The 116,908-nt window shown below is 52.2% G+C and overlaps 5 protein-coding genes across 10 annotated transcripts; 4 read left to right on the plus strand and 1 right to left on the minus strand.

Annotated features, from left to right (window-relative positions):
* Nucleotides 1-8,732: 8,732 nt before the first annotated feature.
* Nucleotides 8,733-15,520, plus strand: LOC132421657 (rho guanine nucleotide exchange factor 18-like). Its single transcript, XM_060006457.2, has 7 exons — nucleotides 8,733-8,873; nucleotides 11,609-11,874; nucleotides 12,797-12,947; nucleotides 13,622-13,736; nucleotides 14,423-14,480; nucleotides 14,812-14,856; nucleotides 15,350-15,520. The coding sequence occupies exons 1-7, from the start codon at nucleotides 8,733-8,735 to the stop codon at nucleotides 15,429-15,431; spliced, it is 858 nt and encodes a 285-aa protein (XP_059862440.2). The 3' UTR covers nucleotides 15,432-15,520.
* Nucleotides 14,867-83,954, plus strand: LOC132422703 (rho guanine nucleotide exchange factor 18-like). Of its 3 annotated transcripts, XM_060007592.1 has the most exons (22): nucleotides 14,867-15,427; nucleotides 16,352-16,454; nucleotides 16,602-16,743; nucleotides 57,709-57,847; nucleotides 59,341-59,453; nucleotides 59,612-59,752; nucleotides 61,087-61,337; nucleotides 62,083-62,208; nucleotides 63,857-63,974; nucleotides 64,867-65,115; nucleotides 66,361-66,437; nucleotides 67,820-67,998; nucleotides 68,791-68,882; nucleotides 76,609-76,791; nucleotides 77,880-78,017; nucleotides 78,425-78,549; nucleotides 79,312-79,368; nucleotides 79,459-79,509; nucleotides 79,631-80,110; nucleotides 80,492-80,825; nucleotides 81,604-81,720; nucleotides 81,807-83,954. In XM_060007592.1, the coding sequence occupies exons 2-22, from the start codon at nucleotides 16,374-16,376 to the stop codon at nucleotides 81,959-81,961; spliced, it is 3,348 nt and encodes a 1,115-aa protein (XP_059863575.1). In that variant the 5' UTR covers nucleotides 14,867-15,427; nucleotides 16,352-16,373; the 3' UTR covers nucleotides 81,962-83,954. The 3 variants fall into 3 exon arrangements, with proteins under 3 accessions (XP_059863575.1, XP_059863576.1, XP_059863573.2); XM_060007593.1 differs by lacking the exons at nucleotides 14,867-15,427; nucleotides 16,352-16,454; nucleotides 16,602-16,743 and adding an exon at nucleotides 23,635-23,762; XM_060007590.2 differs by lacking the exons at nucleotides 14,867-15,427; nucleotides 16,352-16,454; nucleotides 16,602-16,743 and having other exon boundaries at nucleotides 57,692-57,847; nucleotides 79,462-79,509.
* Nucleotides 83,955-85,926: 1,972 nt separating this feature from the next.
* On the minus strand, nucleotides 85,927-94,213 carry PEX11G (peroxisomal biogenesis factor 11 gamma). Of its 2 annotated transcripts, none has more exons than XM_060007596.1 (5): nucleotides 93,980-94,213; nucleotides 92,084-92,272; nucleotides 89,515-89,693; nucleotides 87,105-87,167; nucleotides 85,927-86,488 (listed from the first exon to the last, which is right to left on the minus strand). In XM_060007596.1, the coding sequence occupies exons 2-5, from the start codon at nucleotides 92,270-92,272 to the stop codon at nucleotides 86,182-86,184; spliced, it is 738 nt and encodes a 245-aa protein (XP_059863579.1). In that variant the 5' UTR covers nucleotides 93,980-94,213; the 3' UTR covers nucleotides 85,927-86,181. The 2 variants fall into 2 exon arrangements, with proteins under 2 accessions (XP_059863579.1, XP_059863578.1); XM_060007595.1 differs by lacking the exon at nucleotides 93,980-94,213 and adding an exon at nucleotides 93,630-93,711.
* A 6,984-nt stretch (nucleotides 94,214-101,197) lies between these two features.
* On the plus strand, nucleotides 101,198-106,281 carry SAXO5 (stabilizer of axonemal microtubules 5). Its single transcript, XM_060007594.1, is given in 10 exon segments — nucleotides 101,198-101,812; nucleotides 102,231-102,246; nucleotides 102,836-102,922; nucleotides 103,015-103,115; nucleotides 103,379-103,491; nucleotides 103,573-103,682; nucleotides 104,028-104,229; nucleotides 104,825-104,873; nucleotides 104,875-104,908; nucleotides 105,414-106,281. Coding segments are annotated over 10 exon segments (1,515 nt in total). The 5' UTR covers nucleotides 101,198-101,237; the 3' UTR covers nucleotides 105,642-106,281.
* A 5,437-nt stretch (nucleotides 106,282-111,718) lies between these two features.
* ZNF358 (zinc finger protein 358) lies at nucleotides 111,719-115,802 on the plus strand. 3 transcript variants are annotated; one of them, XM_060007598.2, is made up of 3 exons: nucleotides 111,719-111,947; nucleotides 113,646-113,751; nucleotides 113,997-115,802. In XM_060007598.2, the coding sequence occupies exons 2-3, from the start codon at nucleotides 113,679-113,681 to the stop codon at nucleotides 115,727-115,729; spliced, it is 1,806 nt and encodes a 601-aa protein (XP_059863581.1). In that variant the 5' UTR covers nucleotides 111,719-111,947; nucleotides 113,646-113,678; the 3' UTR covers nucleotides 115,730-115,802. The 3 variants fall into 3 exon arrangements, with proteins under 3 accessions (XP_059863581.1, XP_059863580.1, XP_059863582.1); XM_060007597.2 differs by lacking the exon at nucleotides 111,719-111,947 and adding an exon at nucleotides 112,195-112,336; XM_060007599.2 differs by lacking the exon at nucleotides 111,719-111,947 and adding an exon at nucleotides 113,357-113,471.
* The last annotated feature ends 1,106 nt before the right edge of the window (nucleotides 115,803-116,908 follow it).

Raw genomic sequence — 116,908 nt, forward strand, 5'->3', positions numbered from 1 at the left:
AGGCTAGAAGAATGCAAAGAACACGACAGGCTTAGCACAAGGCAAGGCATATTGGAACTGATCCACACATGTAAGATTTTACCACTTGGGACTTGGGCGTGTAAAAGTGTGTTGGATACAGAACTTGCCTCACGATCTGGAGCGGGGGACAGCAAACCTTTTCTGTAAAAGGCCAGAGAGTAAGTGTCTTCAGATTTGCAGGTCATATGGTCTCTGATACAACTACTGAACTCCGCAGTTGTAGCATGAAAGCAGTCAGACAATACGGACACGAATGGGTGTGGCCGTGAGCTACTAAAACTTTATTTACAAAATCAGGTGTTGAGTCAGATTTGGCCTGGGAAACTCCTGGTCTAGAAGCGAACAAGTAAGCCAGTTAAAGTACAACAGGGAGTAGAAAAGGGGTGCAGACGAATCCAAAGTCCTCTGGCTAAGACGGTCTGCAGAGGATCAGAGAAAAAGTCCTCGGTTGTCAAGGCAGGAAGAGTGGAAAAGGGTGGTGGGAACAGCACAGGGGCACACAGGAGAATACTGAGTTAGGGGCTCAGGTGTGTGTGGGGAGTTGAGAGGGTAGACTGAAAAGGGCTCGAATGTCATTCTAAGGGGAGTCCAGGGGTAAGGACCAGAGGAAGGGGGGTGACTCTCTGAAATGTCATGCCAAGAAGACATACCAGCTACTGCAACAGAAGAAGCCAATTGTGGTTGGCTATTGTTTGTGCAGGAAAATCCCGACAAGAGTTGTGGTTGTGTAGGAAGAGCTATAATGGAGGCTGACATTAAGATAGTAGCAGAGGCAAAAAGAAAAGAGGATGGAGTAGAGAAATGTCGGGGAGGTGAAATTGACAGGGCTTGGTGTCCTGAGGGGTAGTAAGGAGGCAAGGCTCATCTCCGGGTCTCTGGCAGGGTCACTGGGAAGACGGTGCAGTCACACTGATATGGGGACACAGAAGGAGGAAGGAAAACAAGGAGTTTGGCCTTGACAGCTTGAGATTGGAGCGCGGGTGGGAATATCGGACAGTCACCACTGGAGACAAAGGCAGAGGCCATTGGAGACAAAGTCTGGAGCTTGGAGGAGATAATCTGTCACCAGAACTAAGGCTCAGTCTGTACCTGGGGTCAGGGTTCAGCACAAGATGAGGGTTGGGGTTCAGATTGTGGCTCTAGGATGGGAACTCAGTCCATGACACCAGGATCAGGGCTCAGTCCATGACACCAGGACCAGGGCTCAGTCCATGACACCAGGATCAGGGCTCAGTCCATGACACCAGGATCAGGGCTCAGTCCATGACATCAGGATCAGGGCTCAGTCCATGACACTAGGATCAGGGCTCAGTCCATGACACCAGGATCAGGGCTCAGTCCATGACACCAGGATCAGGGCTCAGTCCATGACACCAGGATCAGGGCTCAGTCCATGACACTAGGATCAGGGCTCAGTCCATGACACCAGGATCAGGGCTCAGTCCATGACACCAGGATCAGGAGTCAGTCCATGATACCAGGATCAGGGCTCAACCCATGACACCAGGATCAGGAGTCAGTCCATGACACCAGGATCAGGAGTCAGTCCATGATACCAGGATCAGGGCTCAACCCATGACACCAGGATCAGGAGTCAGTACACGACACCAAAGTCAGGGCTCCGTCCGTGACACCAGGATCAGGGCTCAGTCCATGACACCAGGATCAGGGCTCAGTCCATGACACCAGGATCAGGGCTCAGTCCATGACACCAGGATCAGGGCTCAGTCCATGACACCAGGATCAGGACTCAGTCCATGACACCAGGATCAGGGCTCAGTCCATGACACCAGGATCAGGACTCAACCCATGACACCAGGATCAGGGCTCAGTCCATGACACCAGGATCAGGAGTCAGTCCATGACACCAGGATCAGGGCTCAACCCATGACACCCGGATCAGGAGTCAGTACACGACACCAAAGTCAGGGCTCCGTCCGTGACATCAGGTTGAGGTTCAGTCTATGACACTGGGTTAGGGGCTCAGTCTGTGACACAAAGTTTGAGGCTCAACATGTGACACTGAGATCAGAATGGAGTCTGTCATCAGGGTCAAGCCCGGCCTGTTCCTGGGTCAGAGGCTTCCATGCAAAGAATAAACTCAGCCCTGGCCTTTCACCTTTAGCCTTTGCATCCCAGACTCTGAGGGTCACAGATGCAAGGCATAAGGTTCTGCCTGTGGCCTCTACAGGCTGCAGGAGGCCTCAGGCCTCTGTGAGGTCCCTGCCCAGGGAAGCAGACAGACCCTGCATCCTCTCCTGAGGCCCCCTGGGGCCCTGGCTGAGGGACGGGATGGCTCCTCCAGGCGGCTTCCCCTCCCCTTCCAAGCTCCCATCAGCCTCCAGGACCCAACCCCGCATCTGGCTTTTCTCGTCCTTCACAGCCCGCTTGTCGTGTCCTATATTTCCCTGAGTCATAGAAGCTGCCTCACGGGAGATGCAAGGTTGAATGAGGGCAGCGGAACAGAGGCCCTCAACCAGGTTGGGAGAGTAGCTGGGAAAGTAGTGATGGTTTCTAGAATATTCACAGTGATGGGAATTCCCTGGCGGTTCGGTGGTTAGGACTTGGTGCTTTCGCTTTCACTGCCAGGTCTGGGTTCCATCCCTGATCAGGGAACTGAGATCCCACAAGCCATGTGTCGTGCAACCACCACCACAATCCACTTTAGAACATTTCCATCACCCCCAAAAGAAATCTGTATCCTTTAGTCATAGCCCAGAGTTTCCCATTTCTCCCCAGCCTTAGACAATCACTCATCTATTTTCTGCCTCTGTGGATTTACCTATTCTGAACATTTCATATAAATGGAATCACATAGCATGTGGTCTTTGGTGGCTGACTTCTGCGATGTCACATCACGTCTTTAAGGTTCATTCATGGTATAGCAGGTGTCAGAACTCCATTCCTTCTTTTTTTTTTTTTTTTTTTTGCTGGGCCGTGCGGCTTGTGGGATCTTAGTTCCCCAACCAGGGATTGAACCCCAGGCCTTTGGCAGTGAAAGCGCAAGTCCTAACCACTGGACAGCCAGGGAACTCCCAGAACTCCATTCCTTATTATGACTGAATAATATTCCACCGTATGGATGGACCACATTTTGTGTATCCATTCATCTGTTTATGGACATTTGGGTTGTTTCCACCTTTTGGTTATTGAGAATAATACTGCCATGAACTGTCATGTACAAGGTTTTTGGGTGGATCTATGTTTTCCATTCTCTTGGGTATAGACCTAGGAGTGGAATGGCTGGGTCGTATGGCAACTCTATGCTTAATTTTTTGAAGAATTGCCAAGATGTTTTCCAGACTCCTTGAGGTTTTTATGCCCATGTGATACCTTTTTATTCATCTGTTTATGAAATGTGTTTATTTCTGCCTTGGCTATTTTCTGCTGTTCTTGCTACCTTCCAAAAGCCCCAGCAATTTTGCGTTCACAATTTTGTATTCGTTTTCTTAAAGAAGGCTCCCCAAATTATACACCTGTCAGCACCCCCCAAAACTTGGGGCAGTGTTTGTATTTACACAGCTGGGAGGAGAAGGAACAGAAGTGGGTACAGACAGCTCACCCCATGTTGGGATAGAAAAGGACAGCCTCACCCCTTCCCCTCTGCCAGCTGCAATGGTCATAGGCAGAGTGGCCACAAAATAGATCACCCCACCCGTACCCTTTGGAGGGTGAAAGTGGGCTACTGTTAATCATTACTTGACTCGGTAGCATAAACCAGGACTGTCCCCAGCAAGATGAGACATGGGGTCCCCCAGCCACAGGGGACCCAAGCTAAGGCATGGATGAGGACCTAACTGCCACTGTCCAAAGGCATCGCCATCCCTCTCCCCACCCCCACCTTGGCCTTTCCTGAAACTGCTATCGCTCTTACCGCAAACGTGCTGTTCAGTCTCTCTGGGTATCACCTCCATTGGATTCCTCGCCTCCACCTTCACCCACATCCTCCAGCTTCACCTCCAGGCACTCTCCCCTCAGCTCCCTGGTTGCAGCAGGACCCAGGATGTTTTTGCAGGGGGTGTGGAGGAGCGAAGGGAGTCCAGATGCCAAGGCAATGCAGTGCAGTGCAGTACAACACAAGGCAGTGCAATGCAGTGCACAGGAGAGAGGCACCGTAGATGGGGGGGTGGACGAAGGTTTCTGGAGCGAATAGGATGAGGTCTTTAGGCAGGCGGCCCTACAACAGGAATGGGGGGCTCTTAGGCAGTGGGTCCTGCAGCGGCAGGGACAAGGCACAGGAGGAAGATCCTGGTGGACACCAGTGGCTGGACCAAGACATTTGACCTTCTTCCTGCAGGCGGTGGGTAACCTCCGTGGGGATTCGGATACGCAGGGGTGACGCGCTCTAGCTGCAGTGTAAGGGGCAGGGGGAGAGAGTCGGGGGTGCCTGTTTCTCCCATGGCAAAAGACTCCATCCAACACCCAAGATCAAGCCAGGGCACCCTCCTGACCTGGAGGGAAGGAAGGTGACCAAGCACCCCAGCATCGGGCCCTGAAAGGTGGGCACCATCACACCCACCTTCCAGGTGAGGAAACTGAGGCGCAGAGAGGTGACTTCCCCAAAGGTGTGCAGCCATTAGGGGCAGGTCCAGGCAAGGGCACAGTCTGGTTGACCACAAACCCCTTGTTTTCTCCTCTATACCATGCCACACAGGGGTCCCTGGAACTCAAAGTACAATATAGGGACAGAGACAGCCTGAAGTTCTACCATTAGAGACCCTCTAAAGGTGGGCACTGGGTACTTGCATTTGGTCTTAGGGACCCATTCTAGCAAATGAGGGCTTCTTGCTAGAGCAGGCATGACAAATCGATTTCATGTCATGAGCTAACTCAGATCAGCTGAAGACGGCTTCCAAACATGATGCAGTGGGAAGCGTTCCGAGGGGACCATGGCTCAGGAAGAAAGAGCTCTGGGATTGAATAGAAATGTCTGTCCCAGGCTCAGCATGAGTGGTGTCGAGTGGTGTCGCGTATGTTGGCTTAAAGAGGGAATTCCCTGGCGGTCCAGTGGTTAGGACTCACTCTTTCACTGCCGAGGGCCTGGATTCGATCCCCGGTCAGGGAACTAAGAGCCCACAAGCCACAGGGTGTGGCCAAAAAAAAAAAAGATCATGGGGACCATCCTCCCCTGCCATCCCATTTTACAGATGAGAAAACTGAGGCCCAGATGCAGCACTCAGGCCCTGACTCTTCAGGCCTCCCACTCAGCCGTGACACCTTGTCCCTCCTTTCCCCACAGGCTCTGAGCCCAAGCCATATGTCCAGCCCTTTGACTCTGGAGCTGCAGACTCAGCCACGAAGAGCAGCGGTGGACCCTGGAGGCCTGAGGACCCAGACTTCCCCGCCATGGAGGATGAGCAGGCATGTGTCTGACTGCTGAGACGGGCAGGAGCTGATGACGCCTGCAGCAGCAAGTACACACTTTTAGCACCTGCAGGAACACTGTGTGCATAATTTCAGGGAACTCTCCTCAAAACATGGCAGAGTAGTTCTTATCCCATTCTACAGAGGAGGAAATGAATGCTTTCTGGAACAAGAAGAGGGAGGGTGGGATGAGTAGAGGGGAGGGTTGATGGATGGATGGAAGGAAGGAAGGATTGACAAAAGAGATGGATGGATGGATGGATGAAAGAATGGAGGGAAGGGAGGGAGGGAGGAGGGAAGGGTGGCTAGATGGGTGCATGGGTGGGTAGAACAATCAATGAAAGAGGAAGAAAAAGCTCCCATGGGCACCTCTGAGCTAGAACAGCCCTGCAGAGTGGTCCTAAATCAGGCTGAGATGGCCAAGCCGTTACGTCCCCACATCAATCAGTCGTGGCCTGTGGACTGCCCAGGAAGGGATGTGACTTCCCAGAAGGAGACTGACAGCTGACAGCCATCTGCTGGCAGCCCTCCTCCAGCATCTGGGGCAGCCCATTCTCACTGAAGGGGGGGTCTGGGTGTTTTATAACACCCACCACACTAAGGAAGGAGGGTCCATTACAGTCAAACCATATGTAAGAAATGCTGTGTATCTGCCCCTATCATTTTACAGAGGAGCATACTGGGGTCCAAGCAGGAAAAGAATTGGCCTAGGTGTCAGGGAGAATTCAGGGTAAATGAAGACAAGACCAGGACTTAAGTTCAGCTCTGGACCTTCCAGGGCTCTGGACCTCTTGGAATGGGAACCCTGGGCTGCAGGCAATGGGGCAGATAGGATGGCAATGGAGGAAGCGTGTACCTGGAGAAGCAGGGAGCCCTGGGTATATACGGGGGGGCTCTACCCCACCACCACCAAATAAGCCCCACCACCCACATCCGTGTCCTCATCTAGTTGGTCACCAGAGCTGGAAGCAGCAGAAGGCAACATCCTTGCCCTTCCTTCCCCAAGCCCTGTGAACACTACATCTGTACAACCCTCAATTCTGTCCATGTCTCTCCTTCCTTCTCCACTGCCCTGGTGGAGGCCACTGTAATTGCTCACCCAGGTGATTTGCACAAGTGTCTTCGCTGCTCCGACAGCCCTGCCCCTGTCCAAGCCTATCTGGGCTCTGCATCTTGCATAATCTTTCTGAAGGCAAATCACAGCCCCCTGGCCTCCATACCACCATTGTTTGGAACTTAGAGATTAAATCCTTCCTTGGCCTACCAGGCCTGCTGATCCAACCCCATTCCCTCCCCCCCACACACCCCTTCAGCCATAAGGAAATCTTGCCAGTTTGAGGGGGAAGCACCATGAGCTCCCAAGCCAGCAGGCTTCTGAACATCCTGTTCTCTTAATGCCTGGAATGCCCTCACCCAGAGCCTCTACCTAGCTAACTCCTACTCATTCCTCAGGGCTTCCCTCACTGCCACTTCCTCCAGGAAACCCTCCCTGATTTCTTCCTTCCTTCCTTTCTTTCTTCCCTTCTTCTTCCTTTCTTTCTTTCTTTCCTTCTTTCTGTCTTTTTGTTTTTAAAACATTCAGTAGGACTTTTCATTGAAAAAGATATATATACTGATAAGATGTAAATTATTTTAAAATATATGCAACTTGACCTATATAGCCAGCTCAAGAAATCATTTACATGTCACATAGACACTATTTTATGTGGTTGGAAGTAGGGTTTGGGGGTTTTATTTTGTTACGGAAACTGTCTAAAGATGGTCTAACCTGTCCTAGTTGAGTTGTCCTTCGTAGATTTCGCACACCAGTGATTACCCCGGGGTTTGTCCTTTTTAAAAAAGGAATTTTCTATATGATCTGGCTTAGACTAAACCTTATTTTTCAAACTTAAAAAAATTAAGTTTAAAATAATAATAACAAAAAAGGGATTTTCTAAGGATAACTCCAAACCAGAATTCCTGTCCCTTCAAACAGGGTCAGCTGGCTCCCCTTCAGTTCTTCTCCAGCCCATTTTCTAGAACATTCACTCATCCTTGATTATAATCGCTGGATTTAGTTGTCAGTCTACTCCAATTAGCTCCATCTGGCAGGGTCATCAATTTGCCCAGAGGAAGGGCCCTGACTCCTGAAGTATAAAAACAATAACCATGGTTGCAACAACCAATATCTACTTCCATTGATCGAGGGCTTGCAATGTGTAAGCATCATCTCATTCTACCTGCCCAGCAATCCTACAAGAAGGCAGCATCACGCCCATTTTAGAGATGAGAAGACTGAGGCCCAGAGAGGGTTAGAAACTTGCCTGAGTTCACACTGAGCTAATAAAAGACACGCGAGGGATGCAAACCTTGACTAAGGCCTTTCTATCATTCCAGCCATCCGAAAACTGTCTGTCCCTGTCATTTATTTGCTCTTTTGTTTGAAATCAATTCCCTTTTTACACGATGAAATGGAACCAGAGAAATGATATGCTTGAAGTTGCTTTGGTGTGCTATTTTTTCTTAATATACAAGGAGATAAATAACTATTTACATTTTTAAAAAACGTGGACCCATGTACTATCTCAATCTGCACGCAGCAAGCCCTTTGGTAGAGTGGGATTCCTGGGACATCTCGTCTCTGGGTCTGCCATTGAGGGGGGACCCATCCCTCAAGGTTCCCCAGGGTTCCGGGAGCAGGAACCTGGATTTACTGTATCCTCTCTGGGGCATCAGGGCCAGCATACAAATGTTTAGGGAGATGCCTGGGAAGGTCCTCAGTGGGCCGGCTCCCATTTCTGACCCAGGAAATGTTGGAAGAAAGATACAAGTTCCCCAGCAAAGGACAAAGCCCCCTCCCTCCCCCCTCCATCTCTGTACCTGCCACAGCTGCCCACCATCCCCTTCTACCCAAAGCTCTGGCGGGGTTCCCACTTCTGCCTCCTGTGAGGGAGGCCAGATAGGAGAGGGAGTGGGGAGGGCCCGGCCCAGGCCAAGAGGCTGTCCTGATGTATTTATATTTATAGGAGGATGAAAACCAGAGAGGCAAGGAAACTTTTGGGGCCGTGGCAGAGGAGACAGGAGTTGGCAGAGGTTACCAAGGCACCAGGGATGGGACTGGAGTGATCTCGGGAAGGCTGCCGCTGAAGTCATAGGAGAACCAGGGGAACCTGGACCAGCCAGGGCCAGAGGTGTGGGTTTTTTGGACAGAGACTGAAGAAGAGGGACCCTGGTATATGAACGATACAGGGAGGAAGCAGCAGGCAGAGAAGAAGCAGCCAGGGAGGTTGGGGGGAGAAAGATCAGTGGGTGCAGGTACTTCCCCAGCAGTCCAGTAGTTAAGACTCTGCACTTCCATTGCAGGGAACATGGGTTCGATCCCTGGTCGGGGAACTAAGATCCCACATGCCACGCAGTGCAGCCCCCCACTATGGCCGGGGTTCAAAAAGCCAATCAGAGAATTGCCGTACGATCCAGCAACCCCACTTCTGCAGATCTACCCAAAAGAGGTGAAAGCAGGGACTCAGACAGACATTGTACATCCCATATTCGTAGCAGCATAATCTACAAGAACCAAAAGGTGGAAGCAACCCAAATGTCCATCAAAGACTGAATGGAGAAACAAAATGTAGTTTTGTTTATATCCATACAATATGGTCCATCCATACAATGGAACGTTAGCCTTTAAAAGGAAGGAAATTCTGACCCATGCTAAAATATGGACGAACTTGAAAACATTATGCTAAGTGAAATAAACTAGACACAAGAGGACAAAGATTGTATGATTCCACTTATACGAAGTCCCTAGAATAGGCAAATTCAATAAGACACAGTAGAGTCGAGGTGACCAGGGGCTCAAGGAGGTGAGAATGGGGAGTTACTGTTTAATGGGTACAAACCTTCTCTGGAGGAAGATGAAAAAAGTTCTCGAGATGGACAGTGGTGATGACTGCACAATAGTTTAAATGTACTTAATGCCACTCAGTTGTATACTCAAAAATGCTTAAAATGGTGAATTCTATGTTATGTATACTTTACTACGATTTTAAAAAAGAAGGAAGGTGTCAAAACTGTAGACAGCTCCAAGTGGGGGAGGTGAGAGAAAAAGCCAGACCCTGCATAGCTCTTCCACCCTCATTCCACGGCAGGTGTGGACACTGCCACCTGCGTCCTGCCAGCCAAGATCTGCAGCCGACCAAGAGTGTGGCTCTTGGCTGGCAGGTGTTTTCCACTTTCAATTGGCTGCTTCTCTGAAAATTCCCCACACCAAGTGTTAACAGGGACCTTCCTGTTACCCCTCCCCTAGTAAAGACTGGTCCAGGGATAAATAGGGTTGCAATATTGAACAGATAAAATTAAAGGATGCGCAGTTAGACTTGAATATTGTCATGTTTGGAATCTACTTACACTAGAAAAAAATTCGTTGTTTATATAAATTGGAAGTTCACTGGGCGTCCTGCATTTTATCTGGCAGTCCTATCCTGGGGCCTCTTATAGAGCTCATGAAGGGGGCCAGGTCTGCTCAGTGGGCCCTTCAGGCCACCAATTGGGACAGTCCATCAAGGGCTGCCTGAGCTCACATAGATGTCTGGGGTCACATCTGAGGGCTGGTTTTGCATGGAGCACTTGTAGAGGACTTCCCACCTACCCACAAAACCCTGTCTGAGGACAGTGCTAACAAAGGCCTGGAAAAGGACAGTCCCTGTCCTGCAGATCCTGACAGCCCAAAGGAGGGACACCTTATTTAGACTGGAGGAGTCAGGAAGGCAGCCTGGAGGGCATGCCCAAGTTGGGTTTTGACGGGTGAATAGGAGTTCACCAGGCTGCCTCTTGGTGGCTTGGGAGAAGATGTTCTCCAAGGAAAGGAAAAAAGCAGGTGCTCTGGGGGGGACATAAATGACAAATAGAATGACTGGGAGGGAGAGAGAGGAAAAAGAAATAGAAGAGTAACAAGGGTAAGAAAGAGGATAGAGCTTTGGATCCAGACAGATCTGAGTTTGGGTCTGGCTCTGCGGTTTACTGACTGTGTGGCCCAGGACTGTGTGGTCCTTTCTCCTCCCTGAGTCTGTCTCCTGATCTGGAAAGTGGGACAACAGCGCCCCCTGGTGGAGCTTCTGTGGGATTAGGGTTAACACCCGTGTAGTTCTGGGTGCAGATTGGTTGCTGCTTTGGTGGATGTGGCAATCATCGTCCACCCCTGTGTATCTTCCGTGTCCAACAGCGCCTGGCACATCGATGCCTCATGGGTGGGTTGCGACGTGAGGGTGCAGACGGGCCAGAAGCTGGAGGCAGCCTACCCTGGAGCCCTTTGCACTGTGCTCACGAGCTCAGGCTTCTGCTGTCCGGGAGCGGAAGTTATTGCAGGGGATTTAGGAGCGCAGAGGTTCCAGGCTACCCTCTAGTAGGACGGAGCAGGGCCGGAAATAGGGGGAGGCAAGCGAGGTGCGGGGTCCGAAACTGTCATGTCTTAACATTTTGATAATTTGCTCATCACGGAACTCTTTGCACTGTATTGAGTTCTTTTTTTTAATATTATATTAAAGTATGATTTTCTTTATTCTTGAGTTTTGGGGCACCCCCTACAATTTTGTGTCCGAGACGAGTGCCTCACTTGCCTCACCCCGGGCCTGGGAGGGAGACTTAGGGTACAGGAGACCCATGAGTACACACCCTAAGCAGCCCCGGGAAAAGACTAGGAGCCCCTTGGGACTTCCCTGGTAGTTCAGTGGTTAAGACTCCGCGCTTCCACTGCAGGGGGTGCGGGTCCGATCCCGGGTGAGGGAATGAAGATAGCGCATGCCACGCAGTGCGGCCAAAAACAAAAAAGACTACGAGCCCTGACACTGCCTGAAATTCCACCAGTAGCAGTGGCACCAAGGATAATTTACCTCCGTGCAGCGCTTCTGCAAATTGCGTTCACAGGCATGATCTTGCGTGAGGTTTAAAACAAGCTGGGTGAGCCGACAGGACAGAGGTTATTTTGTCTGTTTCATAAAACCATCAGACAGAAATTCAGTAAGGGAGGTGGAATCAGGTCTGCCAGCCCAGATTTCTGGCCCCTTTTGGGGGCATAAAGCCTTGAAGGCCTGGGTTAGACATTACACTGAGGGGACCACCCCCATTCTACCCCACCTGCCACTAGATGGGCGCTGAACCCAGGTTGGACGGGAGGGGGGTGGGCAGGGTCTGCGAGTTGGGGGCCTCTGCTGCCCTCGGTCAATGCCTTTTCCCCATCCGTCTCCAGGAGGATGGAATTCCAGGGCTGCTCGGCAATGGCGAGAGCTCGGAGGACTTCAGCCTGGACTTGGGGGACCTTCAGGGCAGTGAGTATATCCAGGACCTGGGCCTTGAGGTCCCTTCACAAAGCCAGCCTAGTGGGGCCAGGGGCAGTGGGCCCCCTAGCGAAGAAGCCAGAGAAGACTCGCCCTTCTCCAGCCTGGCAGGGTCCCAGGGCCTGCCTCGAAGACGCAGCTGGGAGAGGTCGCGGAGCTGCTCTGAAACCTGGCAGAGGTCAGTCCTGCCCCACCCCCCCCAACGCCTTCCGGGACACACCCCCAGGGCGGCCAGGCTACGCTGCCCCCCTGCCTCTCAGTCATCTAGCTCAAGGGCCACCAGAGGTGTCTGCACTGTCAGAAGGCAGCCCCAAAGGCCCTCTCCGGAGATGCAGGCTTGCACACAGAGCTCACGTGGGCACATGAATCCGTGTGCATGGGTAAGCGCGCACACGCTGAAGGAGCGTGCACCAGCCCAGACTGGAACTGCGTGAACCCGGCCGGCAGGCTCACACCTAGATGTGCACACCCGCCCGTGCACCCTGGGCGTACATGCCCACGCTCAACACGCAGGCGTGCATCCTCTCCCTGCTCAAACCCGGGGACGCATAAACATGTCACTTGCACATGCGTGCACAAAGCCACAGATGCACTTGTGATCAAAACACAGATGCGTGCTCAGTGCCACCCACAAACCACAGTGGCAGCCCCAAACAGTAGAGAGGGGTGCTTTAGCTGCGCCCTCCACCCCTCACGGGTCCCCCCAGATAGAAATCCAGTCTGTGTAAAAAAAAAACAGTGGGAGGGAGGACTTCCCTGGTGGTCCAGTGGTTAAGACTCCGAGCTTCCAATCCAGGGGCATGGGTTTGATCCCTGGTCGGGGAACTATGTGAATACCACATGCCGCTGGGCCAAAAAAAGGTAAAAAAATCCAAAACACAAAAAACAGTGGGCCCGCGATGCAAATGGAAATTCAGCATCAAATCCCCCAGCCAGACTCCCCACCCGCCTCTCTGGTACTGGGAGAGCTGGACCCCTCTCTGTGCCCTGTCCCCCCGGAGGGCTACCCACGGGTTCCCTCCAGGCCCCCATGCTTCACATGCTGGAGCTGGGGCAGCAACCAGGTGGAAGAGACCCGACTCCCTCCCTTCCTCCACCAGGCTCAGCCTCGAAGCCTCAGCTGCAAATGAGGGGTCCTGTCTCCCTCGGACACTGGCCAGCCTTGCTCTGAACTTGCCAGGAGAGGGCCTGCAGGCCTGGACCAAAGGGTGTCTGTCTGGGGGCGGAACCCCCCCAGAGGCACCAAACAAGGTGGGTGCAACCTGCAGCCACCCCGGACGATACCACACCTGTGGGCCCAGGCGCTGTCTCTGCAGGTTCCAAGGAGTGCCTTGCCCATGGCTGGGGGGACTGCTTTATCATGGCAGGTGTAGCCCGTGACTGGGGAGTCGCTGGGTCCTGAGATCGCAGCCCAGACCTGAAGGTCCTTTGCTGGGCTGGAATCCTTGGCCCTAAGTTCACCCCTGGGCTGGGGAGCAGAGGCATGTCTCCGCATCTTTGCAGCTGGAAGGAGGTGCTGCCTGTGACTGGAGTTTGGAAGTAGGGAGGGCTCGTCTGAGGTCTGGGATTTTAGCCCAAAACTGGGGAATGCATGCTCGGAGCTGTTGCCTCTGCCTGGGGCATCTTTGCCCATGACCGTGACCTGGGGGGAAATGACTGGCCACGGCTGGAATTTGTGGCTCAGAATTCCAGAGCTGCAGCCCACAGCTGGGGTGGGGAGCTGGTGGTCCTTAGCAGGGCTGCAGCCCATGGCTGGGGAGGGTACGGCTCCAGCCCTCAGCTGCTATGGAGTCCCAACGCTGTGCTCATACCCCATGGCTGGGGGCAGCCCCTGTCTGCAGCTGAAGGCTGAGGACCCTCGACCCGGCGAGCCTGCCTGCAGCCTGGGCTGTCTCCAGGCTTAGCGAGATGCTTATTCCCTGCAGGAATGTGACAGCCCCGAAAAAAGAGTGAGGTCACGGTCGGTTCCCGTGTCCTTCGATGAGATCAGCTCCCTGGAAATCTTTCCGGCTTTGGAAGTACCCACTCCAGCGGTTCAAGGTAGCCGAGGCTGGGGCTTTCCTTCATTCAAACCAAGTGGAGTAGGGGGTTTCTGCTGGAGGGTCCCCTGGATGGGGCTGGTGGAGGGGGCTTAGGGCCCCCTGGACAGGAACTGGGCAGAATGTTGAGGGGGTGGGGGGGATTCCTGCATCATATGCCCTTCCCCCACCCCTACCCCCCCGCCCCCCCCCCACCCCGGGATCCTCCAGCCAAGGTGGACACAACACTGCAATGACCCGCAGGGCTCACTCTTCTCCCTCTGACTCTGTCTCTTTCTTTATCTCCTTCTTTGTCTCTGAATCTCTATCTGAAGAGCTTGTGTCCCTCTGGTGTCAGACAGACCTACAGGCCAAACCGGAATCTACCACTTTCTAACAAGTCTCTAAGCCTCCTTAACCTTCTCACGGAGAAGGGGACAATTACTGTATCTCCTTAGGGTCGCTTGGAGGGTTCACTGACCGCATATGTGTAAAGCGTTTAGCCAGTCGTAAGCACTCATGACACGCCGGGGACACTTCCATCCCTGGCTCTCTGCCCTCTTTTCACCTCTCCTCCCTGAGAGTGGCAAGCCACATCTGGACAGCCTCCATTTCTGCAGGGGTGGGTTCAGGGGGCACCATGCCGGGCTGGTCCTGCCCCAGGGCCCCCTTCACGCCTGTGCCTCTTGGGGTGGGGGCTGATTCCAGGCCTGGATCCACCGGTGCTGGAGTGCATGGAAAAGGACCACGTGGAGCCAGATCACGTGTGAGTGTCCACCCCTGGGTCAGGGAGGGACCCCCTGGACAGCCAAGGAGTCAAGGCTTGGGGAGGAGGGAGGCAGGCTGTAGCATCACTGTCTGTACGTGACCAGCCACTGTCCCCCTATAATAATCTCGATCTTCTCTACCACACCATCCTTCTCCCCGGAGAGGGACCCAGACCCCTCAGAAAGGTTCTCAACAGCATGGGGGGGGGGGCTGGGGACCCAGTTTAGCTGCTGCATCAGGACCCGGGACCGGGTCGGGCAATCACAGCTCGCCTTGGGGAATGTCTGTCATGTGGGGCAGCTGTGGGCTGTTTTTATCTGCCATTGCAGGCTAATTGTCCAGCAGGTGCTTCAAGAACTCCGACAGTACCATGGGTAAGTGGAAAGGGGGCTAGGTGTGAGGAAACGGGTATGTGAGGACAGATGCGGAGGACAGGTGTAGGGGGACAGGTATAGGAGTGAACAGGCATGGTGTGAAGACAAGGAGAAATGGGAGGAACACGGTGACAGGAGAGGTGGGAGGACGCCCAGGTGTGGGAAAGGGCAGGATGCAGAAGCGAGCCGCCACCTGTCCATGCACTTCCTTTGTCCAAATGGGAAAAGGTACCTCTTTCCCAAAATACTGCCATCTGTTAGAAAAACGTCCTGACATGCAGATTTTGTTTGACCAAGACCTGTTATCACCCTCTGCTGGAAAACCCATCGCAATGACCATGTAAACAAGCCCACATGTGGAGGGATGGTGGGATCTCAGACATGGCACGGGGGGGCACACCTATCCACAGGAGCCCAGAGGAAGAGGGGCACGAGAGGGGGCATCTGCGGGAGGAAGGAAGGGCTGTTGTGTCTGTCCCCTCTGATCCTGCAGGGCCCGGGAGAGGGCTCGCTTGTCCATCAGCTCCGGAGGAGCCCACTCAAATCTCACCTGGTTTGAGTTCCTGTCCGAGTGAGTACGCAGAGCTGCTGGCGGGCTGCCACTGGATTCCCACAAGAGGTTACTGTGGGCCCTGAGCTGGGGGCCCCGTCCTCTCACTGGAACCGTCAGGGCAATCGATGGTAGGGGTGGTAGGGGGGCTCCTCATATGCCCTGGGAGGGCAGAGGAGGGCTTCTTGGAGGAGGTGACAGCTTGAGCTGGATTCCGATGGAACAGTAGGAGTTCACCCATACGAAGAAATGAGGATGGGGAAAAGAAATCGGTGCCTTCCTCAGGAACGGTGTTGGGGTGGGGCTGGGAGGAGGGGAGGGAGGGGGGAGTCAGCAGAGGCCAGAACACACCTGGGAAACACAGGAGCACAGCACTGTGGTGAGCGATGATGGTGAGCACTGAGGGGTACAGACTGGAGGTACGGACTCTCCCTCCAGGGACTAGATTCTGCGGGGGCTGGGTTTCTTTGTCAATGACTTAATACATATTTATTAAATGAGAGTGTGCCAGCCATCCAGGAGAGGCACGATCTGGGGCTGGAGCATTGGATGGGAAGAGGGAAGCTGGGTTTGACAGATATCCCACAGGAAGAATGGGCAGGATTTTAGGCTGATGGAGATAGGAAGGGGGCATGAATCAGAGGGAGGAGACTGCGATGGACAGGGCCCATCAAGGGACCTCAAGTTGGAGACCACGTCACCTTCCCCTCTGCAAACCTGGTCCCCAAGGTTCCTGAAATTTGCAAACCTCTGTAAATGTTTGTTCAGTGAATGAGTGAGTGAGAGAAGGAGGGAGAGAGTTAGGGACCACAGCAGGGGTGAAACAGGATGAAGGGGCCTCAGGGAGACAGATTCCAGGTGGATCCCAGAAGCGACCTGCAGGACTGGCTCAGAAGGGCCTTCTGGGTCTGCTGCGCTCTCCTCACTAAATTTTCTGCCCCTCAGGAGCGAGGACAGAGCGGGGAAGATGGAGAGAAGTGACAGGAGTGCCAGGGTGAAGCGCAGACTGAGTTCCCTCCGATGTCGAGTCACCAGGCAGAAGGAGAAGGTCAGGGGGCCGTGCCAGGGGTGGGGGTGGGGGGAATCCCCCTCTGCCTTCTGCTGCTTGTCAGGGTGCCCCTGGCTCCAGATCTCTATGCTTCGAGGCGAGACTGGATGCACAGGGCATTCTAAGGCCCACCTCTGTCCCCAACAGGGGAAGAGCCCAGTGCTTCTGAAAGACAAAGGACAGGATGCTCGAGAGCGGAAAGAATGTGTCAATGGGCACCAGCTGGCTCAAGGAACCTTCTCTGGCCACTCCAGCTGCCCGCTGTGTGGCAAACCTTTTCTGAACTCTGGTAAGTCTGCTGGCCCAGCCCATCCCCCTGGATGGCAGCCACTTCCTCTCCTTCACTTCCCCTAAATCATTCTCATGGTATCCTTCTCTCTTTGCATCCTCGTCCTATTTCACCCTTTCTAAGCTCGGACCAACCCTGGCTTCCTGGATGTTCACCAGGAATCCATCCCTAAGAGCAGAGACCATTTGGTTAGCCTGGGCGCCCCCCTCCCCGCCGCCGCCAAATTCCCTTTGAGTCTCAGCTTTCGTCGTTGCAAAAATCCTTTGGCAAAATCCAGACTCGGGCAGTATATTAGTTAGCTAGGGCTGCGTAACAAAGTAACACCATCTGGTTGGCTTAAACCACAGAAATGCATCGTCTCACAGTTCTGAAGAAGTTCGACATCAAGGTGTCAGCAGGGCCAGGCTTCCTCTGAAGGTGCTAGGGAAGGGTCCACCCCAGGTGTCTCTCCTGGCTTCTGGGACTCTGGTGGCTTGTGCCAGCAGAACTATAATCTTCACACGGCATTGTCCCTGTATGCCTGTCTACGTCTGAAATTCTCCCTTTCCTAAGGACGTCAGTCACATTGTATTAGGGGCTGACCCTACCGTAGTATGATCTCATTGAACTAAATAAAATGGCAATGACCCTATTTCCAAATAAGACCACCTTCTGATGTACTGAGGGGGGTTAGGACTATAACGTATAAATTGGGGTCGGTGGGAGGAGGCACGATCAGCCCGTAACAGGCAATTTCCTGCCTCCCGGGGCTGTCTGGGGGGTGATGGTGTCTGCTCAGGAAAAAGTACTGGGTTCCAGAGGCCTTGGAGGGAGATGACTCTGGCCTTTTCTGAGATTTAGCGTATCACCTTTTTGAAAACAAATCGGGCTTTGTAAGGGAGAGAGAAGAGGCACCGGCAACTGCTTGTTAGTTGCAAATTCAGGCTGGTGCAGGGTTCCTCAGCCTTGGCCCAATTGCTATTGGAGGCCTAGTAATTCTTTGCTGGGGGAAGGGGGAGCTATTTTGTGCATTGGAGGACGTTGACCGGCATCCCTGGTCTCCACCTACTAGATACTTATTACCCCCCCATCCCATGAGTCATGACAACCAAAAATGTCTCTAGATGCGGCCAAGTGTCCCCTGGGGGCTAGGATTGTCCCCAGTGAGAATCACTGCAGAGGGCCGTAGAGAACTGGCCCCAGGATGGGCTGTGCCGTGAGAGCTGTCCCTCCACCTGCAGGGCAGCTGCCTCCCTGTGACCTGAGCCACAGGTTTTGCATTTCCTCCTTGCCCGGCCCCACACATGGGCATCTTCCTTCTTCCTGATTCCTCCCTCTTTCCGGAGCACTGTTTTTGCTGGTGGTGGGACTGTTGCCTGCTCATCTCAGGGGTGTCCCCTTCGGAGCTTTCTCTGCATTGGAAGATTTCCAACCCGCTTCCTGACACATGGCCTCAGTTTTCAGCTGAGGCCACCTGGGCTTTGCCAAGTCTTCAGCATCTTAAAGTCCTTTTAAGCAGCAGGTGACTTCCTGTTTCTGTTGACTTCCTAATCTCTTCTTCTGGGGGTCAGGGGTGAGGTCTGCTGGATACAGGGACTTCCCTGGAGGGCCAGGATCAAGCCCCCACGGAGCTGTATCTGAGGCATCAAATTCAAGGGGCAAGTGGGAGGTTGGCAGGAGGAAGAATGAGGTCAAAGATCCGGGACTGGGCCATGGACAGTACAGAAATGCATCCGCGCTATAATGGCAGGGTTGAGTATTTTGCAGCACGTTCTCAAAGCTGAAAATATTTACCTTACGGTTCTTTATAGCCAAAGTTTGCCGATCCCCGAGCTAGCTTTCCCAGCAGCAAGGAAGACCCAGGGAAGTGACTTACAGTAGCCAACAGATCAATGAACCCCTTACACATCTGACCTTGAAGATGAGGGTTCCAACAGGGACTCATTTCCTGAAGGTCACTTTACAATCACAGAAGACTTTGTACAAATAGAGAGTAACATTACTATGCTGAGCAGATACAATATCCCAAACACCAAGTCCTTTAAACAGATTTCCTCATTAATCTTCACAACTCTGTAAGATAGGCACTAGTATTCCCCCTTTCTACAGATGAGGAATCTGAGGCCCAGAGGAGTTAAGTTCTTGCCAAAGGTCACACAGCAGGGTCTGAACTCAGAGCCTGAGCCCCTGATCACCAATCCACTGCCACATGACGCCATTTAATATTTTTTTAACTTTTTTTTTGATGTGGACCGTTTTTAAAGTTTTTATTGACTTTGTTACAATGTTGCTTCTGTTTTATGTTTTGGTTTTTTGGCCGCGAGGCATGTGGGATCTTAGCTCCCCGACCAGGGATCAACCCCGCACCCCCTGCAATGGAAGAGGAAGTCTTAACCACTGGAGCGCCAGAGAAGTCCCTATTTTTTGTTTAATAAAATTAATTTTTAATTCTTTTAGTTGTACCAAAGGCAAAATTTTATAGTTTAAAGGAAAATTAAATTACAGATACATGAAAACCAAACGTTTAATATACCAAAGACACTCTGTTGTTTGACGCACTTAATGTCAATATTTGGGGCAATTTTTAAGGTTTTCCCACCAAAAAACGGCATTAATAATAGCTCTGTACAATAATATTTAGAGTAATAGGAAGATGAAAACACTTTCATACCATATTTTTGCCAGCTGTTCTAAAGACAGCAAACACGTGCTCAGTTGGTTTTCCTTCGCTTTGAAATAAGCTACCGGTAATTCTAAACCAGGCAAAAATGTATTGTTGCTGGATGGAATACAAGCGGTCATCCTTGCAAAAATGTTTTGCAATGAGTCCTTGGCTTCTATGAAAGCCCTAAAATAGTAAACGAGAGACTAGAGTTTATTTTCAGATTCTGTGACTGGCTTCCAATAATCTTTTATCAGTAGACTTACAGGCAAAATACCAGGTACAAAGGATCAGATTCCATTCTTTGGTATAAGCATGAAACTGTTGTGGATTGCTGTCCGTGGCTAGCATAAAGCAACGAATTACCACGCGTAGAATGCAATGCAAGGCAGGCAGGAGGGATAACTTAAATGTTTTGTTACTTCAAAAAGACCAGACCTGGGACTTGTAAGTGGAATCTTTTGCTGCATTTTGGCATTATACCCTAACTTAGGATATACAACTATCTATCTGAGGACTCCCCTAACCCTCCAGTGGGCGGCAGATCCCTTTTCTCCCCGAAACTTTTCATTTTATTTTTTTAACTTTTTTTATTTCTCTTAATTTTTTTTTTTTTTTTTTTTGGCTGCGCTGGGTGTTCATTGCTGCATGCGGGGTTTCTCTAGTTGCAGTGAGCAGGGTCTACTCTTCGTTGCGGTGCGCAGGCTTCATTGCGGTGGCTTCTTTTGTTGCCGAGCACGGGCTCTAGAGCACGTGGGCTTCTGTAGTTGTGGCTCGTGGGCTCTAGAGCGCAGGCTCAGTAGTTGTGGTGCTCGGGCTTAGTTGCTCTGCGGCATGTGGGATCTTCCCGGACCACGGCTCGAACCCGTGTCCCCAGCATTGGCAGGCGGATTCTTAACCACTGCGCCACCAGGGAAGTACTTTCATTTTAGATTTACAGAAAAGTGCAGAGAGAGCCCCCTTACGTGGTTCACCTGGCTTCCCCTCCTGTTAATATCTTACATGACCACAATATGTTTGTCACAATTTAGGAACCAACATTGGTACAGTACTATTAACCAAACTCCAGACTTAATTCAGATTTCACCAGTTTGGGTGTTTTTTTTTTTTCCATTAGTGTTCTCCTTCTGTTTCAGGATCCAATTCAGATACTACATCATCTTCAATCACCCTGTCTTCCCAGTCTCTCTGGTCTTTGAGGGGTTTTCTCCCTCTCTTCTTATTGTTCATGACCTTGACGGTCTTGAGAAATGTTACCCAGGTGTCTTGTACAATGTCCTTTCATCTGGGTTTGTCTGATGTTTTCTTATAATTAGAAAGGGGTTATGGATTTGGGGAACCTTCCTGGCTGATCAGATCGGGGGGACGTGCTATTGACATGACATCCGTGGAGATGTTCACCTTGAACACCTGGTTAAGGTAACATCTGCCGGGTTACTATTTTTCCCGATTCCCTACTCTCTTCTTTGGAAGTGAGTCCCTCAATCCAGCCTACTCTCAGGATGGCAGGAGTCAAGTTCCACCTCCTGGAAACATCATTTGACTTTCGGGACAACCCTTTGAGGTCAGGGAAGATTGGAGCTCGTGTCACAGAAGTGATGTGGCTAGCACTCAGCGTGGCCCCTGGTACTTACAGGCAATGGTAGCACCTACTGACATCATCATTATTTCTTGTTGTTGAGGAGGCAAAGCTAGCATCTAAATCACAGACCCTAACCCTGGGCTCTGACCACAGCCCCACACCTGTCTAAGGAAGCATGTGAGGCCAGAAAGGCTGTGTCTCGCTCCCAGCAGGCGGAGAGCAGGCACTGCCCAGGTATAATTCGTCACAAGCCTACCTCCCATCGCAGGTATTCAAAGCCAGATGTTACTGACTTAAGGAAACAGCCTCACAGTAAGTTCAACAGAACAGTGAATGAGTCACGCTCCAGGTAATTATGGAAGGTGCGTCTCCAGGGTAAAGCTGAGATGCTTTCCTAGAGACCAACCCCGCTGATGGAACACAATTCCAGACAGTTCTGTTCCTGGCCTTGACCTCTGAGGTCCCTCCGTGGTCTGACCCCGCCTACCCCTCCACCCTTCTCTCCCACTACTCAGCCACCGGGATTGCCCGCCGCCGCCGCCCTGAAGTCTTGTGGCTGCCTGTGCCCATCACCTGCACCTTGCTCACTCAGCACTGTTCCTGGAACTCCCTCTGCCACTTAACTCTTACTCACTCTCTAAAACAAAGCGAAGGGCCACCTCCCCAGGAAGCTGGCATTAGGTGACTGTAGGTTCTGAGCGTCTCTGAGGCCAATTGCTGTCAGCCAAGGGCCATTTTGTCCCCCTAAAGAACATTTGGCAATATCTGGAGACATTTTTGGCTGTCAGGATTAGCAGTGCTATTTGCATCTAATGGGAAGAGACCAGGGTTGCTCAATACCCTCTGATGCACAGAAGCCCCTGACGACAGAGAATTATCCAGCCCCCATTGTCATTAGTACCAAGACTGGGAAATGCAGCTATAGACATATAGCTCCTTAGCTCTTAGCAGAGTCCCTGGCCCATGATAAGGACTCAAAAAAATGCAGAAAATGGTTGGATGGATAAAAGGAAGACAAGAGACACCTCTCCTTCCTGACAGGCCCCTTGGAAAGGTTTTAGGGGAGAACTTTGTCAACCTGAAGATTTCTATAACCCAGGGGGCTATAGAAATAAGGCTCATGCCATTCTTCCTGCTTAGAATCGTCAATAGCTCCCCATTGCCTTTGGGATAAAGTCCAAAAGTCATAGCAATTCAGAGAGTGAACATTTACAGATCCATCGATATCTCGAAATACCTGTGTCTGGGCTTCTGATCTCAGTTGGGGTGGGGTATCTGATGGCCTCAACTGGGGTGGGGTTCTTGCACTTCTGGGCTCCCCAACTCCCTGGATATGCTCCCTCTCTTGATCATGAAGCCTAAACTTAAAGTGAAGGCGGGTCACTTGGGAACTTTGCCACCCAGTTTCTGAACTGAGAGCTCTCAACCACAGATTGTGTGTGTTTTGAGATGAGTTTGGTTTGACCTGGTTGAACAACTTGGGCCTTAGGTGAAAGGTGCTTGGCTTCTCTCCTGGTTCCTGCCCACCCCCTCCACTTATGGGGGACCTGGGTTAGACAAGAAGCCTCAGGACCCGGATGGCTGATGGCACCTGAGGGGTGCTGACACTTGGAGAGACATCTGGCGTGGCTACAGGTGTCTAAAAACATCTGTGTGGGGGTGTCTGGCATGTGTTTCAGACTCTGAACACTTGTTTGGGGGTATCTGATAGCATCTGTGTTGGAGGGTGTCTGAAAGTGTCCATGTGCGGTATGTTTCTGGGTGTTTCTGGGTGTCTGAAAGCCTGTTTGGGGGTGTCTGATGGCTCCTGGATGAAGGTGTCCGGTACTTTTGAGATATTTGGCGTGTTTTTCAGATTTTGAATAGTTTGGGGGCATTTAACAGACCTACGTGGGTGTCTGACCTATTTGAGGGTGCCTGAAAGCGAGTATCTGATGGCATCTGCCTGGGTGTCTGGTATGTGTTTGGGGTATCTGGTGGTACCTATACTGGGGTGTCTGGGACCACTTGAGAGATATATGACTCATTTTTCCAAGATCTGTAATCTTCATTTCCTGTAATCTATGCTGCCACGTCTTCACAGGAGACAGCCCTGTTCTCTCCATTTTTCGTACTCTCCCCTCTCAAACTTCTCGTCCCGGGACTCATCCCCCTTAGATGTCCCCAAGCTTCCACTGTACCCCAACTCCCGCATCCAGACACCCCCAACTCCCCAAGCCGCCCCCCCCAGTACCGCTATCTTCTCCCAGGAAACCCCTCCCGGTTCCGCTAATCACCCAGGCCCCCGTTGACCCCACAAAACGCCCCTCAACCCCGCTGATCTCTCCTTAAGATCCCCTCTAAGCGCCCCCCAGTCCCACAGATACCCCAGCGCCCCACTGACCCCCTCCCCAAAAAAGCCCCCCACCCCGCAGATTTCCCCTCAGGATCGCCCGTAGCCCCCTTGCTCCACTAACCAGCCCTTCAAGGATCACTCTCACCCTCCTCGCAAATACTCTTCAGTCCCCTCGCCCCGCGTAAACCCGAGCGAACGACCCCTGCCTGAGGCCCCAGGTACAGCTTCAACCCAAGTCCTTAGTTACCCGGACCCACCGATCCTCGCGGCCACGCCCCCTTCCGGGCCCACACCCTCTAGTCCGCCCTCCGGGGCGGAGCAGCGCGTGCGCACCTCGCCCGCGCGGCTTCCCGCTTCCGGCTCCGGGCTGAGGGCGGCAGTGGATCCCGGGAGGCCGGGCGGCAGAGGCGGGCGGGACACTAACGAAGCTGCGGGCGGCGAGTGACCAGCGGGGGACCGAGGTGAGGCCGGCGGGGCGGGGCTGAGGAGAATGGGGTTCGGGCCCCGAGGAGGCGCCGTCGGGGCCCGGGGGCGGCGTCGGGCGCTGGACCCCCGGGGCTGCCTGGGCTTCGGGCCCGGCCCCCATGGGCTCGTCCAAACTGGCGGGCGGGTCCTGAAGTGCAGGCTGCCTCTTTCGTGCATGTGGGCTGTGTTTGGCGAATGCAGAGTGCAGACGATGCCCGCCGGTTCTGTCCGAGCCCCAGCGCTTGGGCGGTGCAACCTCCGTGGTTCAGCCGGGAAAGGACACGGGTTCTAGGTTCTGGAGCTCCCCGGGGCAGGACCTGGGATGTGGCGATAACCATAAAAATACCCAGCACCGGGGGGACTTGAAGCCTCCGAGCAGCACTTATTCCGCGGAGCAGACGTCCTCCTGACAATTGATCGTTGGGGTAACAAAAACATACGAAGTGTGTGTGCTTTGGGTCTTTCTTAGTTCTCTCTCCAGTTTCTCTCTTGTGGGAGAATTTAGATGGTGCGGTGCAGGAATGAGAGGTCCTTGGTCCTTGCACGGTTTGTTGTAGCTGTCCTCTTGTCTTTTCTACCTGGCGCTCTGTTGAGATCGAAGCGGTAGAAGAGATGGCTGGCCCAAGGGGTCAAAAGTGTTCGCGAAGTTTTACCACAGAAGCGAAGAACACAGCTTTTCCCCCTTTTGCCTCCGTTCGGGGAGAGTGGAACTCCAGCCAGGAGCGAGGAAGGGCGGGTCCCTTCTTGTTGACCAGAGAGAGTTCAGGACAGGTGAACAGCCCTATGGCCAAGGGCGATCTGGGGATGATTTTGCAGGTATCCGGGTGAATGAGTAATTCTGGAGCTGTACGGAGAAGTGTCCAGAGCCCAGGCTTGAGTGTCAAATCAGATCTGGGTTCTGGTGCCAGTTTCCACCACTAAGTCTCAGTCTCCCCACCTTTAAACCGGGAATAAGGATTGGTTGGGGATTTGATGGGGTCATATGTGTAAGGTGCATGGCACAGCGCCTAGCATATGGTGAATGCTCAATAAATGTTATATACTCCGTGCATATGGTATGCCCCCAGGCCTGTATTTTAATTTTAATTTTTTTTTGAAGTACAGTTGATTTACAAAGTTGTGTTAGTTTCAGGTGTACAGCAGAGTGACTCAGTTATGTATATTCTTTTTCAGATTCTTTTCCATTATAGGTTATTACAAGATATTGAGTATAGTTCCCTGTGCTATACAGTAAGTCCTTGTTGTTTACCTGCTTCATATATAAACAGGTAAACAACAGGTGTGTATATGTTAATCCCAAATTCCTGGTTTATCCCCCACCCCCGCCATCCCCTTTGGTAACCATAAGTTTGTTTCCTATGTCTGTGAGTCTACTTCTGCCTCCTAGATAAGTTCATTTGTATCATTTTTTTTAGATTCCACATATAAATGATATGCGATATTTGTCTTTTTTTAATGTTTATTTTATTTATTATTTATTTTTGGCTGTGTTGGGTCTTCGTTGCTGCGCACGGGCTTTCTCTAGTTGCGGCGAGCGGGCGCTACTCGTCATTGCAGTGCACGGGCTTCATTGTGGTGGCTTCTCTTGTTGCAGAGCATGGACTCTAGGCGCACGGGCTCAATAGTTGTGGCGCACGGGCTCAGTAGTTGTGGCACACGGGCTCAGTTGCTCAGCGGCATGTGGGATCTTCCCGGACCAGGGTTCGAACCCGTGTCCCCTGCGTTGGCAGGCGGATTCTTAACCACTGTGCCACCAGGGAAGCCCTGTCTTTCTCTTTCTGACTTACTTCACTTAAATATGATATTCTCTAGGTCCATCCCTGTTGCTGCAAATGGCATTATTTCTTCCTTCCTTCCTTCCTTCCTTCCTTCCATCCCAGGCCTGTATTTTTAAGTTGACATTCCAAGTAATAAAGAGTCTGGAAAGTTTGAGCATCTCGGTTGTTTGGACTGGGTCAGAGTTTTATGCTTTATCAGTAGCTTGCTAGCTCTATGGCTCAAGCCCTTTTGAGTGGGAAAGAAGAAAAAAAAAACGTTGCTCTAAATCCAGTAAGAGCATACAGCCGGCGGGCATACTAAATTTAATTCTTGTAAATTTAACTTGTTTGGGGTTTGTATCGCTTATGTCCCTTTTCAATGGCATACCTGAGAGAAAGGAGAAAGGGATTCTTTGGTTCCTTTCTTTCTCTTTTTTCCTTCAGTCGACTTGAGAATGCCCCCACGCTGAAAGTTGTGGTGGCATGTACGTTGTTCCTGGCAGAAACTGTGGTATAATTTTCATTCTTGTCACACAGTAACGATTACAGCTGGCTGCAGGGCCCGTTGCCCATGTCACCAGCGCCCGGGACTAGGGCTGTAGTCACCAGCTGTGCCTCCCTGGGTGTTTACCTTCCACGTGTTTAGCATATTTCTGATCCTTGTGTCAAGGTCTCCTTCATTTTTCTTCACTCATCCTGGGTCCTGTTTCCATTTCCTCAAATTCCATCGATGACTTTTTAAACACTTTCATCTAAACATTTTCATCGGGACTCTCTTAAATCATTTTAAGCCCAGAGGTCTTTGTTACGTCCAGCCCAATCACTGTTTCTTTGTTAGTTAAACTTTACTTTTCCCCTGAAAGTGGCGAAGAGCCGCTCTGTTTTGAAAACCCTCTCTCCAGGTGCAAAACAATTCCAGTCACAGTTCTGGAGCGGCCCGGTAGGAATTTTTTTGGAGGAGGAATGTGGCTGACGGGGGAGGGGCAGAGTGATTAAAATAATGTCCTTGTGGAAGTCTCAGGGAAAGGACCCCTGCAGCTATGCTCATTTTTTGTGTGGTTAAAATTGCCTTGGGTGTAAACTAAATTCTACTGGCGTTTCTCTGCTTTTGTTCTTAGGTAGATTCATAGTTTCCACCGAGATTAAAGTAGTGTTTGGTTACGTTCAAAGTAGCAAATACACAGCCGACTTGCCATCGTGTCTTGAACAAATAATGTTCTAAAGGTTTGCCATCGTGTCTTGAACAAATAATGTTCTAAAGGTTTAATTTAGAGTATTTACGGTTAACGCATTGTGGGTGGTTACATTTTATTTTGTTTTGTTTTCATTTTTTTTTAATGGCTGCGTTTGTTGTTGCACGGGAGCTTTCTCTAGTTGCAGCAAGCAGGGGCTACTCATTGCGATGGCTTCTCGTGTTACGGATCACGGGCTCTAGGTGCACCGGCTTCAGTAGTTGAAGCATGCAGACTCAGTAGTTGCGCTGCATGGGCTCAGTAGTTGTGGCGCATGGGCTCAGTAGTTGTGGCGCACGGGCCCAGTTGCTTCGCGGCATGTGAGATTTTCCCAGAGCAGGGATCAAACCCGTGTCCCCTGCATTGGCAGGCGGATTCTTAACCACTGTGCCACCAGGGAAACCCTTGACCTGTTTTAGACTTCAGACCTCCAGAACCAAAAGAGAATAGATTTCTGTTGTTCTCAGCCAGCGTTTGTGGTAGTTTGTTACAGAAGCAATAGGAAAATCGTGCACCTGGTTTTCCTTCTCATTTGACTTGGGAGCCTCCTATGCACACCCCTGCGCCATCTCATTTCCCTTTCCGTCTGTCCTTCTACCACGGAAGCTTCTAACATTCCAGGCTTTTTAACATTCCCCAGCAAGCCGCTGTCACCCCACCTTCGCTGACCTGCCCTGCAGCCCCTTCTCTGCACACATAGCCGTGAGCACCGTGAACACAGAGGTGGCAGCAGGGAGCTCAGATCTGCTTCGGTGATATTGGAGGTGCAACTAAAACTCTCTAATCCTCAGTTTCCTGTCTATCAAATTAGAAACATAATACCACTCCTTATTTCCTAGGGTTGTCATTGCGTGTGGAGTGCTTCTGCAGTGTTTGCGCGTGTTCGTTCATTCCTTTATTAATTCATTCAGCAGATTATTACCTGGCACCCTCTGTGAACCAGGTCCTAGGGTTACAACAGCAAACACAACTTTGCTTTTTTTTTTTTTTAAATAACTTCTTTCATAACAAATATATATCTACATATATATACATATATATATATATATATATATAGTATTTTTCTTAAACGAAGTACAACCACAGTGGTCTCCTCCAGAAATCCGAGGCCCAATTATAAGTCACACCTGGTAAATCAGTGCTTCTAAATTTGTCACCAGGTTCCCCCTGCACCCCCTCCCCGCTTATGATCAGGAAGCTAAAACCTTCCTTGTGGTGTTTCTCCCTCTTCTAGAATATTCCCAGAGCTCTGATCAAAGGGGAAGGCCCCCAGCTTCCCCACCTGCTGGGGAGAGCTCTGCCATCCACAGGGTCAGCCATTCTGCTGCTGCTTTTTTTAATTGGGATATTATAATTCATACACCATAGCATTCACCCTTTTAAAGTGTATGAGTCAGTGGTTTTTAATATAGTCACAGAGTTGTGCAACCATCACCACTAATTCCAGAACATTCTCATCACTGGAAAAGGAAATCTCCTACTCATTAGCAGTCACCCCCCATTTCCCTGTCCCCAGGCACAAATCTGTTTCCTGTCTCTATGGATTTTGCCTGGACAACTGATCTCTAGTCAGTAAGCAGAGGGAATTCTCTGGTGGTCCAGTGGTTAAGACTCCGCGCTTCCGCTGCAGGGGCGCGGGTTCCATCCCTGGTCGGGGAACTAAGATCCCACATGCCGCAAGGCAAGGCCAAAAGATAAACAAACAAACAAACGAAAAGCAGAAACGGAGTTAAGGTGAAATCTGAAGGCCTTCTAGATGGTAAAACTAAACACTGTCCCCGGAGATTTTTAAAAACTGGGGTTGCTTTCCGTTGGTCTGGAAGTTTCGCCTTGTAGATGGGCGTGGATAGGGGGGCTTCTGGGACACTGTGTGTTTGGTTTTGACCACGATCATAATGAAAACTACCATTTTACACAGTGATGCCATAAGCATGCGCACACGTGCACACACACACACACACACACACACACACACACACACACACCCATGGGATCCAAAGTTTTACTCTGGTAGTTTCTATTCTATTTTATTATAAGCTGTCTTCCCAACTCATGAATGGGCCTGGTCCTCAACTGGTCCTCAATGTCAGAATGCCACCCCGGGGTCCCAGTGCACCAGACGGTAAAAAAATGTTTAGAAAAGGATGAAGCACTTGGTGACACAATAACTCTGACTTTTGAGGAACTGTATTAGTTTCCTAGGGTTACTGTAACAAATGACTACAAAATGGGTGGTTTAAAATGACAGAAATATATTCTTTCGTGGTTCTGAAGGCCAGAAGTCTGAAATCAAGGTGTGTGCAGGGCCATTCTTCTTCAGAAGGCTTTAGGGAAGGATCCTTTCTTTTGATGGACTCTTTCGGCTTCTAGAGGTGGCCAGAGGTGATCTTTGGCTTTGGCCAGCTTTTTTTTTTTTTTAATTGAAATATAGTTGATTTACAATGTTGTATTAATTTCTACTGTACAGGAAAGTGATTCAGTTATACATATATATACATTCTTTTTCATATTCTTTTCCATATGGTTTATCACAGGATATTGGATATAGTTCCCTGTGCTATACAGTAGGACCTTGTTGTTTATCCATCCTTCTGCCTCCATCTTTTTTTAAAAAATAAATTTATTTTATTTATTTTTATTTTTGGCTGTGTTGGGTCTTCATTGCTGCGTGCGGTTTTTCTCTAGTTGCGGTGAGCAGGGGCTACTTTTCGTTGCAGCGCTTTGAAATTGCGGTGGCTTCTCTTTTTTTTTTTTTTTTTTTTTGAGGTACGCGGGCCTCTCACTGTTGTGGCCTCTCCCATTGTGGAGCACAGGCTCCAGACGCGCAGCCTCAGCAGCCATGGTGCGCAGGCTCAGCGGCCATGGCTCACAGGCCTAGCTGCTCCGCAGCATGTGGGATCTTCCTGGACCGGGGCATGAACCCGTGTCCCCTGCATTGGCAGGCGGACTCTCAACCACTGCGCCACCAGGGAAGCCCCGCGGTAGCTTCTCTTGTTGCAGAGCACAGGCTCTAGGCACATGGGCTCAGTAGTTGTGAAACGCAGACTCAGTAGTTGTGACTCGCAGGCTCAGTAGTTGTGACTCGCAGGCTCAGTAGTTGTGGCGCCCGGGCTTATTTGCTCCGCAGCATATGGAATCTTCCCGGACCAGGGCTCGAACCCGTGTCCCCTGCATTGGCAGGCAGATTCTTAACCACTGCGCCACCAGAGAAGCCCCTGCCTCCATCTTCACATGGCCTTCTCCTCTCTGTGTGTCTGTCTGTCTCTGTATCGGTGTGTCTCTCTGCGTCCAAATCTCCCTCTTCTTTCCCTTATAAAGACACCGTCCTTTGGATCTAGGAGGGCCCACCCTAAATCCAGGATGATCTCATCTTGAGATCCTTGACTTGATTACATCTGCAAAGACCCCGTTTCCAAATAAGGCCACATTCTGAGGTTCCGGGTGGACATGAATCTGGGGGGGACCCTATTCCACGCCCCTCAGGAACTTTCTATTTCCAGTGACGTGTAAATGAGAAGAAGTTTACAGGGGTTATTAGTACTTCATTCTTACACTCTTTAGAACACATTGTAATTTTCAGGTATTTTAAAGCTAAGTGTTGAACTTCGGCTCACTCTCAGGAACCCAGTAAGTAAGAAGAGGAAAGAGGAGATCTTCAGGAAAACTAGTTCTTGTTGGCAGCTTCTAAATCCGAATCTGCTGTGAATATAATTTGCTACAAAGTATAAAGAGGTGCCTGATACGTTACAGTGGGTCAAAATGTTTGGCTAGTTGCCTGTACTCTGAATAACTCCTCCTTCTCCGTGCGTTCAAATACCACCCTCATCAAATACACAACTCTTGTACCTTAGAGAGGGAGAAGAATGTTCCGTCTGCCTAGCCCTGCACCTAGCTTACATAAGTACATGAAAGTGTTCTCTTCCTGACCTTGAGACATGAGATATATTCAAATATATTCGAGCTCACACCGTGGCAGCACTAAAAGGAATACTAATGAAGGTTTTGCAAGGTTCTGGAATTTTCCTAATATAGGAGCTGGTTAGAGCTGGCATTCTTAGGACGGTGAGGATCTTGAGATGGTCAGAAACCCACCTCGTACCTGTTTGCTGCCAGCATGGGCTATTTCAGGGCTCTGGAATTCAGTAATGACTCCACACAGTTAAGCCACTTTGCTGCTTCCCTTTTTCCATTCCCTTGTGTGTGTCGGGGATTAAAAATGGGAGCTTCCCATGCCCCGTGAGCCCTGCTGGGTGCATCTTGATTGTTGGGAATAGGCCCTTGTTTCCAAAACAAACCAACTAGATACAGTAGACCAGGGCTCAGCAGACTTTTTCTGTAAAGAGCCCGATAGTATATACTATAGTCTGCAGGTCACACAGCCTCGGTCACAGCTACCCAACTTGCTAAGGCAGCCCCAGACTACGTGGAAATAAGTGGGCATGGCTGGGAGTCAGTAAAACTTTATTTACAAAAACAGGTGGCTGGCCCGCAGGCCAGAGTCTGCCACCCACTACAGTAGACTCATGACTTTTCCTGTTCTCTTTCTAGGCCCGTGACTCTGATCTTGTAAATTTGGCGAGGGACACAGGTGCAGGGGGGACAGGAGTTCCTCGCAGGTGTGAGTTTACACTGAGAACTCCCCATGGAGGGTCTCGCTAAGCCTCACCTACCCCTCAGACCATTTTGGTTGTCCTGTGACAGAAATGCAGCGCCCTTGAATAATTTCCCGGGCCATTGCAAGCAAACAGGTTTTGTTTTTTTTTTCCTGGCATTGTAGGTGCAAGTTTTTCTTTCCTCCCTTCCGCCTTTAACAGAATGCTTTTTATCTGCTGAAAGAGAAACCCACTGGCCTCTGTCAAGTGTTTGATTTCCTCTGCCCTCCTTCCAGCCACCTCTGCTAACATTTGCTCTGTGTTTCCTGCATTGAAGGTTTTGAAAATAGTAATAATATATAATAAGGCCAGTTGGGGTTTTCTGGAAGATTTCAGATGTGTAGTAGCTACACCTGAATTAATCTTTTCAAAATCATCTGTTTTCATTGACAAGTTTTTCAGTCATGTCATTTTGATTTCTGGACAGTCAGCTGAATTAACATAATTGTTTAAAACACGCCAGTGATGAAAAGCCGGCTGCCCTTCTTGGCGGGGCCTGAGGGGGTGGAATGGTTTTGCTGGGCCCAGTACAAGCATCTGGCCTCGTACTCAGAGGGACGAGAAATACTTACCCACGAGGCATATGCTCCCTGTGGATGAGACTGAAGGTGCCTCCTTCCTGACACCAGAAAGTAGTGTGAAATGGAGCAAAGGGGAGTGGATAAGCTCTGGGACAAGCGTGGACAGCGCAGGGGTGTCTTCCTCATGTTCTTTCCCAGCTGTGTTCTTACCAAAGTGTCAAGGTCATACCTCTGTCCTCCCGACCAGATTTGCCCTTTTCAACCTCATGTTGGAAGGCCATTTCCGTTGGTGGTCCATGTCATCCTTTAGGTGTGATTCTTACTAGTTTACTCTTTTTTTTTTTAATCACTATAGAATTTCTTTTTAATTGAAGTATAGTTAATTTACAATATTGTGTTAGCTCCAGGTGTACAGCAAAGTGATTCAGAAATATGTGTGTGTGTGTGTGTGTGTGTGTGTGTGTAGGGGTGTGTGTGTGTGTGTGTAGGGGTGTGTGTGTAGGGGTGTGTGTGTGTGTGTGTGTGTGTGTGTGTGTGTAGGGGTGTGTGTGTGTGTGTGTAGGGGTGTGTGTGTAGGGGTGTGTGTGTGTGTGTGTGTGTGTGTGTGTGTGTGTAGGGGTGTGTGTGTGTGTGTGTAGGGGTGTGTGTGTAGGGGTGTGTGTGTGTGTGTGTATTCTTTTTCAGATTCTTTTCCATTATGGGTTATTACAAGATATCGTATCGTTCCCGGTGCTATACAGTAGGTCCTTGTTGTTTACCTGTTTTACATATAGTAGTGTGTATATGTTAATCCCAAACTCCTAATTTATCTCTCCTTCCCCCCCACTCTCCCCTTTGGTAACCATAAGTTTGTTTTCTATGTCTGTGAGTCTGTTTCTGTTTTGTAAATTAGATCACTTGTATCATTTTTTTAGATTCCACGTATAAACAATATCATATGATATTTGTCTTTCTCTGTCTGGCTTACTTCACTTAGTATGATCATCTCTAGGTCCATCCATGTTGCTGCAAATGGCATTATTTCATTCTTTTTTATGACTGAGTAGTATTCTGTTTCATGTGTGTGTGTGTGTGTGTGTGTGTGTGTGTGTGTATCTCACATCTTCTTTATCCATTCATCTGTTGGTGGGCACTTGGGTTGCCATGTCCTGGCTATTGTAAATAGTGCTGCTGTGAACATTGGGGTGCATGCATCTTTTTGAATTAGACTTTTCTCTGGATATATGCCCAGGAGTGGGATTGCTGGATCATATGGTAACTACTAGTTTACTCTTGGTAAAAAGTTCCAGGGACACCCCCGCCTCCCTGCTCCCCCTCATGCAGTGGTTAAACTTGCTCATCAGAATGCCTCACAACACTAAACGGAGCGATTTTTTCCGCTTATTTCCATAAACCATCCTTGCCAAATGCTAAGGGAGCTCTGAGGAGTGAGCACCACAGGGTGCCTTCCAGGCCACTTACAGAACACTGTGGGGGTCCCTGGGTGTCGGAACCAGTTCCTCGACGAAGCTCTCAGGGTCCCAACCATCACGCAGGACAGCTGTCAGTAGAGGAGGAATGAAGCTCTTAAGTGCTGTTTGAGTGTCTCCTGCAGCTCTAGTTTTGCTTTTTTTTTTTTAAGGAAACATTTTAACCATTTTTAAGTATAGATTCACATTGCTGTACACCCATCCCCTCCACCCATCTCCTGGACTTTCTCATCTTCCCAAATTCTGTCCCCATTAAACACTGACTCCCCAGGCCCCTGTCCCCCACCATTCTACTTTCTGCCTCTAAGAATTTGACTACCCTGAGTCCCTCGTATACATAAAATCATGCAGTATTTGTCCTTTTGTGACCGGCTTATTTCACGGAGCATGATGTCCTCACCCAGGTGTAGCAGGTGTGAGCATTTCCTTCCTTTTTAAGGCTGGATAACATTACATTTTACGGATATATCACATTTTGTTTATCCATTCATCTGTCAACGGACACTTGGGTTGCTTCCACCTTTTGAGTATTGTGAATCATGCTGCTATGAACATGGGTATGCAAGTATCTATTTGAGTCCCTGCTTTCAGTTCTTTCGGGTCCATACCCAGAAGTGGAATTGTTGGATCATATGGTAATTCTATGTTTGACTTTTCTGAGGAACTGCCACACTTTTCCATGGCAGCTGCACCATCTTGCATTCCCACCGGCAACACATGAGGATTCTAGTTCCTCTACATCCTCACCAACCCTTGTTATTTTCCATTGTACCATCCTAGTGGGTGTGAAGTGGCATCTCATTGTGGTTTTGATTTGCATTTTCCGAGCAGTAAGGATGTTGAGCATCTTTGCACGTGCTTATCGGCCATGTCTGTATCTCCTTTAGAGAAATGTCTATTCACGCCCATTTTTGAATCAGATTGTTTGTTTTTTAATCGTTAAGTGGTAAGACTTCTCTACACTCATTGCATCTGACACCAGAGGGTTGTAAGAACTTAAAAGCAAGTCTTAGATACCCATGACCTCTGACATCTCCAGGCATTCCACCAGAAGACTGGTGTCTGGTAAGTATGGTCCCAGGCCTGGGAAGGAAGCAGAAGAATTGGCCCAGGGCAGTCGCCCAACTAGAGACCAGCCAATCCGCTGTCATCCCCCTGTCCCCCAGAAGAGTAGGTTATCAGAGCTGAAGTCATGAGCCTGAAAGCCAGCATGAATCATTAGGAAGAAATGGTGTCACATCAGCCTCATTTCCTCTTCTGGCAGGTGACCGTCTAGTCAGTAGACCAGGAAAACGGGGTGGAATGTGGGGAGATGGGAAGCGTCAGATCGGGTCCTGGACATCATTCTTGGGGGCAGAAGTGAGAAGCACACAGAGATGTTAAGATAATTCTGAGCTCATCACCATTTAGCCAGGCTTATAACTAGTTGGATGAAAGTTCCCAAACGGCGTTAATTAGTGAGTTAATTAGAGGGAGATGGCCCCCCGGGTTCCATCCTCTGCTCTGTCCACCAGCCATTTACCATGTAATTTTTTTTTTTTAATTTATTTTGGCTGTGTCTGGTCTTCGTTGCGGCATGCGGGCTTTTAGTTCCCTGACCAGGGATCGACCCCACGTCCCCTGCATTGGAAGGCAGATTCTTTACCACTGGACCACCAGGGAAGTCCTTACCATGTCATTTAGAAAAGCAAAGATGTGGAAAGTTTGCTTATCAAAGCTGGAGGGGTGGCCTCCATCTCTGTGTCATAGAATCGGGGCCCCCAAATCTCAGCGACTGAAATAGTCAGCTGAAGCCAGCAAGGTGGGCTTCGGGGCAAGGAATGTTTCGATTCCCATGCCTGGATCTAACTCTGCATTTCCTGGCCTGGACGCCATGGACATTGGGGGCCAGCTGATTCTCCGTGGTTGGGATGCTGAACAGCATCCTTGGTGGTGACCCACTTGATGTCAGGAGCACCCCCCATAACCCCTGGTAGTAATGATCAAAAATGTGTCCAGATGCTGCTAAATGTCTCCCAGGGATCTGAATCAACCACTGGTCTCAGTAAGCAACTGTGGAAATATAGGATGGGAAAGGAGGAATGACAGCCTGTGAGAAAACAACCTAGAGATTTCGGTTGATAATAATAATAATAGTTTGAACCAGTGGTTCTGAGATGAACTACTCCTCACCCCCCTTTCCTGTTCCGGTACTACTTGCAACAAAGCAGGGCCCCTCAGGCCTGTAATTTCCGTGTCTTGTCCCGTTCAGTCTCCAGGCAGCTCTGCAAAGCAGTCTCCCTAGCCCTGGAATCTCGTAAACTCCTTGGCTTCGGGTACCGTCCTCTGCCCAAATCTCCATCCCTCTTCTAGACCTGTCTCCTGAGCGCCCCACACCTGTGTCTAGCTGCCACCTGCCATCACCCCGAGTCCTCCCAAGCAGCTGGGGTCAAACCCGCCACTGCTCCCCCCCACCCCGGCCCTAAGTCTGCCCTGCCTGTCCCCCACCCCCAGGTCAGTGGTCCTGGCACCCTCCACCCTCGGCCCCTTCCAGTCTGCTGCCCGCTTGCATCCGCTACTTCCAGAGGCAAATCTGAACTAATAACCTCATGCATAAACCTTTCTGTAGCTTCAGTTTCAAGGATAAAGTATAACCCCCAGGGGCCCCCTAAGGCCCACCACAGAACCGTTGCGCACAAGGCATCCCCTCCCCGACTGCCCCTCCACCCCACTTTGTTTCTCCTCGTTTCTCCTCTTCTAAACCACAGACCAGGCATCTCCCTTACTTGCCTGCCTCTCTCTCTCCCTCCCTCGAACAAATATTTATTGGGCATCCACCCTGCACCAGGCCCTGTGCCTATCACCGACAACAGAGAGATCCCCAGCTGCGTGGAGTTTCCTAAGTAAAACATGAGAATGCAGCGCCCTCCTCGTTATTTGTGGATTCTGTATTCACGCACTCGCCTACTGGCTAAAGTTTCTCTGTAATCCCCCCACGTCAGTGCTCACAGAGCTTCCTCCGCCATTCAGCAGCGCTCCGGGCTGAGGTTGAACTGCACACTCGGCCTTCCCGCCTTCCCCTTCCCGCCTTCTGCCGTCTCAGCTTGTTCTGTAAACAAGCATCCTTTTTGTGGTGTATTTAGTGCCACATTTTCTGCATTCTTGTGCTTTCTGTTGGCAATTGCGCTGTTTTGAAAATGGCCCCCAAGCCTAGGGCTGAAGCGCTGTCTAGTGTCCTAAGCCCAGGGAGGCCGCTAGGCTCCCTCTTGGGGAAAACACGTGTGTTCCACGAGCTCTGTGAGTTACAGAGCTGTTGGCCACGAGTTCAGTGTTAATGAGTCAGAGATATATATTCAGTAAGTCGCCTTTCAACAGAAACACACATCACACGAGGTTCTGTATTAATGGCTTGATGAAAATATGACCAGAGGCTCTTGGAATCTAACCCCAGATTTGCCCTAGAAGCAACGGCTCGGTAACCACTAACTCAGTGTTCGCAACAACTTTATAGACGTAACCAGTGCACGAGTGGGTGCAGAAACCTCCCAGATTGGGCCTCCTTGACCTTCCCCTTCACTTCTGCCCTGCAGGTGTGTCTTCTCTCCAACCACGTTTGTCCCCTGCACCCCAGGGGCAACTGCAGCCTGGGATCCCCAGCCACTGTACAGGGAACTCCTCATCCCCAGCCTGTCTCGGGAGCACACCCTTGCCCTGAATTGGAGGCCCTGCCATGCCTGCTGCAGGACAGGCATCTGTCTCCGAGTCTTACTCTCCCGACCCTTGCTCCTCCAAGCCCCTTTTCACTCAGGACTCCTCATTTCAAGGAGCCACCCCAGCTTTTCCCCATGCTCTGGACCAGCCAGCTGGGGTGTACAGGTGTGGGACATGAATGAGTCACACGGGGGATCTGGGGCAGAGCCTGCCCTGGTGGTCCTTACCTTGTCAGTACGGGTTTTCTGAACTCCACACGCTGCACGCTAGGTGGCTGCCCACGGGAGGACCGAGCCCAGCCCAAGGCCTCACCTCCAGCCTGTGAGCACTCAGAAATGATCAACTCATCACAGAAGGCCAGCATTTATTTCTAAAAGCCATATGCCTTCAGTAGTTAGCTTAAAGTGGATAAATGTACTTTTATTTGCCTGTCTTTTGGTTAGATCCAACAGCCTTTCCAGCGATGGAAATTTGTCATGTTTCTTGAAACCAGACCTATGGTAGAGACTCTGCTCTCTAATTTCCATTTAATCAGAAATTTAAAGAAACCTCCGGCCATCCAACTGCTGAATCCTTTGAAATAATTTTAGATTTACGAAGGGTTAAAAAAAAAAGATCATGCAGGTATTCCCTGGCAGTCCAGTGGTTGGGACTTGATGCTTTCACTACTGGGACCCAGGTTCGATCCCTGGTCAGGGAACTAGGATCCTGTAAGCCACGTGGCACAGCCGAAAAGAAAAAAAGATGGTGCAGAGAGTTCCCATATACCCTGCACCCAGCTTCCTAGCGTTAACTTTTTTTGTTTTAATTATAAATGTCATATGACCATTGCAGAAAATTTGGAAAATAGAAAAATGGGGGAAAACACCCAAAATCCCTTGCAGCTACAGTTAATTTTCATTTTGTTGTATCACCTCCCAGGATTTTCTTTCTTTACCCCTGTTTTCCTGCAGGGTTGTCCTTGTCGGTACAATCATTTGAAAAAACAGTTTGGTGATGCATATCTAAAATCATAAAGCATTTCTAACCTTTGCCTCCGCAATTCTGTCCCTTTGAGACGTGTGTGTGTGTGTGTGTGTGTGTGTGTGTGTGTGTGATTGGAATGCATACATCTGACAACAGGGAAATGATTAAAGCAATACTTAAAAAGACCATAGCAGCATGCAAAACGTGGAACGTTGGTATATTCACCGTGATGACAGCTGTCATCGTATACACCCAGGCAAATAAAGATCGGGGCACAGTGACATTTGTAAATGATGGCAAGAATATTGGCCAATTTTCCTTTTCTTTTAATTTTTCCTTTAAAAAATTTTTTAAGTTCACTCCTGTACTAATAATTGAGGGATCAAATTCAGGTAACAGTGACATAGGTGACATTTTTTCATGAGCCCTTACCAGTGTTTCATAAGGGCCGTTTCTTATCAGCCAGGAATCTTTGCAGGTGAAGAGTTTGTACCACATTTGTTCTTCAGGACCATAACATGCAGCTGGCTGGATTTATGCCCAAGAATGTTCCGCTTTTTTTTTTTTTTTTGCCCCTCAGATGACTCACCACTAGCAGTTTGCCTCAGTTAGTTCTTACCTTTATTAAAGAAGAATAATTTAAAAAAACACCATCTTGGCATTAGATATTAATCAGAAATGTGCCTTATTTATCGATGGACTAATTAAGCCAGTGCCCACCCGCCCCCCCCCCCCCCCCGCAAAAAAAACCTTTGAGGTTAAGGTTTATTAAGAACGCTCGCTAAGGGCTTCCCTGGTGGCGCAGTGGTTGGGAGTCCGCCTGCCAGTGTGGGGGACATGGGTTCGAGCCCTGGTCCGGGAAGATCCCACATGCCACGGAGCAACTGAGCCCGTGCGCCACTCCTGAGCCTGCGCTCTACAGCCCTCAGGCCATAGCTACTGAGGCCCATGCGGCTGGAGCCCAAGCTCTGCAGCGGGAGAGGCCACCGCAGTGAGAGGCCCAGGCACTGCGGTGAGGAGTGGCCCCTGCTCACTGCAGCTAGAGAAAGCCGCACGCAGCAGCGAAGACCCAATGCAGCCAAAAATAAATAATAAATAAATAAATAAATGTATTTTTAAAACAAGAACACTCGCTAAGAATTCACTCCTAGGCAGTACACCAGCTACTTAATTGACATCTAGTGATTTGGGCACTAAAATCTAGCTCTCTGCCTGACTGTCCCATGCCAACCTCATTTTTTCCCTTATGCAAAATCAGAGTAATATTTTTCTACACATCTTGTCACCGAAATTATGCTAGACTGCTTGAGGTATCATGGGGACGGATTGGCCCATTTCTGCCGGGATAAAGGTCTCACATGAATAGTTCCAGTTAGCGTATATTTTGTGCCGCGAAGTGTCCCTGACTCTTAGATGGCCCGGAAGAAAAAGCAGCTTCGAACTGTTTTCATGGAGGGGTGTGGTTTCTCCCCACGCATCTGAGTTTTTCCTTAGTGAGCCGTCAGAACTGTTTAATCAGAGGTCACCTCGCAGTGTGGAAAGGTTCGGAAGAGCCTTCTGCGTCTCTCAGGATTCTGGGGCTGGAGGAGCCCGAGGGAGACCGGGTGCTGATCTGGGCGGTTAGAGATGAGACCACTCACGGCCCCGCCCTCATCTTTCCCCTGACAAGCTAGAGGCCACCTGGCCCATCACCCCGCTTCCAGTCGGGTAGTGGGGTTCCGTCTGGCCTGCTTGCAGACACAGAACTTTAAAACCTGCCAGGAGGGAATTCCCTGGCGGTCCAGTGGTTAGGACTCTGAGCTTTCACTGCCGAAGGCCTGGGGTCGATCCCTGGTCGGGGAACTAAGATCCCACAAGCCACACAGTGTGGCCTAAATAAATAAATAGATAAAAATAAAAATAAATAAACTCTGCTAGGAAAGCCCACCCTCTGGGGCCAAGGGCAGTTGTGTCTGCCCAGTTCCCAAGGGTGGGAGTGTCTCTGGGCACCGTGCAGAGGAGGAGAGCTGTCCTCATGAAGTCAGCCAGGGTAGCAAGAGGGCCACGGAGACCCCAGGAGAAGAGTGGGCTTGGGCAGGGGGAGGTCAACTTTCAGGGCACACAGGACGGGACAGGTCCTGTTGGGGTGATGCTGGCTCAGTAAACGACAGGTCTGGGGGTGAGAAAGTGCACCTGGGGTGGGGGGCGCGGTGGGCAGGGAGTTCATCAAGAGAGGAGCCGTGAGGGTTGGCAGACCCTCATTTCGTTCCCCCACCTTCCAGCAGAGCCCAGTCTGTTTCGTGGAGATTTTTTTGTTTCTTAAGTGGAAAGGTGACAAGTTGTCTTTAAAGTGAAATAGCCAAGGACGGGCTCGCACCCGACCCCTGCAGGCCTCACCCGTGGGTGTCTGCCCTTGACCTTCCTGGCAGGGGCCAGGTCTTCCTGTGTACCTGTGCCATGCGCACAGAGATGGCCGGTGATGTCACTCAGAGATGAGTGACACCCGACCCTCACCCTGACGAGGTCAAGGTTTGATGGGGCCTGAGGCAATGAGATGAAAGCAGTGTGTGTAGGGGGGTGGGGGGCAGGTAACGGAAGCGCACTGGAAGGCCTAGACCACGGGGGTGGGGAGCAGGGCAGGGCAACCCAGAGGGACTCTGACCTGGCCCCAAAGCTGGCCGAGCAAAGGGGCACCTGGGCCAGGGCCTCCAGGGCTCCCCAGTGCTGCATGACAGCACAGTTGGGGTACAGGGTGCAATTGGTGGCAAGAGGTGAGGCCTGGGAGGGCCCTGAACCCTGGAGAGTCCGGCACAAGCAGGCCAGGGAGTTAGGACTTTATACCAAAGCCATGGGGACGCTGATCAGGTGTGTGGGAAGCTGCACAGGCAGCAGGTGGGGAGGGACCGGGGTGGCAAGTCTGGATGGGCAGCCAGCCAAGGAGGTCACAGCCTTGGCTCAACGGCCAGGACTTGTCCCGCTGGCACAGAGGGAGGGCCCTGCACAGAGGGGAGGAGGCTCCCAGAGAGCACGGGGGAGGAGCCCCGGGGACAATGCAGGGAGAGAATGAGTGTGGGCGGAGGGGAAGCCACCTCTCCTGGGAAGTGTGTCAAGTCCAAGTTCCCTGGTGGGGGGAGGCCATGTGCTCCCAGCTCACCACAGTGCTCAGCAGAGCTCTTTTTTTTTTTTTTTAATTATTTTTTGGAGTATAGTTGATTTACAACATTGTGTTAGTTTCTGCTCTACAGCAAAGTGAATCAGTTATACATATACCTATATCCACTCTTTTTTAGATTGTTTTCCCACATGGGTCATTACAGAGTACTGAGTAGAGTTCCCTGTGCTAGTTATCTATTTTATATATAGTAGTGTGTCTATGTCAATCCCAATCTCCCAATTTATCCCTTCCCCCTGCCGCCAGAAGAGCTCTTTTGAGTGGATCTAAAGTATCTGAGAATCCAGACCCTCGACCCTGCTTGCAGAGTGCGACCCACTAAGCTCCCCAGCAGCTGGGGATAGAGTGGTCGACCAGACAGTGGCCTGCTGTCAGGAAGCTTCCAGACAGTCTGTGCTATGCTGGGGGAAGATGGACTGTGGAAACGAGGGGTGGGGGACACAGCTGCTAAGAATTTATCCCAGGAGAGTATCCATTGCTGATGAAGTATGTCACGCAGATGTCCATCACAGTTTAATTTACAACCACGGGAAACATTGGAAATACCCCAAGAACATGACATTAGAGGAATGGTCGTGTTTAATAAGTGATTTTACAGCCATTGCAAAAGGTTTCCTTAAGAAAGCTGTTGTAAAAGCTTTACACAATATATTTGACAGGCGGGCAGAATGTTTATGACACATCTTAAGCAGAAAGGCAGGATGTAAAATTAAGTTTGGGCAGGAGCTCACCCATGTATTAGGTCAAACCGTGGGAAATGGTCATTTTTGTAGGTCAGAAATGGTTGATGGTTGGCGACCGTGTGACCTCACTGAAATGAACGGAAATAAGAATGGAAAGGAATGTGCTAAAACAGGAGCAGTGGTTCTGTCTGGTTTGTGAAATCCCAGGCGGTTGCTATTTAATTATTATGGGAAACTAGGATTCCCTCATCTGCGTTAACGTCACCTGTTACATAGGGGACCCCCCCAGGAGAGCCCACTTCCACGCCCGCCCATGAGCCAGCCCTTCACGGGGACCACCATCCTGGACTTCCTTTCCTCCAAGCATCACCCCCATCCTTCGGCCCCTTCCTCCCAAGTCACGGCTGGGACCCCTGGGTAGTTCTACAAACTCTCCAGGGCATACCCCGCTCAGCCCGAGTTGGCCCTCGTGGGGGCCTCAGTCTGCCTACATCCGACCCTCCATGGTACTTATTAGAACACAGCTTTCCAGGTGCCGCTTCCAGCCAATGAACTCACTGAACTTGGCCCAGGCCCTAGATAAACTCCAGGGCAGGCTTGGCCGGCCAGCAGTTTGGCCCTCCTAGCTCTGGTTATCGCACTGATACTGCTGTGACCTAAGATGGCCCAGCCCTGTGTGCAGCACACTGTTGGTTTATTGAGCCTGCCTTCAGGCACCAAAAACCCCTTTGGTTTTCTCACCTGTGCTGCTGCTACAGGTGGGAACCTCCCATGCCCCCATCTTGGCTGAATCTCTTGATATTTCCTCCATAGTAGCCTATCAAGATGGTTTTGTGTTTGGGAACTCCCTGGCGGTCCAGTGGTCAGGACTCAGCACTTCCACCGCAGGGGGCCCAGGTTCCATCAGCGGTCGGGGATCCCGCATGCCACGTGGGGCGGCCCCCCCCAAAAAAAAAGCTTTGTGTTAATTCATCTCTCTGTCTTTATTTCCAAACAAAATCTGGGGCAGCTTCTCTGCTCCATGTCATCTGTGAATTTGATAAGCAAGCCTCCTATGGTCTCATCTCAGGCAAGACCAAGGACAGAGCCCTTTGGCATTCCACTAGAGACCCTCTTTCTACGTAACAAGCTTGAGTGTGGATGCCCAGTAAATTTTAAAGTCACGCAACCTGCACTCATCAGTTCTTAATACCCCCTGGAATTTACAAGGATGTCATGAGGGATTCAGCCAGCACCTAGCTGATACCCCAGGGGCCCGTATCCACTCCGTCTCCCCACTGTGCACAGAGCCACGAGGATTAGCGACCCATTTGCCGTAGTGGCTATAAACACCTTCACTCTGTCTACTCTCCTGTAGGGCTGCAAAGCACACCTCTCAGAGTTTAGTCTTGATTTGTTCCAGGAAACGGGAAACCCAGGATTCACGGCCTATTTCCCATCCCCACAGCCCATGAGCCATTTTTTGCCAGAGATTAACATCGAGTTTGTACGATTAACTTCCTTCCTCTTTTCCAATCAGGATCGCTTTGCCCTTCTGTTGTTTTCTGTCACTCTGCGCTCCCCGGCTCCCCAAAGGCACTCCACACAGGCTCAGCCAACTGTCTCCGTGACGCAAACGTTGTCCGATCTGGCGACTTTAGTTGGCGCCATCTGTGTCCCTGGACAGCCGTGTGCCAGGTACTGAGGAGTTGAGGTCAGCTACATGTCCCTCGTCCCGCACTGAGCTTCGACGCCATCCTCAGCGTGCTTTCTCTGATCCTTCTTGGTCCAAGTGCCATCTCACCAGCAGAGGAGACAGAAGGAAACCACGGTTAAGCAGTCTCGTTTTAGGGAGTTCCCTGGTGGCCTAGTGGCTAGGATCGCAGGCTTTCACTGCTGTGGCCCGGGTTCAATCCCTGAACTGAGATCCCACAAGCCACGCGGTGTGGCCCCAAAAAATGGGGGGGAGGGGGGAGTCATTTGTGTCATATTTTAGATTCCACATGTAAGTGATATCACATGGTGTTTGTCTTTCTCTGTCTGACTTACTTCGCTTAGTATGATAATCTCTAGGTCCATCCATGTTGCTGCAAATGGCATTATTTCATTATTTTTAAATGACTGAGAAATAGTCCACTGTATATGTATACCACATCTTCTTTATCCATTCATCTGTCGATGGACATTTAGGTTGTTTCCATGTCTTGGCTATTGTGAATAGTGCTGCTGTCAACCTAGGGGCGCATGTATATTTTCAAAACATAGTTTTGTCTGTGTATATGCCCAGGACTGTAACTGTTGGATCACATGACAACTCTGTTTTTAGTTTTTTGAGGAACCTCCACACTGTTTTCCATAGTGGCTGCACCAATTTACATTCCCACCAACAGTGTAAGAAGGTTCCCTTTTCTGTACACCCTCTCCAGCATTTATTATTTGTAGGCTTTTTAATGATGGCCATTCTGACCTGTGTGAGGTGGTACCCCATTGTAGTTTTGATTTGCATTTCGCTAATAATGAGCAACGTTGAGCATCTTTCCATGTGCCTGTTGACCATCTGTATGTCTTTGGAGAAATGTTTATTTTGGTCTTCTGCCCATTTTTTGATTGGGTTTTTTTGGGGTTTTTGTTATTGAATTGTGTGAGCTGTTTGTATATTTTGGAAATTAAGCCCTTATCAGTCACATCATTTGCAAATATTTTCTCGCACTTCGTAGGCTGTCTTTTCGTTTTCTTTATGGTTTCCTTTGCTGTGCAAAAGCTTTATCATCTTAACCATCGTAAGTGCACAGCCCGGTGGCATTAAGCACATTCACATTGTTGTGCAAGCATCCCCACCATCATCTCCAGAACTTTCTCACCTTCCCAAACGGAAACTCTGTCCCCATGAAACACTGACTCCTCATACCCCACCCTCAGCCCCTGACACTCACCATCTACTTCCTGTCTCTGTGGATGTGACTCATTTAGGGACCTTACATGAGTGGAATCACACAGTATTTGTGCTTTTGTGTCTGACTTACTTCACTGAGGATAATGTCCTCAAGGTTCATGCATGTTGTAGCAGGTGTCAGAATCTCCTTCCTTTTTAGGGCTGAATAATATTCCAGTGTTACGAAAGGACCACATTTTGTTTATCCATTCATCCATTGAAGGACACTTGGGTTGCTTCCACCTCAGCATTATTGTGAATAATGCTGCTGTGAACATGGGTGTCCCTAAATATTTTCGATTATTTGTCACTTCCCTCCCTCTGTCCCAAGAGGGGCCTGGCCCATTCCTGCCCTTTTGAAACATAACTCGGAGCACCCGCACACACATACCTTTTCAAATGTTATTCTTTTGTTTTTAACAAGGCTCAGTTCCTCCCGAACTTAACTTTTTTTTTAAAAAAGGAAACTTTCATTTGAGAATAGTTTTCAGTTTATGAAAAACTTGCAAAGAGAGTACGGAGTTTCCTTATACCCCCACCCCCGCCACGTAGTTTCCCCTGATGTTCACATTACTGTTGACTAAACTCTGTACTTTATTCAGGTTTCACCAGGTTTTCTGTGCCAAGGTCCAGCCCAGGAGCCCACATTGCGCTTAGCGGATTTCACTTTTGAGCTACTTCCCTGATGTTGTCATCCTTTGCAGTTAAGCATCGTCCAATTCTAATAACCAGCCTTTGAAAATCTGAACTTGGTGGTCTTCCATGGCAGCCCCTCATCCTCCTCCTTCAGATCCTGCCCGCTTTCCTTACTCCTCATGATTCTTCATCAAATCATGTTCCAAATTTTTTGTTTTATTGAAGTGTAGTTGATTTACAACGTTGTGTTAATTTTTGCTGTACAGCAAAGTGACTCAGTTATATATATATATATATATATATATATATATGTGTGTGTGTATATATATATATATATGTGTGTGTGTGTGTGTATATATATATATATATATTCTTTTTTTTTTTTTTTTTGCGGTACGCAGGCCTCTCACTGTTGTGGCCTCTCCCATTGCGGAGCACAGGCTCCAGACGCGCAGGCTCAGCGGCCATGGCTCACGGGCCCAGCCGCTCCGCAGCATGTGGGATCTTCCCGGACCGGGGCACAAACCTGTGTCCCCTGCATCAGCGGGCGGACTCTCAACCACTGCGCCACCAGGGAAACCCTTCTTTTTATATTCTTTTCCATTATGGTTTGTTAGGGTATTGAATATAGTTCCCTGTGCTGCACAGTAGGACCTTGTTGTTTATCCATCCTGTATATACTAGTTTGCATCTGCTAATCCCAAACTCCCAATCCATCCCTCCCCCACCCCCACCCCCCAGTCTGTTCTCTATGTCTGTGAGTCTGTTTTTGTTTCGTAGGTATGTTCATTTGTGTCGTATTTTAGATTCCACCTGTAAGTGATATCATATGGTATTTGTCTTTCTCTGTCTGACTTACTTCGCTTAGTATGATAATCTCTAGGTCCATCCATGTTGCTGCAAATGGCATTATGTCATTCTTTTTTTATGGCTGAGTAATATTCTATTGTGTATATGTACCACATCTTCTTTATCCATTCCTCTGTCAATGGACATACTGGTTGCTTCCATGTCTTGGCTATTGTGAACAGTGCTGCTACGAACATTGGGGTGCATGTATCTTTTTGAATTATAGTTTTGTCTGGGTTCATTTTCCAAATTTTTAAGACCCCCCCTTCCCCCTTTAATCTCAGATATCAGGTCTTTGAAATAAACCCCTCTTTTCTTCTTCTTCTCAAAAGTAAACTCTTAACACAAAACCAAACAAAGGAGGAATTATCTATAATCACAATAGGCAGGCATCTACTCATTATAAAACAGTACTGCATTTTGGTACCAACATATTCATTGATGTCATTGGAGAAAAGGAAAATGCCATTCAGCTGATGAACCTCCAGGTTATCTGCCAACCAACCCATTTCAGAGAGAGGAAGCTCCTTGGCCATTCATTTTTGTTATTGTTTGTTTCTGTTTTAATTTTAAGGTACATATGCTTCCTAAGTTGCAGGCCCCGTTCAGTAACATAACATTCACAAATGTCAGGTGTACCCAGCGAAATGTCATTTCAGACCTGAGCTTTCCAAAAATCTTTTACTCAGATTAATTTTCAGCAAGATACACACGCATAAAAGATCACGCAGTTCCCTTTTCTCTAGACACAGGCAGACAGTGAGTTGGGCACAGTTTCTTAGCTAAGCAGACAAGGTACAGTTGCACCCCCCCATATCCACAGGTTCCACATCCTTGATTCAGCCAACCAAGGATCAGAAATACTCCAGAAACTTCCAGAAAGCAAAACTTGAATTTGCTGCGCTCACAGCCAACTATTTACCTAGCATTTACATTGTATTAGGTGTGATAAGTAACCTTGAGATGATTTAAAGTATACCTGAGGGTGTGCATAGGCTCTATGCAGATTCAGCTGACCCCTGAACAGTGCGGGGGTGGGGGGGGGGGTAGGGGCGCTGACCCTCTGTGCAGTCGAAAATCTGAGTATAACTTTATAGTTGACCCTTTATATCTGTGGCTCCACATCCTCAGATTCAGCCAACCACGGATTGTGTAGAACTATAGCGCATATTTAGTGGGGGAAAAAAATCCGCTATAAGTGGCCCTGCACAGTTCAAACCCGTGTTGTTCAAGGGTCAGCTGTATTGATACTTTGCCATTTCATGTGAGGGACTTGAGCATCCTGGGATTTGGGGTTTTGGCATCCTTAGAGGCCCTGGAACCAATCCCCTCCGGATACCGAGGGCTGACTGTATTTAGCATTCATGCTAACAACAAAGTAGATTTTTCTTTTTTTTTTAATTTATTTATTTATTTTTTTAAATTTATTTTTGGCTGCGTTGGGTCTTCGTTGCTGCACGCGGGCTTTCTCTAGTTGCGGCGAGCAGGGGCTACTCTTCGTTGCAGGGCACAGGCTTCTCATTATGGTGGCTTCTCGTTGCGGTGCACAGGCTCTAGGTGTGCGGACTTCAGTAGTTGTGGCACGTGGGCGCAATAGTTGTGGCTCGCGGGCTCAGTAGTTGTGGCTCGCGGGCTCTAGAGCACAGGCTCAGTAGTTATGGTGCACGGGCTTAGTTGCTGCACGGCATGTGGGAACTTCCCAGACCAGGACTTGAATCCATGTCCCCTGCATTGGCAGGCAGATTCTTAACCACTGCGCCACCAGGGAAGTCCCCAAAGTGAATTTTTTCTATGCCTTGCGGTGATGTTGGGGATTTACTCAATAAGGGCAGATTCTCCCATGAGGTCAGGGACAGGCAGGGATGGCTGGCCTAGGGCCATCTGGCAGCTCTCTCAGCCAGGTATAATTTCTTACCATCCACACCTTTGTGCATTTCTCTTTTACGTGGTGGCCCCTGGCAGAGGCTTCTGCATGAAGTCCCCAGGTTTCCAGCCAGGACAAAGTCTTGCGTTTGGCCACTCTTAGTGGAGCAGCCCCACATCCTGTTGGGTGGCTCTTTTTTTGGCCATACTGCAAAGCTTGTGGGATCTTAGTTCCCCAACCAGGCATCAAACCCATGCCCCCTGCGGTGGAAGCACCGAGTCCTCACCGCTGGATCACCAGGGAAGTCCCTCTCATTACTTTTTATACTCTCACAGTCTCTTCTCCCAAATTATGGTGACTCGCCATGAGGTCCTCGGGCATGTCTCGTTTTCATTGTAACCCTCTCTGAATGTCTCCAAGCCTGCTTTCTTATAAAGCACTATTCCCAGACCCTCCTCCTTGACCATCAGAACTGCTCTCTGAGGTCTCAGTTGAGTGTCCATCACCTTCTGCAGGAATTCTTCTTAAGAGGCTGTGCCCTTTGGCCTTCCCTCTAAGAGATGAAGGGAGGGAAGAAAGAGGAAGTCTGCTTGTTCTTTCTGCTGAGGTGTCCAGTGAGTGATAAGAGAAGCTCTGGAATTAAATGAGTTCGCAGGAAACACGGCTTTATTCACTGTGTTCTGGTCTGAATTGTGTTCCCCCAAATTCCCATGTTGCATCCCTAACCCCCCAGTGTGATGGTAATAGGAGATGGGGCCTTTGCAAGGTGATTGGAGTAGATGAGGTCATGAGGGTGGGGCCCCCATGATGGGATTAGTGCCCTTATAAGAAAAAACCCTAGATAGCTTGTTCACACTCTCTCTACCATGTAAGGACCCAGCAAGAAGGTGGCCATCTGAAGCCAGGGAGCAAGCCCTCAGCAAAGGCCGAATCTACTGGCACCTTAGTCTTGGACTTCCCAGCCTCCAGGACTGTAAGACATAAATTTCTATTGTTTAAGCCACCCAATCTGTTATTTTATTATGGCAGCCGGAGCTGTTTACGACTTTGGGCATGAGTGTTCTTTCTTTTTTGTTGTTGGTGGTGATGCTTTTGTTTGTTTCACACTTTTTCTTTTGAAATCATTACAAATTCACAGGAAATTGCAAAGGTGGTACAGAGAGGTCACGTGTACCTCGTGCAGTTTCCCCCACTGGTTACTTCTTTGTAACTACAATATAATAGGATGTCAAAACGAGGAAATTGTCATCTGGACAATATGTGAGTCTGGTCCAATGCCATTTTATTACATGTGTAGATTCCCACAGCCGCCACTTCCCTCAAGATCCAGGACTGTTCCGTCACCACAGATTGCCCTTGAACTTCTGCATTATATTCTCACCCACTCTTCATGCGCCCGCCTCCCCCTCCACTGATAACTCCAGCAACCACAAATCTTTTCTCTATCTCTATAATTTTGTCATTTCAAGAATGCTACATAGGGAATTCCCTGGTGGTCCAGTGGTTAGGACTCCGCACTTCCCTTGCTGGGGGCCTGGATTTGATCCCTGGTCTGGGAACTAAGATCCCGCAAGCCACTCGGTGCAGCCAAAAAAAAAAAAAGAATGTTACATAAATGGAATCATATGGTGACCTTTTGAGATTGTCTTTTATCTCAGTATAACGCCCATGAGATCTACCCAGGTTGCTGTGTGTTATCAACAGTTCCTTTTCCTTGCCAAGGAGTATTCCGTGGCATGGGTGGACCGCAGTTTGTCTGACCATTTACTCAGTGAAGGACATCTGTGTTGTTTCCTGTTTTGGCCTCAAAGCAGCTGCGAACAGTCATGTAAAGGTTTTTGTCTGGACCTGAGTTTTGCATTTCTCTGAGATAAATACACAAGAATGCAGTTGTTTAGTTTTCTTTACAAACCACCCAACTGTTTTCCAGAGCGGCTGCACCCTTTTACATTCCCACCAGCAATGTATGAGTGATCCAGTTTCTCCACATCCTCACCAGCATTTAGCATCATCACCGTTTTTTATTTTAGCCATTCTGGTAGTGACGGCTCACGGTGGTTTTGCATTTCTCTGATGGCTAAATGATGTTGAACATCATTTCACATGCTTTTTTACCGTATGTATATCTTATTCGGTGAAATGTAGTCTTCATCTCTTATGCTCATTTTCTGAATGGGTTATTTGTATTTTTACTGTTGGATTTTGAGAGCACGTCATACATTCTAAATGCTAGTCTCTCGTCAGATAGGCAGTTTGCAAAATATTTCCTCCCACTCTGTAGCCTATCTTTTCATCCTTTTAACAGATCTTCCACAAGCAAATGTTTTTCATTATGACGAAGTCAATTTAAAGATATATTTTTCTTTTGTGGATCAGGCTTCTGGTGTCATAGCAAAGAACTCTTTCACCCATCCAAGCCCCAGTTCCTGAAGATTTTCTCCTATGTTAGCTCTGAAAAGTCTTATAGTTCTACATTTTCTGTTTAAATCTGTGGTCCATTTTGAATTCTTGTTTGTGAAAAGCATGAAGTTTAGGTTGAGGTTCATTTTTATGCCCACGGACATGGCCATTAGTTCTTTCTGCGTTAACTTCCGGAATTATCCATAGAATAATACGAACTATTTTGTAGAATAGTGATTTGCAAGCATATCGCTTGATGGTATAACCCACATGTCCTGCATGATATTTACGCCAAAAATATATATTTGCTACCATATTATCCTTTTGCTATACATGAGGGATTTTTCAACACAGATCTCTAGATCACTCATTATTAAACATTAATTCTCAACGTATAAATCTTCATTCCAGAAGCAATTAACTGTGGGTGGTAGCAGTACAGGTTATTTCTACTTTTATACTGTTTTGTGATTTTTAAGTCTTCTGCACCCACAGTCAGGAAGATCCCACAATTCTTTTTTAAGTGGTGTTTGCTGGGTTTGACGTAATTTGGGAGTGGGTGGGGGGCTTGTGTATTTTTTTTAATTTCAGGTTCACGAAGAGTATTCTTTCTGGCTCACACTTCTAAGCCCCAATATGCCTTTTTTTTTTTCTTTTTTTCTTTTTTTTTTTTCTCTCTCTTTGTCCTCTGAGGCATGGGGTTAAGGTTTGGGGTTTGGGGTTTTTTTTTTCCCCCTCCTGTATTTTTCTTTTTTTTCTTTTTTATGCTGTCTTGCTTTTGTAACATCCAACTGAAGCAGGGCAGAGAAATCAATGAGTTGTCTTGGCATTGATTTAGTCTATTCCCAGGTGGCTGCCAAGCTGGGAACTGTGAACTGAAAACTTCATTTGGTATCAGATTTTCTTAATTGTCTCTCGAACACTCGCCCGCAGCCCGTGCTTGCTAGAACTCTCCAGAGACAGGTGGCACTCGCAGCCTGAGAGAAAAGTCTTCGAAGACACAAAGAATGGGGGCAGGGAGGGGGGCCTAGGACCTCACCAAATATGAGAAAAGGGGCAGCTGTTTCGAAGCCAAGCCTTTGAAACTGCCGGGCGGCTGGTGGTTTTTTCGTTTGTTTTTTTGTTTTTAATATTTATTTATTTATTTGTTTATTCTGGCTGCTCCGGGTCTTAGTTGCGGCATGCGGACTTCTTAGTTGTGGCATGCGGGATCTTTAGTTGCGGCACGCAGGATCTAGTTCCCCAACCAGGGATAGAACCCAGGCTGCCTGCATTGGGAGCACTGGACCGCCAGGGAAGTCCCCTGCGTGGCCTTTTGCAGAAAACCGCAGGGACCTCTGTGCCCGGGCCCAGCTGCCCCCCAAAGATGTTTCCAGTTACTTTCCCATCGAGCAGCAGGAGGAATCTGCCATTTAGAATATAGAATTCTTTTTTTTAAAATTGAAGTACAGTTGATTGACAGTGTTGTGTTAGTCTCAGGTGTACAGCAAAGTGACTCAGTTATACGTATATATATCTATATGTTCTTTTTCAGATTTTTTTTCCATTACTGGTTATTATAAGATATTGAGTATAGTTCCCTGTGCTATACAGTAGGTCCTTGTTGGTTAGAATATAAAATTCTTGCTTGGAAGTTGGTGTTTCTAGAAGCCAGTATGCTTCTAGATTATAAAGGACAGTTTAAGCCCAATTAAGATGGTCACTTGATACGTCATAATGAGTTTCCTTGAAAAATGACTTTCAACAGGTTCTTAACTATCAAGTCTTGTTCATGGACTTCCCTCGTGGGTCCTTACGTTCCCCCAAGGGCTGATGGGGTTGTGCTTGTGTATCAGAGGATTTATAGACTGCAGGTCACTCGGGAGCCTAAGTACGCTAGAAATTAGCCCCTATTAACCTGAACTTTGTGGCGTGGGGTCTGTTGTCCAAGTAAAATCCCAAAGTGGGATCATCGTAGCTGTCACACCAGCTTAGTCATCTGATTTGCTCACAGAGACCACTCTTCAAGAAACCGAGGCAAAACAGGTTTAAAAAAAAAAAAAATTCATGAGAACATGCTGCTGTCTGTTTGTGGCTGAGAACGGGTGTGTTTTTTCCTCTGGGCCAAGAACTTTTTCCATTTTCACCGTTCACTTCTCATTGTCATTCCTGGCTCTCCTCTGGGTCCCCTCTGTGGTGGACCGGTTGCCGCAGCGGGCCAGGAGCATGCCGATCGATGGTACCTCTCAGCGGTGGGCAGGCGGTGCTAATTAAGCTCTGAATCGGGTTCGATGGCTGTGCACACAGCACAGCCCAGATCCCAGCGACCCACCACCCACTGTCTGCCCCACCATGGCTGTCTGGTTTAGGAAAACACGAGGGCAGGATAAATACAGATTCCTGTCTGTCTCAGAGCCAGGGGCAGCGTGACTAAGTCATACTGGGTGTGAAACCTACAAATCACTGGGCTTGTTCTCCTGCAGAAAGGTAGCCCTTCTTCACAGGAGTTTATCCGCTGAACAGCTTTCACTGAGATGTAATTCACATATCATACAGTGCACCCATTTCAGTGTCCAGTGCAGTGGCTTTTAGTGTATTCAGAGTCACGGCAATCAATTTATTTTATTTTGTTTTATTTTATTTTATTTATTTTTGGCCATGCTGCACAGCTTGGGGGATCTTAGTTCCCCAACCAGGAGTCGCACCCAGGCCCTCAGCAGTGAGAGCACCGAATTCTAACCACTGGACTGCCAGGGAATTCCCCCTTTTTTTTTTTCTGCAATCAATCTTAGAATCCCCAAGAGAAGCCCCATACCCATTAGCTGTCACCCTCCAATCTCCCCAAGTCCTAGGCACCTACCTATTGATCTACTTTCCGTCATTGTGGATTTACCTATTCTGCATGTTTCCTATAGATGGACTCCTACACTGCATGGGCTTGTGTGCCTGACCACTTTCACTCAGCAGGATATTTCCCGGGTCCATCCACGTGGGAGCATGTTTCAGCATCTCATTTCTTCTTTAGATGAGCACTATTCCATTGTATGGATGCAGGATTCTGTCTCTGCAAATTCACCTACTGGCTAAAATGTATTTGTAACCCTCCAATCAGTACTTGTGGGGTGTTTTCACAGTCACGTGCAGACACTTGCGGTGAAAAATGTGAATCACTAAGGCGCACGTTCCCAGCTGAGGTTGAACAGGCCGTGCCCAGCATTCTTGCTTCAGTTCATACTGCAAACACGTGTCCTTTTTGCAGTGTATTTGGTGCCACATGTTTTGCCCTTTTTTTTGGTGGGGGGGGGAGCTTTTTGTTGGTGATTTGGCAAAGGGGCCCCCAAGCATAGCGCTGAAGTGCTGTCTAGTGGTCTTAAGCACAAGAAGGCTACAGTGGGCCTTACAGAGAAAATCTGTGTTAGACCAGCTTCGTTCAGACACACGTTCAATGTCAATGAATCAACAGTGTATGTTAAGTAACGCGCTTTTCAATAGAAACACACATAAAACAAGGTTACAGGATGAATGGTTGGCAAAAGTGCAGCCAGAAGCTCCCATAGGAGCCGTGGTTCCGTATTAGCTAATTCAGTCTCTACCACGAATAACAAGAATTGACTGTAACTTTTTATTCCGGAGTAGTTCAAGACTTACAAGAAGTTGTAAAAATAGACTTCCTGTGTACCCTCCACCAGGCATCCCCCACTCCTGACATCTCACGTAACCATAGTCCAGTGGCAAAACCAAGACCTTGATACAATGTTATCAGCTCAGGGACAGACCCTATTCGGGTTTTGCTCATTGTTACCTGCACTCTTGTGAGGGAAAGGGGAGTGTATATATCTATGAAATGTTTTCCAGGTGTACGTGTGAGGAACCAGTACCACAGTCAAGAGGCAGGACTATTCCATCACCCTAAATAAACAATGATTTCTTTTTTAAAAAACGGTGGTAGGGCTTCCCTGGTGGTGCAGTGGTTGAGAATCTGCCTGCTAATGCAGGGGACACGGGTTCGAGCCCTGGTCCGGGAAGATCCCACATGCCGCGGAGCAACTAGGCCCATGAGCCACAACTACTGAGCCTGCGCGTCTGGAGCCTGTGCTCCGCAACAAGAGAGGCCGTGATAGTGAGAGGCCCGCGCACCACGATGAAGAGCGGCCCCCGCTTGCCACAACTAGAGAAAGCCCTCGCACAGGAATGAAGACCCAACACAGCCAAAACTAAATAACTAAACAAATGTGGGGTTTTGATTCAGAAAAAAAAAAAAAAAGGGTAAAATATACATAAACATAAAACTGACCAGTTTAACCAGAGTACAATCCAGTGGCATTAAGCACATTCACAGTGTTGGGCAACCACTACCGTCATCCAGCTTCAAAACTCTTCATTTTCCCCAATTGATACTCTGTCCATGTTAAGCAAAACTCCCCATTCCCCTTCCTCAGCCCCTGGGAACCCCCCATTCTAATTTTTCTCTCTATGAACCTGACTCCTTTTGGGACCTCCTAGAAGTGGAATCCGAGGGTATTTGTCGTTTTTGTGTCTGACTTATTTCACTGAGCACCATGTCCTCACGTTTTGTCCATGTTGTAGCAAGTGTCAGAATTTCGTTCCTTTTTATGGCTAAATAAAATCCCGTGAAACAGTGATTTCTTGGCACCTGTTTCGTGGGAGGCACTGTCCTCCATTCCACTGGGGAGGCAGACAGTGATCAGAATAAGTAAATTATATCATACGTTTAGTTCATCATTCTTTTAGCTGGAATTCTACCCCTTGTACCCTTTTGAGTCCAGTTGTACCTGGGGCCCCTAATCATGGCCCCCAAGACATGAAAACCTCAAAGTGTCTTAATCATCCAAGGAAGATCTAATTCCATGTATCGTAGATTCAGCATTACCGATCATTTTCTAAAAAGTCTCTGGAACCAGTGGTTCTGAGAGGGTGTTTAGGGTGACTTTTCCTCCCGTGGGCTGTTGGATTAAAGCAGAATCCATCCGACTTCAGGCAGGACCTCGGATCACAGGAACAATCTCTCAGCCGCACCAGGATGCCCGGCAAAGTCTTCATTTTAGCATTTGTCCCATATTTGTACATCCAGATCATAATTGCCTGGGTGGAGTCCACTGGGCGTAGAAATGCCAGGAAGTGCCTGCCCTGGACCGTGGAGGCCTCGATTTATGATTTTCACCATTGCAAACGCGTGTTGGTATGTGAACGAACAGCCTCGTCACCTTTGTCTACTATGATAATAGCCGTTGTTAGCTGTTTATGATCATGACGTCAGGATGTTTGAGGTCACTGACCAAATGGCATCACGTAGTCTCCGTGCTGCTCAGAACCAGAGTCCCAACTACTTTCCTTGTGTGACATAGAGAAACTGGTGGGTGGGTGCATTGGGGACCCAGGAGCCGGGTCAGGAAGGCCACTGGACAGATTCTTCTTTTTTTTTTTTTTTGGCCATGCTGCTCAGCATGCGGGATCTTAGTTCCCTGACCAGGGATGGAACCCATGTCCTCTACATTGGGAGCGCGGACCACCAGGGAAGTCCCCAGATTTCTTTTCAAGGCTGCTGTTTGTCTTAGAGCAAAGCTTTCAAATGTGGCTTTCACCCTGAGAATAAATAGATTAGCCAAGCGGCCCGTCACAACTAGGCTTGACTTAAATGGTCGACTTGTCAAATAGGAGGAGGAAAAAAAAAAACAGCTTCATTAATGACAGCCTGGCTTTCAAAGAGCTGCATCTTTCCATCGATGGGGAAGGATCAGTGGGTACAATACATCTGAACATTCCAACTCTTTTTTTTTTCTTTTCAATACATATTTTTTAATTAAAGAAGGTAAAAATTACATTCACATTCTTTAAACACTTATTCTAATATCACACTATTTTTTAAAATAATTTGACTCTTTGTCTCTTACTTGTGTTCAACATCCTTTCTATTCAATATCCAGTCTGATGTTAGATTTCTGTTTTTGTTGTTGTTTGTTTTTGTTTTTGTTATGTGTGTGTATGTATGTGTTTGGTTGTATGTATCCAAAATCCAGTACAGTCATGTACTTCAGGTATAATTATAATAGATCGATACTTGTCTGTAGATTATGACCTTAACAGAACGTACGAATTCTTGCTAGTACCGAGTATGAAAAAAATTGCAGATTTGAATCAGGTAGTCCTGTGAGTGATGTCATGGGCTTTCATTTATCAAATATAAGTGGCACTGGACATTGTACATATCTTCTTAATTCTCACTGTCCTTATTTATCAAGGTGAAGATAAGATTGCATACCTTGATATTTATTGAGAGGATCGAATGAATTAACATATAACATATGGGAAGAACATATTCAAGTATATGATCTACTGGAGGTAGTTGGCATCAACAGTAATATCCCAACTCTTAACTAGCAGATGAGGGCAGACAACCCTTCGGGGCTCCTGTCGTGTGTTAGGTTGGTTTACGATCACCTTATAATATAGGATCAGGGCCTCTCATCAACCTTGGGAGTCAAATTCTATCAGAGCAATTAGGAACAGTGGCGCGTGCGGCCAAACACCAGAGACCCCATGGTCTCTGCATCTCAGAATCATCCTGACAGCCGGTCTCAGATTAATTACAATCTGAGATGTGTGTGATGTCGGCACCAGCTCCCAATCCGTGATCTTAAGACTCTTGGCGGTGGATGTAAACCGCCCTTTGCTTTTTACCCCCTACCAAGACGGAGGGGTACGGGGTGGAGGAGTTGTCGTGTTGTTCCTTTTTTACCTGAGGAGAAAATACTGTGCGATTTCCACACTAAACGGTCACAGCGGGGACCAACTTCCTGCCGTCCATACCCGAGGCTTCAGCCAATACAATACGAGAAGCAGCTTTCCATTTCTAGAAGGATCACCCCCGGGGCTATAAAAACGGCAAAGCCCGGCCAGGTCTCGGCGCCCCCAGCGTGACCATGGGGAACGCACACTCCAAGAGCAGCGACGGGGCCAGCTCGCTCCACAGCCGCCCCGAGCTCTCGTTCTACAGCTCTTTTCCCAGGAAATGGAGCGAGAACGTCTTTCTGGATAACGAGCTGCTGACCTCCAAGATTCTGTCCGTGCTGCGGCCCCAGTCAGAGAGGGGCCTCCGGACGGGCCACCTCCGCTACCCTGCCCACTTCCTCAGCACCAACTCTGTCTTTGCCTCCGTCGCAGCATCCCTGAAGGAGCACCCGAGGGCCACCCTCCTGTCCGATGGCAGCCCGGGCCTGGCCAGGAATGTCGGCATGACGGTCTCGCAGAAGGGGGGTCCACAGCCAGCACCCAGCCCGGCGGGAACGGGGACGAGACTTGGGTGAGTCGGGTAGCCCCTCTGCCAGGGGCTGGCAAAGGGAGGGAGCAGGGGTGGCGTTCCTCAGGGACCCCGAGGGTAGCCTCTCCGGAAGGAGACCCTGGGGGGGCGGTTAGGGAGAGCCCCACCAAGCAGTGAGATTGCTGTTAACACCTGCTTTGGAGAGTCACTCCTTTTCCTTTATCAAAAATGATGTGTTCTGGGGGTCCTCGGCCATTTGGAGCCAGTTTGCTTCCTGCTCTTGAAGGACCCTTGGACAGGGCTCCTCTGTGTCCTCCAGACGAGGCTGGAAGTCCACTGAGGTTGCCGCAAAGTCTGTGTCCTGTTATTCATGCCTTAATCTGGTTTTCCTAGGACTTTGAGGTGGTTCTTGTAATATTGCATTCAGCAGCGTTCAGGTAGAAAACCTCATGTAAAAAAGGAAAAAAAATGTCACTGCAGTGATCCTTGGATGAGTCGGTGGGGAGAGGAGCTGATTTTCTTTTTCCTCTAGAAAGGATTCTCCCTCCAATCTCAAGTGGGAATGAGGCTGTGTCCACCCTACTCTGGCCAGAAAGAATTCCAGGGGTTCCTGAGGGCTCCGGTGGCCAGGAAAGGAAGCATATAATGAATGCGCCCTTAGAATGTACTTGAACATTAGATTAAAGTTAGTTTTGATGGCAGACATAGGGAACAAACTAGTGGTTGCCAGTGGGGAGAGGGAAGGGGAGAGGGACAAGATAGCGGCAGGGGATTAAGAGGCACAAACTACTATGTATAAAATAGATAGGGATTCCCTGGTGGCACAGTGGTTAAGAATTTGCCTGCCAGTGCAGGGGACATGGGTTCGAGCCCTGGTCCGGGAAGATCCCTCATGCTGTGGAGCAGCTGAGCCCATGCGCCACAACTACTGAGCCTGCGCTCTAGAGCCCATGAGCCACAACTGCTGAGCCCGCATGCCACAACTACTGAAGCCCTCATGTCTAGAGCCCATGCTTCGCAACAGAGAAGCCACCACAATGAGAAGCCCAAGCACTGCAACGAAGAGTAGCCCCTGCTCGCCGCAACTAGTGAAAGCCCACGCGCAGCAACAGACTCAACGCAGCCAAAAATAAATAAATTAAATAAATAAATTTATTTTAAAAAATAAAATAGATAAACTGCACGGGTGTATTATACAACACAGGGAATATCGCCACTGTTTTTTAATAAGTGTAAATGGAGTATAACCTTTAAAAATTGTGAATCACTATGTTATACACCTGTAACTAATATAATATTGTACATCAACTGTACTCCCCCCAAAAAACAGGCAGTTTTGATGGAAGACCTGATGTCACATTGACAGATAGTCTCCTAATTTTCAAAATGATCTGTGAGTTAAGGCTTACGTTGATAGCCAGAAAGTTCTTAAATAGTATCTAATAAGATTGAGTAATAATGTGAGTTGCCTTTGTAGAATGTGTGTGTGTGTGATGCAATTTTTTTAAATGACTGGTTTTATGATTTCCATTTAGACCAGTCACAGGAGAGATGGATGAAACCGACACAGTGTCTCTGAAGTTCAAGCAGGCAGCCGATGACTCTCTTTCACTTACGTCTTTGAACGCTGACTCCATCTTTATAGAAGGTACCGTCACCTCGATTCTTTCTCGGGTGTCAGGTGGTCTCCATTCACTGGGAGGCGCCGAGACCCACATCCGGGCGTCCAGGCGGCACGGGCAGGGGCAGCCCCAAGCCTGCCAAGGCCCCGGGCCCCTGAGCAGCGGCCTCCTATCCTTCCCTCAGACCCCTACACTGCCTCGCTGAGGCGTGAGATCGAAGCAGATGCCCACGAGTTCGAGGCTGAGTCCTGGAGCCTCTCCGTGGACCCCGCATATGTGAAGAAACAGAAGAGGGAGGTGGTGAAAAGGCAGGATGTGCTCTATGGTAAGGAGGCCTGCCACGCCAGCCCTTCACTTCCTACCCCTCCTCCCTCTTCTTCTTCTTGATTTTTTTTTTTTAATTTATTAATTCCATCTGGGAGCCAGGGCTCCACCGCTGACCCTCCCTGAGACTGTGTGGCCCACTCCACCTACTGCCCCAGGGTAGCCCTGCCTTCCGGGCCGGGAAGGAGGTGGCCGGACGGGGCTTTGTGAGAACCAGTCCCCGAGGACAGGAATGGCCGAATGCCCAGTCCTGACTCGTCCTTACCTTGCTGGTGACCCCAGGAGAGAAGACCTCCTGGGCCCGTCCCAGCCATCGCTGGTGACCACAGACAGGCCCGGGCGTGGTGGAGGTTTTGGAGGCAGGTCCCTCTCTGCATGTGACTGTAGCGCTGCTCCGGGGTGGGCGCCCCTTCCCACCGGCTGTTGGAAAATCTGGCCGTGGGCAGCCGCTGTCCTTAGATGGGATGTTGCAGTCACCGTGGAAACCACATCTCCCAGGCACCACCCATCCCTGGGCTGGGTGCCCCGCTTCGGTCCCTCCAGGCCCCCAGCACTGCTCAGTGGTGTCCACTCACCAGTGGACACTCAACTGCCTTCCACGTTTTGCACACTGAGCTCCCTGCCAGGGCCAGAGCAGGTTGGGGTGTGGGTGGAGAGGAGAGCCTGAGCCCGGCCAGGAGTCCTGCCTAGAGGGTGGGGGGGGGCAGTGCAGTCCGTCGCTTCCCTCTGGGCAGCCCTGTGTCACGCTGTCTCCACTGCTGGGCAAGTGCAGAGTCCTTGCAGCCCTGTGGCTGGCGACCCTGGCCCCGGCCGGCGCCACTGACTTCTGTTTCATCTCTAACAACTTCAAGGCCTTGACTTAAACGGCAGAGGAGCTCCATCACAAAATAGAATCTTTTTTTGCCTTTAACAGTGAATTAAAATCCTCCCTGGAGCTCCACTTTTCCCATCAGTTATAGTCTGGGGCAGGTCTCTGACATGCAAGTTTCACATCCCAGGGAGGGGTGTTGGTCAGAACAGTCTTCTTGTTTCAAACAGCCTGGAAACGTCTTCGGTTAATATTAGGCAGGAACCCCTCCTGTGCATTTGAGGTCCCAGCGCACATCCGGGTCCTCTCTTTCCTGATATCCTTCCACCCCTCGCTGTCCCCTTAAGCTGGGCCCCCAGCACTGCTGGGCCGGGGAGGACAGGAAGCCTGGCCCCTGGGCTGTGAGACCACCAGGGCGAGGGCTTCGCGGAAGCCTGAGAAGCCGGCCTGGCCCATCGCGGGACAAGGGAGAGGCGAGCCGGGGCGTTGGCCCCGCACCACTAAGTCCCGTGTCCCTGTCCCTGCAGAGCTGATGCAGACGGAGGCCCACCACGTGCGGACGCTCAAGATCATGCTGAAGGTCTACTCCAGGGCCCTGCGGGAGGAGCTGCAGTTCAGCCCCAACACCGTCAGCCTCCTCTTCCCGGGCGCAGACGACCTGCTGGAGGTGCACGGCCACTTCCTGTCTCGGCTGAAGGAGCGCCGTCAGGAGTCCCTGGAGGAGGGCAGTGACCGCAACTACATCGTCCAGAAGATCGGGGACCTCCTGGTACAGCAGGTGGGCGCGACCAGGGCGGTTCAGGGCCTGGACCAGCCCCTGCCCCGTCTCTTTCCTTCCAATGCAGAAAGAACATGCCCCCCACTTACTGGGAGCCCCAGCCCCCGAGGACTTCAGTCCCGGCCCCTTAACAGCCGCGCATCCTGCCACCAGCCCAGAAACACAGAGACCTAAACGGCGAACGCACTCGTCTAGACGCTACCCAGTGGGTGTTCTGGGCTTTTGTTTGGTTGGTTGGCTGGCTTTCATTTTTTTTGGTCTCGACGGCTGTTTGGTTTTTGGACCAGAGCCATCCATGGTAGGGCCGTTGACCCTGAACTGACTTCTGAGTGGACTTCTGGGCCGAGACCGAGATTGACAGAGGGGACGCAGGACCCCTCGTCTGCCCTCGGAGTGCCCAGAGCATCCCAAGTCAGCTAACTAGGATTCACGAGAAGAAGACGCCGTTCGCTTTTGAATTTTTCTAACATTGTTCCACTTAAATTTCTTTTTCCTTCTCGGATTTCGGGATGTTTCACAAGCACCTGTGACGTGTAGACGTTTTCTCCTTTTCCCCCTCGGTACCTTGTGCCGAGACAGCACGTACTGAAGCATTTCTCTGTTTGGGTGCCAGCGAGCCAGACAAGAAAGTGAAATCCCAAGTCAAGTCAATCTGCGTTTCAGCAGAGTCAGGCGAATGAGGTGAAAACATTCCCTGGCAGTTTCTGTGTTTCCTTCTGGTAACGCCTCCACGGCCTCTCTTCAGTTTTCAGGTGGAAACGGGGAGAGAATGAAAGAAAAATACGGCGTCTTCTGTAGCGGCCACAACGAGGCCGTCAGTCACTACAAGTTGCTGCTGCAGCAAAACAAGAAATTTCAAAACTTGATCAAGGTAAAAAAAAAAAAAAAAAAAGGGTATTTATTTTTAATTAAAAACATATCCTCAGGACTTCCCCGGCAGTCCAGTGGTTAAGAATCCACGCTTCCAATGCAGGGGGCGCGGATTTGATCCCTGCTCAGGGAACTGAGATACCACGTGCTGCACGGTACGGGCAAAAAATTTTTAAATTTAAAAAAAAAAGAAGTATCCTCTTTGCCATAGGTTGTTCCCCTCCCCCTCCCCCTCCCCCCGAACTGTAGGCTTTGGGAGAGGTTGGGATTATAAACAACTTGTTATAAGGCAGTGAATTTTCAAGGTTCTGTCTCATTGTTAACCACAAACTCATTCAGAACACAGTGGTGAAAGCTCTGGAGAGTCCCCAGGTGTAAAGCAAAGCAAGCCTAGGGTTTTGTTCCTGCCGCAGCAGTGTGGCCCCTGAGATGCCCCTCAACGGATGACCATGGGTCCTCAGACCGTTGAGCGGACATGAGTGTCCTCGCAAGGGGCCGCCCTGCCCCGGGAACCAGCCCTCCAGAGCCACCCGCTCTGCCTCGGATTCTCCAGCAGATGCAGGGCCTGCCTTCCTCTAAGCCTGTGTCCTTTCATCACCTCCTCCCCTGTCTGGTCCCCATGCATCCCTCGCAGCCCATGGAATGACCCACACCTGTCTTCTTTCTGCCCGACAGTGTGCAAGTGCTCAGGGCCCAGGAGCTGAGTCAGTAGTCGGGCAAGACCCCGTCCCCCCGCATCCTGGGAGGCACTCCTGGGTCAAGGCTGCCGGGCGCCTGCACCCCACAACAGCTCCACACCTGCAGCCTGTACCCCAAGGACTCTAACCTCAAGTGATATCCAGCAACTAAAGGTCTAGAGTTAAGGATGCAGGGTTGTTAAATTTCACCCCAGGGAACTTCCCTGGCGGTCCAGTGGTTAAGACCCCGCGCTTCCACTGCAGGGGGCACGGGGTCGATCCCTGGTCGGGGAACTAAGATCTTGCACGCCATGAGGTGTGGCCAAAAAAAAAATTTTTTTTTTAAACTTTCACTGCATTATCCTGGCAGTGGTTAGATGTGAAAAGGAGAGGGTTGTTTGGGGGCCTAAGTCCAGTGGTTAGGACTTGGCACTTTCACTGCCGTGGGCCCAGGTTCAGTCCCTGGTCAGGGAACTAAGATCCCACAAGCCACATGACGTGGCTGGGAAAAAAAAGTGACTTCAGGTGACCACTTCTTAGGCTCTTAGCCAGAAGCGTGCACCAGCAGCCGCCAGGGAGCCAGTTCAGAGAGCACCAGCCCAGCCGCGTCTGGAGGGTCCCGACGGCCGTCAGCAGGGTTAGGGTCTGCGCATGTGCGTGTGCACGTGGACAGCTCTCCAGGAGATTCCCACAACCACCCCCCACTCACTCCCCCACCCCCCGGCTGGTTTCTTCCTAATGGGTTCTGCGGGGGCCCACATTTTATAGCAGGTGAGGCTGCCTCTGCCTTTGTGGCCTTTCTGTATACAGCAGGCAGTCCCTGCTTTCAAGTACCTGCAAAGCGGCAAGGAAAAGGTCCCCGTAAGCCGAAAAGGGACCGTGAACTGGATATCGCTCGATGTCCGACCGTGAACTGATGTGGCGGGAGATGAGACACCCACGCAGCATGCCTTTGTTTTCTCCGTTTCATAGAGAATCGGCAACTTCTCCATCGTGAGGCGGCTCGGCGTGCAGGAATGTATCCTTCTGGTCACCCAGCGCATAACCAAGTACCCCGTGCTGGTGGAGCGTATTATTCAGAACACGGAAGGTACGGTAGCTCTCCTGTCTTGCCCTTAGGTGCTTGGTGGGGCGGAGGGTCTCTGTCTCCCCACCCCCTATTCTAATAGTGGGTTAGATAATCCACTCTGCGATCTGTCCCTGGTTCTCCGGATTCAGCTGGGCTCAGCAGTCACTCACTGAGCTGCCACCTTGCAGAATCCACTGTGCTGGGTGCTAGGGTTTCCAACCAGGGTGCCTGGTCTCGCCTGCCGTTACCCCCCCAGTCCCCGCACAGTCTGGGCTGGAGCAGCCCTCAGTCAGTATTGGAGAGTGGATGAAAAGACACAGGCAGTGCCCTTGCTAAGGTCACCCCTGGGTGACCCACACAGGCCCAGAGGTGACCTCCGTGTCACGTGCCTGGTGCCATGGAGGGCAGAGAGGAAGGGCATGTAGCCCAGCCGGGGGTTCCCGGAGGCCAGGGCAGTGCTGACCGCACCTCCCTTATCTCCAGGGGATTTGGGTGGTGGGAGAATGCACAAAGTTCCCCTGCCGTGAAAGCAGAGCCCCTGGAGTGGGAGGAGCCAGCCCTCGGTAATGGCCGGAGGTGGAGGGAGTCTTTTATGGAGAGCTGGAGGGCACGGGGGAGTCTGTTTACCGAGGAATGGCCGGCGGAGTTATGCAGGGGCTGTTCTTGCCACTTGATTGGCACCTCAGCTTCTGCATTCGACAGAAGCTCTGTCTTGGTGAAAACCAAACGCTGGGCTGTCACGTTTACTTTGGAGAAGCGTTTACATCTCAGGAAATTCGAGTTGGAAGGTGATTCTCGAGGGTCCGCTGAGCAGTGGCCTCGGGACACACCTCCTCGACCCCATAGCCTGTCCGCCTCCATCGTGTTCGTGGACGCAGACCCAGGAAAGCGCTAACTCTGCTGTGTGTGGCAGCTGACTCCGAGGACCACAAAGACCTGACCCAGGCCCTGAACCTCATCAAAGGCATCATCTCGCAAGTGGACGCCAGGGTCAGCGAGTGTGAGAAAGGCCAGCGCCTCAGGGAGATCGCGGGGAAGATGGACCTCAAGTCCTCCAGCAAGCTCAAGAACGGGCTGACCTTCCGCAAGGAGGACATGCTGCAGCGGCAGCTCCACCTGGAGGGCACGCTGTGCTGGAAGACCACGTCCGGGCGCCTAAAAGGTAAAGTCCCGCTCCAGTCACCTCTGCTGGATGCCATCCTGGGTTGGTGGATGCCATCTTGGATCAGTGGCACCTCCTTGGATGAGTGAGCACCATTTTGGATTGATGGGCACCAGCTGGCACAGAGCCACTGCAGCCTGGCTGCTTCGCGGCTGAAGGGAGGTTACCTGCTGAGTCAGGTCGAGCACGGAAGTAGAGCAGGAACGAGGGGAAGGTGGTCCTGCCAGCACGCTCTGTGTCCGGTGGTTGAGATGGTGTGGTGCACACAGGGAAGGCCACCGGGTGAAGAGGGCACACTGAGTCCTTGCCTCCTGAACAGAAAGCCGGGGTATCAGGACACCCCAGATTTAGCAGAGGCCCCAGGGTTCTAAACAACAGTCACAGGCCCCAGTCGGGGTAGAGGATGCCACCTGGGCCACGGACCTCTGTGGCCCCCAGCGTCCCACCCGCTGTTCGGGGTGAGCTCCACGCCCTACTTGCAAGATCCGTGGTGTGGTTCCAGACCAGAGAGCGCCCGGGGCTCATCCCTGAGCTTCCTGTCCGTTTCACGAGCCTCTAGAAACATCCTAGCCTGTCCACTGGCATCAGCCTCTTTAAAGATCTCTGGGGGGTGTCGCAGTAGCCACCCGACAGGATGTGCTTGTTCGTAATTTGAGCAGGCGAGCAGCCAAAAGGTGCAGTCCGGGGCTGAGCGCCCCTGCGCGCCAGGCACGAGGCGAGCGGCAGAGGCCCCGCCCACGCGGGGCTCCAGTCGGTGGGCGGAAGGAGAGAGGCAGACACAAAAACAGCGGAAGCACAGTAAGTGCTTTAGAGGAACCCAGCGGGCTGCAGCGAGAGAGAGTCCCACGAGGAGAGGGTGTCTCATGGGAATGGGGTGTCTGAACAAGCTCCCCGAGGAGGAGGTATTTTCGTTTGCCGCAGCGCGAGCGCTCCTGTTGGAAACACAGCTCGGGATTTGCACCCACGTGCACCAGCTCTGCCGGGCAGGTCACCGCACCATGTCCCTACAGGGACAAGACTCCGAGCCTGCCACCACCAGGAAGCTCGGGCATGCGGGCACGAGAGTTTTGCTACGGCAGGAAGCAGGACGCGAGCGTCCAGGGGCTCGGCGTTAAAAGCTGAAACCAGGAGGGTGATGGGGTGGGGTCAGGTTGAAGGGCGCCCGCGGGCTGTGGCGCCGGCCTGGGATTCCACGTCTGCCCGGCGGGACCCTGTAAGATGTGTCCTTCTGCGTTCTCCCCTTAGATGTCCTTGCTGTCCTGTTGACGGACGTGCTTCTCCTGCTACAAGAAAAGGATCAAAAATACGTCTTTGCTTCCGTGGTACGTGTCCCGTCCCTTCGCAGAAAGGGCTGCTCGAAAGCTGTCTGCACGGGCCGGGGATGGGGGGACTGAATGGGCTCCTGTCCAGTGGCCTGAGGCGGCTTCAGGGTCATGCCAACATCTTGCCCAGTTCCGCCCGGGCTCTGTGCTTCCGTGGCCCTTCCCCTCACAGGCGCCCGGGCTCTCACAGGCCCGGGCAACCTCGCCGGGAGAGCCTGTCCCTCCTTCCCGGGGAGCTAGCGCATCGCTGAGGATGCGCACTCAGGCAGCCACTGCCCTGGGAGCTATGACCACGTCGGCCCCACGGCATGCTGGTCCCAGCACAGCCATGTCACGGGAGCCAAGCTGGCCGGGAGCTCCGTGCGGACGGAGGGCTCGGAGTCAGGCTGGGATCCCACCCATCCCACCCGGCCCACGTCCACTGGGGACACCGCCTCCGCCTCTGCTCGCCTGGGTGACCCGTGGGTGCCTGCCGCGGGGGTGCTCAGCGAACCCATTAGCCTCTGGGTTCACCTGGAGAGGAAGGTGGCCTCTGTCACTCAACTCCAGAGTCCCACCCCTTTCCCAGGGACTTAAACTAGCTTCTCAAGAAGTTTCCAGAAATAGGTCACGCTGTCTTGCCAAACGGTGGTCTTGCCCTGACGCCAGCCCACCTCGTGTGCTGTGTGTTCACTCACGAGGGTGATGCGACATCTGTGATCTGCTGTGCTGCCTGCTACCCATGGCCTCCCCGCTCGCCCTCTGTGTGTGTGTGTCTGTGTGTGTGTCTGTGTCTGTGTCCTGATTGACTCTCCTCAGAAAGACACCAGTCCTGTTGGGTCAGGGCCCACCCTCATGACCTCGCTTTAACTTAACCACCTCTTTAAAGACCCTGTCTCCAAATACCGTCACATTCTGAGGTTAGGACCTCGGCATCTGGATTTAGTGGGGAATGGGGGGAAATGCAGTATAGCCCATAACAACCAGTTAAAATTGCGCATTTTACTGGTCGGTCAGAGCATTATCTCTTGTCGGACACACCACAGATTGGGAATACTGGCTGGCTCTGGGTGTTTGGGGCACACGGTTGGGAGGAGGATTTATTTGTCATCCCAGACTGCCTGCTCTTGTATCTTCTGAGTTTTATACCATGTACGTGCGTTAGCAATTATAAAACATTTTTTAAGCACGTTGAACAAGCACATGAAAAGGATGTGAGGATATCATCGCGATAGTGTCCGTTTCCCCCAGGTGGCAAAATCTTTCTGCTTTGAATTGTTGGAGGATAAGCAGGGTGCACGCCTCCCCCGTTCCCCCCCAAGTCCCCTTCCCCGCCGGCTCATGGCTCCACGGCTGTAGGCCAGGTACAGAGTGACCCTCCCCGCCCCGTCCCACCTGTGCAGGACTCCAAGCGCCCCATCATCTCGCTGCAAAAGCTCATCGTGAGGGAGGTGGCCAACGAGGAGAAAGCCATGTTTCTGATCAGCGCCTCCCTGCACGGGCCCGAGATGTACGAGATCTACACCAGCTCCAAGGAGGACAGGAACACCTGGATGGCTCACATCCGAAGGGCCGTGGAGAGGTGAGAGGGACCCGGGTGGGCCTTCCCTCCACTGACGGCTGTGCCCCTGGCTTTGGTGGCTGGCTAGTCAGCAGAGACCTTGGAGCACCTGCGAGGGTGCCGGGGGTCGCAGGCGGAAGACCCCTTCGCTTTTCCCCTCCCTGTCATTCCACCTCGGTGCTCTGTCCATCCCCTCATCTAAGGGCAGACAGAAGACGCCATTCAGCCCCTTCTGACAACAGCTAAAAAGGCCCAGATGTCTGTGGCTGGAGGATGCAGGGCCCGCAGCTCTGTATTGGTGGGCTGTCCACCTGACACGGGGGGCTGTCCTTCCTCCTCGGGCCAGGGGACCCCTCAGGACCCCAACCCTGTGGCTTTGAGTGATGCCTGGCTCCTGCCACCAACAGACGGTGGTCCGGCCCCCACCCCAAGCTTGCTGCTCCCTCCCTTTATGCCCAGAAGCTTCTCAAAGCTTTAGTCTTCTTCGAGCCCCCTCAGTCCTCAACTTGGACTCTGCTGGCCTTGCAGCGTCCCGTAGCTGGGAGGTCCCCAGGGAAGGAACTGCTCTGTCTCCTCCACCCCCCACACCCTGCAAGACATTTGAAACCTGTGGCCGGTTACGTCCTGACACTTTGAGACTGGATGCTTGCCGACGGCTGTGTTTCTGTCCTGCGCGGTTGACCATTAACAAACTAAATCTCTCAGCACATCAGAGATGCTCTTTGCAGCCGGGCCTGCAGGCAGACCTCAGTGCTGTTTCAGAGGCAGCCAGTCCACGGAGCGTGCTCGCCCATCTGTCCCCTCTCCCTGCAGCTGCCCGGACGAGGAGGAGGGCCCCTACAGCGAGGCCGAGGAGGAGAGGAAGATGGTCGAGGCCCGCGCCGTGAGGCTGAGGGACTTCCAAGGTAAGGGCGGGGTGGGGGGATGGGGTCAGTGTGACCTCGTCTGGTGACTTGGCCCCGAGAGCCCTCCTGGGCCCGGCAGTGGCCTTTCTGTTCTATCCCATCAGAACTGGCCATGGAGCGAACCGCCGCCCAAGTGACCAGGAGTTTGGCTGTGGGCTATCCCATGTCCTGCGGTTCTCTGGGCCGTTTGCCCTGGGGTAGCGCTCTTCCAGAGGGCGTGTGGGAAAGGGGAGTGGGGCGCTAGGGTTGCTCCCTTGGTCCTCGCTCAAGAAGGGCTCAATAATTCACATACATTACCAGTCACCCATTTAAAGTATGCCATGCAGTGGATTTTAGTGGATACCAAAAGGATGTGCAACCATCACAGTCAATTTTAGGCTGTTTCCATCACCCCAGAAAGAAACGCCATCCCCATTAGCAGTCACTCCCGTTCTTTCCCCATCTCCAGCAGCTGGGAACTTCTGTCCTACTGTCTATCTGTCTATGAACTTACTTACTCCAGACACCTCGTATAAATGGGGATAGTTGTCGCTTTGTGACTGGCTTAGTTTACCAAGCGTGATGTTTTCAAGGTTCATCCCTGTGGCAGAATCGCTTTCCTTTTTAAGGCTGAATAATATTCCATTGTATGGATGGACCACATCGTGCTTATTCTGCTCCCCGGTTTTTAACAGAGTCCTGTGAGATTTCAGCAAGGTCATTGCCAAGAATCCATCTCAGTACTTTGTGGTCTCAGGCAACTCCCCTCCTCTCTCTCACTCACTGTGATATTTATGTTTAACATAGGTAACATTTGAGCAGTAAGCGCATAAAATTAGGCAGTATGTATTTTATTTCTTTTTGTGGGCAGAGGTGCAAGTTTGAAGGTATTAAGGAATAAAAATGTCCAAAAGAAATCAGAGAAATCCCACTGACCCCTGAAAGTATAATGTTAACATAGTATTCATTTCATCCTGTTCTAAATTTGTTTTTTAACATCTTCATTGGAATATAATTGCTTTACAATGTTGTGTTAGTTTCTGCTGTACAACAGAGTGAATCAGCTCTATGTATACATATATCCCCATATCCCCTCCCTCTTGCATCTCCCTCCCACCCTCCCTATCCCACCCCTCTAGGTGGTCACAAAGCACGAGCTAATCTCCCTGTGCTATGCACCTGCTTCCCACTAGCTGTCCATTTTACATTTGGTAGTTTTATATATGTCAATGCCACTCTCTGACTTCATCCCAGCTTACCCTTCCCCCTCCCCATGTCCTCAAGTCTATTCTGTGCATCTGCGTCTTATTCCTGTCCTGCCCCTAGGTTCTTCATGACCTTTTTTTTGTTTTCTTAAATTCCATATATATGTGTTAGCATAGGGTATTTGTTTTTCTCTTTCTGACTTACTTCACTCTGTACGACAGACTCTAGGTCCATCCACCTCACTACAGATAACTCAATTTCGTTTCTTTTTATGGCTGAGTAATATTCCATTGTATATATGTGCCAATCTTCTTTATCCATTCATCTGTCAATGGACACTTAGGTTGCTTCCGTGTCCTGGCTATTGTAAATAGAGCTGCAATGAACATTGTGGTACATGACTCTTTGAATTATGGTTTTCTCAGGGTATATGCCCAGTAGTGGGATTGCAGGGTCATATGGTAGTTCTATTTTTAGCTTTTTAAGGAACCTCCATACTGTTCTCCATAGTGACTCTATCAATTTACATTCCCATCAACAGTGCAAGAGGGTTCCCTTTTCTCCACACCCTCTCCAGCATTTATTGTTTGTAGATTTTTTGATGATGGCCATTCTGACAGGTGTGAGATGATACCTCATTGTAGTTTCGATTTGCGTTTCTTTAATGATTAGTGATGTTGAGCATCCTTTCATGTGTTCATTGGCAATCTGTATATCTTCTTTGGAGAAATGTCTATTTAGGTCTTCTGCCCATTTTTGGATTGGGTTGTTTGGTTTTTTTTGATATTGAGCTGCACAACCTGCTTGTATATTTTGGAGATTAATTCTTTGTCATTTGCTTCATTTGCAAATATTTTTTCCCATTCTGAGGGTTGTCTTTTCATCTTGTTTATGGTATCCTTTGCTGTGCAAAAGCTTTGAAGTTTCATTAGGTCCCATTTGTTTATTTTTGTTTTTGTTTCCATTACTCTAGGAGGTGGGTCAAAAAGGATCTTGCTGTGATTTATGTCATAGAGTGTTCTGCTTATGCTTTCCTCTAAGAGTTTTATAGTGTCTGGCCTTACATTTAGGTCTGTAATCCATTTTGTGTTTATTTTTGTGTATGGTGTTAGGAGGTGTTCTAATTTCATTCTTTTACATGTAGCTGTCCAGTTTTCCCAGCACCACTTATTGAAGAGGCTGTCTTTTCTCCACTGTATATTCTTGCCTCCTTTATCAAAGATAAGGTGACCATTTGTGTGTGCGTTTATCTCTGGGCTTTCTATCCTGTTCCATTGATCTATAGTTCTGTTTTTGTGCCAGTACCATACTGTCTTGATTACTGTAGCTTTGTAGTATAGTCTGAAGTCAGGGAGCCTGATTCCTCTAGCTCCATTTTTCTTTCTCAAGATTACTTTGGCTATTCGGGGTCTTTTGTGTTTCCATACAAATTGTGAAATTTTTTGTTCTAGTTCTGTGAAAAATGCCATTGGTAGTTTGATAGGGATTGCATTGAATCTGTAGATTGCTTTGGGTAATATAGTCATTTTCACAATGTTGATTCTTCCAGTCCAAGAATATGGTGTGTCTCTCCATCTGTTTGTATCATCTTTAATTTCTTTCATCAGTATCGTATAGTTTACTGCATACAGGCCTTTTGTCTCCTTAGGTAGGTTTATTCCTAGGTATTTTATTCTGTTTGCTGCAATGGTAAAGGGGAGTGTTTCCTTAATTTCTCTTTCGGATTTTTCATCATTAGTGTATAGGAATGCAAGAGATTTCTGTGCATTAATTTTGTATCCTGCTACTTTACCAAATTCATTGATTAGCTCTAGTAGTTTTCTAGTAGCATCTTTAGGACTCTCTATGTATAGTATCATGTCAGCGGCAAACAGTGACAGTTTTACTTCTTCTTTTCGATTTGGATTCTTTTTATTTCTTTTTCTTTGATTGTTGTGGCTAAAACTTCCAAAACTACATTGAATAATCATCATGAAAGTGGGCAACCTTGTCTTGTTCCTGATCTTAGAGGAAATGGTTTCAGTTTTTCACCATTGAGAACGATGCTGGCTGTTGGTTTGTCATATATGGCCTTTATTATGTTGAGGTAGGTTCCCTCTGTGCCTACTGTATGGAGAGTTTTTATCATAAATGGGTACTGAATTTTGTCGAAAGCTTTTTCTGCATCCATGGAGATGATCATATGATTTTTATCCTTCAGTTTGTTAATATGGTGTATCACAATGATTGTTTTGCATATATTGAAGAATCCTTGCATTCCTGGGATAAATCCCACTTGATCATGATTTAATGTGCTGTTGGATTCTGTTTGCTAGTATTTTGTTGAGGATTTTTGCATCTATATTCATCAGTGATATTGGCCTGTAGTTTTCTTTTTTTGTGACATCTTTGTCTGGTTTTGGTATCAGGGTGATGGTGGCCTCATAGAATGAGATTGGGAGTGTTCCTCCCTCTGCTATATTTTGGAAGAGTTTGAGAAGGACAGGCGTTAGCTCTTCTCTATATGTTTGATAGAATCTGCCTGTGAAGCCATCTGGTCCTGGGCTTTTGTTTGTTGGAAGATTTTTAATCACAGTTTCAATTTCAGTGCTTGTGATTAGTCTGTTTATATTTTCTATTTCTTCCTGGTTCAGTCTGGAAGGTTGTGCTTTTCTAAGAATTTGTCCGTTTCTTCCAGGTTGTGCATTTTATTTGCATATAGTTGCTTGTAGTAATCTCTCATGATCCTTTGTATTTCTGCAATGTCAGTTGTTACATGTCCTTTTTCATTTCTAATTCTATTGATTTGAGTCTTCTCTTTTTTCTTGATGAATCTGGCTAATGGTTTGTCAATTTTGTTTATCTTCTCAATGAACCAGGTTTTAGTTTTATTGATCTTTGCTATTGTTTCCTTAATTTCTTTTTCATTTATTTCCTATCTGATCTTTATGATTTCTTTCCTTTTGCTAACTTTGGGGATTTTTTGTTCTTCTTTGTCTAATTGCTTTAGGTGTAAGGTTAGGTTGTTTATTTGAGATTTTTCTTGTTTCTCGACGTAGGATTGTATTGCTATAAACTTCCCTCTTAGAACTGCTTTTGCTGTGTCCCATAGGTTTTGGGTCGTCATGTTTTCATTGTCATTTGTTTCTAGGTATTTTTTGATTTCCTCTTTGATTTCTTCAGTGATCTCTTGGTTATTATTTTTTTTTCCTTGGTTATTTAGTAGTGTATTGTTTAGCCTCCATGTGTTTGTATTTTTTTAGAGTTTTTTTCCTGTAATTGACATCTAGTCTCATAGCATTGTGGTTGGAAAAGATACCTAATAAAATTGCAATTTTCTTAAATTTACCAAGGCTTGTTTTGTGACCCAAGATATGATCTATCCTGGAGAATGTTCCATGAGCACTTGAGAAGAAAGTGTATTCTGTTGTTTTTGGATGGAATGCCCTATAAATATCAATTAAGTCCATCTTGTCTAATGTTTCATTATTAAAACATCTTGTGTTTCCTTATTTATTTTCATTTTGGATGATCTGTCCATTGGTGAAAGGGGGGTGCTAAAGTCCTCTACTATGATTGTGTTACTGTCAGTTTCCCTTTTTATGGCTGTTAGCATTGTCCTTATGTATTGACGTGCTCCTATGTTGGGTACCTAAATATTTATAATTGTTATATCTTCTTCTTGGATTGATCCCTTGATCATTATGTAGTGTCCTTCTTTGTCTCTTGTAATAGTCCTTATTTTAAAGTCTATTTTGTCTGACATGAGAATTGCTACTCCAGCTTTCTTTTGGTTTCCATTTGCGTGGAATATCTTTTTCCATCTCCTCACTTTCAGTCTGTATGTGTCCCTAGGTCTGAAGTGGGTCACTTCTGGACAGCATATATACAGGTCTTGTTTTTGTATCCATTCAGCCAGTCTGTGTCTTTTGGTTGGCACATTTAATCCATTTACATTTAAGGTGATTATCGATATGTATGTTCCTATTACCATTTTCTTAATTGTTTTGGGTTTGTTTTTGTAGGTCTTTTCCTTCTCTTATGTTTCCTGCCTAGAGAAGTTCCTTTAGCATTTGTTGTAAAGCTGGTTTGGTGGTGCTGAATTCTCTTAACTTTTGCTTGTCTGTAAAGGTTTTAATTTCTCCGTCGAACCTGAATGAGATCCTTGTTGGGTAGAGTAATCTTGGTTGCAGATTTTTCCCTTTCATCACTTTAAATATGTCCTGCCACTCCCTTCTGGCTTGCAGAGTTTCTGCTGAAAGATCAGCTGTTAACCTTATGGGGATTCCCTTGTATGTTGTTGCTTTTCCCTTGCTGCTTTTAATATTTTTTCTTTGTATTTAATTTTTGATAGTTTGATTAATATGTGTCTTGGCATGTTTCTCCTTGGATTTATCCTGTATGGGACTCTCTGTGCTTCCTGGACTTGATTGACTATTTCCTTTCCCATGTTAGGGAAGTTTTCAACTATAATCTCTTCAAATATTTTCTCAGTCCCTTTTTTTTCTCTTCTTCTTCTGGGACCCCTATAATTCGAATGTTGTTGGGTTTAATGTTGTCCCAGAGGTCTCTGAGACTGTCCTCAATTCTTTTCATTCTTTTTTGTTTATTCTGCTGTGTGGTAGTTATTTCCACTATTTTATCTTCCAGGTCACTTATCTGTTCTTCTGCCTCAGTTATTCTGCTATTGAACCCTTCTACAGTATTTTTAATTTCATTTATTGTGTTGTTCATCATTGTTTGTTTGCTCTTTGGTTCTTCTAGGTTCTTGTTAAACGTTTCTTGTATTTTTTCCATTCTATTTCCAAGATTTTGGATCATCTTTACTATCATTACTCTGAATTGTTTTTCAAGTAGACTGCCTATTTCCTCTTCATTTGTTTGGTCTGGTGGGTTTTTACCTTGCTCCATCATCTGCTGTGTGTTTCTCAGTCTTTTTATTTTGCTTAACTTACTGTGTTTGGGGTCTCCTTTTCACAGGCTGCAGGTTCGTAGTTCCCGTTGTTTTTGGTGTCTGCCCCCAGTGGGTGAGGTTGGTTCACTGGCTTGTGTAGGCTTCCTGGTGGAGGGGACTGGTGCCTACCTGTGTTCTGGTGGGTAGGCCTGGATCTTGTCTTTCTGGTGGGCAGGGCCGCATCTGGTGGTGTGTGTTGGGGTGTCTGTGGACTTAGTATGATTTTAGGCAGCGTCTCTGCTAATGGGTGGGGCTGTGTTCCTGTCTTGCTAGTTGTTTGGCACGGAGCACCCAGCGCTAGAGCTTGCTGGCCATCGGGTGGAGCTGGGTCTTAGCGTTGAGACGGAGATCTCTGGGAGAGCTCTCGCCAATTGATATTACGTGGAGCCGGGAGGTCTCTGGTGGTCCAATGTCCTGAACTCGGCTCTCCCACCTCGGAGGCTCAGGCCTGACACCAGGCTGGAGCACCAAGACCCTGTCAGCCACACGGCAAATAGTGGTAGAAGACCAACATCTAGAAAGTAGGGGCCCATCCACTCAGCCTCAGGGCTGTTCCAATGTTGTCAGGGCTCCGCCGGTCCCTCGGCGCTGGTTCACCCCCTCCCCAGTGTGTCCCGTTCTAACTCTTAGTTCTGTCAGAGGGTAATAAAATACATGCCCTGCACAGATGCATCTCCACGGATACCACAGAATCATACCGGAACGTCTCCTCATCACCCACTCCCGACAAGAGTCTTAGTGAATTAGAAATAGATGTTTCCTTCACCAAGATCTCCTTTATTATCTTGGACCAAAAGCCAATCTCATCCTTTACACTGGACCATCAGGGACACTCCCATCGAAGTCAGGAGCGAGGCAGGGCCCCCCACCCCCCCACTCTCACCATTAGTATCTTCCTCCTGGACGTTCCAGCCAGGGTAGTAAGGGAAGAAGCAGAAGTAAGAGATCACGAGTGGTAGGGAGGTGGCAGAATTATTTTTTGCAGATGACATGATTATCTGCCTAGGAAATCCTGTAGAATCAACTGGAAAGCTATTTGAAATGTAAGAGAGCTCAATAATTTAGCTGAACGGGATGTGTATATTTATACTAGCAATCACCAGTGAGAAAGTCTAGTAAAATAAGTCGTAGTCATGGCAGCAAAAAAGAGGTATAGGGACTTCCCTGGTGGTCCAGTGGTTAAGACTCCATGCTTCCATTGCAGGGGGCCCGGGTTCAACCCCTGGTCAGGGAACTAAGATCCCGCATGCCTCGTGGTGCGGCCAAAAAATAAAGTATAAAACCCAGAGACGTGTAAGAAGATTAGAAAACTAAGTCTCATAAGGCTCTCAGTTTGTCCCAAACTAATAAAAATCAGCCCGTTATGGTCCTCCCCCATCCCCCCACCGTGTCTGATTTTTATAATTGAGGGAAATAAGCTGGAGACAGGGCCACACCCTTGCCTGCTGGTCGGGAATGTTGGACGAAGGGAGAGGTCCAGCTCCGGACAGGGTGTGGGTCAGCAGGGTTCCCAGAGGCCCGCCTGGCCCTGTGAGGCATCCTTATACCAGCTCCTGGGGGAAACTACCCCAGAGGAGGCCGAACCCCACACCCATTGCCACTTTGCAGAGCGACTTAACATGAAAGACCAGCAGATCGCCCAGAGCCTCAGCGAGAAGCAGCACATCTACCTGGAGATGGCTGAGATGAGCGGCCTCGAGGACCTCGCCCCGGCTCGGCTCCTCTTCCGGGGAGGGGACCCCCCCGAGAACCTGCAGGGGGAGCTGATTCTCAAGTCGGCCATGAGTGAGAGTAAGTAGCCACCAGCCCTCGCTGAGCGCCCGCCCGCCCTCCCTGTGCTGCCTGGTGGGCTCCTGGGAGACCCCAGGCTGGGCACACAGCCCCGTGGGGCCCACAGGCCACCCTGTCCGGGCACGATTCTGCCTGCCTCTATTCTGCTTAGAGCTGGAAGGTCCTTGGACCCAGTCGGGTGCAGACCCCTCTCTGCAGATTTACAGTACCATCTCCTATTCACTCAACAAACACTCCCGGTGCTGGACCCGGGGGTCTCAAATTGACTGAGACGGTTCCTCTTTCCTGATGAGTGGGTCACTGATGCTGTCCCCAGAAAAATACACACATACACATTTGGTGGGTTGTTTCAGGGGCTCCTGGCCGCACAGCCACGGGAGGGCACTGGCCGGTAAGCAGCCTGCTTCCAGGAGCTGACAGGGTCCTTGCGGAGCTCCTAGAAACTTCCACGCAGCTGCTGAGCCCCATGCTAGGCCAGGGCATGTGCTCCTGCTGGGCAGTCAGGCAGGAGGGCCAGCACTGTTCTTTCAACGTCAGGCGAGACAGACACAGCCCTGCCCTCCAGAATTTTCCATCGGAGTGAAAAGGCCAGAGGGGTCCCGCTTGGATGGTGCCCCTGCTCAGCCTTGCTCCCTCCGGCCATGCCTCCCATGTCTCCAGTCACCACTGTTCTTGGGCTCCCGAGACCCTCTCATGTCCTGTGCCTCGGCCTAGAATAGTCTCCCCACCTCCTCACCTGGCCAAAGCCCGTCTGTCCTCGAGCACCTTATGTGACCAGCCCTGCTCCCCCAAGGCCACCTCCCATGGCCCCTGACCTTCTGTATGGCTGTCAGCACACAGGCAGTGGCCACACCGAGTTCCCTCCTAGGCCCAGCGCAGCCCCAGGCTCAGGGCCCGGAGCGCCCCAAGGTCCGGCCTCGTGTAGATACAGATTGGCACATCCTGGGTGCAGTACCTGTGTAGGGGGTGCACAGAGTCAGAGGAGGTGACCGACACCCTGCGAGGCCGTGGCCCGGGTCTCTGCACCCTGCTCTGATGCCCACGGCAGGGCCGCGGGTGACTTGGTTCCCCTCCATCTCCTTCCACAGTCGAGGACATCCAGAGCCTGATCTGCAGGCGGCTGGGCAGCACCAACGGCCAGGTGGATGACGGGGGTGGCTCCTTGTCCCCAGCTCGGAGGGTGGAGGCCTCCGGGGGCTACGACAGCGCCGGCAGCCCCGGCAAGAGTGAGTGGCGCCGCCTCCTCTCGGGGCTGGGGCTTCTCGGGACCCCAGGAGGTCGGCGGGTGCGGGAAGATGTGCAGTTTCTTAAAACGTTCCCTTCACAAAGCATTCTTGGCAAAGCCCAGGCGTTTGCTGTTCAGCATCTCTGCTGCTGATTCCCCTCAACCTTCTGTAAACTCTCCGGGGTCAGGGTTCTGGAACTTTCCAGGGGTGGTGAGTCACATTCTGACAGCAGCACCCAGGCCAGTTCCTGCTGCTGGTCTCTGAGCCCCAGATGCTGCCCTTTCTGCCCAGGTCGGAAGGCAGCAGCCCGGCCACGATTCCTACCCAGGCTGGGGGCGGGGTGGGGAACAGGGCATGCAGACCCCTCGGGACCCGCGGCATCTCATGCGCCTGGCTTGGCGTTTCAGATGGCAGTTTTCAGAAGAACGTCTGCAGCAGCAACCCCAGCCTCCGAGACTGGCAGGGCGCCGCGGGCAGCCCGGACTCGAGGCCCGGCGACACCCCGGGGGCCTCCGAGGAAGCACCGCAGGCGGTACACTGCCTCCTTGGGATGTTCCCGAGCTCCATACAGAGTCGGCCCCAGTGCTTTTAATTATCGTCAGTGAGGGGGAACAGCCTGTGCTTGGCTTGTCTGGTTTTTCCGTCTCAGGGCAAATAGTGAGCAGCATCGTCCCGGTTGACGGTGACTAATAGTTAATGTGCAGATTGACATGTGGCCAGGTGACCCTCTTGGTTCCTCCTGCAGGCCCCGGCAAGGGCGGGGTGGGAGGCAGGGGAGGGGCGGGCTCAGGGCGGCGGCCTCAGCAACAGGTGAGAGCCACCGTGCGGGGACCACGAGCTTTCAGTCTGCACAGGTGTCCTGCCCCGCCCCCCCCCGAACCCCCCCCCCCCCCGGCCGGGTGCCGAGGTCACTGGCTGTTCCGTCCTTTGACTCAGAAGGCCCACCCTTGCCAAGCGCTGGGGTCAGAGTTGGAGGCTGGCTGCCTCTGGCCACCTCTGAGGTCTGAGGCCTGGGCTCTTCTGACAACCACCCCCTGCCAGCCCACCCCCCGCGGCCAGGCTAAGAGGCTCCCACACGGCGGGCCCACCCCACCCGCCGCCCTCGCACCTCCCGGAGGCCACCCTGCGCCCACCCTGCGCCCTCAGTTTCCAGACACCAAGGCTGGCACACGTCAGACGAGCAGGCGGGGGCCTGTCCCATGCTAAGGGGATGCCTTAGCTATAATACGCGTGTCCCGCTCGAGTTGGATTGGCCCTTAGAAGCTCTCTGAGCTGTGATGCCGTGTTTCCACAGGCGGAGGCACCAGGTGCTGAGCCCAGCCCCCGGCTGCCCGCCCTCCTGGAGTCGGAGGTAAGCGCGGGCTTGTGCGTCCCCCCAGGGCCGGCACGCACGCCCGGCGGGGCTTCCTGCAGAGCGCCAACGTCCCTCTCCTTTTCTCAGCAGCTTGTCCGGCGGATCCAGACACTGTCCCAGCTGCTCCTCAGCCTCCAGGTACGTGGCTTTTGGGGAGCGTGGCAGGCTGCACGTGCCCTTCTCCGGGTTGAGGCTGTGGTCTGGGGGAAGGCCAGGCTCTTCCTGAAGCCGGCCGCTCACCGGCCCTCCCCTCCCCCAGGCGGTCATCGCCCAGCAGGACAGCTACGTGGAGACGCAGAGGGCGGCCCTCCAGGAGCGGGAGAAGCAGTTCCGGCTGCAGTCGACGCGCGGGAACCTGCTGCTGGAGCAGGAGCGGCAGCGCAACTTCGAGAAGCAGCGGGAGGAGCTGGCGGGCGTGCAGAAGCTGCAGGGCCAGCTGCGGCTGGAGCAGCAGCGCTGGGAGCGCGAGCGGGAGCGCGAGCGCCAGGAGCTGGGCCTGGCCTCGGCGCGGCTGCAGCAGCGCGAGACCGAGGCGCTGCGGCTGCAGGAGCAGCTGAGCCAGGAGCGCGAAGAGCTGGAGCGCCAGCGCCAGGCCTACCAGCACGACCTGGAGCGGCTGCGCGAAGCCCAGCGCGCCGTGGAGCGGGAGCGCGAGCGGCTGGAACTGCTGCGCAGAGTGAAGAAGCAGAACACGGTGTCCGGGGCGGCCGGGGCGCTGCCGCCCGAGGTGCTTGCGGAGGTGAGCGCCGGGGGTGCGCCCTGGGCCCGCGCGGGCGCGGGCGTGTCTGTGAGTTGTGAGTGCATGAGCACATGCGTGGGTGTGTATGTATTTTGGGGGCAGGCGGTAAATGGCAGCTCCGTCGGACCAGCGTCAGTCTCTACCCAGATCTGACCCTCCCAGCTAAGAAGCTTCCGTTAAGCCACCCCTCACCCGGGAGTTGGGCGGGCAGGCAGGCCAGGTCCAACCATCTCCAAAAACCCCGCCCCACCCGGGAGCCGGCAGAGTGCGGGACGAGGCTGGCCCGCAGCGCCATGCAAATCTGCGGGGCGTGGCTCCTTGTCGGGACACGGAAGGGCTGCCCGAAGGAACCAGCATTGGTGTCTTTTGGCGCTCTTTCAGGCCCAGCCCCCCAGCCACACTCCCAGCTTCAACGGGGAAGGGCTGGAAGGGTCCGCGGCCCTGACTAAAGCGCCACGGCCCCGGGTGAGCTCGCTGCTGTCTGGTGCCGGGCCTGAGTACGCAGAGCGCCCCGAGGTGAGCCGAAGGGACAGCACCCCGGCTGAGGGTCGGCCAGCCAAGAGCGACGTGCCCATCCAGCTGCTCAGCGCCACTAACCAGATCCAGAGGCAGGCGGCCGTGCAGCAGCAGATCCCCACCAAGCTGGCCGCCTCCACCAAGGGCGGCAAGGACAAGGGCGGCAAGAGCCGGGGCTCCCACCGTTCGGAGAGCTCAGGTGAGTCGGGGCCTCCTGGCAGCCCCCTCCCTACCTTGCCCAGGGCCTGCCTGGCCCCTCGCCTTCGGAGGGGGCATCGGGAGGAAACCCCAAGGCACAACTGGTGAGGCAGCTGAGGCTGCTCCCTCCCCCCCAACACGTGGAGGTCTTTCATCTCAAAGAGCAAAAAAATGGAAACATCAAACCTCAGCTCTGTTCCCGCCTTGGCCCTCAAACTGGGATCAGGGACAAGGGACCGCGCTGGTGATTCAGAAACGAGCCTTGGAAACCTTTGCGCAGTTAGTCACCCCGGGCGGGAAGTCGGACAGGAAGTTGCACAGTGATCAATGCTACCGCTGCCCCACCGAGCCCCGCCCTGCGCTGGTCCAGGTGCTGCCAGCTCTGCTGGTGTCCTTGCTCCACCGATGGCGTGCTCAGCCCTTGCACCAGAGCACCCTGCAGCCAGCTGGCCCTGGTAGGGAAGGCCCAGGGGGAGAGTCCCTGGGACATTCCTGGGGAGCAGGTCCTGTGTCCCAGGACCACTGGGCAGCAGGGTCACAGGGCCTCTCGTCCAAAGGTTGAATGACTCCAGGGCCTTCTGTGGTTGGGCAGGGGTGTCTGCCCTGGATTTTGTCACTGAATTTGGGGCCTAACGTCTGAGTGGGGTCTATTCCTGGGAACGGGCGCTGGGGAAAGTGTGGGCGAGAAGTGGGATGAGGCCCTGGCCCAGGTCCGCAGAGCGCTCCTGTGCCTGGAGCGAGGCCGAGCACCCCAGCTGGCACCTTCCTCCCGCTTCCAGCCTCATTTGACCTGAAGCAGCCACTGCTTCTCAACAAGTTCATGGGCAAAGAGGAGAACGCCTCTCGAGGCCGCCGCTCGCAGAGTCCCGTCCTGCGCAGCTCCACACCGCCCCCAGGTGAGCCGGCCTGCACCCCACCCCCACCCCCTGGCACCCTCAGTGCCTGGCAGCTCCTGACACCCACAGCCCCCTCTCTCTTCCAGACTCCTGCCTCCCAGCCCCATGCCCGGTCCCGGCTGATGTCCCCAACGAGTACTTCACCCTCAAGGCCTGGGGGGCATCCTTCCCACCCGTGGCCCTGTTCTCCACACCACTCGACAAGGAAGAAGCCAGCAAGGAAGATGTCATCTTCTTCTAGGGGGCGTGGCTCAGGGTGCAGACCCCTTCCTGTGCTCTCTGGGGACGCGCCCGCGGCCCTCTCCCCTTCCCAAGTAGGCCTCTGCCAACCACCACCAGGCCGGGGCAGCGTTGGCCTGCCATCTTGAGGCTCTGTAGGATTAGCAGTGGTGCCTGGGCAACTTTGTAAACTTATTTTTTCTAATACAAAAAGGAGAGTTTTTAACGGAAGGTTGAACCAAAGCTAACCCATGGAGCTGTCATCGTAGCGCCCCAGTTGGGTAGAGGAGAGACCAACTCCAGGCTGTGTTTGCAAGGTAGTGACCAACTGTGGTGGTTCCACCTAGAGCATGACAACAGGCCAGACCCTGGCCTGAGGAGATGCCGGCCCAGGCTGGGCTCCATGGCCACCGGGAGACCCTGGAACGAGTCATTATGGCACCAGAAGGGGCCCAGTGGTGTTGGCTCTGTCCACAGAATCAGGCAGAATTGACTTCCAGGAGTGGGTTCATGGTGAACCTCCAGGCCAAGACACGAGCCCAGCCAGGGGTGGCACACAGCTCTCCCGGGACAGGACCACAGGGCTGGGCAGCCAGAGAGGTTGGCTGATGGCTTGCCTGGCGGGTCCTACAGGTGCAGAAACTCGTCCTGAAAGGGGCTGACCTGGAAGGGACTGACCGTAGCTCACTTTAATGTGGTGGAGGTTTTTAAAACCTGCTCTTGTCAAACTCGGTGCTTTCCCAAGGCGCCTCACCAAGGCAGCGTGGTTCTGTGGGCCTCTCGAACACCAGGCGCCCAGGAAGCCAAGTCCAGAGCTTCAGCCAGGGCCGGCACGCACCTGAGGGTCCCAGCCCCGGGTGGAGGGTCCTCCATCCCCTTGAGATGGGCCAGTTGTTCCAGGGCTGCCGGGGGGTAGCCCCTAGGGCTGGTGTCCCGAGCCAATGGGCAGAGGCTGGGACAAAGGGCAGTGGGGTGGAACGCTGGGGGGACCCATGTGGCCTGGGTGGTGACTGTTGCCAGCAAGTGCACAGACGGCCGCCTCGCGGGCACCTCAAGTCCAGTGAGCTGTCGCAGCTTATTGTCAGCAAACACCCAGGAGGAGGGAGAAGGCCGCCGGTCCAGCCTCGAGGCGAGGCTGTAGGTGTCGGGGATGGCATCGCATGTCCATGAACGGTCCCAGGGTGGTACCTGGGTCAGACCCACATTCCAGCTCTGGCCAAGTGCAGGCTTGGGTGCCAGGCGGGAGGGCGGGGCATTCCAGCCTTTTCCTGCACCCCAGGCTCCCCAGTGGATCCCACAGCCCGAAGCATTGGTGGGAAGGCTGAGTCCTGGCGGAACAGGAGCCCGGGCACCCGGGGCGAGGTGACACAGCCAGCAGTGACAAGGAGCTGACAGTGGTTCCGGACCTCTCCAGAGCTGTTTCCTGCCCCTCTGGGGACCTCCCCCACCTCGCCCTTGCCCGAGGGCCTGCGGCACCAGCTAGCAGCAAGGAGCAGCAGCCTCCCCGCCCCAGGACACGTGCCACGCCCCAGGACACGTGCCACGTCTGTAATCAGTGTTTGTGTTTTGTACTGAGACGCATCAGAGCACTTTAGAAAAGTTGACTTTTAAGTTCCTGTCCTGTTGTGAAGAGGACATTGCTGGGCCGCGAGCGCCACCCACAGATCCGCTGTGACGCTGTGACCCTCCCAGAGGATTCCTCGGGCGATCAGCAGCTCGAGCCCGCGTGGATCTCAGCAGAGGAGATTTCTGGGTGGTACCAGCAGCTGGGCAGCACCGTGGGCACATCTCACCAGGACCCCGAGGTCACTCCCCGGTAGGGTCCAGTCTTATTTGTAAAGTTAGGGGTCGAGCAGATGTTCCTATTTCTGTGGGATCTGTGCACGTTAATCGTGACCATGACCTTAGTTCACCCGACAATTATTTTTACAATGATGGCAGCATTTCCTCACTGTGATATATGTCGGAACCACCCTAGAACTTAAGACCTGATTCTAGCAATAAACGTGTCTGAGATGAGCTGACCGGGTGGCGGTTCTTCGGAGCTTTGTTTTAGGATCACCAGCCCAAAGGCTGGTGCTGCAGTGTGCTTTCGGGGCGGGGGGGCGGGGAGGAGAGGAGCCTCGGACCCTCTGCTGCACTAGGAGGCCTGAACACCAGGCCCAGGGCCTGCCTGTGATGCCCTGTGCCTCCCATGTGGGCCCAGGACACCACAGCAGTGCTCTCTGCCGCTGTCACCTCTCCTGCCGGGTGCACTGCTCCCCCTGCCCCGAGGCTGGGGTGGGGAATGTAGGGAGGTGGAGACACCTCCCAGGCAAGTGACAGCACGTTCCCCCTCGCCGGGCACCAGCTCAGACCAGTGGTTGGATGGACTGCACAGAGAGAGCCCAGGCCAGGTAGCCTGCTCTGTTCCCGGTGAGGAAGCCCCAGACAGACAGTGATTCCATCTGGACAAAGTTGGAGGCAGTGCCAGTGCCAAGGTGGCTACAGTGGTCCCCAGGGGGAGCGCTGATGAAGCCAGGGTGCGGAGAATGCCGCCAGGTCCTCCGGCCCTGGCCGGTCCCCTCCCACTTAGGCCGCCCCTGTGGTCCTGGGGCGTCAGCCTCCTCGACAAGGCGGGGCCCCTCAGCCTCCCTGCTCCCTGACGGAGCACGCGCTCCCCGAGTCCCGCGCCGGGACCGGTCCCCTGGAATTGTCTTGCTTCACCCCAACCTGCAGCTGAGCTGCCAGCCCAGGGAAGGGCACGGGGCAGGGTGTGGCCACACGACAGTTGGAGCCGGCTCCTGGTCACCAGCCCACCCAGCTGTGCCTGAGGCCGTCAGCTACGTCCCCGCCCCGCTGCCCAGGCTGCCCAGGCCCGAGGGGGATGCCAGCCTCCTGGGGCACCTGTGACCTGCCGTGTTACACGTCCAGGTGTTCACGTGGTCCCCTGACAAACACTCTGCCTTCCAGGTGTTAACTCACCGAGTCTCCCAACAGGTAGGCAGGTGCCGCTCTGACCCCCGCCCTAATGTCGCTGGTGCCTCTGGGTGCTGGGAAGGCAGAGTGTGCCCCCCCTTTACCAGAGGGAAGAGGGACCCCCTCCCTCCTCCTCCTCCCTCCCCTAGCCCAGAGGGAGCCCCCCCGTTGGATGGGGCCAGGTGGGGTCCCTGCAGCCACCCCAGCTCTTCCTGGCCATGTACCTTCTTTGTAAAAGAACAAAATGTGGTTGAAAGCACGTGAGGCTTTAGGGACTGTAAACGCCGCCGGTGCGTTGGGTCTCCCCGGTGCTTCTGAGTTGTGAGGGAGAGCGCCATTCCCTCCGCTTTCCCGCCAGGACTCAGATGTGGAGGGTCACAGGCAAGAGCCAGGGGCAGATGTGGGCCACCCACCACCCGCCGAGGCCACCCGAGGCCACATGTGTGTGGCCTCTCAAACGTCAGACTGGAAAACAAGCTCGTCCAGTCCTGCCTGCCGTGCTCTCCACGAGCTGGGAGACAGGAGCCTCGGGCGTCTCCAGAGATGCTCGGAGCCCACGAAATGCTCAGACCAGCCCTGAATGGACAACGGCAGCTCTGGGTCCAAGCGGTGGCTGTGAGATGCTTCGGCCATGACAGGCACCCCGTGATGCCCAGGAGCACGAGGCCCGGGCACAGCCTGGTGGAGGCGGCATCCACGGCCGGGGTGCCCGAGCCCGCGAGGAGGAAGAACCGCCCGCGGGGAGGGAGAACCGCCCTCCATGGCTGAGGGCCGCTCAGGGTCGGCGGGCCGCGCTTGGCAGCGTCGGAGGGGACCACCGGCCAAGGATGCTCCAAAGGCGGGCGGGGAAGTGTGGTTTCCCACTGCGGCTCCAGCCTGCAGGAGGCTGAACCCAGGCCCACAGGGGCACCTGCACACCCTCCCTAAAATAAGGCCCAGGGGCACCCCCGCCCGCCCGGGAGAGAGGGCGTGTGAGTGAGCGGACAGGAGGGACCCGGGCGTTAAGAATAAGCTCTCACATCTGGCCTCGCAGCAGCACCACCGCCTTTAATTGATTCTCATTTCACTTTCTTCGGGCCCACCTGGCGCTCGCCATCCCAACCCGGCTCCCCCGCTCGCCTTTTGGGTACAGGACTCCGGCCTGCGGGTGCCTGTTCCACTGCACCGAGTCTCGGGGTCTACCCGCTCCGCCCACACACACCCGCCCCTCTGGGGGCTCGTGCCCCAGGCTGCTCTGCGCATCCTCTGGCCGTGCCTCCCCACACCTGGCCTTGATCTGCTCAATTAAAGACCTGGCCCCTCCGGGGCGATCGCTGCTCCGTGGGAAGGGCCGCCGTCAGGGTTCCGGCTCCCCGGTCCGTCAGGGGCGGCATAGGCCTGGCCGCCGGCCCCGACTGCCTGGTACATGCTGAGGAGCGAGGAGATGGTGCCCAGGAGGCCCACCAGCCACGGGGGGAAGCGGCCGGCCCACAGGATGCCCGGGGGCAGCCAGTGCACCGCGTTGGCCAGGTCAGCCAGGTTGCTCAGGAGGGTCAGCGCCTCCGACCGGATCTGGGCCTCCATGTCCCTCCGCTTGCCCTGGGGCAGCCGGCTGTGGGAGCAGAGTGGAGGGGTGCTCAGGGAAGGCCCGGGCGCCCCCCGCCCACCCACAAGGGCAGGGCAAGGAGTGCTGGGGAGGGAGGAGGACTGGCAGGGCTGCGTCCAGGTCACACTCGCCAGAGGTTGCCCACGGCGGGAGCGAGAGTCTCAGGTCCACACCTCCGTCCTCCTGAGCCCGTGGAGCTGGGCAGGGGTGTGGGCAGCTTCTGGGCTTATGCTGGGAGTGGCCCTACCCCGTGTTCTCTCCCAGGATGAGATAGTGACTGACCTTGGTCCTCAGCAAACGGACTCCATCTCCCATCATCCTCCCTGATGGGGGCACGGCCGTGAAGGCTCAGCCCTGGAGTCCTGGCTCTGCCACTTCCTGCCTAGGGGGCCTGCAGCTAGCCTCAGTTTCCCCATCTGTAAAAGTGCTACATCCACCCGGAGGCAGCAGCGAGGCCCCTCGATGTGGCACACATCATGCCCCCCCAACAACGGGGCCTGCACAGGGCGGGGCTGATCGCTGGTGACTCTGAGCACCTCCCTGGCTTGGGGAGACCCTCTGGGGTACCCAGCCTGCAGGAAGAAGTCGGCCTGTCTCCTGGGCAAAACCCCGGACATCGTACCTGGTGAGGGCTGCCAGGGGGCTCCTCAGCCTCTGTCTCAGCTTCAGGACCATCCACAGGGACCTGCAACACCACAGAGGATGGGGTTGGAGAAGCCGGGTAGGGTGCGCAGGGGCCTGAGGGGAGGCCCCGCCTGCCACTGTGGCCACAGGTTCCCTGTAAAGTTTGCCAGCCTCGCCAGTGGATGGCTCCATCTGTCCTGCGCCTTTCTGGAGCGCCAGAGCAGCCGTGCCTCGGAAGCTCCTGGGGACTCATCCCTAAGGCAGGCCCCCCACCTATTGGGCTGCAGGCTTGGGAGTGCCCAGTGCTTCTGACCTGGCCAGTCAGGCTCCAGCCCGGCCTCTGTGAAGCATTGGCCCCAGGACCGCAGCTCAAAAGTACATTGTGCCACGTGCAGGGTTGATGGCCCAGCTGGGAAGCCACCCCACTGTGGATGAGGACACCGAGGCTGGCCCAGAGCCGGCCTGGGGAAGCTGTCTCCCTCCCTGCGCCTCGGCTGGCTCACCAGGGAAATGGGGTCCAGATGGGCGCCAGGCCTGCCCCCTCCCCCCCCCACACACACACCCTGGACACTGGCCAGACCTGTCTGAGGTGAAACTAGATGACCTTTTGGGCCCCGAGGGCTGGTGTCTGCAGACTGAGGAAGCGGCCATCAGTTGGGCATCCTCTAGAGCTCCCTGGGGACTCTGGGGCCCTGGTGATGTCCAACCAGGCTGCTCTGCACAGCCCTTGCACCCTGCAGCCTGGGCTGTGGGGCGTGCAGGGACGTGAATGTGCCGAGTCCCACCAGTTGGAAGGCTGACCTCAGCCAGGCTTCCTGACTCAGAGGTCCGTCCAGGGCCTGATCACATCTTCCCAGCCACTGTGTGCCCATCCAGTTGACATGTTCCCTGAGGGGATGGGACAGAGGGCAGCACCTTCAGTGAGGTCAGTGGCTCTGCATCAGAGCCACCAGGGGGACTCAGGCAAAATGATGCTTCCTGCGCCCCCAGACCTGAAGAATCAGAACCTCTGGGAGCCTGGGCCAGGCACCTACATTTCAACAACCTCCCACATGACTCTCCGGCACCCTGGGGTCTTAGGAACCCCCAGTCATCATGAGCACCCACGAAAGGCTTCCCAAGCCCCACACCCTTGCTCACATCGCATACAGAGAAATGAGGGGAAAACCAGAAGCTCTAAAAATGAATGGACTAACAGGCAGAGCATATTCATCCTAAAAATGGGACGTTTAGGGCAGTGAAAATATTCTGTATGATACATCACTGGTGGATATAACTCACAGAACGGGCAACACAGGGCGTGAACCCTGATGTAAACCATGGACGTGGGGTGATTACGCTGTGCCAGCGTCGGTTCATCGATTGTAACAAACACCGTGCTCTGGTGCCGTGTGGATGGTAGGGGAGGCTGTGTGTGTGTAGGGGGAACGTACATGGGAACTCTCTACTTCTGGCTCCGTTCTGCTGTGAACCTAAAACTGCCCCCAAGAAAAAGTCTATTTAAAAAAATTAAGGGAACCAAGGCTGCCCCTTCAGTCTCTTGGGGCCGGAGGTCACAAGGCAGCCTGAGGAGACGCTGCAGCCTCAGAGCAGCCATAGCCCAGCCCAGGCTGCCCAATCACGCGAGGAAGGCCAATGCCCAGAGAGATGGGCCAGCTCCACGACAGCCACTGTGGCTGCGAGGGGAGCTTACATCAAAAACCTTCCCTGGTGGCGCAGTGGTTAAGAATCCACCTGCCAATGCAGGGGGCACGGGTTCGAGCCCTGGTCTGGGAAGATCCCACAGACCCCGAGGCAACAAAGCCCGTGCGCCACAACTGCTGAGCCTGCGCTCTAGAGCCCGCGAGCCACAACTACTGAAGCCCACACGCCTAGAGCCCGAGCTCCGCAACAAGAGAAGCCACTGCAATGAGAAGCCCGTGCACCGCATCGAAGAGTAGCCCCCGCTCGCCACAACTAGAGAAAGCCCGCGCGCAGCAACAAAGACCCAACGCAGCCAAATAAATAAATAAAATTTTAAAAAATCAAAAAACAAAATACAGATGGAGGACGGGGCCACAAGCGGAGGAATGCAGGCAGCCTCTAGAAGCTGGAAAAGGCCAGGAAACAGGCTCCCTGCTGGAGCCTCCAGAAAGGAACTCAGCCCTGCCCACACCTTGATTTTAGCCCAGTGAGACCCATTTTGGACTTCCGACATCCAGAACTGTTAAGATGATCAATTTGTGTTGCTTGAAGCCGCCGAGTTTGTGGAAATCTGTTTCAGCGGCAATAGGGGACGGATACAGTGAGGTGGTGAGGAGGAAAAGCAGAGGAGGCAAAGACCCCCGCGCCTCCAGCCTGTCTTTCCGTCAGCCTGGGGATCTCGGGTGTTCCCTTCCAGCCCCCTGGCGGGCGGCCCCGCTGCTTACCTAGCAATCCCCAGGAGCAGGGAGAGGCCCCAGAGGGCTGTGCTCAGTGTTAACCATGGCGCAGACTCCACGTGGAGGATTTTGGCGTCGGCAGCCCAGGCGATGTGCTCACAGGGGTAGTAGAGCTGGTCAGCCAGGTTGCCCAGGACAGACACGCAGCGGACAAAGATGGCCTCCTCCTGCAGGACCGGGAGAGATGGGGGGATGGACCTGGGATCAGACCTACCCACTGCCCATGTTAGGCGCCCAGGCCATGCCAGGTGGCAGTCACAGGGCAATGTCCAGGCCTGGCAGGCTGGCCTGTAGCTGGCACTGCAGGAGAACAAAGGCCTGATTTCTCAGCAGTGTGGTCAACATTGCCCAGCGGAGTGGCGGGTCTGAACTCAGCCACTCAGTGGAATTCCCCAAGGAGTTTCAAAAACGCCACACCCAGCCCCCAGCCCCAGGGATTCTGCCTCACCAAGGCTGGGGTGGGCCCCAGCACCAGGAAAGTTTTTTAAGTCCCCGGGTGATTCCCGTGTAGGACAACGTGGGACACCCTGCATCAGAGCCTTCCTAGCTCCTGTGCGTGGGTGTCTGGTACAGGACCCTGCGAGGGGAGCAGGGGAGGCAGCCCCACAGGGAGCCCTGAGCAGGCAGATCAGGGTGGCTGGGTGGGCTGCCACACACCCGGTGCCAACTTCCAGCAGGCACTACACTGCAAGGCTTGGGTCAGCTCCCCCAAAGCAGAAAGGGGTCACCACCCCTGCAAACAGGCAAACTGAGGCTCTTAGAGGAAGCTGCCAGCTGCCCCATCTCATACAGGGGTGGGCCTCAGGCTGTTGAGTTGCAAATCCCATGGCCTCCAACCCTGAGTCCTGAACCCCTGCTTGCCCAGCGAGGCAGGGCCAGCTGAGGCTGCCGGAGCCCCTACCCTGGGCTCCGCCCCTCAGGGTCCGGGCCCCTCAAGGCCTCCAAGCTGGCCGGGTCGCCAGCCAAGTCCTTCACTTCTCTACCTTTAACCTCGTCATCCTCACTGCCTGCCATACCCTCTGCCTCTTCTCTGTCGTCCCAGGAACCCCGCCCTCCCAGCCAAGGCCCCACCAATGCTCGCTGCCCGCCTCCTTCCTACTGGCCAGCTGTGATCCTGCCTCCCTCTGGGTTCTGAATCCCACTCCAGCTCCGCCATCCTGTCTGGGGCCTTCTGGGGTGTTCTGGCACACTTCACCCCTCCGTGAGGATGGGGCCTCCCACCCCGACCCCAACATGCTCATTCCGCTGGTGTTTCCTGAGAAGCAGCAAGGTCCGGGCCCTACGCTGGGGAGGAGATTCTCACTGGGGCGGGAGGTGGGAGCAGGGGTGGGGACCAACAAAAGAGGTTCTTGTTCTGGCCAAGGGACCTAGGAGATGCAGGGAGCCCCCCACCCCTTGCCTGGGGACTCGGGGGAGTCCTCACAGAGGAGATGGGGGGGACGCACAGGAAGCTGAAGAGATGGGTGTCAAAGCAGGAGGAAAGTCCAGGGAAACACTTGAGATTGGGGATGATCAGGCCACGGGCACTGGGGCAGAATGGGGGAGCATCTGAGTAAGTGAGTCGGAGAGGAGACCCTTGGAGGGCAGTGAGGAGGGGCAGGGCAGCCCAGGAAGGGGGCATGACTCAGCCAGGCTGGCCCAGGGCAGCTTCTCAGCCCATCCCCTGGGGGGCACAAGATCGTACCACCACCCAGATGAGGAACACTGCTCTAGATCCACTGGTGAAATGATGCGGTCCTGTTGTAGTAACGGCAAGATGTAACTAATCTGCGTGTCCAACAGGGGATCAGTTCAGTAAATCACCATCTGGCTATACATGCGTACTACGTGGCCATAACGAAGGAAGAAGCTTCTTTTGTTTTTTGTTTTTTGTGTTTTTAGCTGCACCATGTGGCTTGCTAGGATCTCAGTTCCCCGACCAGGGATGGAACCTGGGCCCTCGGCAGTGAAAGCATGGAGTCCTAACCTCTGGACTGCCAGGGAATTCCTGGAAGGAGCTTCTTTTGGATTGATATGGAATGACCTCCAAGTTGTACTGTTACGTGAAAAAAGCAAGTAGCAGAAGAGTGTAAATGGCATGCAACTATTTATGTAAGCAATGTGTATTTGCCTGTGCAGGTGCAGGAGACCTCATAAAGGAAACACAAGAAGCTGACAACAGTGGCTGCCTCTGAGGAGGAAAATTGGCGGCCAGAGGGTCAGGAAGGAGAGAGACTTTTTAATTACGTAGTCTTTAGGGATGTGCAAACGTATGAGCTAATTTTTTTAATTAAAATTGAAATGAGAACATCTGATTGTCTCCAAAAGTAGTAAAATTGGGGACTTCCCTGGTGGTCCAGTAGTCAAGACTCCACACTTCCAATGCAGGGGGCGCAGGTTCCATCCCTGGTCAGGGAGCTAAGATCCCACATGCTGTGCAGCGTGGCCAAAAAAAAAAAAAGTAAAATTGAAAAAAGTAGTAAACTGCCCACATGATTGCCTTTATAGAGACCAGTCCATAAGATGCTGACTTCCCGGGGTCCACACCCCCTCCCTTCAGCCCAATGCGCCCTGTTACCTCTGCCCCCAGGCCGTACTGCTTGGTGTAGACGAACATGGCCACGTCATCAAAGAGTCGCAGGACGGTCCTGCAGTGGCTGAGTTGGGAGGACAGTGCCAGCAGGCGTGTCCCCACTTCTGACCTGGCAGGACATTGTTCCACCAGGACCCCGCCCACCAGCTGGCAGCAGTACCCCAGCGTTCGCATCTGTGGGAAACCAGAAGCAGTCAGCATGGCCCTGGGGCAGGACTGAGCTGGATCACCCCTGACCTGGCCGTGGACCCCATAAGATCAAGTGGGAGGACGAGTCTCCATCAACAAACTTCCAGTAAAAGCCAAAAGTTGAAAAGGATACTTGTAGGTGGGATAAATGGAGACCCATGACATCATTGTCCAAAAGGCACTGGGAAACTAACAGAGTACTGGCTCATGTCACTGAATGGCACAGTCTTTGGAGACATATGTGATGGGGACAAGAAAAAGAAACCCCCATTTCCCACCTCCTGGATCCTCCTTTTCCCAGCATGTAGGAGGGCTAGGTGGAAATGTATTGAATTCATTTGCATCTACCTGGCTGCACGAAATTCTGTGGCTGGGCTGTGGATTGGGAAGGTGACCAGGCCTCAACCCAGTGGACAAAAGGATCATTTGTTTTTATGACTTTAGTGAGAAGGAACCCAGTGGTGATTTGGGAATCAGTGGGTGATTTGGGGCATGGTGAACTGGGTCCGCATCACCACCCTTATATCTTTATATCATCTGCTTTTCAGAAGATACTTTTTCCTGTTGTTTTATATATTATTTTTACTTGTCATTCCTTTTCAGCACCTTTGTAATGGCAAAAACGCTGCAATTTAAATGTCCAGCTTGGGGGCGTTTGTTAGAACCCGAACACCCGATCATACGGGATTTGGTTGGAACCTGAATGCCCAGCTACTGGTACCTTCCCTAGTACAACCTGAATGCCTACCTGGAAGAGACTGATTGGGACAAGCTCAGAGTCTGACCTCAGGGGCCTGGAAGGAACAATCTACCCAACCAGAGGGGATGTGGTGAGATCCTACACATCCAGCCATAGGGAAAGCCCTGCAAAATCTTAAATCCCTGTGTGAGATTGTTTGGGACAACTCAGGGACCAACTACAGTGGCCTAGTCCGATCCTACATGTCCAGACATGGATTTGTTTGGCATGGAAATGTCCAGCCAGGTTGAACTGGCCAGAACAACCTAGGTGCCCGACTATACGGGATTCATCAGGATCCAAATGTCCAGCCAGAGGGGACCCTGCAACATCCTAAATCCTCATACGATATTGTTTGGGACCCAACGACCAGCTACAGTGATCCGGCCGGATCCCAATGCGCAGACGTGAGGATTTAGTTGGTACTGTAAATGTCCAGTCACGATGGGGTGGCCGGAACAACCTACATGTCCACTACTCGGGGACAGGGCCTCTGCCCTGGGGGATCGTGAGTGACCCCGCTCCCTCTCTGGCCTCAGTGTCCGGGTCTCGGGGCTTTGGCCCGACTCCGAGACCTCTGGCCGCGCTCCACCCCAGCCTCACCAGGCGGTCGCGGCCCCTATAGGACTCCAGCGCCGACGCCAGACCGCTCAGGGCCACCATGGCGATCCGCCGTGACGTCACCTCGACGTCAGCGCGCCGCGCCAGGGGGCGGGCCCGGCACCAGGCTGCGCGCTCCCGGGGACGTTCTGCGCAGGCGCGGCTGCGACTGTTTGTGGGGCACTTGACCGTTTGTCTGCTGCTGGGAGGGACAGAGTTTGCAGCCTTGGGGCCGCCACGTGTGCGCTCCCCAGGGCCTGTGCACCCAGGTGGATCCTCGGAGTTAGCTACCCGTGTTTTCAAAGGTAACCAACTGCCCACACACACAGAAATATTCCAAGCAAAACACCAACCTGTTTGCCGTGGTCCAAGAAGGGAGTTCTCTAATTTTCCTGCGTCACCCTTTCTGTATTGTCTTCTTGTCTGTAGGGAGCATGGATGGCTGTTGTCATATCATGTAAGGCGTTTTTAGAAAGTCAAGGAAACTTGGGGGAATTCCCTGGCGGTCCAGTGGTTAGGACGCTGTGCTTCCACTGCAGAGGGCGCAGGTTCAGTCCCTGGGACTAAGATCATGCATGCATGAATGCATAAATAAATAAACTCTTCCCCTTTAAAAAAAAAAAAGTCAAGGAAACGCATAGAACCGTTCTAGAAGAATAGACGAGAATCTGATAACTGGAATTGCACCAGAGAGGATAACTGGGCGGCTGGTATTGACAAATAAAAACGCACACCGTGAGAGCTGTGAGTTTCGGGGGTTTTTTGTTTGCTTTTTGTTATTTATTTATTTATTTATTTATTTTTGGCTATGTTGTGTCTTCGTTTCTGCGCGAGGGCTTTCTCTAGTCGCGGCGAGTGGGGGCCACTCTTCATCGCGGTGCGCAGGCCTCTCATTCTCGCGGCCTCTCTTGTTGGGGAGCACAGGCTCCAGACGCGCAGGCTCAGTAGTTGTGGCTCACGGGCCTAGTTGCTCCGCGGCATGTGGGATCTTCCCAGACCAGGGCTTGAACCCGTGTCCCCTGCACTGGCAGGCAGATTCTCAACCACTGCACCACCAGGGAAGCCCGAGTTTCCGTTCTATTGAGGGATTTACTGAGGACTGTAGCCCTAGACACAGCCTCAGACAGCTCTGAGGAAAAGGTGGGGGGAAGGTCAGTATATGTGTGATTTTGGAGAAGGGTATGTGTAATCACACATCTCAGGAGAAGGTAGCTTCTGGTCACAAGGAACAAATACTGCAGTTAATGATTTTAGTGCTTTTCTTAGTTTGGAAAGATGCAAGAATCCAGGCTCATAAAAAATTTGTCCTGAAAATATCTATCTGAAGTCCTGCCAGTTTTTCCCCGAGCAGAAAGAGCCTCATTCCTGATCTTCGGCCCTGAACTCCTGTCAGGGTTTGATGAAGGTCAGTGACTGCAGTTGCCAATGACTCAGTCCTTGTAGAGCCAGACAGTGAGCAACATTCTTTGGTTGTCACTGGGAAGAGATTAAAATGTTCACCTTTGCACTGTTTTGTAGCTTTTGAATTTTGTGCAGTCTCTGTGGACTAGCCGGTCAAAAAAATCAAAGACATTTTCTCAAAAAGTTAGCATAGCCTGTTTCCTTTTTTTTTTTTTTTTTTTGTTAAATTGAGGTGAAATTCACATAACAAAAAGTTCACCATTTTAAGATATACAATTCAGTGACTTCCCTGGTGGCATTGTGGTTAAGACTCTGCACTCCCGGGCCTTCCCTGGTGGTGCAGTGGTTGAGAATCCGCCTGCCAATGCAGGGGACACGGGTTCGATCCCTGGTCCGGGAAGATCCCACATGCTGCAGAGCAACTAAACCCGTGCGCCACAACTACTGAGCCTGCGCTTTAGAGCCCACAAGCCGCAACTACTGAAGCCCGCTCGCCTAGAGCCCGCGCTCCGCAACAAGAGAACCCACCACAATGAGAAGCCTGCGCACCACAACAAAGAGCAGCCCCGGCTCTCAGCAACTAGAGAAAACCCGCGTGCAGCAGCAAAGACCCAATGCAGCCAAAAATTAAATAAGTGAATAAATAAATTTATTAAAAATTTTTAAAAAAAGACTCCGCACTCCCAATGCAGGTGGTCCAGTTTCAATCCCTGGTCAGGGAACTAAATCCCACATGCGTGCTGCAACTAAGAGTTCACATGCGACAACTAAAGAGCCTGCAAGCCGCAACTAAGGAGCCCGCCTGCTGCAACTAAGACCCGGAGCCACCAAATAAAAATAAATAAATAAATAATTTTAAAAAAAGATGTACAATTCAGTGGCATTTAGTACACTCACGTGTTGTACAGACATCCCTCCTTTAGAGTTTTAAAATGTTTTCATCACCCTCAAAGGAAACTCTGTCACTCTTTCGAGCAGTCACTCTATTCTTCCTCTCCCTAACCTCTAGCAACCACCATCTGCTTTCTGTGTCTATGGACTTACCTGTTCTGGATATTTCATATAAATAGAATCATACCATATGTGAACATTTGTGTCTGGCTTCTTTCACTGACCCTTTTTTCGAGGTTCATCCACGTTGTGCATGTCTCAGTACTTCATTCCTTTTGTAGCTGAATAATATTCCATGCTCTGGCTCCGTCACATTTTGTTTATCTGCTCATCGGTTGATGGACACTTGGGTTGTCTCTACCTTTTGACTCTTGTGAATAGTGCTGCTATGAACGTGGTGTACGTGTACTCGTTCTAGTCCCTGCTTTCAATTCCTTTGGGCATATACCTAGGAGCAGAATTGCCGGATTATACGGTAACAATGTTTGACTTTTTGAGAAGCCACCAGACTGTTTTCCACAGTGGCTGCACCATTTTACATTCCCACCAGCGATGCAGAAGGGTTCCAGTTTCTCCACATTCATGCCAACACTTGGACTATTAATTTTAATAATACATTTTAACCCAGCATATCCAAAAATATTGCCATGCCAGCACGGGCTCAGTCCGGACTAACGTACGTACGATATACCACCTACTCCCCCCACCTCCATCCTCTTCTCATAGTACATCAGCTTTCTTCTTCCTCTTCTCAGTCAGCTGAGGAAACCCCTCTACATACTTTCCTCCTTTGAAAGATTGCGTCTGCTCTCCTATTTTTCCTGAGCCTCAAATAATCAATAGAGGTCAGGGAAAGATAAGCTGGCTTACCAGTAAGGAGACACACATGGCACGTCTCCTACTAGCTGGGAAGTGGTATCTCACCGTGGTTTTGTTTTGCATGTCCCTAATCACTAACGATGTTGACTGATCTCCTTTAAAAAAACAAAAATTTCCTCTTGATTTTGACTCCTATCACTCTCCCAGCCTCATTCACTCCTATCCAGCCACATTGCCCTCCTCCTGTTCCTTGAAGTTGCAGCCCACACCTGACTCAGGACCTCTGCATGGGCTGTTCACTCTGCCTGGAAGGCTCTCCCTCCAGATACCCACATGGCTCCTTCCCTCACCTCCTCCTCATGTTTATTCAAATGCCATCCTCTCACGGGACCTCCCCTGCACACCCTCCTGGGCACTTCCTGCCCACATTTCTTGCTGCCTTATTTTTCTTCTTAGTTGGTAACACTACCTAACATAACTGTCTATGTTGCTGCTTAACCTAGTCATCTAGTTATTTGTCTGGTTGTCTAGTTATTTGTCTCTCCTCAACAGAATGTGAACTCCACCAGGGCAGGGCTTTGGATCTGTCTTGGTCACAGCTAGATCCCCACAGCGTGGCACAAAATAGCTTCTCAATAAGCGGTGTTGCCTGTGGGGCTCAGCGCCCTGTCAAAAGCTCACTATTTCTGCTCCATCCGCACTGTCCTGGGAGATCCTATCCACTCCCACGATTTCCCTAGCCACCTCTTTACTGGTCTCTCCCCCCATCTCCCTCCAATCCTGCCCTGTCTACTGCTCCCACCTGCCCCCTGGACAGTTCCCCTGCAAATCCTACAAGCCCCCTCACACTCAGCTACTCCCAGACTGACATCAGACTGACAGCAGCGGCGTCTTGCTCTTCTGTACTCCCATCTCGAGGCTCCCCTGCCCATCACCCAGGCACAGCCCTGGATATCACTCTCACCTCTTTACCTCAGTATGCCCCTCCCATGTCCCAACAGCCACCAAAATATCCCTGGAATCCATCTACTTTTTCCCAGCCCACATCCTCCTCCATAGGCAGCCCCCATTCTCTCTTACCTGGACCCCAAGCCCCAGCCTCCTTCCGAGGGCCTGACTTCCCCAAGACATCCAAGAGACTCTTTAAGCCTCACATTCGAGCACAGTCCTCCTTGCTTAAGACTTGGGTGCAGGGGTCTGTGTGCTCCCCAACCCCCTAACTGGGGACACTGCTCCATCAGCGGAAAAAATCCAGGGACTTCCCTGGCGGTCCAGTGGTTAGGACTCCACGCTTCCACTGCAGGGGGCCCGGGTTCAATCCCTGGTCGAGGAACTAAGATCCCGCAAGTTGCATGGTACAGCCAAAAAAAATTAAAACAAAAACTATATACACACACATACAAAAAGCAGAAAACGTCCAAGCCAAGCCCAAGGCCCCACAGAGAACCTTGGGCTGTGGAGCGGCTCCATGAGTGACTGGATCCCTTCTCTTGAGCCTGTTCTGTCCCCATGGACCTTGTAAAAACACAAGGCATTTCTCTGATGCCTGCTGTGCACCAGGCTCCGTTCTAGGCACCAAGGAGACAGCGGTGAGTCTTGTGGGCAGGGCCCCACCCTCCCAGTGTCTGCCACCATTGGGTTAGGGCTGAGCTTGACCTTTGGGAAAGAGACAGGAACCGGCCTGGCATTCACAGCTGGCCTTGTGGTTGCTAGGGCCTGGCCTGGCGATCACAGCATTTCACAGAACGCCCACATTGGACAAGGCCACTCTGTGACCGTGGTTGAACAAGACAAAACAAGCCCACTCCATCATGGTGTCTGAACACAGACAAAACATGAACATTGTCCAACTCACAACAGCAACCAGACATTTCCTGGCTAATCTAAATGACTTCTGTGTCTTTGCCAATCGCTGCTTTAATCTTACTTCATTCCTTAGACTTTGTGATCCAAATTATTGTTTCTCTGTAAGGGTGTTACCTCTCCCCCTTGCTTCCTGACAGCATCCAGGATCTACAAACTCCTGGGTCCTCCTTTTCCCAGCAGGCAGGGAAAATGTATATTTGCATCAACCTGGCTGGGCCAAAGCCCTCAGCAGAGCCCTGGGCTAGGGAGCAGGTAATGGGACCTCGACCCAGTGGACAAAACAACACTTTGCTTGAATTTAGTGAAAAGGAACCCACTGAGTACATAAGTCCTGGAGCTCAAATTCAAAGTACAGGGACGACAGACCAGAGGACTGTATTATAAACATTAAACCCGCCAAGAGACCAGATGTTAATTGTTGCAGACACTAGAAAGAAGTGATAGTTATGTGACACCATAGACGTGTTGGCTAAGGCTACAGTAGCAACCGTGTTGCAATAGAAATGTATCAAAAATCGGTATGTTGTATACCTTAAACTCACACAGTGTTATGTCAACTATATGGAAAGGAAAGAAGAAAGAAAGAGAGAGGGAGAGAGGAAGGAAGGAAAGGAGGGAGGGAGGAAGGAAGGGAGGGAGGGAGGAAAGAAGGGAGAGGAGAGGGAGGGTGGGAGGGAGGGAGGGAGGGAGGAAGGGAAGATCCCATTCAGTAGGTGATTTAGGGCACCATGAACTGGGACAGGTTCACCAGCCTTACATTTTTATTTCATCTGTTTGTTAGTTGTTTTTTTTTTTTTAAGAAATTGCTTTCTCCTTTAAAAAATTTTTTTGTATTGTGGTACAATATACATAAAACGGACCATTTTAAACATCTTTAATTGCTCAGTGGCACTGATTACATTCACACTGTCGTGCAGCCGTCCCCACCATCCATCTCCAGAACGCTCTCATCTTCCCAAACTGAAACTCTGTCCCCATTAAGTATCAACTCCCCATCTCCCCGCCCCCCTTCCCTGTCCTGATGTTTTTATATATTATTTTTATTTGTCGGAACATCTCAAAACAAGGAAGTCAAATTTCCAACCGGTAAAAGAATCCAACACAGAGCAAAGCCCCGCTTAACCGAAACCTCCCAGGAAGCACCTAAGACGAGCCCAAGTCTGATAGGTCCATAGAGTACGCCCTCCCTGCTGCAACAGGTAACAAGCCCTATGTGTTCAAATACCTGTGTGTTCCTGGTGGTCTTGGGGCTGGAGGTGGAGAGCACAGATGTCTCTAAGGCTACATTGCAGGTATATGAGCCCTGGAGTGGCATTAAGCGGTACAGTGACTCAGACGGTTCGGCCTATCCTGTGCAGAAGAGTGTTAGAGGAAAACCTGGGGAAATGGGGATAATGGACATCAGCGGCCTCTGACATCAAATCCTCCACGCTGAAGTGGTTGCCACGTTAAAACCTTTGATATGTGTTTTCTAAAGAGACTGACATGAGCAAATAGCTGTGGGCTGAAGTGATCCAGGAGGGCCTCCCACACGAGAAGAGGCTAAGCCAGGGGTGCCGGTGGCATCCAAGGGTCTGGTCTCTAAGGTGCAGAGAGGAGAGTGAGGGAAACACCTCAGCTCTGAGCAAAGACCAGAAAGTCGCAGTCGGCTAAGTGGGGTGCTGGGAGCCCGGAGCTAAAAGCCCAGAGAAATGAGTAGAAGGTGTGTAAACCTCAAACAGCTTGAGGACAGAAAGAATAGTCAGGACCTGGGACAACTGCAGAGGGCAGGAAAACCAGTGAGGGGGTGTGTGGCAGAGATGGGACAGTGGCCAGGGTTGGGCAGAGAGACGGAAGTGGGTTCCCAGACATGAAGGAGCGGAGAGCCATGGCCTCGACAACTGACTGAGAGTGAGGAGAGTGGGTTCTGGCAGCAAAGTGTCAAATGCAGTGGTTAATTCTACAGCTCTTCCCGTTTCTCTGCACCAGCCTCAGGGCCTTTGCACCTGCTGTTTCTTCTGACCAGAATGCTCTTACCCCCAGATACCCAAATGCCCCGCTGCCCCTCTTTCCAGGTCTTTGCCTATCATCTCGGTGATGCCTTCCCTGACTATTTAAAACTACAACCCTTCCACCCGAAACCCCATCCTTCTACCCTGTGTGACTTTTTTCCCCACAGCACTTATCAGCTTGTAACTGACTCTGCAAGTTATGTGATTACATTTATACATTATTGTTTGTCTCCTCTGGGCCCCATTACCATCTCCACAAAAGCAAGGCTCTTGGTCTGTTAATGATGGACCCCCTCTGGGGGCCTAGAACCATGCCTGGCACACTGTAAGTGCCGTATGAGTGATGACTTATAGCTCTACATTCCCTGGGGGCAGGCAGAGGGGCTACACCTGTTTCTTTTTTCTTCATTTTTTGGCCGTGCCAGCCGGCTTGCGAGATCTCAGTTTCCTGACCAGGGATTGAACCCGAGCCCCACAGTGAAAGCCCGGAGTCCTAACCACTAGACCACCAGGGAATCCCCTACACCTGTTTCTTATGATATCCAGTGCCTGGCACAGAGAAAAGAGTAAAAGGCAGCATTGACCCCGCGGGCACCTGCTCAGTCCCTTCTCCGCGCCCTCACAGGTGGCGCTGCGTCCCGCGATGGCCGCGGGAGCCCTCCTGCCGTGCCCAATGTCCTGGCTGGAATTCCTCAAGGCCTCGCACTTTGCGCTGGGGCCCGACCCGCGGCTGCACGTGGACGCCAAGCAGTCCGCGTCGCACCGGGACTTTCCCGCCTACCGGAACGTTACCCGTGGGCCGCTGTGCCAGCCACCGCCCCGCGCGTCCCTCTTCCAACAGGACGCGCGCTGGGCCGGCCAGGAGCCCCTGTCGGAGACGCACTGCGCGTATGCGCCTGCGTCACCGCTGCTGTCAAGGGAGCGGGAGCGGAAACTGGCACGGGAGCGTACGCTCGCCATGCAGGTCAGCAACCTGCACGCGCACGCGGACTCCCGCGCCCGCACCGGCCTCTCCCCCGCGCGCGCCCACCGCGGCAGGCCGGCGCTTCCGGAGCGCGCCAGCGAGCAGATCCGCGGCGCGCGCCTCATCTTCGACCGCGACTCGGTGCCGTCCCGCGACCGAGCCAAGCTGCCCATCCCGCCCAGCGCGCACCAGGAGTTCTTCTCGCTCCACGACATTTGCCCGAAGCTCCGCGAGCCCTCCTGCCTCTTCGGTGAGCGCGCGCCCGGGCACCCTAGGCAATTTACCCAACACAGTGGTTCTCATGGCGAGCGGGGATACTGTGCCCAGCCCGGCGGACATTTGGCAATGCCTGGGGATCATATTTTGGTCTTCAGGACTGGGCGTGGGGGTGGAGGGAGAAGGCGGTACCATCAGGGAGCGGCTGGAGGCCCGGGATGCTGCTAAACATCCTACCACGCACAGGAGAGCTTTCCACAGTAAAGAATTATCCAGCCCCACATGTCAGTAGTGCAGAGGCTGAGACACACTGGAAGCTCCTCGAGCCTCAGTTTCCGCATCCACACAATAGGCATGTCTCCCGAATCTCTCCAGGGTGCTGTGCGGTGGCCCGAAGTCATGAAAGCTGGTTTGGGGTCAGACAAATCTGCTAAGTGTCCCCCACCACCACCCCAGCCCTGCGACCTTAGTAGTTGTGTGACTCTGAGCAAGTCGATCTCTCCCAGCCTCAGTTCACTCACCTGCAAAGTGGGTGCAACAACAGGGCCCCACTTTATAGTTATTGGTGAAGCCGAAAGGGCCCCGAGTGCAGAATATGCCTGTCAAATACTGAGCGCTCAACAAGGGGTCGCTGTCATGCATATGATTTTCCAGTTCTGTGATACAGAGGACCTTCTGGTAGACATCACTAGTCAGAGACCCTCCAAGCTGGGTTCACGGATTGTCAGTTGGATTTGACTCCACCTGGTTCTGAATTTCTATTATTTCTGGCAGGTTATTTGACCTCTCCGAGCTTCAAGGAGGCTTCAGGTGGGGGGGGGGGGGGATAATATCGGCCCCCCCAAATGAGGTGCAAAGCACTTAACCTAGGTACTGGGCTCAAAACTTGGTAGTTATTCTTGTTGTCATTATTATTATTATTGGCCACACCGCGCGGCTTGCGGGATCTCAGTTCCCCGACCAGAGATTGAACCCGGGTCACAGCAGTGAAAGCCCAGAATCCTAACCACTAGGCAACCAAGGAACACCCTTGTTCTCATTATTTTTTATTATTTTGGGAGTGGGAGCACAGGAGACAGGATGACAGCACCTCCTACCAGAGACAGTTCCAGGCCCTTCCAGGCCCACTTGCCTTGACGTGTAAGAGGGTAAATTGAGGCTGGGCTGGTGCTGCTGGCGGTGGGGGGAGCAGAGGTGGGCGCTGGGTGGTCTTGCCTTTCCCACCCCTGTCCTCCCACAGGCCTCCTCCAGCATAGAACTGGGAGACTTCAAGATTGGCTATGGGCCCATGTGTGCAGAGCAGAAACAAGCCTACAGGCCCCAGGTTCTGCCCCCAGACAGGTACAAAGGGACCATGGCCTACTACTAAGATGGGGCAAACGGCTCTCAACGACATGTGGGATGTGTCACCTAAGGCTCTAGGGCCAATGCTGTGCCTTTGAATTCTCCATCACCCACAGGCGAGACCCACTATTATGACACACTTCCCACGATTAGCACCCCACAGCTCGGCCATTAGAAAGCCTGTCCCTCTCTCCTTTTTCCTGGGAGTTGCATGGGCCCAGATCAGATGGGTCCTCCTTCTCCCACCTCCTTATCTGCAGGTATGACAAGGCCCAGGCCTCAGCCCACATCCACTGTGTGAATATTCGACCTGGAGGTGGCCTCTTCCACGACAGGACCACCAAGGGTGAACACTTCTATGCCCGGGAGCCAGGTGAGAGCCTGCCGCCTGCCCCGCCCCTCACTCCCACAGCAGCCTCTCAGAGCTGCTCAGGACCTACTCTGCCACTGGCAGAGCCTTTTGTTCTTCACCACGACCTGACTCCGGAGTCGCACATCCTGGAAGGAAATGGGTGCCCTGGTCCGGGCAGGCTCACCACCTCCACGCACTTCTTCCACGGCCAGGTCAGCAGGAAGGGGAAGAAGGCAGCAGGGCTCGTCAGGGAAAAGGGCTTCCCAAGCAGAGTGAATAATAGCAAGTGCAAAGGCCCTGAGGTGGGAGGGAGCTTGACATGCGTGCGGGCATCTCCTGGATCTGTTTGTGTGAAGTAGGGTGAGTCGCTTAACCCTCCAAACCTCAGTGGCTCTGCCTGTAAATTGAGATAACAGTACCAACTCCCAGCGCCATCACGTGGGACCCAGAGAGAGTGTGAGCCGTCCAAGGTCTCACAGCACCCACTTCTGCCCTCCGTCCTGGCCATGGGACATCCCTGACACCGGGAGCTTCCCAGATGCCATGTGGTCCTACAGCCGCTGCCCGCGACCAAGCCACCCAGCCGCCACATGCCTCATGAGAAATTGCAGAGTCACATAACCCTAGGGGAGCCGTCGCTGCTCGGACAGTTCTTCCAGACCTCCATGGGCACAGACTATTTACCCCCTGGGATGCAGAAGCCGCCGAAAGCGCTCAACCTCCGCTTGCTGCAGAGCAACCTGCCCCAGGGCACAGGCGGTGAGCGCGGGACCCACCTCGGAAGCCCCGCCCTTGGCACAGCTGTGGTCCCGCCCCCGGCCAATCCCACCCCGCCCCCTGCCCGAGTCTGGCTCCGCCTCCTGAAGGGCTAGATTCCCACCCCCTGAGCCAAGATTACCAACTCTGACCCTGAACAACCCCACTCCTTCGTGATCGTGACCCCCAACGCCCCCACCCACACCCCGTCATGGCCCCACCGCTGCATGACTCCGCCCCTCTGGTCTGGCCCCGCCCCTCTCCATATCCGCCCTCTCCTGACTCTTACCCCTCCTCTTCTGGGACACTCTGGCTCCGCCCCATGACCAGCTAGCCTATTCTTCCTGCCCACCCCTCCCCCCCAGCCCCCCGACCCTCGCTAGTCTACCCTTGCCCCGCCCCTGGCGTCCTCAGCCCTATCCTGGCTGCCCCATCCTCCCCGCCTCATAATCCATCCTCCTCCCCTGACAACTTCAGCACTAGCCCAGGCGTCGCCCTTGAACCCTTACCCCATCCTTAGTCTCCCGTGTCCCTTCCCCCTGGGCCCTGCCTTTCCCCCCTCAGCCCCTCAGCTCAGCCACCCCTCCCAAATCTCCAGGAACAGATTTTTTAACCATGAACCAGAAGCTGCTGAAGCCACACAATAGCTCCAGCCTCCATGACTGAGGAGATGCTACCGTGGGTGAGGGAGGGGGAGGGGGTATCTCTCTAAGCAGGTAACCCCCGAAATCAGTGTAGAGTTATCTCAGGAAAATTATAGCATCAACTCAGACTCAGAGTTCCTGTCAAGTCTGCTCAGGGTCACTCTAGGGTCACCCCAGGCTCAGGGTCATCTTAATGTCATCCCAGTCCCAGGTCATCTCTAGCTCAGCCCCAGGGTCATGTCAGGGTCAGCTTCGTATCACCAGCCACAGTTATACTCCAAGCCAGGGATTAGCTCAGAGTCACCTACGGTCAACCCAGCCCTGGGGGCATTCCAGGGGCCCACCTGCTTTCTCTCCAGCTTCTCATCCAGCTCCTGGGTCAGCCCAACCTGGGGTTCCCTTTTGCCCACCTCCCCAGGACCCAATCATCAGCCGTTCCCCACTCTTTGATGTTCCCAAGGTGGTGTGGGAACGACAGGGTGGCCAGGGTGGGCCAGCCATCCTCCAGGCTGCCCTGCCAGGCTCCCCACCCTGACTCCACAGTGCAGGTACAGCCACTCGGAGCCCCCGCCGGGTAGACAGCGCTTCTTCTCGACCCTAAACAAGGATGAGTTTGCTTTCAAGTACCAGGGCCCAGGACTGCTGACATGGGACGACCTCCAGGAGAGTCATGTGCCCCTGGGCTCCCCTCGCCAGTGGGGCTGTGGGGCTGGGAAGGTGGACCCTCGGGCCCCCCAGACCCCTACCTACCCATGCCGCAGCCAGCAATAAACACCACTTTGGCAACATCCCACCACTTTCCATCAGTCAGCCATGAAAGAGGATAGAGTGCCTATGGGGTTGGTGAGAGAACGTACGGGAGAGAATGACTCCATGGAGAAGCCCTGAATTTCCGCAGACCCTGGGTGTCATCCCACTCTGGGCAGGGAGGCCATCTCAGTTTGTGCAAAAGCTTGGTGGTCTGACGCTTGTAAGGTGTTCAGGTGATACCACAAGTTCTTTCTTTCTTTCTTTCTTTTATTTATTTATTTTTTTGGCTATGCCACAGGGCTTGTGGGATCTCACTTCCTCAACCAGGGATTGAACCCAGGTCCATGTCAGTGAAAGCGCCGAGTCTTAACCACTGGACCGCTAGGGAATTCTCGCTGCCAAAAGTTCTGAATGGTGTGGGAGGATGGAGTTACAGTGTTGAACGGAGGCAGCGTGGTGAGAGGTTGAGAATGTAGGCTCCTGGGGCTGAATGGACAGAGTGCAAATCCTGACTCCTCCCTGTCCTGGAAAGTAGTCCTGGGCAAGTCATTTGACCCCTCTGAGCCTCTATTTGCTCATCTGTAAAATGGAGATAAACAATAGCTCTCTCTCATTAGATTGTTGTAAATGAGAAATGTACACACTGGTTAGTGTGCGTGGCTGGGGGTCAAGAAGGGAGAGCTTCCTTTCCAAGGATGAAGGTAAGGAGGGTGTAGGATGGAGCTCAATCATTGAGAGACTGGGTGAGGCTCAGAGGGGGCATGAAAGGGTGGACATGCTGAGAATGGCCCAGCAATGTCCCCTATTGTGAGCAGAGGCTGGAAGCTGAATGGTTGGTGCACTGGCTGGCTGGGCAGCTGGCGCCCAGATCACAGCTGGGTCCAGGGGCACATCAACAAAAGTCATCAGCATGTGATCAGGCCCAAGGGGGTAGGTGTTCAGCCAGAGACAGAATGAAAAGGGTGGAAAGGAGGAGTATGGGGTGGAGGCTTGAAGCTGGTAAGTATGTCAAGGACATCAAGTATGTCAAGGACTAGTACCTTGGACAGCACCCCACCTGGAAAGTCTTGGGGTCTGATGAATCACCACCAAGAAGCCAGATCTGTCTGGGACGATAAGATGGGCCTTGGTGGCCGTGCCTGGGCCCTGCCTCTGCAGGCTGTTGAGAATCTGGTTTCAGGGAATGAACACGGTTCCCTGACCCTGTAGACAGACCTTTAAAGACCAAGGCCCCCAATCCAATGGGCCACTAAGAGCCAACCTCAAGCCTGGCCAGGAGACCTTTCCCCATGGGCAGCAATCCTGTGAGACCAGCTTGTCACTTCCACAGGAAGGAGAGGAGTCCAGTTTGGGGTCCCACGGGGACAAGATGGACCTTTCGTCTGCAGTCATGGTATCCATGTCGACCATGAGAGGGTCTGCTAGAGGCAGAACACCTCTTCTGCTTGCTTCCACTAATGATGTAGATGACACTCGTCTGAATTGCCTCATGATAAAACAAGCTTTCTCAGTCTCGGCACTATTGACATTCTGGATAGGATCATTCTTTGCGGTTGGAGGCTGTCTTGTGCATTGTAGGGTGCTTGGCATCGTCCCTGAACTCTACCCACTCCATGCCAGTAGCACATTCCTTCTCCCCCGCCCAGTTGTGACAGCCAAAATTGTCTCCAGACATTGCCAAATGTCCCTTGGGGGGAAAAGTCGCCCCTGGTTGAGAACCACTGCAATAAACCCATCCTACAATGATTCCTAGGATAAAATTAGGCTCTCCTGGTAAAGCCGGTCTGCTTGTTGACCGGACTACATGTACAAAAAGCTTTCCCTTTTTGCCTTGCCTGCCAGGAAGCTCAGAAAGCTTGCTTTGATTCCATGTAGCTCCAGTTGCAGGATTATGTGTACTCCTGCCTGGTTCTAGGAATGGTTTCAACAACCGAGACATCAGATTAGAAATAATGGGTAGGAGTTACAAGGAAGCAGATTTCAGCACAACTTGAAGCATTTTCTAACAATGGAACTGACCAGCCCCGGGATGGGTTGCCAGGAAAAAACAGAAACTACTCAAGATGTCTTCAGTACAGAAAGACACTACATTATGATGATTCTGGATGCATTCTATGGATTTATGTCTATCCCTCCTATATCCCACTTACCCCCCAGAAAAGGCATTTCATATGAACTACAAAAACTAAAAAGACTTATGAAATAAGATGAGTAAAACAGTATTGAACATGGGAAAACAGATTAAATTTTAAAGGAAAACATTTTGTCAATGGTAATCATTGCTAAGCAGCAGACTTGTCTTTTTCTGTCCCTAGGCAAATGATTTCATGCTCTGACCCTCACTTTCCTCATCTGTAAAATGGGGATGGCAACAGTTCCTCCTTCATGGGGTGGTTACGAGGAGTAAATAAAATGTGCGTGTACCATTCTTTTATATATATATATATATAAATTTATTTATTTATTTTATTTTGGCTGCGTTGGGTCTTCGTTGCTGCGTGCAGGCTTTCTCTAGTTGCAACGAGCGGGGGCTACTCTTCGTTGCAGTGTGCAGGCTTCTCATTGCAGTGGCTTCTCTTGTGGAGCACGGGCTCTAGGCGCGTGGGCTTCAGTAGTTGTGGCTCGCGGGCTCTAGAGCACAGGCTCAGTAGTTGTGGCGCATGGGCTTAGTTGTTCCGCGGCATGTGGGATCTTCCTGGACCAGGGCTCGAACCCGTGTCCCCTGCATTGGCAGGCGGATTCTTAACCACTACACCAACAGGGAAGCCCGCATATACCATTCTTAAAACAGGGCCTCGCACTTGGCTGCAGCTCAATAAACAGTGCCTAAATTTTGTTAAAGTCTTGGGTATTTTTGTTGCAAGTGTCAGAAACCCAGCTGTATCTGCTCAAGCAGAAAGGGATTTTATTGACTTAGAAACAAGAAAGTCTGTAATTAGGTCTAACATCAAGCCTGCTAATTCCTCATCAGGCATGCTCTCTCCCTTGCCGCCTCTCAGTCCAAGCAGTGGCAAAAAACAAAAGCAAAAACGATACAAAACAAAACGCAAATCCTAATGATTAAAGCCCCAAAGGAAGGGGTGGAGGTCTTCCCCTCAACTCCTCACGTTAGAATTTAACAACCCTCTGACTGGCCCATTTGAGTCACATGTCCAGCTGTGAACCAATCACTGTGCCCAGAGGGATGGAATGCTGTGATTGGATGCCCGGGTGATTTGGTTCTCCAAACCTCACCAGGATCTTGGAGTCTGGAGCCCAATCTTGCTGGATCCTGTCTCCTAGCAACAGACCTGTGCCTGCCCAGCCCCACAGCATCTATCTTGCCCCAGGTTACAATCTAGAGGGCAGAAAGACTCAGCCAATAGGCTCTTCCCAATGAGGTTAATTGTGCCTAATAGACAGGCAGTGTTCAGTGTTCCATGCTTGAAAGGCTGAGGCATTAAGAGCCCACCGGATCTCTGATAATCCCAATCTTATCTCCCCATCTCAGTACTAACTTCCTCTTTTAGATTGGGGCAGAGAATTCAGCCGTAGCAATCTCACAAAATTGAGCAGGTGCTAGACTCTGCTTTAAGAAGGTGCTCCTAGGGACTTCCCTGGTGGCACAGTGGTTAAGAATCCGCCTGCCAATGCAGGGGACACGGGTTCGATCCCTGGTCCGGGAAGATCCCACATGCCGCGGAGCAACTAAGCCCGTGTGCCCCAAGTACTGAGCCTGTGCTCTAGAGCCCGCAAGCCACAACTACTGAAGCCTACACACCTAGAGCTCGTGCTCCGCAACAAGAGAAGTCACCACAATGAGAAGCCCATGCACCGTGACAGAGTACTGCCCATGTGCAGCAGTAAAGACCCGGTGTAGCCAAATAAATAAACATAAATAAATGTATAAAAAAAGGAGCACATAGAGGTAGCTTGTGTCTATCTCATAAGACCTTGCCGAAGACTTCATGAAAGCTCCCACATGTTCCAACATCCTGATATTTTCCTCCAAAGCCGCTCGAGCCACAGTCCCAGGTGACACACAGAGTGCGAAGATAAAACAGGCAACGATTTAATCGGCCATTTTTCTTCAACATAACAGATTTCTGGTTTCCTGAGCAAGGCCCTTCTACAGGGCTGCCACATATATCTGGGGAGGTTGTGCACTGCACAAATCTTGAAGGCCTATTCACTTTATAATGAATATATATGTCAAGGTGGCCCTGGCCCTCTACTTCACCTTTGTTCAGTCAATTTCACATTTTAAGTTATTTCCTTCAATACCCTTCCCTTTTCTGGAAATCATGTCTAAATTAGTCAAGACTGTCATGACTGCAAGAGACAGAAACCCACTAAACTAGCTCAAATACCCAGGAAACTTGTTGGCTGGAAAGACTGTGGGCTTTCCGGCTTCAGGTACGGCTATGTCCAAGAGCTCAACCAATATAGCTAGAGCTGTCTCTCTCTCACCCCTACATCCTGGTATAGATTGGCTTCAGTCTGCAGACTGTTCTTCCAGACAACTGAGGAAGGTGGGTGCAGGCAGAAGGAAGCCAATAAACAGCTCATGATCCCAAAGGAAGAAAGAGATTCTCCAACCTCATGACTTCGTCCCAGACCTCATTGTGGCCGGGGGGTGGGGTTCTTGGGTTGGTAAGTTTAGATCGCATGGTACTGGGGGGGCACGGGTTAGACACGGGTCCATCTGGAGTAGTGGAGGGGGCTCCACAAAGGGAAAGCGAGGTGCTGAGAGACATACTGGGCAGACTGAAATGACAGCTGTCATTACAAGTATTATTTGTAATGGGATCATCCAGTAGGATGAAGAACAAGCGACATAATCCAACTGCAGTTTCAAGTCTCTCAGATCTGCTGCTGGCTTCTCCACAGAGAGCTGGAAAGCAGGTCTCAGGCCACAAGTTCAGCCCAGATCTAGAAGGTTCTGGAAGGAAGAGCGAAGTCCCCCGGAGGCCTGATTTGCACGCAAGGGTAGGTGCTGTCCAAATTCGTCAAAGACCATCGGAAGCACACCTGTAGTCAAAAAAATTTTTTTTAGCTTGCGCAGCAAGGAAGATCCCGTAGCGGGGAACCATGGGGCATCTCCAGAAGAGTTGGGGGACAGGAGGGCATCTTTTAGGATTCAGGCTTGTGCTGGGTAATTTTAAGAAGAGGAGAGTAGAAGCAGCTCTAGCCTGGTGCTGTCAGCAAGCAGGGAGCAGATCGGCGACTGGGACTGGGTATTTTGGTGATTCTTATCTCAGAAGTGGGAGGATGGACATGCGGCCGTCATTGGGAAGAAGCGGCGGTCATCTGTGTTAGTTGCGGGGGGGAGAGGAGGGGGTGTGTATTCATTTTTGTGGTTGCAGAGTGTCCTTGTGTCTATCTCGGCTCAGGCGCGGTCACAGAGCGGCCTTGTGTGATCATTGTTTATATTCTGGGATCGTTGTTTATGTTCAGGGAAGAACATCTCACGGCCCAGCTGCCAGCTGCCGGGGCTGTATTTCACTCCCTCCTCACGGGGATCTGTGTCTCCAGGTAAAGTCTGCCCGGAGTGCTTCCCAGATCTGGTCTAGGCTTCAGAGGGAGCATCAGGCACGGGGAGTCCACCAGTGACAGCGGTGCGTGACCAGGGAGGAGAAGGAGGAAACACTCAGTATCCCCAACTCTTTTCCTTGGAGGAGGAGTCTTAGAGGGAAATGCTGGACTGAGCAAAGATACACAAGTTTGTAAATTCTCAGCGTCTTGACTATGCTGATGTGCGTGGCCAGTCTGCAAGACAGAGAGAGAATGTTCGGTGTTTCTTGAAACCAGAGAGAGTCAGAGACCTGGGCAGGAGGCAGAGACAGGGAGAGAGAAGAGGATAGAGACACAGAGGGACAGAGGCAGAAAAAGTGAGGGCAAGAGAGGCAAAGAGATTGAAATGGAGAGAGACATAGAAATAGAGGGACAGAGCGACAGAGAAGGAACAGAGAGAGAGAGGAAGAGGCGGAGAGGGATCGAGAGCGGCTGAGAGAGACGCAGAAGAGGAGAGGCCGCGGCGGGGACAGCGCGGGCGGGGCGCGGCGCAGACAAAGGCGCGGCCGCGCGGCCGGGTGGCCGGGCCGGGACAAAGGCTGGCCCGGGGGGAGGCGGGGGCAGCGATGGCGACGGCCGAGGCGGACGCGGGCGAACTACAAGTCCCAGCAGCTCCCGCTGCGGCCCTCGGCCGGCCCCTCTCGCTCCCTGGGAGCGCTTGGCGGGGCCGCAGGGCCGAGGGGGCCGCCGGCGGGGCTGGCGGGCGGGGGGCTTCCTGCGGGCCCTGGGGGCGCCGGCGGGCGCGGCGGGCCGGGCTGGGGCGAGGGGCGCCGGGTGAGTGTCCCCGTGAGCTGGTCGGGCGGGCGGCGGCCGCGATGGGGCGGGGGTGAGGGGGGCGGGCGGGCAGGGGGCCCCGGCGCGGGGCGCGGCCCTGGGCGACCTCTGTCCACCCCCTTCCCTCGCCTCGCGCGCCGCCAGCCCCGGCCCGGGAGAGCAGAGACGCCGGCGCGATGGGAGGGGGCCGCGCGACCCGCGGGCCTAGCGCGCCGGTTCCGCCGCTGCGGCCCCGGGGGAGGGCCCGGCCCGAGCTGGGCGCCGTCAATCGGGAGGTATGGGGGTGGGGGGAGAACCCCTCACTTGGGGTGGGGACGGGAGTCCAGGACGCCCGCCTCCCCTGGAGGCGCTCCAGACCCCCCACCCCAGGAACCCAGAAGTGGCCCCAGGTATTGTTCTCCTCACCCTTCAGCCTGGGGTAGGGAGTTCAGGAAGCCCATCTTCAAGAGGGGGATCCAGGGGTTCCCTCCCTCCCCCAGGACCCCAGTTATTGTTCCCCTCACTCTCCAGTCTTGGGGTCCAGAGTTCTGGAAGCCCCTTCCCCAGGAGGTGATCCAGGGTTCCACCTGCCCCCCAGGAACTCAGAGAAGGATCCCAGTTATCTCTCCTCCCAGCGTGCAGCTCAGAGATGGGAATTCAGGAGCGAATCTTAGGGTCCCCCTGCCCCCTGGCAATCTAGGAAGGGACTCAGCACTGTCTCCTGACCCTCCGTCGTGGAAGTTAAGGAGGTGAACTAGGAACTCAGCCCTCTCTGTTTGCGTACCCACTCCCAGCTCTGGGGTTGTGGCTCGGGAGGTCCCCCTCCCCAGAAGGAGAGCCAAAGGTCCTCCCCTGTCTCCCAGGAATAGATCTATTTGTTGTTTTCTCCCCGAGGCCTAGCCATGTGGTGGGCATCACCTCCCCTTCAGGTAATCCTGATTTCCTCCTGCTCCCCTGAAGGGATCCCAGCTTGTTTCTCTGCCCCCCTCCCTACCTCTAGCCATGGAGCTAGAATTCAGGATCTTCCTTCCAGGAGGGGACCAGAGTTCCTGACGCCCATTCCCGTACGTCGATCGTGGGGTCAGTCACTCAGGAATCTCCCCTTCCTAGGAGATGGCCCAGGGTCCCTCCAGTAACCCAAGAGGAGCCCCAGGTATTATTTTGCCCACCCCAGCTAGGGGTTAGAATTCAGGATCTTCTATCTACTTGGGCAAACAGGTACACCGACACCTGTCCCTACCCTCCTGGCTGATGGATCCATGGGTCTCCCTGCTCCCTCCAGGGGTCCCACATATTATATCCCCGCACTCACGCTAGCTTTAGAAATCTGCATTCAAGATCTTCTATCTAAGATAGAATACAGGTGTTTGGACTCATTCCTACCCCAGAATTGTAAGGTTTGGAATTCACGTTGTCTCTTCCCCAGGAAGCAAGCCAGGGGTCTTTCTGCACTCCCCCAGTGAGGAGTACCAGTTGTTGTTTGCCCGCGCCCCACTTTTCCCCCAGATAGAGGCTTCAGAGGTCAGGATGCTTCTTCTCTAGGAGGTGAGCCAGGGGTCGCCCTCCCTACTAGGAACCCCCAACATGCCACCCCCAACTATGGGACTGGAATTCAGGCCATGTACTGAGCAGAAAGCACGAGAACCCAGACACCCCCGCCTTCCCCATGAAGGGGCCATGGTCAAGGGGATAGGTATCTAGACTCTCTCTCCTCCACAGGACCCAAGCTGCCCACCAGAGGAGGAGCCCAGGATGGAGAGAGGGGCAGAGCCATGGAGCTGGGTACTGGAGACCTCTAGTGCTGGGTCCCACGACTTCTATCCAGGTGTGGGGCTGAGAAGGGAGTCCCCCCCTCCCCATGTCCCACCAGGGTCCCTCTTCTCCCTGCCCTGGCGGGGGCGAGTGCAAAATCTCCCTGCAGTACAAGACAAGAGAATGATCCGTGTGTGTGCCCCGGAGTGGGATCTGGGGCACGGTCTAGCCCCCTCTCCCTTCCCTGCTCAGGCTCCAAAAGAGACCCCCCGGTTCCCCAGAACCTACCTCCACTCACCTTCTGCCCTCACCCCGTAGAGCCTGCCCCGGAAGCAGCCAGCACTTCCACACCCGGGATGCGGCGTTCGGTCCTAGTCAGGAACCCAGGCCACAAAGGCCCGAGGCCCAATTATGAAGAGCTTGACTCCGACTCAGAAGACCTAGACCCCAAGAGTGAAGAGCTGGACCCAGTTTCTGAAAACCCAGAGCCTGAGCCGGAAGACCTCAACACTGTCTCTGAAGATGTGGACCCCAGCTATGAAGAGCTGGAGCCTGTCTCCGAGGATCTGGATCCCGATGTGGAAGCTCCGAGCTCCATCTCGGGGATCCATGACTCGGATCCCCAAGATCTCGACCCCATGTCTTCAAGTTTTGACGACCCAGACGTCATCGGCCCCGTCCCCCTGGTTCTCGACCCTAACAGCGACACCCTCAGTCCCGCTGCCACTCCAGACCTGGACCCCCTCTCGTCCGACCTCACTGCCACCCCCGAGGTCCTGGCCGCCGGCCCCGCGGTGCTCCCTGCACCTGCCAGCCCGCCCCGGCCCTTCTCCTGCCCGGATTGCGGGCGAGCCTTCCGCCGCAGCTCGGGTCTGAGCCAGCACCGCCGCACCCACAGCGGCGAGAAGCCTTACCGCTGCCCCGACTGCGGCAAGTCGTTCAGCCACGGCGCCACGCTGGCCCAGCACCGCGGCATCCACACGGGCGCGCGGCCCTACCAGTGCGCGGCGTGCGGCAAGGCCTTTGGCTGGCGCTCCACGCTGCTCAAGCACCGCAGCAGCCACAGCGGCGAGAAGCCGCACCACTGCCCTGTGTGCGGCAAAGCCTTCGGGCACGGTTCGCTGCTGGCGCAGCACCTGCGCACGCACGGCGGCCCGCGGCCGCACAAGTGCCCGGTGTGCGCCAAGGGCTTTGGGCAGGGCTCGGCGCTGCTGAAGCACCTGCGCACGCACACGGGTGAGCGGCCGTACCCGTGCCCGCAGTGCGGCAAGGCCTTTGGCCAGAGCTCCGCGCTGCTGCAGCACCAGCGCACACACACGGCCGAGCGCCCCTACCGCTGTCCCCACTGCGGCAAGGCCTTCGGCCAGAGTTCCAACCTGCAGCATCACCTGCGCATCCACACCGGCGAGCGGCCCTATGCCTGCCCCCACTGCTCCAAGGCCTTTGGGCAGAGTTCGGCGCTGCTGCAGCACCTGCACGTGCATTCGGGCGAGCGCCCCTACCGCTGCCAGCTCTGCGGCAAGGCCTTCGGCCAAGCCTCCAGCCTCACCAAGCACAAGCGAGTGCATGAGGGCGCGGCCGCTGCAGCTGCTGCGGCCGCCGCCGGTTTGGGCCTCGGCCCCGCTTCGATGTTGAGGCCGGGGCAGGTCTCCCTTCTGGGTCCTGATGCTGTCTCTGTGCTGGGTTCAGGCCTGGGCCTCAGCCCCGGCCCCAGCTCTGGCCTTGACCCTGACCCTGGCTCTGCGCTGGGCTCCCCCCGCAATCCCAGCCCCAAACCCATCCCTGGCTCTGGATCTACCCCCACCCCTGATTCTGTCAAATCTTCTGACCCTGAGCCTGGGCACAATGCCAATTCCGACCTTGTGGCCAGCCCCGATCACAGATCTGGTCCCAGCCCCGACCCGGATCCCGTGCCCAGCCCTGACCCCAGCTCTGAGTCCCACCCTGACCCCGGCTCTCCCACCCATGACACTGTCAGCGCAGTCCTCCCTACCGGTGAGAGCCCCGAGTGGGTGCAGGAGCAAGGGGCACTGCTGGGGCCTGATGGCTGAAGGGCATGCTGGCACCCACAGGGGCCTGGGAAAGTTGTGTGTTGTGCAGTTAGTAAAATCCTCCCACTGCCTCCTGGCTCTGTGTTGTGGTTCTCCTGTTGCTGTTTTTCCTCTGATGCACAGCCTCTTCTTCTGGAGATGGGAGGGTATGGCCGGAGCCAAACATACAAATAGAACGTCAATGTCCTGGCTCCTCCCCCAATACCCTCCAGGCTTCCTAGCTTCCCCCACAAGGGCTCACACTGGTCCATCCCAGCAGTTGCCACTCCCTGCTCCCCCAGACCTGGCCACCCCAGTCAGGGGCAGACTTATCCTGTGGGTGATCTAACTCCCTTCCTTTTGGAGTTGGCTTTCCCAGGAATGGTGGGATTTCTGGCATGTTGACCGTATAGTAGGCTGATGGTGGAGGCTGGTATGAAACCATGTGGGTGGCCCTGCCCCGTCTGCTCTCCTAACTTACCCCTTGCCCTTCAAAGCCCACATTGCAGGTACACCACGGGACAAAGGAGGGCACTCATTTATGCATCCAACAAACATCTGTTGATTGCTTGGGTCTCAGCAGGGAACAAGATAAGTATGGCCTTGGCCCTCACACAGCTCAGAGACCAAGTTTAGAAACATTTAAAAAGTAATTACAGAGTATGTTACATTCAACAAGAAGCATAACAAGACTTCTGATTTAGATGGCAGACAGCCTTCCCAAGGAAGGACTTTATAATCCCAATAACCTCTAATTTAATCATCAGTACTGTTTGCCCAGGCTTGTGCTATGCTCTAGCATTTTCTCATTTAATTCTCTCGGCAGCTCCACGAGGCAGGTAACTATGAATATTCCCATTTTGCAAATGAGGACGCTGAGGCACATGGCGTTCAAGGGACTTTTTGGAAGACCCAGAAGTGGTGGTTGGGAGCGCCCAGATTTAAACCCAAATTGTCTGCCCTCCAGAGCCTAAGTTCTTAACCTTTATGCTCTAGGGCAAGATTGTGCAAAGGCCCTGGGGCCGTTGAGAGATGAGCTAGGGGAGGAGTTAGGTGGGGCCAGAACAGAAGGCCCTGGTAGACTGAAGAGGGGAGTTTGCTTGTCATCCCAGGGAAATGGGAAGCTACCAACAGGTTCTGACTGATACGAATTATTTTTTGAAGATGCTTCTGGCTGCTGGATGGCGAGTGGAATGGAGG

The sequence above is a fragment of the Delphinus delphis genome, chromosome 3 (genome assembly GCF_949987515.2).
Source record: "Delphinus delphis chromosome 3, mDelDel1.2, whole genome shotgun sequence".
NCBI classification, from domain to species: domain Eukaryota; kingdom Metazoa; phylum Chordata; class Mammalia; order Artiodactyla; family Delphinidae; genus Delphinus; species Delphinus delphis.

Bases quoted from the DNA above. Each gene is read 5' to 3' on its own strand.
- LOC132421657 (XM_060006457.2), top strand. From the start codon at position 8,733: ATGGGTTCGATCCCTGGTCGGGGAACTAAGATCCCACATGCCACGCAG. The intron at 8,874-11,608 runs GTGAAAGCAGGG...ATCCGTCTCCAG, and splicing joins TGCAGATCTACCCAAAAGAG to GAGGATGGAATTCCAGGGCT. The intron at 12,948-13,621 runs GTGGGTGCAACC...TATTCCCTGCAG, and splicing joins CCCCAGAGGCACCAAACAAG to GAATGTGACAGCCCCGAAAA.
- LOC132422703 (XM_060007592.1), top strand. From the start codon at position 16,374: ATGGAGAGAAGTGACAGGAGTGCCAGGGTGAAGCGCAGACTGAGTTCC. The intron at 57,848-59,340 runs GTGAGTCGGGTA...ATTTCCATTTAG, and splicing joins GGAACGGGGACGAGACTTGG to ACCAGTCACAGGAGAGATGG. The intron at 78,550-79,311 runs GTACACTGCCTC...GTGTTTCCACAG, and splicing joins CCGAGGAAGCACCGCAGGCG to GCGGAGGCACCAGGTGCTGA.
- PEX11G (XM_060007595.1), bottom strand. From the start codon at position 93,689: ATGGTGGCCCTGAGCGGTCTGGCGTCGGCGCTGGAGTCCTATAGGGGC. The intron at 92,273-93,629 runs GTGAGGCTGGGG...GGTTTCCCACAG, and splicing joins ATAGGGGCCGCGACCGCCTG to ATGCGAACGCTGGGGTACTG. The intron at 87,168-89,514 runs GTAAGCAGCGGG...GTGGTGTTGCAG, and splicing joins CTGCTCCTGGGGATTGCTAG to GTCCCTGTGGATGGTCCTGA.
- ZNF358 (XM_060007598.2), top strand. From the start codon at position 113,679: ATGGAGAGAGGGGCAGAGCCATGGAGCTGGGTACTGGAGACCTCTAGT. The intron at 113,752-113,996 runs GTGTGGGGCTGA...CTCACCCCGTAG, and splicing joins GTCCCACGACTTCTATCCAG to AGCCTGCCCCGGAAGCAGCC.